Genomic DNA, 144,179 nt, shown 5'->3' on the forward strand with positions numbered 1-144,179 from the left:
GTTCTCCATTAAAGCTTCTGCAAGACTGACAAAGGTACATTCTACCTATATAAAATAGGGGTACTCTTCATCTTTGGATAAGGTATCACCATTTAGGGAAATGTACTCATATACAGATTACTAAATTTTTATTTGAGGCAGCTGTTGGAGTCCATTAAGCACTTTTCGAACACTGTACCTTTAAAGTTTGTCTTTAATATTAATAGCTTTGGAAAACCAAAAATAGAGAAAAAACATCTATGGCAAAGTACATTTCATTCAGATTTGATAGCAATAAAATACAAAAAAAAATATTTAGTGCAGTGTCAATTTTATCTACGTAAATCACTTGAGGATACTTTTATGATTTATGATTGAATGACAAAAAAAAGTTAACTTGTTAAAAAAGTCTTTTTTAAGTCTTTGACTCAGTATTTAGTAAGGCAAAAATGAAATTAAGTACTGTAGAAAGTCTTTAAAAATGAAGCTCTACAAATTTGGTTCCCATGTACAACAATTTCATTAACAGATAATGAGAAGTGTAGATACAATGTATCCAATACCCTTATAACTACAGTCAAAAAAAAAAAACCTCTAGTAGCATTTATAGATTGTGAAATCCTTAGCAATACCAATATATATTCAAAACATGTCCATACAGAACCCTTTCCTTCTCCATGTAAAAGAATACTTGTTAAAAATAATTAACAAAAATACCAATAAAACAATGGAAACTCATTTCATTTCATTGCGCCCAAAGTTATGACACAAAATATTATTGGCTTTAAGAGGTAGATTAAAAAGAAAAAGAAAACCAGATTCTCCATTCTTTGTCACTTTTATTCAGTAGTAGTTTTTTTTCCTTATTTTTCAGTGCCAGACACGGCAAGGAGTGATTACAGCCAACTGTTATTAAAACATTTGTTCTCAACATACACCCCCTTTACCACTGACCCCAAACTGACTCATTTTGTGTGCTTTCGTTCTTTCTTTTTTTAATATACCACCACCAAGACTGGGTGGAGGGGGCAAGGGTAAGAGAGATGAAGGGAAGAGTCCAGGAGGCCAGAAGAGGAGGAATGCTACAAGCCACAGAAAGAATGAGCTGTATTTAATTTAAAAAAGGGGGGAGGGGTGTACCCCACAAATGATACAGTAATGAGGATACACAATTAAATCCCATTAAGCATGACTGAAGGCTTTCACTGTGTTTGACGTCATCACAATGGAAGGCATAAAAAGTGGAGTAAATCAATGTTGATACAGTCCAATCTAGTCCATTAGGCAAGATGGTGCAAGAAGTCATTTAAATTAAAAGTGCCCTACCCTTACCTAAATGGCTAGCAGACATGGAGAACACACGGTGATGAATCCACAGAGCTTTCTCCATGTAGCTATAAAAAATGTGTTGTCGAATGGCACATTGTCAAACACTGGAAAGGGGCGCCACAATGGACCTCTCTCTTTTTTAGGTACGAATGCTAGATTCAACTATCTCAACTAAGCAGGAAGTGGGCTCTTCTGCTGGGAATACCACCCTAATTCACTTTGTCTTGAAATATATACAGATTGTTTGTAGTAGCTACAGCAATGATATTTTCCTTGGGGTGCCAGGCTGTATGAAGTATTTTCTTGTTGAAGTCTAGGCTGTCAACACTTATTTCATCCTTCTTTCTCTTGCCACTTGCACAGACTTTGCGTGGCTTCAGAACTGTGCGAGGTTTATTGTTTTCCCGTGATGCTTCTAGGGTTATGTCTCGCTTTGTGTTCCTGTCAAACATTCTGAAGAAATTATTGTAAGATCCAGTCATGACAACACTGTAAAGGCAGACAGAGCACTCAGTCAAATAAGTGAACAAGAGTTTGTTTTCAGTCAAATGATTCAGTGATAAACCTAGTCTAATATTCTACCGGAAACAGCTACTTCAAACAGATTAGGATGCAGGGTGAGGGTTGCTGAGACCAAGCCAGAAACATGGTCCTAGTTCACGTGGTTTCTGTTAAGGACTCCTTCTCATGACTACCAAAACCATCACTAAAGTGGAAAGCATCCTCAAGTAACGCTTCCTAGTGGTACTATCTCTGTTTAGTATTTTTCCAACTACACACTGTGCAATCAAGCAGACCAGACAACTTCTTTCTAGAAATACCAACCATGGGACTCTCAGGCTCTGAAACAAAAAACCAACAAAAAAAGGGGCACAGCACACACCCGTTCATAAGAAACCAATACATTATGATTTAAATTATAAGCTATTTAATTTTTTCCCAGGACATTGTCTGGTTTGGACAATCACACCTTATGATGCTTACAGGGAATCTGTTTCTGAGAATATTAAGAAAGTAGCATATGCAGTTTTTATGAAAAGATAATCATTTTATCTGTAACACTAAGTACATTTTAAGCAAAAATTTTTGGACATTTTTAATAGTACCAGTTTAAAGAGGTAGCAAATTCTTACCCTGCCCAAGACATGTTCTGTCAGTTCTACTTGCCATCCATCACCGCTGCACATTTACTAAGTATCCCAATAAGCAAGACTTCACACATTTCAAACTGTTCATAATTTGGAAAGGGTCTGGTGCTACTCTTACTATGTCCTTCTCACATGGTTTAAATTGTTGTTGTAAATAAAAGTATAGAACACCAAAAAACTGTTTAAAATTATCCTTGAAAACAACTATTATAAATATTATACATTATACAGGTCATATATTCACTACAAATAGTTACTATCTATTCAGTAATTTTAATCCCCCCCCAAAAAACTGACATTTTAAATCAAACTCAATTTTATACATGTACTTGAAGGTAATAAAACTGTATTTCTTTTAAAATGACTTATGTAATTTAGACTGGCAGCTATGAATTTGTGAGGTTTTAATAGATCAGAACACCCAGTCTATGGCAATTTGTAAATTTTAAAAGGTGTTATGCCAACATTTCTATGGTATTGTCAAAAATGTATAACACTCAAATTAAGGAACTTTCTGCAAAATAAATGGTCTTTGTTTTTCAAAAATGTCAAGGTCATGAAAGATGAGGAAAGAATGAAGAACTGTTCCAGATTAATGGATACTAATGAGATATGACAACTAAATGTCACATATACTTTTGGATTGGATACTGAACCAAAAAATTTTTCCTTTGCTACAGAGGGCATAATTGAGAAATGGTGAAATTTCAATGGGCTGTGTGGAGTAGATGGAAATAGTCCATCAATGGGAATTCTTCTGCTTAGGTACTTGCACTGTCATTACGTAGGAGAATGTCTCTTTTAGGAAATAAACTCATTAAAGAATTTAGGAGTAATGGGGCATCATGTTTGGAGTTTAAACCCACTGGTTCACAAAAAAAATTATGTGTATGTATTTGTGTGTGTGTGTGTGTGTGTAAAGACAGAAGAGATCGACAGCAACAGGAGGAACATGAGTAGAGGCTAAGTAAGAGCTGTATTACTTTTGTACATTTTCTCTAAGTTTGAGATGATTTCAAAAAAAATTTTTTTTAACATTAAGGGAAATAACTTCTGATAATGGAACATAACTTAAAACTGCTAACAATATATTTAAACGATGTGAGGAAGAACTAGCTATAGCAGTGCACCACATCTTTTTATATCAGTACCTTCTCTTCAAATTTGCTAATTTCTTCTTGCTAATGTCTACCCCCTTCTTTTTTTCCTTCTTGATGCCTTAGGTTTAGTAGTGGCATTCAAAGGCAAAGCTTGCTTATTCCTACTCCAGGTTCATTGTGGCTAGCTTATTACTGGGCCTCACGTTATAATCAGATAAAAATAATTTTAAAAATAATTTTAAAAAGATAAATAATCCAAGTTCTATTACCCTTTATAACATTTAACACACACAAAACCTAAATCATACCAAGCTTCAGTGATAAAAGTACTGTTGAATGAAGTACCTCAAATTACCCTGACGGCAAGTTTAAGTTATTCCAAAGTTACATTTTCTTTTACAATTTTCTGTTCTATTGGAATAAATATTGGCAACTAAAAATTGAAAGATTAAGGCTTATTTATCCTTGGAAATAATGGTACACATCTGATGATAAAATACTAAAAAGGAATCACACTGTGGAAAAGTTGCAGATTACAAAAAGCCTTATTACTCAGGGTAATAGGGTTAAAATAATATATAGTGACTACCACTTCTACGAGGTATTAATATAATAGCTGGAAAAGCTGGTGTGTAACATTCCAAATGAATTATATACTGTCCAAATATTTCTAAAAATAGTTGAACAGTAGAGTTAACAACTAAACTGAAATTTCACCATTTTAACTGCTGGCATGTCAAACGTGATTGATCTGGTTCATAAAAGGGAAACATGTAAAGATATTTAAATCATAATTTATGATATCTGGAATTTTTTGCGTATTTTCACATTTACTAGTGAAACACAATGTTTAATTTTTATTTGCCAATACTGCTATAAGATTACTAAATTTATTTCAAGAAAACCCAGTGTGGGAGGGGGAGTGAAGTTAGGATTTATGATTTATGTCTATCTAAAAAAAGTTTGCCTTATTTTTAGTGACTATGGTAACCATACCAGGAGGAGTGATGACACAGTAAATTTCATTCCTCTAATAAAACATTTGAATGAGAAGTGGAAATTAAAAATCAATTACCTATCAGATCCATTCCAACAACATTCAAATTTGTCAAATATGCAGTCATTTTCATACAGTGAACAAAGTTTACTTCTGAGGTATTCATGCACCTGGGGGAAAACATAACTATATTACATATATTCTTAGTTTACACTTCAAGAAAAACCAATTAAAATCAGGGAACTGATTTAACAAGTCCATATTTTAAAAAAGGCATATACAGACATATACATATACCTCTGCATCCTATTAAAACTTGATTCCCTTGGAAATAATAAAGGCATTTTATCCTTTTACAAACATGAGCCCCTCTTCCATGAACAAAGACTTTCCTATTTATTGTACAACAGAGAAAAGTACCATTCTGGGCATGGAACATGTACTCTTTATAAGTTTGAGTAATACTTTTAGGCCACAAATGTTTGAAAATGGCACAGATAAGAAACTAAAGAATATTGTAGCAATATTTGAATATGCTGACACTTGGCTTTCAGTCCATAAATTGCTGATAGAAAACACTGTACTTTACTTCCTTCTTCAATACCATTTTCTGAGCATATATCACTGAAGCCTACATTATCATTAAGTGCATATTTTATACATAGCATGACCATGCCCTAGTTTGGTGATACATTATATGGTTACTCTAGGTATGCATTATTGAGAAATTTGATCATCATGCGACATTACTTATACAATATCAAAAACTAGTGAAAATGTACCTCTGTTTTTTTGAAATATAATTCTGTATTTACCCACTATTATTTCACAAACGGATAAACTAGAACATAAGTAAATCTGGTATTTAGGACATATCCTGAGAAATGATACATTTCATAATATTGTTCAATTTCAAAGGAAAATTTCAAAGTATTTCTTGTGATCAGATGGGGAAAAAAGGAGTCTCTATCTCACTCTCCTTTTTTGCTTACAAGAGAACCTCTCTTTACTTAAAGAGAACCTTAAATAGTGGTGATAGAGAAGAGTAGGTACCTGCTAAATGCCTAGAATTCTCTATTCTTTATGAAGCAACCTAAAGTCATATAAGAGTCCATTTCAACTTTAAGTATAGTGGAATGATTCAGACCATGTCTATGTGACATTAAGTGAAAATTTGTTAACTCGGAGGAATTGCAATTCACGTAGGATCAGCATTGAAAGTGAGCATGGAAGACAAAAAATTAGTAAGATAAAAATTACCCTTCAATCACACAGAGTTTAGCAAGATGCTTATACAAACTCAACAAGAACAGCTGAATCTGCATATACTATCTTTGAGTATGACTCTATTCTCAATCATTAACCTAATTCAGCAAAGGCAGAAAAGTTGCCAATCAGGTCAAATTAGGTAAATCATAACACTTCAGCCAAGTTTTAGAATGCATGTACAGGGCTTCTCATCAAACAATTTAAGAGTATGAAGTTACGGTTCACATCAATTCTTCTCAATGGGGATGGGCGGGGGGTAGTGGTGAGAATCACAGGGATACAAATCAGGATCTTGGCAGTTATACAAATTTAATTTGAAAACAGAGCAGTATTATCTCTTTGCATTTGCTCAATGTAGCATGCATGTATTTGGACATTTCAAATACCATTAAGGAGAATCTTAAGTGGTTTATGTTTGTTAAAGAGGATTAAAAAGTTTGAGAATACCGTTCTAATCTTACTGAGAACACACAACATAAAGGTACCATCTTTCAATTCTGTATGTCAAGCGTGTTCTACTCTGTAACCACCTAGGGTCTAACACGGGGTTCTGCGCCCCATCTGTTCCCGACCGTGTGCATCTTCGTTCTCTTCTCTAGAAGAGGTTAGGGGTCACTGGTAGTGGTTGGCTGACAAGACAATCCAGAACTGACATCCTACAACGACAGGCAACTCCCTCCTAAAGCTGTCCGCTGAGCTTTCAAACCCCTCCCCTTTAGCTTAAGACAACAGTTATCAGTCAAAAGGCAGAATGCCAGTCCCTTTAACTTTTTATGCCAAAGTTAAGCTCTAGTTCAACTACCACTGCACATGCTCCGACCTGGATACGTCTACTGGGACTGGCTACTGTCTTCCCAGTCCTCTCCACCTCCCTCCCCCCAGACCCTAATAGAGTGTGCTCTTCCCTCCTCACTTTAAATGTAAGTAGAAGGAGGGGGAAAAGTTGTCAATATTGAACCAAATTGGTAGCAAAATCACACTTTAACTGCAAAAGTGAATAGACAACACAGCTTATAAAGTCTGTATGCATTTAACATAAGGAAAAACAACACATTCATGGACCTCTGCAAGAAAAAGCCTAATGGTGAACAAACACTGTATTATTACACATACTACAAAATCCTTCTCTATAAACACTTAAACAGGGTATGTGATCATTGAAAGAAAAAACTGTAAATACCTGGTATGTTTCGACAGGCCTGTTTTCCATATTTAAGTCCCAAATTTTGACTGACAAATAGTCTCTAGTCATCATATAGCGACCACTATGGCTGAATTTTACATCAGAAATAGAGGAGATGATTTCAGAAAAAAAAGACCTGTTACTGGGATCTTCAGGTTCTTCAAACACTAAAAACAAGCAAAACACAAAAAACAGAAACAACAATTTGTATAATATTCCGGCTTGCACAAAGCATTTGCTGAAACCACTCACAAACTTCCTAAGAGGGAACTACATAGGACAGACTAATAAAGAACTTAGAACCACCTCTCTGGCTGAGAGAAGAGGATCTCCCTGAAAGTTTCTTCAGAGGGTATCGTAAACACCGAAACTGAAGATGTAGAAGGACAGAGTACGCTTCCAGAGGCCCACAGCTCACCGAGCAGACCAGACTCACCCAGGACTTCTCTGGCTCCAGTGCACCGGGGATGCAGGTTCTACATATACTGCCTGCCTGCACTCTCACCACAAGAAACACACCGTCCTCACCACTCAAATTCATACCTGCATTGTATTTTTTAGTGGCCCAGCTAAAATTAGTTTGGTAACAGGCTGGTGCCAATTTTCATGAGTTTGAAAAATATTCAAAAATAGGAAGACAAGAATAATGCACCCCCTTAGTTTTTTAACCCAGTGCTTTTCAAACTTTTTTTTTAAAGCCAAGGAAATCTCTTCTCAGAAGAAACCTTCCCAAGAAGCTCAAACCAGCAAAGAAGGGAGGGAGGGAGGGGAAAAAAAAAGAAAGTAACTGCTTTACTTGAACATATATACGATTGGAGAGCCTCACCCCAAGTTCCCAACGTGTAACATTCCAGTAAAAATATATCCACTGGGACATCGACAGGCCCCTGAGAAAGCCTTCTATGTTGTTCCAAATAACCTACAATACCTCTCGTAGTCAGCAGCTTACCAAAGGGTACAAGAGGCCCTGGGCACAAAGGTTTAAGACTTGTAAACCTATGTACATGTGGTCACCATGTCTCTGAGGCTAACTTCAGACAAAGAGAAAATATTATAATTTGGAAAAAAAAGACATAATGAACTTACATTTAGAATGCCTATCACAGAGGGCAGATGCCCTCATGTCACATAACCGAATAGTTCCTTTACTGCTGCTGTATACAAACGTGTTACAGCTGTTTGGATGGAATTCTGCTGCTGTAATCACCTCTGTTAGCTCTTCCATATTGGCAGGCTTGATATCCACAATATCTGGATAGCATCTTATTAAGGAATTTCCACTTAGAAAAAAGGGCAAACACAATCTTACATTTCTCAAATCTAAAATTAATTCATAGGCTGAAGCACAAGTATTAATTCTGAATTGCAATCTAGTCCTTATGATTATAATCCCAGAGAGATCAAAACTTTTATTTTAATGCTTAAAAGAAAAATCTTAGAAGAAAATGTGGACAAATTTTAAATTTAGAGGTCTGTTTTTCTGAGTATGACACAAATCCCAGAAGCCATAAAGAAATGATTGATAAATTTATCTTCCTAAATATTAAGAGAACTTAGTGCACAAAACAATGGAGCTAATTTACGTAACATAAAAAGTGCTTTAAAAACAAAGAAAAATAATAAAAACATGCAAATCTAATTAAAAAATTAGAAAAAATACATACATGGTTAATAAATATGAAAAATGTTTGTCTACTCATCATGAAATAAACACAAATCAAAACAACAAAAGAGTACTTTCACTAAGTAGAGTGGGAAAAGTATAGGAAAACAGGCTTTTATACATTATTAAGTATGACTTATACAGTAAAGTATTAATTTCTCAAATGATATGTATGTGGAAAAACTAACAGTAGTAGTAACAGCTGCTAACGTTTATCAAGAACTTTAAAAACATACTTAAAAAACAAATATATATTTGTATACATCTACATACATATATGTATATGTTTACATATCACATGCTTGTATATGCACAGAAAATTTTCAGGAGGATAATATAAACAATAAAAATGGGGTTTGGAGAAATATTGCTATTGACTTTATAGAACCCAAAAATGAAACCAAATGGATACTAAAACTCCTGTCTGTAATTTCCAGATGCCAAAGATTAATCCGCAAATCATCTGCAGATAAATATGTTTCATAATCACTATTAATAGAAATTGAGTTGATGTGATATGTATGAGCATTGGCAAATATTCTCCGTGGACTGGCCTCAACCATTAGATCCATGGGCCTAAAGACTGGCACCTGTCAATAAGCACAGGAAAAACAGTCAGTTCAAAACGTTCATTGTTTACAACAGCGCAGAGAGTTCAGAACACTTCATTTTTACAGTTTTTGAGGGAATATAAAACAGTATAATATTACACAGATTTAATTTCAAAAAGCAACTGATGATGATTCTTTAAAGTGTTGAAATGAGAAAAAGAAAAATAAACAGCCTGCACAATTAATCTTCTTCTACAGATAGCAGTAGTATTAGAATTTGCAGTTCTTCCCAGCTCCACTATTTTGCTTGAAAGACTTGCAAATCTAGTAAGTGTTTATGGTTTAAAGTAGCTAAAAAGGAAATTAGCCCAGAGTGCCTAATTCTTGATATTTTTTAGCTGTATTGGAAGATTTGATCCATTTCACCTTTTTTGATCTCCAAAGAAACAATCTTGAAACTTAATTTTGTAGTAGCTGATATTCAAACCACGAGAACAAGAGTGTGGTACACTATATACTGTGTTTCCCCGAAAATAAGACCTAGCTGGACAATCAGCTCTAATGCGTCTTTTGGAGCAAAAATTAATATAAGACCGGGTAAAATTATAGTAAAATAAGACTGGGTCTTATATAACATAATATAACATAACACTGGGTATAGTATAATATGATATAACATAACACCGGGTAAAATAGAATAGAATACTGGGTCATACTAATTTTTGCTCCAAAAGACACATTAGTGCTAATGGTCTGGCTAGGTCTTATTTTCGGGGAAACATGGTGGCAGTCTTGTGTTGTCTTGGTTCTGCCCATGGCCACAGAGAGACCTCTGTGTAGGTCAGGGTCTGTTAAAAATGGGAGTTTTTAGTATTCTATCTAGTTACAGAATGGTTGGGAGGGGTTGGATTGGATAGGTTGATGAAAAAGTAATTGTGGTTTTTGCAATTATTTTTAACCTTTTAAACCGCAATTACTTTTCTACCAATCTAATAATTATTCCTATTCAAGTTCTGCTCAGGATATAGACTATATAGTATGAACACAGAACTCTATCAAAATTAAAATTATTTTTGCTTATGTACTTACTCGTAGTGTAGTGACTGTAGTAGGATCTCTAAACCTTCCATCTTCCTCTTTCAAGTTATACCCTTCTGGTCTTTTGTCCCTTTCACTGATTTTCCATAATTTTATTGTTTTATCTGGGGAGACAATGAAGAAAGTCCTCAAAAAATGAGTAATACTGACAGAAGAAAAACATTTTAAGGTATATTTAAATATGCCATTTCATATTTCACCTAAAAAAAAAAAATCCCAAGAATAAAAATCCCTTATCTGACTTAACAAATTTCCTATTGCCAGGTAAATAAAAACACCTAATACATGAAAATACAGGGCAGAAACTGCAAATTTATATTAATGAAACTCATAAAATTCCATTTGATATTAAAATCTAGTTACAGCCAGGTCCTTATCTTTTTATAACTAAAGCTAAAGGGAAAAAATTTATGTGTATGAAAACACATACGACTATGTCTATACACAAACATATACATATACAGAGGGTGCCAAAAAAATGTATACACATTTTAAGAAAGGAAAAAACTATTAAAATTGTAATAATATACACCAGTAACAAAAGACGAATACAAGTCACGTGTGACTTCTGCAACTACAAGAGGTGCTCAAAGTGGTTACCATAAGCATCCAGACACTTCTGATTATGACGAGCTACTGCTTGAGCAACGCTGACCAAAGTGTCCACTTACAGACATTTTTTGGCACCCCGCCAATATACGCTCAATATTTAATTTTTAAAAGAGAACAAACAACAAAGTCAGTTAAAATATCCTAACTTATGGTAAAGAATATCTCTCTTGGTCCCACACTTCCTAGCCTGGATGCCTCTGTTTAAATCTATTTTTCCCCACTGTATTAAGGATAAGCAGGTTAACAGGGCCCGAAAAAAATTGACCAATTAAAAGCATACATCTCCAAATCTCTCAATACAAAATTCTTAGGTATTAAGAATATATAAAATAGTATTTTTTAAAAATAAATTTCATTTTGGATTAAGTTAAAAAGATAGCACTGTTTCCATAAGCCCTTCACCCAAGTTTCTTCTGATGTCAACATATCATGCAACCTGGTACATTTGTAAAACTAAGAAAATGACACTGTACATTAGTATTAACTAAATTGCAGACTGCACACAGATTTCACCAGGTTTTCTACTAATTTCCCTTTCTCTGTTTCAGGATCCCAACCAGAATCCAAATAACACTGTCTTTAGTCGTCAGTTCTCAGTCCAACCTTAACAATTTCTCATATTGCTTTATTTTTCATCATCCTGACAGTACTGTGAAGCAGTGAGTACTGTGAGGCATTTTGTAAAATGTCCCTCAACTGGGTACATCTGCTGTTTTCTTGACCAGACTGGGATCTTGGGATTGTAGGAAGAGCACCAGAGGTGAAGTGAGGGTATACGTGTTATCAACAGGACTCTTCCTTCTGCTGGTGACATTAGCTTTGATCACGCAGCTAAGGCAGCATATGCTAGTATCTCCACTGCAGTTACTATTTCCCCACCTGCCATCCTCTATTCTTCTCCCTTTAAGTGTAACTCAGGCCACACTTAAAGGGAGAATTAAGTTATTCTCACCGCAGGGAGTACTTTCCATCCACATAGTGTTTGGAATTCTCCTATAAGAAGCATCACTTCTTCCCACTTATTTTTGATCGATCAATCATTTATTTATATTGCTATGGATTCATGCATGTTATTTTAATACTTTGTTATAATCCTAAAATTGCACTCATAGAAATATTGTATTCTTAATGGTCTTTCACAAGCAAATGGGCATCATACAATTTAAAAAACTAATGTACGAAGTCACTTTAAAAACTGTCATACAGAGAGATAGCAGTGACTGACTCCTCTAGTCTGGCCACCCCTCTCTCTGCCTTGTGAAGAAGAGTATGCCAGCTGCCCGTGGATGCCCTTGGCAAAGATGAAGTATAAACAGAGAAAAACGGCTAACTCTGCTAATCTGTGATTTAGTATTTCACCTAAACCCTATGCAGTCATGTTTCTAGATATCTTGCAGTTAAGTTACATGTGTGTTCTATGCTCAATTTAATTTATATATATTTACGTAAGCTAAAGTTATATATATATTTAGAATATTTTACTTGTCCCTAAATCTATAATAGAAATGAATCAAGCCTAAATTCTGTATTTTGGGAGAAATTATCATCTAAAGATTACGAGGATGACAAGCTCCCACCCCCACCCCCACCCGCCACCCAACCCCCATAACTGTCTCATGGCCTGTTCAAATTTATCAACTTTATTAAAGATCCAGATAAAGAAATCACAATATACTTACTAAACTTTCACATGAGATGAAACCAGTTTATGGTTCCTAATAGTGTTATTGAAAGAAAAAAATTCTTTAAAAATGCATGAAAAGTTGGGTAAATATTTTTCAAAACAAATTAAACTTCAAAAATTTTAAAGTGATACAATTTGTGACTTAAAGAAGATAAAAAAAATTTTAATAGCGTACACACAGGACAGGACATAGAAGTACTACACAATTTCAGCACTGCTTGAGGACAAAGCAAGTTGAAAATAAAATAATTTTAATACCTGTGACATCAAATTTTTTTAAAATTTAAATTCATGTGCTCTATGATAGTGACTTTTAAATCTGGAACTTTTGGCCCATAAGTGGACAGACAATGAGAATATGAGAATAATCAAACTCCCTAAGACTGCATGCACGATTATATGAGTATAATACACTTTTCTGTGAAGGGGATTATCGTTACTTCTAACAGGTTAAGAACTACTGCTCTATGGTGATTCCTTAAATCATCAGCACTAATAACTAAAGAAGTATTGCAGAAGTCCAGAAGTCCCTGTGTTTCTCTCACCGTAGCAGAGGGTTGGGATAGAGAAAACCATGCTACCAAGTTTCCTCTGTGGGAACGCAGCCTTATGTAAGATCTAAAAGGCTTCTCTAACAAGCTGTTAAAACAACCCATTTGTGAGTGAACTTTGTATTACTCATATTCAAGACCCATGGTCAGCAGATTAGAGTTGGACGTTTTTGTAATGTGGAAGAATCAAGGAGAATTCAGAGAAAGGCAAAAGAAGATTGAAGAGAAAGAAAATAAAATCACTTGAAGAAACATTAAATGAACTAGTTATAAAAAGTGACTATAAAACTGTTTAAGTAAAAGTGATCTGGGAAACACTGAACAGTTTATGATGATCATGGAAAGCCAATGCAAGGATGAAAGGAAGATTAATTTTGCTGAATCAGATTTGGTCATCTTTTCTACCATTCTCCCACAGTAGTTTCTAATCTTTTTATGAGTATAAAGACCCATTACACATTTGGGGAGAGGAGGTATTATTATGCTATATCTCATAGAGAAAAACTATATAAAGTAATATAAAGATATTACTCAGATTTAACAGATGTTGACATTTCCCCATAATTGCTTTCTCTCTTTTAAAAAAATAAAGCTTTTCAAATATACCTGAAGTCCTATTCCTCCCATCCTTTTTCCTATCCCACCATATCCGGACACAGCGGTTTGTAAAATTCCCATACCTGTTCTAGTCTTCTACAGTAGACTCTATTTTTAGCACACACACAAAAATGCAACCCTCAAATACTTGTATTTTATTTAGTATTGGTTGACAATAACAAATAGACCAAAACCTACAATGCACTGTGTAGTGTCCTTTAAAATAACTTTTATTATTAATCAATGATTTTTCAAATTTACATTAACCTATTTGGGAGACACTGTTGAGTCTACAGAAAAGTACTACATAGATTCACAACCCCTGACCCAACCACTGGAATCCCCAGTGTCTCTTCCTATACGAGCCTTTGGAGAGTTTAGTGTCTAGAAAGGCTCATCTGGTTTTATGTTGCCTTGCTTATTTCAAACCAGAGGAGCACAAGAAAGCCTGCAAGGAGGACACATGGATATAAAGTGGGAATTGAAAGATATTTAAGATTTAGTCCATAAATAAGTTGAAATGGAATTTGCTTTTCAATAATACTGAGAAGGAGGGTGAGAAGAAGTACTTGAGAAACAAAACTGGCTAAGAACTGAGAATTGTTGAAGCTGGGTGACGGGTACGTAGGGCTTTACGCTATTCTCTTTCAGTCAGTATTTTAAATATTCCCCTTTATAACAAGTAAAATGATTCAGCCTATAAGTAATGAAACTGCCAAATTATTAAGAACAAATACTCCAATACATGTAATGTGTAACAGCACACTTCCCTGGGACGTTTACTTCCAAAAGTAGAAACTATATAAATGGTATAACTACATATTATTTGATGTCAAAGAAAAAGGCAGTATCTGAAGTGCTATTTGAAATAACTTAGCTTGTTATACAAATTAAAACTGAACCAAGATTAGAAGCCAATATATGACATGAGTAAATATAGTACTTCCATCTATGATGTTGTAAGTTATAAGCTTTAAATTGTTATTTCTATTTATTTTTCATTTAATAAGAAGAGAAGCAAATGCAGTTTATGTGAAAAGAGAGGGGGTAGAGGGTACAAGTTTCAGTGGGCTGGTCAGGGAGAGCTTTGCTGATCAGGAAAATGCGCTAGAGGAGGCAGACGCCTGCGGTGTCAGGGTGGCATCATGTGTGGAATGCATTTCCAAGAAGTCGATACCGAGGGTGATGACGCCTACACTGGATGAAAGGGGCACTCCACGTTTCCCACCACGTCAACCCAGAAGTCACTGAGTTTCCATTCTGCAAGTGGGAAAGAACGGTAAGGTCTAGATGCTAAAATCTGTTTTTATGAATAGTGAAGGGATGAGAAAGTATGAGAGGTTTTTCCAACCCTTGTGCCAGCCTCAAAAAAGTTGTCATCTAAATTTTTACAGACTATGGCTACCCAGAACCTGGAAGTATCCCTTAGTCACTCTAAGGACTCTCTTCAGACTCCTTCCCCCAAAGGATAAACCAAGTCACAACAACTCGTGAAAAAAAATTTAGAAAAACAAAAACAAAAAAGACCCACTTCTTAACTTGTCATAAAGGAGTTTAAATTACGATAGTCATCACATAGTTCTAACCCTCACACTTACTGACTTTTCCTGAGCAAGCAAACTAGTGTAAGAGGAATCTTCTTCCAGACACGAGGCTTGTTGGGAAGAAGCAAGTATGTCAATTCCAGTTTGTGTCCCTACTGGACAAGGATCAAGTAGGAAGAGTGCTCTCCTCAAGAGTATCCTTACATGGAGACCATACTTTAACAGAGCATTTTGAATTTACAGTTTGAACTAATCTTTGAAGAGTTTTGGCACACTTAAAAAAGGAGGCAGAAAGGAAACTAACATTTACCGAGCACGTATTATGAATTAATACATTAGGAGTTATCACATTTATTACTCATAACAATACTACTATAGATATTACTATCTCCAGTTTGCAGATGAGGAAATTTGACTCAGTGTTAGTAGCCTGCCCAAGACTAAGCCAACAAGTGGCAGAAACAGAATCTGACCGAAACCCAATGGTAAAAGCTCCTTCTTGTCACTACAGACTGGTATATGCTAAAAGAAAACTGCCACCTGAGAATCTCTTTCACAGAATTTAAAAACTAAATGAGAATTTAAAAAGGGAAGACAAAAAAAGGAAGAGTTTACGTTCTATGTGGGGAAGAAATATTTCCAGATGTCTATTTTCAGAGACCTTTTAACAAGTGTTCCTCTTTGCAAAGGGCAAAGTATCCAACAGGATATGTACACATAGAGGCCCGAGAAAAGAAACACTTGGCACTTACCATTGGTAGACAACAAAAACTGAGCAGCATTTTTCTGGGGTAACCACCTAATTTTGTTGATCTTTTCTTCTATTTCTAAACTTTTCAAGTAGTCAAACTCTGGTTCATGGCTCTGAAAGGTGCTGTAAACATTATATTCTCCTCTGCTGTGAGACTGGATTTTGTTCTAAAATGGAAACAAAAATATTTGGACCACTGTTTAGAAATATTTCAAAATAATCAAACATAATCAATTCCAAGTGATCTTGCAAATTCTGGTTAAGTCATTACCTGTATCTTATATACAATTATATTGTTTTTGGGTTTTTTTTTTTTTTTGTATTTAAAGGCTTTCAAGGAATAAGGAAGCTTAAAAGAAAAAAAGGGAAAAGCTAAATAAAGTCTAATGATTTAGCCCAATTCACTAGGAAAAGGGACATTGAAACACAGATCAATTCAATTTCTAATTTACCATTATATTTTAAATCGTCTAGATACAAACTGACAAGAAACCAAAAAAACCCAAAAAACAAAACCCTGAGCATCCTTAACCAAGGGAGCTCATCTAGAAAGTAAAGATTAAATGAGAAAAGCTGGCCAGAAACAGCTGGCTGGGCACATCTTCTTTCCCCTCCCACGTTAGGGTCAATTCTCAGGTAGTTATTTAATAAGATATATCGTCTTTCTCTTTTCCCCTTTTCCTGCCTGCCTTTAGGTCATTTCACTGCTGAAAATCCCTTTAAGAGACCTCATAAAGGTAATGGCACCATCTGACCCTACCTCCCATGCCAACCCCACAGTCACAGAGCGCCATGACTCTTTAAGTCCACATTCAGCATTACCCAGCAAACCTCACCCCCGCCCCATCAACAACTGCTTACACTCCTGAAATTAGCCTTCTTATATTATGAGCCTAGTGCACAGGGATTGCTTATTTCATTTAGTGCCACTGTGAGTGAATATAGTTTAATCTATTGGGTAAAGAGACGACTCGTGAACTTCTTCAGCTAACTCTAGTAATACCTTAGCAAAAGTGAGAATTCTAACCATGTTCAGAATTTCATCTTTTAACCTATCATCACATGATTAAAAATCTTTCCATTAAAAATATTCAAAGTCCAGTTCAAAGAAGAACCTATTAGAAAAGTTTTAAGATACTGATAGTCAACTCTTTTAAACAAAAATGAATTATCAAATGAAATGTTTAACATTACCTGTTACTAAGCATAACCCATTAGTTATTGCTATTCTCCACATAAACAGAAAAGTTTATTGAATCATCATCTTGAAAGCATATGTTTTGGTTGTTTTGTCCAGTAGCTTGATTATCTGGATTGATCCTTCATGGTTACAGTTATAGCACTATCAATTATTATTGAGTGGGTTTGCCAATAGTAAGAATGCAGAGCAAACCACAGAACATAATCTACACTGGGGATACGAAAAGGGTAAACATCAGAACCTTTGTCTCATTACCGTACTCATACCAAATTAGATAACCCAATTAATTAAATATGTATACACTAATACCATTTTAGAAGACATTCATAAATCTCCCACTAAAAATTACTCAGTCTCAAAAGGTTTGTTATGTTACTGTGCAAGGAAATTATAACAAATAGCAATTCAGTGTTTAGTATGGATGCCGAGTTTTAAACTTAAGTAAGACTATAGTATTATGCACACGGGGTCCTAGAGGTACAGATTTAATGACACAGAATCTCTACTTTCAAGTAACTTAAAACGTATGTGAAACTTGAGTCAAAAGTAGAAATTAAGGTCCATATAATTCAGGGAAGCAAAACAAAGAACCAAGGATGAGATAAACTGGTGCCGCTACACTCAGGTCAGAATGGTAAAAGCTATGGGCAGGGTATCAGGACACAGGGTTCCAGAGGAAGGGTTCACCTCTTTGTTAACTGTATGACTTTGGATGAGCTAACTTGTTGTCTGGGTTCCCAGTTTCTTTACTGGTAAAAGGAGACTGCATTTCCAAGGGTTGTAAATTTGGGGCCCACAGACTACCCAACCCTCATGGGCCCATGGATAGAACCCAGGGATTTTGTGAACTTGGATATGGTGGGAATTTACCTATTTATTCTCACTCATCTGTAGCTGAAATTCGGCATTTCTTTTAATTGTGGATGTAGGCAACAAAGTATAGTATTATCAATACCCGTGTCTTTGTCACTATAGAAATGACATGTTTTACAAATCAGGTCTATGCAAAAAAACACATTATTACTCAGTGTTTTTTAAAATACCTTGAAAAACACATTTCAATGTTGTTTCTTACATAATCTTATGTATTTTATGCAACTAAAACATTCTGAGAAGTCCACAGAATTTACCAGGCTACTGAAGGTATCAATGGCACGAAAAAGGTTAAGAATCCTGTAAATTTTCCCTCTATTTCTACGAATGTACCATATACACATAAAGTTCAAAACAAGCCAAACAAACACAGTTAGCTTCGGGAAAGGAGGGTGGTAGCAACGAGAGAGGTCAGAGAAGACTTCAGTCGTGCCAATAATATCCCATTTCCTGATCCGGGGAGAGTTAGCTACACAAGTATGTTTATTTTGTGAAAATTCATGGAACTGTACACTTAGGATTCTGTGCATTTTTCTATATGTATACTCTACCTTGGGAAAACTGTTTAAAAGTATTTTTAGATAATATAAACCTGAAATTATGTTTTGGAGTTTTTTATCATTATCCGAGTATTGGAATGCAGACAATTTTAATTTTACATTTTCTATCAGGTGAAGAGCCCTCAAAGGACTCTTTTTAAAAAAGCAAGCGTCAAGATTCTTGGGCCTCCAGAAATTCTGATTTAGTGGTTTTGAGGTGCACTCTGGGAATCTGCATTTAAAAAACATGCCCCAGGTGATTCTAACATTTTGTACTCTGAAAAGCACAACCTTAGATCAGAGAGTGAATGCAGAATGAAGACAGTTAAGGGATGGTAGCTTAGAAAAGGAACCTTATTTTATAGATCTTTGATTTGGAAGAAACCATAGTGGTACTTTCTTAAACTTCTTGTGTGTTCTTTTTTCAGTATTCCTGACAGATGGGCATTCAACTCTTGTGTATTTATTTCCATATACAAAATAATCTCTTCTTCCACACGAATCCCTAAATATCAAGACTCTTCGTAGTCTCTTCTTCTGGCTATACAGCCTCGATCCCTTCAACCTTTCCCCACGACATGTTTAAATTGCTGTTCTGATTGGCACACAGTTAAGTATCATGTTAAGTGAATGCTGCCATATCACCCTGTTCTTCCCCTTAAATAAACATCAATCCCTTTGTATAAATGAAACTGAATACTGTTAAACTGCATCTTGTTGATTTTGAGCCCCATTCTAGCCTTTTAAAATAATTTACAAAGAGAGTATAATCATATCAACAGTGCCATCTGTCTTTTGTAGTTAGCATGTTCTCTAAGGTTTCTTCTATATCAAAAGTTATTATATATACATTATGAAAACAAGTTAGTACGATGGGTCACCTGTCTCAAGACATGGATAAGGTATCAAAACTATGGACCTCTTACTGGTATGATCACTTTGTAAAGTATACAAATGTCCAATCACTATATGTTGTACACCTGAAACTAATGTAATATTGTATGCCAACTGTAATTGGGAAATAAATTAGTAAAAACAAATTGAACCCTTACTGACCACATGGTGGGTTATGATACCTCATGCAAATCACTTTACCCTTGGTGCCTTCATTTCCCTACATGATCTACTTCTGTCACAGAGATTCTGCCAAACAAAAAAACTATTCAAAAATAGTAGTTATAAAAATACTATTAAATGACAGCAAAATGTTACAGGATCACCAGGCTGAAATATACTCAAACTGAATAAAGACCCTCTAAATGAATACTCGATTTCTTTGGGGGATAGATGGACAGGCAGCAGGAGATACCCAAAAAGATGAGAGCAAGGGGACCTGCCATGTCTGAAGGGTAAACGTGAGACAGAAAAGTGGGCTAAAGATGTGAAAGTTTGACGTGCAGGTTCACTGCTGCTACCGTATGACCTTTTTTCTTAAGTAAGGACAACAAAAAGAGTGGGTGAAAATATTCTGGTCTCCAGTCAAGTGAAGTTCTGCAAGGAACCCTTGCCAAACGTGAAGCTGACGGCGAGAGTATAAAGCCCCAATAGTGCAAATGCCATTGCGTTTTGCAAACAGCGCTAGCCTGGCATCATCAGAGACTATCCGAGTATTGGAATCCGAGGCACCAGTGCACCCAGGAATGTATTATAATAGCTGTGGTTGTTAAAAGAAACTGCACTGAAATTTAAAGATCCAAGTTCTAATAACAGAGCTTTGCTATGAAACTAAGCACTATAATCCTGTTATATTCAATTTTCCCCAAAATTTATCTAAAAATTAGGAAAAGACCATCTCTAAGTTCTCTTCCACTTTTCAAAATGTAACACTATTTTACAGATGTATGCATATGAAAAACCTAAATATGTTAGGTACTGAAGTGAAGGTGCCTCTAGAGGTGTAGGGTACATACATTTATAAATAGTAATGCAGACATAGATTGTCCTGAAGACAGTACTGTATTAGAAGCTCCAGTAGAGAGAGGGCTTTAAAATGCAGAAAATAAGTTAGGTGTAAAATGCACCATATTAATAGTAGTAAGATCAAGTTTCAGGGAGGAAAACTCAATTATTACTACCACCGTGTTTAAATTTTAACCTATCCCTTAAAAAATACACTGATTAGTTACACTAAGTAATTCTCAAAAGACATGATACTAATCTGAGGTTCTAGATAATGAATCTTGTCTTAAATCCTTAAATGCAGTTAAGAATGAAAGATGAAAAAAAGGAAATCCTTTTTTTCTATCAGTGGCCCTTCTCAAAAAACCAGTCATTTGCTCATTCCTTCTTATAAGAGTACATATTTTAAATATTAGAGCTTTAGAATTTTCAGTGAAGTTTCAGAAAAGAATCATAGGAAATGATTATTCTTTAAAATTTTTGGCCTTATTTTCTGATACAAGAAAATGCTTAACAGTTTCAGTAACTCCATGTTAGACCTTAAATTCCAATTCAATATATTACTGACAGCCTTTAGGAAGATACTAAGCTATTACTCTGACTACCTTTGTCAAACCCCTATTAAAGCACACATCTCCTTTATTAGAGTCATTTTTTTTCACATTTAATTTCGACTTTAATAACAAACCACCTTCTATAGGTGAATATGACCTCATTCTCAAGCAAAATATTTCTGTTAGCTTTTAATTAACAACTTAGATTTTAAAATAACATAAAGCCCTCATTAAAAACGTAGACGCTTTCAGAATCCTTCAATGTTAAGCCCGTGTATTATCCTTCAAGATGAAACTGCTTAGGAAACAAAATTAATTTAAAACGTTTTTCTCCAAACACGTTTCTTTAAAACAAAACCAAAGTGAAGAAAGCCACTGACTTTCATTAAAAATAAATGCATTCTAAGGCAGAAAATGTCTATGGGCAAGCCAGCGCTAAATTCCGAAGAGCAAAATTAACATCCACATTTTGGTTGTGTAACATGAAAGACATCAAACAACACTGAAAAGATAACATGTCAGAAGTTCTGGCTTCTAGCTCGTAGCTCTGCCACTAAGTAATCAAGTGATCCCTAACGTTTGGGCTTTCTCACTTGTACATACAGGAAAATTGTAATGATCTGTATAAGGTTCCATTCCAACTTTCTAAGTATTTCAAGAGTCTTGTAGTCAAGTTTCTAGCTGCTTGAAAACGGGAACAGAAAACTGATTTTGCATCCCCCTTCCCAAAAGAACATTCTCTGTCAAGAAATGAGTCTTATTTTCATATTTTCTACCAACCAAGTATAATAATAAAAGGAGACATATTTAGTGTATGTGCATCTTCTAAGCAGACACTATTAATCATTTCTTTTAAAATTAAATTACCTACCTCACTGGGGTGTTTGAGGATTAATTCATTAGTGTTTGTAAAGCACTTTGAGGTCCTCAGGTCAGAGGCGCTATAGAAGTGCAAAGTAGTAGTATTATTACTAGAGTCTTTGCTTATTGAAGGAACTTCACAATCCTTTAAAACCTAACTCTGTGTTATGACTGAGACATCTATCTAGTTGTAAACCCTTACAATTATCCACATTACTTTGAACTCTTTTTGAATATATTATAGATAGAGAGGGGGCAGGACGTTTCAAAAATGATTTCAAAGAGTTAACTTTGATCTACAAATGGAGGGGGAGAGTAAGGGAAAACACTAGTGTGACAAATTTTCTTTAGCATAAAATTTTAGTGAGAAATCCTGTCAATCAGATTTAGAAGTGTGCCTAACTCTTGCACCTAAAACAAAACAAAACCCACTTTAATGGCAGATTCTGCAATGAGAAATTCCTTTCTTCAAAAAGAAAAGGAAACAATTTTCAAATCAACATCACCTTGAAAGGGGTACTTATACATTACATTACATACATATATATCCAACTCATTTAAAACCTTTAAATTTAAATCAGAATAACAGTATTACTATGAATTGACGTCAAAATAATCGAGTGGCTTTTTCGTTAAGCTAGCCTCCCACTCCCAGTTACACAAAGCAAACTACCAGCATTGAGAAGAGAGCAAAGCAATTTTGCTTTATGAAGTTTGAAGAGGAAAACAATAGCGGCCAAGGCTTTAAAACCTTAGTTAATATCTAGCATTATTCCACCACTTCCCACCCCTTTCTCTAACCAAATCTTTTTCCAATTAAAGCATTGTTTTAAATTTTAAAACAACACATACACAAGTGTACACACACACATATACACAAAGCTAAGAGAAACAAGGCAATCTATAACTATACCTTGGATATTCTGCTCGATAAACACACACTTCTTTTAAAGACTGCCAGTTTATCTTCTGATGGTATTCTCCAGTGCAACACAAGCTCCAGTCCCAAGAGCAAACTGAAATTTAGATATTAAACTTTAAACACTTACCTCCTGCTCCTGTTGAAAGATGACAACTCTACCACCTTTATCTCCTGTTGCTAGTAATTCTCCAGAATGATTAAATTCTACTGTCGAAATTATGTCTGCTGTATAATCAAAACAAACAAAAAGATATTAGCTTTTATCCCCCAATTCACCAGGGTTGTAGAACTTAGCATGTTTTTCCTAACATATCCCAAGTCTATCAACCTCCCAGCAGAAATAAAGTAAATCTAAAGTTCTTTATAAATATTTTGGTTCACCAAAAAAAAAAAAAAAAAAGTCCCCAGAATAAACCAATATGACACTATTTTAAGAAACAGGAACACAACAAAAATAAATACTAGTGGTTTATTAATATTACACTCAATTCACGAATAAAGAAATCAACAACTTGTGAAACATTCTATGATAACATCATTAAACATTAATAATTATCTTGCCAATTTTCTTTCTTATTTTTCATAAGCTCCTTTATGACAACCCAAAGATGGCCTCTAAAATTAAGGCAGATATAACTAAAATGGGGGAAAACGTAAATATAAAAATACTTTTAGATGGAATTTGAAGTCATGAATTAATAAATTCAAATTATGGCCTCTCAAACAAATGTTTGCAAAAGAACACCCTTACACAGAAACGCTTTGCGCTGTGCACCTTCAGCCTGCACAACTCTACTTACGGCTCCCAAACACTGCAGGCGTGACTACAATCAGTAACACTGCACCCAAAGTTGGTGCTAACTTCACACAAGTACAAATAAAATTATCGGGGTTATTTTTCCTTGCTTTTGGACACCAGAGCCATTTTGCTAAGGAAAAAAAATCTAAGTTACAGACTTGGGCATTAAGATAAAGCAATTACACTGGACAAGTCACCACTGTTACTAATGAATTCTTCACTATAAAGCATTATGCCAAATTAGGGAAGATTATCATATGCATTTTAAATAAATAAGTCAACTTTTTCTACGAGAAGGTTGTTTTCCGTTCTACAGTAGCTCCCTCTAAGAATTTAACAACGTGACTTTGTATAATAAAGAACACTATATACCTTAAGTTTACAAACTTACTGACCAATATATCTTATCAATAATCTGTCCATCACCTGTATTTTACAATTTTCTTTTTAGTGATTTTTTCCAAGTCCCATTTGGTTTTGGAAATCTTTCTTTGCATCTGCCATTATCTAGATCCCAGGCATTTTACCTTTTTGGAACTCTCTGAGAACCTTCTCAAAGTTACACATGCTCTCCCAAGATATTGCACATAGTTAAGTGCACACAAAAATTTGCATACAATTTTAGAGGGTGTGGACAGCATCTCACCTCCAGGTTAAAAACTTTAGCCCGGAGAGCCCACCACAGTCAGTGGTATGGGGAAGAAAGAATAAATGTACTGTTCACACTGCATGTGTATGTAACACAAAGGTGTAAGACAATGCACTGGACTACTCTGTAAGCCATAGCAGTAGGTACTTAAAAGCCATTCCATTAGGTGCTCTGTACCGTACTGATTTCTGTAGTGAACAAAAGGATTAAAAACATACTTCATCTCTGACTTAAAGCTCAGCAGAGTATAGCTGAAGAGAGAAAATAAGCAGAAACTACAATATTAGACAAAATACAGGGAATCACATCTTATTTGAAGGTTAAGTTCTAAAAATTAGGGAATGAGGTAAAAATCATACACAGTAAAAGTTATCTTTAAATTCAATCCTTCAGACACCATCACTGTGGAGACACAAATTCTTTCTCTTGTAAATCCAAGTCAGCCAATTTTCCCCACGGCATTGACAAGTGTGTGGCTTCTGTGGCTACCCATCAAATGAACCAACTAATTTAAATATAAAAATCATGCTGCAGCAAAAATACCGATCCTTGAACTCTAGAATATGCTCCTGGCTTGGTGAAATGCTCATAGGTGACACCAACACCAGATTTATTCTCCTCTTCACCCAATGGAATAATAGGGAGATTTGGCTCAGTATTTAAATTATTTCATTATTTTCCTAGGTCCAGACTTAGCATTCACCTGAATTAAAGAAATTACAACTCCTTGTTATGTAAATGAGCTGTTATAGCTAAAACTCAATAAAGGATGTGTGAACGATCCTGGTATGATTAGCCTCTCTGCTGAGCAGGAATGAAAAACGGGGGACAGGTGTACTGCACGATGGGCTCAATTTCTAACAGGAGGGAAATCCTGATCTTCCTTAGGTGAGGTGGACAGGAGCAAATCTAAAGGTGATTAAGTCAGTAAGGAGATCATTATAATGAAAGGATCGAGGAGATTTGGGGTGAGGGTGGTGGTGGCGATTCCACACTTCTTGACAGAACAAGAATCAGGTAATAAAGCAGCAGGCACAACACCCCAAAGTACTGAAGCTAGTACTGACCCATAGCTAGCTACAGTGCAGTCACTGAACGTGCGGCAAGGAGGGCAAGAGGAGGAAGAGAGAGAGAGAGAGAGAGAGACAGCGAGAGAGAGAACACACTGCTGAGTGCCTGGGGGACGAGGGGAGTGGGGGCAGAGAAGGAAGAAGAAGAAAAAAGACCAGTAATTTACTGCAAGTTGCAACAGGAATAACAAGACATTTGCTCTTATATTGTGTCACTTCTTATCCCCGGAATGGTTATTTTACAATGAGAATTCCAGAGTAAAGTGAATGGTTATTTTACAATGAGAATTCCAGAGTAAAGTGATACGTGTTCAGAACTGATCCAGCTTTAGAGCAAGAATGATTGCAATAGGCTGAGGAATCCCAGAAACAACTGGCCTAAAGTATCAAAAGAGGCTGATCAGGAAAGGACCAGAACCAAAGATTACAGCATAAAAGTAACCCACTTTAAACACTTGAGGAAGAGAAATATTGGGTGAAAGGCATACAATTTTCTCAATTTATAGATTTTCTTAAGACACTGGTATTTGTTCCTATTTATCTTGCCAAAAGCCAATGAACAAAGAGAAAATTTTAGAAATAGCCAACTGAGCCACCACTTAAATAGTGCAGAGAAATTTTATATATGGGAGGGGTAGGAGGCCGGACTCGTGACCTTCTTGCTGTGATTTTTAGACTGTATGCATTTAAGATAGCCATATTTCAGATAGGTAAATTATTTTCCTGATTTGTATGATAGAATTTAAACAGGCACTATGCCATGGTGTTCCTTCATCCCTTCCCCCAAAACAAGAAAAAAGAAAAGAAACACCGTAACTTCTGGATGCTCAGCCATCTGTACAAGTGTGTGAGCCACCATGTACATAAGCACCTATTAAATCTCCAAGTTTTATGGATGATGCTTTTAAAGATTATCTGAGTCGTAAAATGCCAAGACCTCACAAGATCTCACTGGGAATATGACATGTAAAAAGCATGAATAAAAAGGAGAATGAAATCAAATTATGCTTATAGACCATAAAAAACTTCCAGGAATGAATTATGGAGAATACTGTGAAACCGAGCTTTGAGCCGTATGTGCCACTGCACAGTGCTCAGTCTACAATGGGTTACAGTTTGCCCGGATTCCGCAGAGCACCCAAATCTGAAACCTCCCGCTGAGAGCAACTTGTTTATCTCAGTGTGCCATACTGATGTGCAAAAGGTGAGGAAGAATTGCTCTAAAAATCATGCTCCCACATCGTGCTATACCCAGACAACCAAGGCTGGCCAAATACTGGTATCTATGTTTTTGAACCTAACAATAAATCTATTCCTAGAAAATATTCTTGTAAAGCTGATTCCTATGCTATTTTTAAAAATTACACAGTAATGACTGCTGCAAGTCTACAATAGTGCTGTTCAACAGCATTTTCTGTTATAACAGAACAGCCCTTCCTATATCTGTAGTGTCCAATACAGTCATCACTTGCCATCTGGGGCTTCTGAATTTTTAATTTTAGCACTATATGCCTAGTGGCCACCATACCACCAGGCGGCCTAGGTCTAAAACATTTATTTCAGAGTGAACACTAACTTTTATTGCAAAGCCAAGAATGCTAGAAAAAAGAGAATTTTGAACCTTTCAACGATGCTCTCTGAGTAAAATAAAACTACCTTATTTACACGATGGTTGCCCACACGAGGATCAGGCTGAAAATACAAATTCATTTCATGAAAATTTAGAATCCTGTATACTAGAATTTTAAAACAAACTATTAATGAAAGCTATAACTACTGGAGAACACTTTACTTTTGAGATGAAAGTAACGATAACATGCTTTAAAAAGGCAAAGACATTAACCTCCGTCAGAGCCAGAATAGGGAACTCGAAGCAGGACCCAGAGTAACACATCAACAGGGTCATGTTCTCCAAACCACCAACAAAAAGCACCAAAACCAAAGAACAAAAGACACCCTCCTTTAAAGAGAAAAGTAAGACTCTTCCCTATCCATGACCAATGAAAATGTTATTTGACAATGAAAAAGTGCCTGCATTAATCTTCTACAAGAACCTTTTAATATAATGAAAGGAAGGGCTCCCCTTCGAACATGAGTCAACGGCTCTCCTGTGCATGAAGCCAACACAAGGCACACACCAACCTCCAAGTGCGCCCCAGAAAGGCAGCATTTAACAGGCACACTCAAATTTTTGGTAAGAAAACGTAATGCTTTTACCCTTTGTTGTTAAATTCTATATACTGTTAGTAAAAACCAAGGAATTTATAGTGTGTTATATAAAATGGAATTCTTTCTTCTTTCTACACCATCAACACTTGGGTTTCGTCCTAAGAAGGTGAAATAATTGTTTTCTTTTGGGGGTGGAACGGTTACTGGTGGTGGTGGTGGGAACGACGACAGCAGTATGCACTGCTGGTCAGTTTTTACCTCATCAGGCACACCACACTGTTCCCTTCTTGTTACCTGCCTTCTCTATTTCTTATGGGCTATAACATTACAGATAGAATAGGACACAACCAGACAGTCAAGGGTTCAAAAATGATAATCTCAGCATAAAAATTAGATGAGAGAAAATTAATAAACAGTATATATAAACAGTAGTAATTAACAATGATTACTACATATTCAGTAACCAAATCATTATTAGCTCCGACGTTCTCGCCATACTTCACCTCTTGCATGGGGAGGCACTTTAATGGGGTTACTCATTGATTTTATAATTCCATTGCAGAACTATGGCCCAAATAAATAATTTGAAAGAAACCAAGTAAAATTAGTACAGAACTGTTTGTAACTGTATTACCCATATAATAAAAAGAGTCAAACATACTTCCATATAATAGTCAAACATACTTCAAATATCCAATAATTATCAATATAAAAGTAACCTCTACTACATGGGTTGGAAAACTGTGGCCCACCATCTGTTTTTATAAATAATGTTTTTTTGGAACCCAGACATGCCCATTTGTTTATATACTGTCTTTGGCTGCAGGGTCGAATACTTGGGACAGGCTGAACACATTTACTCTCTGGCCCTTTCCAGAAAATGCCTTTCCACAGCTACTCTTGTATATTAATATAATTGTATATTAACATTAAAATAACAAATACGGTTTATGTAGCTACAAAGACATAACCAGTGTGTCAAAGCACACGTATGTCCAAACATAATGTGCCAGGCACTGTGCTGAGTGAACACTTACAAACATTCTCATTTAATCGTTATAATACCACTATGATATACCACTTTGAATTTATACAAGAAAACAGTGGAGCACTGAAAGATCAACTTGCCTCTCACACCTCTACCCAGTGTGAGAGCCAGGATTCAAATTCAGCAGTTGTGAACAAGCATATGGATAGGGTGGCCGCACAGAATTCCGTAAGTCACGGAATGATGAATAAAGGAATAATGCGTAAGGGTTCAGTTTACTGCCTCTTTTTCACTGCGAAAATGCCTGTGTTCAATAAAACACAAACTACATTGATTTTATACTATTTACTAATGACCACATTACAACTACGGTCTCTCCCTCTAAGTATTTTTTCAGCACCTGCTACATCTAAGACACTCAATGATCCACATTCTAAATTCTACCCCTGAAAGAGGCTCATAAGAAAGTGGAATGTAACCACAACAGATGAACAGTTAACCAAGAAAAGAATTTAGTAAATGTGTAAGAAAACCAAAGACGGAATGTCATAAGGCAAAACAAACAATTACAAAACCAATTCTAAGACTTCAAGACTGAGTAAATATGTAAAGATGCTCCCTCCTTTTTAAAATAAAAAGGGGATGACAGCAACTGAGAGGAATTGCTCGTGCTTTTTTAACCATCTTGACTGTTGATTCCTGAAAGTTCCATCTGAAACAGTTAACAGAGCATCCACTGGATGCCGACAAACCTGATTCTTTTATTTTTCTGGCTATGATTAGGCTTTAGAGCTAAATAACAGAAGAAAATTTTAAAGGTTGAAACTCGTAAAATACTATAAACATTGCTGCAGCAAATAAAACGGAAAATTCAGACATACGTGCCTTATGTGACATAAGACAGAGTAAATCTTAAGATAATCATGAGGGTCACAAAAATTCTATGAATAACCATTGTTTCTTAAAATTCTGTGTTCTGAAAATTATCTCAAAGGGACTAGTCTGGTGAAAAGAGTGTCTGCAAAGACTTGCTACGAGAACAGTTGCCAGTGTCGTATTCTAGATATGAAATAAACCTTTCATACCTAGAAAAAAATGAACTTAACAAGTTAGCTATACTTAATCTTTTTACCAATGATATTTACTTTCCCACAACTCTCAGTCTTCTCTCTTTTTGTTCCACTTCAGTAAAACCAAAGATTAACAAAGAACACTAAAACTAACTGCATGAACAAAGGTATCCAAAGAAGTAGTACCCAATGAAAATGTGCAATAACTTAGCACTTCCTCTTTCAAAAGGTTGAAGTGAAATACAATAGTAAAAATTAACAATCCGTAACTGGCCTTCTGCTTCTGGCCATGAGTAAGACAATCTGGACTCATCTTCTTGCTGTGAACGACTAGAAAACAAACAAAATATAGGAAACAACTATTTTTAGACAGTGGACAACATGGAGTGTAGGGCCATGAACCCTTTAGAGAAGAGAAAAAGCGAGCCCTGTATGTGCCCCAACTTGCTGCCTGGGCAGTGTGGTGAGTCAGGAAGAATCCAAACCCACACCAGCAATCTCAATGAGTTGTGGAAACAGAAATGGGGGCTCAAGGAAAGCTGAAGCAGCTAGAATTTGTGGGCAGAATACAGAGAAAGAGCTCAAGGGATCTAAACAGGGATCACTTAGAATCTTTGGTTGATGGAGCTGAGGACATGTGGCTGACACTCTGCACTGCCCAGGAAAAGAACCAGCAGAAAAGCTTACGAGGACTCAGAATAGTTAGGGTTCCCACCAGCCAGAATTGAGAAACCTCGTAATTACTGAGGCATCAGGTAGAGTCCTCAGAAGAGTATCATCTTAGTGATGGGACTAAGTCAGCACTAAAGACTGAATTTGTCCTAACAAAGCTTAAAAGCAAACTTTAAAAAGATCAAATTAATCTCAAGTTACTTAATTACATGCTAGAACAAAAGCCAACACTCAACATTAATTCACAATGTCTGGCATCCAATCTAGAATCACCAGACCTGTAAAGCAGACAAATATTGACTCATAACCAGGAGAAAAATATACCAATAGAAGCAGAACAAGAAATGACCAAAATGATAGAATTAAGGTCCTAGCAGACAACAACCTTAAAATAGCTGTTGTAAGTATGCTCCATATGCTCAAGATCATAGAATGAATCATGAACATGACGAGAAATGGAAGATACACTGGATAGGATTAATTGATCAGACACTGCAATAAAACCTGAAGGCCTACCAATCGAATCAAGACAAAAGTAACAGGGGAAAAAAGAACAAAAACCTGATTTGCAGGTTAGTATCAAGTCTTCTAACATACGAGGTCTGATAATTAAGTTCACGAACTCATCCTAGAAAAAGTGCTACATACCTCACTGCTGAATATCACTGTGGTCACCTTCGATGTACTCCCCTTGGGAAGCTATGCACTGATGCCAGCGCCTAGTCCACCCTTCAAAGCAATTTTGGAACTCTTTTTCTGGAATGGCCATCAGAGTTGTGTCATTATTATCCTTGATGTCCTGAATGTCATCAAAATGTCTTCCTTTCAGTATTTCCTTTATCTTCGGGTAAGGAAAAGTCACTGGGGGCCAGATGAGGTGAGTAGGGAGGGTGTTCCAATACAGTTATTTGTTTACTGGCTAAAACCTCCCTCGCAGACAGTGCTGTGTGAGCTGGTGCATTGTCGTGATGCAAGAGCTGCTTCGGGAACAGTTTTGCACACACCTCTCTCATGTCAAGATTTTCAGTTAAGATTTTCCTGTTTCTCTATCGATGTTTACTTAGTCTGCTATGCTTCTCTCAGTCAGGCGATGATTTTGACACACAGTTCGACAACTTTTTGCAATGTTTTTGTCAGTTCTGCTCGTTACTGGCCGCCCTGACCTCTCTTTATCAGTGACGTGTTCTCTCCTCTCAGAAAAAGGTTTAATCCATTTGTGCACTGCTGTTTTCTTCATGGCATTATCCCCACAAACTTGGACTACCATGTCCCTGATTTCACTTCCACTCTTGCCAAGTTTAACAAGAAATTTAATGTTTGTTCATTGCTCTAATTCAAGCTCGGACATTCTTGTGATGGCACACAAAACCACGCAACAATAATTAACACCACTGAGCAAGACACCACCACACAGCAACACAAACACAGCTGTGAGACACCGATATACCAAGGTCACGAAACCTACTGAGCTGCTTGTACAGTGCTGCCACTGTAAGCACACTGTGGCCAGTTCGCTAATTGTCAGACCTTCTATGTATCACTGCAGTCTCCCAAAAAGGTGGGGATACTTAAAAAAACTGAATAGTATGTAAATGTTCAAACATGATGACACTGTAAGTAGAATAATCGAACCAAGTATATAAGAGTAGCAATCCAAAAACCACCAACAGCCTTGCACTGGTGATGTGACTTTGCAAAATCAGGGAGATTCTTTGTAAAATTCCTGTATTTCACAGCATAATCTTCCCTTGATTTACAGTGTACTTCAGTATAATACCTCTGTTATAAATAAAATAGAGCAGCTTTAGGCTTAGAAAATAATTTTTTTTTCTTTTCCAGTACGTAAACATTTGGCAGAATATTGTGAGTAAACATTTGGCAGAATATTGTGAGTCATGCAGACCACGAGATAATTTTTTCTTGTTCAGGACTGTCCTGCAAACTGTTGAACCGCTAGCACATTTGGTCCATGACAAGTAAATGTCAATAATGCCTCTAATCATTGGCAAAATTAAGTAAAAAAGAGTTGAACAGGACAACAGTTCATTATATATACCGGGGTTGCCAAAAAAATGTATACACATTTTAAGAGATGTTATCTATGCCCAAGCAGTAGTTCGCCATAATCAGAGATGTCTGGACGCTGACGGTAACCACTTTGAGCACCTCTTGTAATTGCAGAAGTCAAACGTGACTTCATCTTTTGTTATCAGTATATATCGAGTATTACAATTTTAAGTTTTCCTTTCTTAAAATGTGTATACATTCTTTGGGCACCGTGTGTGTGTGTGTGTGTGTGTGTGTGTGTGTGTGTATGTGTGTAAAATAAAAGGTATGGTGATGATATAACAGCTAAATCTTTATGTTCAAAGAAGATTTATATACTTCGCTGTATATAAACTGCTGTATATACTTCAGGGTTATTAGGAATAGAGGAGCTGACAAAAATCATAATTATAGTAGAAGGTTGACATATTCTTCTCCACACCTGGCAGATTTAAAAAAAAAAGTGGGGGGCAGGAATGGGGGCGATTTGGGGTGGAGAAAGGATACTTGAAAAACATAACTGACAAACACAGAGTTTATTACCCATATAAAAATATATATTGCCTCCAAAGACCTATGCAGTTTTTAAGAAACTCATACAGTGAGCCAGAGAATCCCTTGAAGAATTATAATTGTCTAATTGTAAGTGTAAACACCATTCTCTAACCATAATTAAATAAGCTAAAGAATAATAAACATTGGTTCTAAAACCACTTGGTAATCTTAAAATGCTCAAGGCAAAGAAAAAAATCAGTATTGCAATAAAAATACTTTAAAAAGATTTATAGGAACCTAAACATATAAATATTTAAGATAGCATTGTTTTTGTAAAAAACTATAAACTAACCAATTTATAAAAACTGGAAGACTAAAACCTGAAATACCAGCACCAAGAGATAACATAACCATAGGCGATAACTGAGTTTTAGCAAACTCACGCAAACTGCAAAATATATCAGATGTATTATTTATATATATCTGTAAAATCACTTAACCCCAGATTAAAATTTGTTTTTCTTTTTTAGTTCGACAAATAAACTACTTTGTAAAAAAAAATACAATCATAACTCTAAAAGTGAGACCCACTTCTGAGAAAACCACTGTGGTTATTTTAGTATATACCCTTCCCAAGTTTGTCCATGTGTACTTCACATGCTCAGTACAAAAATAACAGATCTATTTAAGTTGAGAAAGAATGTTGTCTACATTTCATCACTGAGTTTTTAAAAAATATTACAAAGCATGTTTGATCCTTTTTGTATAACATTAATAAAACAATCAGAGCTTTATGGAATTAGAGCTTAGCTATAAGGAGACCAAGGAAGAGATGCTTGATAACCGTTAGTATAACAGTTAACATGAAAACGGACAATAAATGAATGTCTACAAGGTAAAGAAAGTAATGAGATACCACTACACACCATTCAAATGACTGAAATTAAAAAAAAAAAAAAGACTCCTTAGTGCTGGTATCAAGCAACTGGAACTCTCACATACAGCTGGCAGGAATGCAACGAGGCGTACCCACTTTGGGGAAAAAACAAACTTTGGCAGTTTCTTATAAAGTTAAAACAAACACCATGTAACCCAACAATCTCATTACTGGATATTTCACCCAAGTGAAATAAAAACTTATGTTCACACAAAAACCTGGATGCAACTTTCACAGCAGCCTTATTTATAACCGCCCCAAACTGGCACAACCCAAGCGATCCTCCCCTGGGATCTGAGTAAACACAATGTGGGACATCCATACAATGAAATACCACTCAACAATAAAAAGGAACAAACTACTGATATGAGCAACATAGATAAAACTCAAAATACATTATGCTAAGCAAAAGAAGCCAGATTCAAAAGGCTACGTATGATTCCATTTATGTGACATTTAGGAAAAGTCACAGCTAGAGGGACAGATCAGTGGCTGTTAGGGACTACGGGTGGGGTAGAGGTTGACTACAAAGGAACATGGAACTTTTTGGAGTAATGGAACTACTTTTTATCTTAAGTGACTATACGAGGTCTGACAATTAAGTTCACAAACTTCTTGCAATGATATTGTTAACCTTTTTTGATATCAGAAGGATTATTCATTATAAGTTTGTAGCAACTGGACAATTAACCAAGTTTACTATTTGGAAGTGCTGAAAAGGCTGCATGAAAAAGTTAGACGACCTGAACTTTTCGTCAACAATTCATGGCTCTTGCATCACGGCAACGCATCAGTTCACACGGTCCTGTCTGTGAGGGAGTTTTTAGCCAGTAAACAAATAACTGTTTTGGAACACCCTCCCTACTCACCTGATCTGGCCCCCAGTGACTTCTTTCTTTACCCGAAGATAAAGGAAATATTGAAAGGAAGACATTTGATGACACTCAGGACATCAAGGGTAGTATGACGACAGCTCTGATGGCCATTCCAGAAAAAGAGTTCCAAAATTGCTTTGAAGGGTGGACTAGGCGCTGGCATCCCAAGGGGAGTGCTTCAAAGGTGACCGTAGTGATATTCCGCAATGAGGTATGTAGCACTTTTTCTAGGATGAGTTCGCAAACTTAATTGTCAGATCGCGTATGATTGTGTTTTTTAAAAATCAAAGCTTGAAGAACTATGCTAAAAAGGATGACTTTCAATGTATGTAAATTATACCATAAGAAAACAACAATAAAATCCAGATACTGGAATCTCATCGAAAATACTAATCTGATGTTTTACTTACTGGTTATATAATGCTTTTCCTGCTCCAACACCATCAAGGTCCTCTAAGGAGTACCATAAGTTTTTGGGTAATCCTGACATTCAATCTACTCCATAGCATGAATACTGAAGTACACCATCTTACTTTCTAGTACCATAGCATTCACAAATTCTCTAGGAAGGTTGTTTTGTACCTGCAACATACGATATACTTATGCCCACCTTCATGCCTCCTGTAGCTTGGATGTAGTGTCTACCTTGCCTAAAATACCTCTTTTCCTCTCCCCATTCCTTTATTCCTTCTGCATGCGGCACATAACCAAGAAACAAAAAAGAGAAAAAGGAACTGAATTCATCTTGTATCTCTAGAGATGTAGCAGCACACCGAAGGCTAATGTCTATAGATGCAATAAAAGAAAAATGTGATTTTTACACAGTAACTAAATAAGACCAGTGGACTAGGAAAAAATACTTGTATTTCTAAAAACAGTTCAAACAACACAGGAAGACAAGTCACAGAATAATAATACTGGTAAAATGTAAAGAAATATCCAGTCAAATCAAATTTAAAAAAAAATTTTTTTATTACGATATCATCTTCTATCTCTTAACTACAGGAAAAACACAAACTGTTCAAAAGACTGATCTCCTACACTGGAGATAGTATGTATTACTTTAGACAATTATTTCATAATTTATATCAAAAAGCCACAGAGTATTCATTCCCTTAGAACTATATGTCAGTTCCAGAAGTCATCCTACTGAAATAATCCCCCCCCCAATTTTTCATGCATAAAGGTGCTCACTAATGTCTTTAAATTATCTGAAATGTTAGAGAATATAAGAGAAACATCAAATGTTCTTATCCTGCCAATAACCTTTCACATTTTGCTCCAGTTTTTCCTGCAATCCTCCTCCCTTTTCACCCCTTCTTCTTCATTAACCATCAGGCAAGAACAAGATACCGGGGACGTAGTCTCAGCTCTATTTAAGTAATAATCTGACCATGAGTGAGTCAATTAGTCTTTATGAACTTCAAATTTCTCATCTGCAAAGAAACACAGATAGATGATCGCTCTCTTCAGAGAATTTCTCTTTCACAGAACACATACAACACGTACTCAGACACTTAAACTCCACACATCTTGGGGAAGAAGAAAACAGAAAAATGACTGGAGAAAAAGAACATGCTTTTTAAAGAAAACTTCCAGTATGGAATATTGAAGACCCGAAAGGACAACACGTTGCAAAAGCTGTGGAACTCGACCCATGACCATGGATCTCCGCTAGACATCTCACTCTTGACAAAAAATGGATCTCAGGCTTATTTCTTTTAAACCTGCAATTCATCAACAGTGATTTTAATGAAAAGTTACTTTCAGTAAATTACAAGCCAATCAATGGTGAGATCAGAATGGACGAGGAAGTGTGACAGTCCGTGTTCTGCTCATGTCCCACAGCGCTGCCGCAGCCGACCCCAGTCCTGGAGAGCCTCACGTCCTGTCCTTCTTCACTACAGGTTTGAGATGGGATGTCCCTCACTTCTACACGGGAAGGTCAGAAACGACTTAACTGCAAACGATAGTGTACACACACACACCAGAAAAGTCCCCCACTGAACAAAACCTGTATAGAAGAGTTGAGCTGAATCTTTCTGTTTTCCATAAATTTATTTCAGCATAATTTTCGACTTACAGAAGACTGCAAAGATATTACAGAGAGTTCCTATATAACCTTCACCTAGTTTCTCCTACTGTTTACATCTTACATTACTATGGTACATTTGTCACAACTAAGGAACCAACACTGGAATATTATTAACTAAACTCCACACTTTATTCAGATTTCACTAGTTTTCCCCTAGTGTCCTTTTTAAACTGTTCCAGGATCCCTTCCAGGATCCCAAATTATTCACCAATCACGTCTCTTTAGTTTCCTCTGGTCTGTGAGAGTTTCTCAGACTTTTCTTGTTTTTCACGACTTTGACAGTTTTGAAGGGCACTGGCCAGGTACTTTGCGGTATGTCCCTCAATTTGCGATTGTCAGGTGTTTTTCTCATGACCGCACTACAATTATGGGTTACTGGCAGGAAGACCAAGGTGAAATGTCATTCTTACCACATCATATCAAGGACATATCCTATCAATATAACATACTGATGATAACCTAGATTATCGGACCTTTTTGCCAGGTTTCTCCACTATAAAGTTACCTGCCTGCCCTCACCCCCCACACAAAGTACTCTGGAAAGAAGACAGGCCACATTCCAGGGAGGAGGGGTGCTAAACTCCACCCATTTGAGGGGGAGGGAATATCTATACATTATTTAGAGTTCTTCTGTATGGGAAATTTATCTCTTCTGCCCCATTTATTTATTCAATCATCTATCAGTATGAACTCACAGACATTTACTTCATCCAAATACTATGTAAGTTATTGTGTTGTTCAAAATTATTCCAGATTTGGTCACTGAGAGTTCTTTCAGATTGGTTCCTGGGTCCTTTTGACATGCTCCTATCATTCTGTTTCAGCACTTCTGGAACTTTTTAAAAAATGCGTTAACTTTCATATATTCTTAATTAAATATGACTTCTTTCATTCTACAGTTATATACTAAGTTTTAAGAATTGAACTCTCTCAGTGAGTTCTGAATGAAAAGTATAAACATATTGAGAACAAAAAGAAATAATCAGAGTAAATGTCAGCACTGTAACTCTCATCCTTGTAGTGTTCTGACCATGACTAAGATTTCTGTCCTGGAATAGATTTCTTATCTGGTCAGCTGAGGTTCTAAAAGTTAAGAAACAGAACGTGTTAGCTTTCTTAAAAGTTGTAACATGCCTGCAAGTTGGAGTTCATAATAGTAACCTTCCGGTACTCACCGTGCTTTTCTTTTCAGCTGTCGGGGAGGTGGGGTGAGAAAGCAGGTATACTGATCCCCTTTATCTCTGTTAAAGGCAAGGGCCTACTGTCAAAACATTCTGGCACAGAAACTGAATTCTTATTTTAACGTGGTTTGTTTCAACACTTAAGAGCTCCCATTAAGAAGCATACTATTTTGTTTGGACAGATGATCCATTTTCATGATCTTTTCTCCTTTATTAGTTCAATATATGCCCCATATGGCAAACTTTAGGATTGGCCCAACTCAGCTAATGAGAATATGACTAAGTCAAATTTCTTCTCAAAGGTAACTAATCACTCCCCAATATAAGAATATACTTTACAAGATCATGCATCTATAAAATGCTAGTTTTTTGTTAAAGGCGGCAGCAGGCTAGCTTTAGGTATAGTTATACTTTCCCTACAGACCAGGATGATACTTTTATCACTTAGTCACATTGACCTCTAGAGGGAGCTCAAAGTTCTTGTTACTTTTCCCCAAAGGTCAGGACACTCCACAAATGTGGTATATTCAAAATTCAAGATCATTTTATTATGGCACCCTGAAGAGCAAGTTAAATGTGTGCCATCCCTTTAGGAATGTACTGCTCGCTCCTCAGAAGTGAATAAAGCTTCACTTGCCCCAGGGGGAGCAGGCCTCCAACTATTTGTTCTCTCCCCGCCAGACTCCTGTGACTCCCAACATTCTTTCTCACTTGGCATCGACTAGGGATAGTACTTCCTGTAGCCGGAGAGGCTGAAAGGAGGGCAGCTATAGGCACCGAGGGCACATGCTTCCTCTTGCTGGCTCTTGGATCCAGTGCAGCAGGCCAGCGCACCTCTGTCTTCCTCAGTCAGGCCACACACACAATATAGTATTTGTGTGGCACACTAATAGAAGAGTAAGATGAGGCTGTCCATGTATGCCCAGGAACTCTAGTCAGCTAAGCACCCCCCCAACCTAGACACCCACACCCAAAGATGGAGGGATCATTATCTTAGTAGACTTGTAACACATTCTTGGGGCCACATCTGTAGGGAACTTGTGCAGGAAATGACCAGAAGTCAAACTGCCAAATCCCCACTTCAACTGTCTATACGACCTCGAGGAAGTAACTCAGCCTCTTAAAGACTGTTTCCTCAGCTTTAAATACCGACCTCATAGAGTTACTTTGAGAGCTAAATAGGCCATAAATACAAAGAAATGAGAGAGGCATGCTGATAATCAGAAGATGGTGGCTGGGGTTTGGGCTTCGTTGCACAAAGTAGAAACAAGCATTTAACCTTATTTGTTTCTAGGCTATGCAAGTCAATCTAGCCCAGGTAACAAGTTTTCCAAAGGTCCAGCTTAGCTCCCTGGAGCCTGAGGCTAAAGCCCAATCTAGTCAAGTGTTACAGAGACCTTGTTTCGCTGCTTCTTTGCATAGACACAAAAGAGGCCTCAGGTTGGAGCCTGACTGGTCAGGGATAGGATCTCTACTCCTGTGTGTCTCTTAGCAAACTATCGCCTCGATTACACCATGATTTCCAACACTTAAGTAAGTACTAACTTACTTTATAAGTTAGTATAAGAACTTTTCTGAACCTCTGACTCTGAACAGGAACATGTTATGTGATAAGCTCAATAAAGACCACTCACTGGCTATCGATGCTCGTACAAAACCTACATTGTAATGTTGTCATGGGAGTCAGGGTCCATAGGGTAATTTCCAGAGATGTGTTCTGGAACCAGTCTCCCTTCTTTTTAACTTGTTCTTGGATAATCTGATACCATGTTTGGATAAAATGGAATGGAACCATACCCTCCTGCAACAAAGAACAAAAAGATAAACAGTTGCTAATAAATTTAGTCTACAGGAGTGATCTTAACAAACAAGCCTTGGTGTATTGTTATATATAATGTTAGAAAGGAGAGCTCAAAATGAACCATTCTAAACCTACAGTTACCATCTTCGTTAGATGTTCACCAACTTTTAACTGACTCATAATTAATTCCACAAAGCAAATCACCTCATTAAGTTGCCTTATCAAATACAATGCAAACAGTTTCTCATGGAGACTATACAAACAAGTAGTACTGCACAAAGCTCCTGCCCATCTATGTACGCATGGCTTCAGATATTTTTATAACCAGAATGGGTATCTGGTTATTATTAAGTTGGTGCGAGAGTAACTGCGGTTTAAAAGGTTAATAATTGCGAAAACCACAATTACTTCTGCACCAACCTAATAATATCTGCCTAAAATCTTTACAAACTGGAACTGTTTTAGCTATGCTATAAGAACCAGAAAGCACTTCATTATCTATTTGTCTTGGCAGAGTCACACCCAATTCAAGTTTGTTTTGACAGGATTCCTCCAGCTTATCTATAAATGGGTACAAAGGGCCAGAATATTTAGAGAAAGAAGATAGAGATCTCTAAGGTATGCTGAAGAAAATCTTATAGACTTTATTCCAATGGCAAAATGGAGCCCACTGGGGAGTTTTATAAGTAGTAATCCAATTAGATATGCCCTCAGATGACTAAAGTTGAGGTAATCTGGGAGGACTGGAAACACGGAGAGCGGTAAGAAGAAGGAAGCCTGGAGACCAACCTGGAGTCACTCCAGAAATCCTGGTGTATAATGATCATGATCTAATCCAGTACAGTACAGCAACATTACCACAAGTAGCCAACATTTAAAATGCACTTATAGCGTGTTAGGTATTTAATTCTCACAAGAAACCTATAAAGTTGGTTGTACTAATATATCCATTTAACAGAGGAAGAAACTAAAGCATAAAGGCAAAAGAGGGGACAGAAGCATACAGATTTTAAAATGCATTTATGAAGTATATAAAGCAAGACTTGATAATTGACCAGGTGTGGAGAGCTAAAGATGAAATAATAATATCCAGATGCTGGCTGAATGTATCTGATACCATTAATGAATATTTACCTTACATTAAATATTATTTAACAGCCATCTAAATGTCAGGTACAACTTCAGGTTATAGAAAAAACCTAACATCCACTGGCTAAATAATACAAAAGATTTTATCATCAATGATTTTACCAAAAACTCTTAAAGAAATACATTATGTACTATTACCAAAAAAACAGTTAAAAAATTGTTTTTGTTCATCTTTTCTTTTTTTCACCCTTTTCCTCTTGGTTCTGGTAGATTAGTTTGCTCAAGGTGATAATTTCCTGATCTTGTTTCCAATTGTATTTACACTGCAATTCACGTTTCCGTTTTAAACAATTGTAATCATATTTTTTGAAATGACTTGAAGTTATTTTCACATGATTCCATTTTCAAAGATGCAATTTCTTTCATGCATCTCACTGAAAAAGAGAATTAAACATTAAAAAGGTTTTCTCCACTTACCTGAACTAAAAGTTTATTCCTCTAATTTCAAGAACTGGTCTTATTTTTTATAAATCTTGTGGATTTTCTGTTGTTTTGTTCATTACTTATAGAGTCATTTCCTCAACAATTATTTTACTGAGTATTCATCATATGCTAGATACTCTAGCTCAGCTAGTATTTCTATTAATAGGTGCTAGGGATACAAGACTAAATAAGAGACAAAAAAAAAGCCCTGCCCTGCTGGATCTTGTATTCCAGTGATGGGATACACTGGATAATCCAGTAATGGGATACACTACAACAAATTAATAATAAATATACGACATATCAGGTAGTGCTAAGTAATACTATAAAAATACACAGACCAATAGGAGAATAGAAAGTAATGGTGGGAGAGGATTTCAGGTAGGGTCATCAGAGAAAGCCTCTCTGAGGAGGTGATTAGGCAAAACCCAAAATGAAGAGGGAATTAATTAGTCATTTAAACTTGTAAAAGAAAGTAGTCCAAACAGAGCACCTAAGTAGAAGTGAGTTTGCTAAGCTTGGTAAGACTAGTGCAGAATAAAGTGGTGGAGAAGATGCAGCATTTAGCAGACGCCAGATCATATATATAGCCTTGTAGGCGGACTGCGGATTTGTTGTACGAATGGTAAGCCACTGGAGAGTTTCGAATTTATGTTTTAAAGTGACTATCTGTTGTGCGAATACAGTGCAAAATTGGAAGAAAGAAGAATTTTCCTAAATTACTGCAGTAGCCTAAGCAAAAGATGGGAATGGTCTGAATTCGGGTGGCAGCCACGGAGAAATCAATGAATTCAGAATAGATTCTGAAGATAGCACTACTACAACTAGCTGATGAAGAGAGGATGACTCCAAGTTTTCAGAATCCAATTCTATAGAGCAAAGCAGTGCCACTTACTGGGGAGACATACTAGAAAAGAGCAAGTTCATGGTAAGAAAGGAGCCAAAAATTCCATTTTTACATCTTTGGTGTTGATTTCAACCAGGCATGCAAGTAGAAATGTCACATAAGCAGCAAGACAGATTTCACAGCAGTTTAGGGAAGGAAGAGGAGGAAAAATAGGGTATCATCAGCTAATAGAATTTATTTGAAGACTAAATGTGATTTCCTAGGGAGTACAGATTTAAACAAAAGAGATCTGGTCTGAGGACTGAGCCTTGATGCTCTCCCACATTTAGCACTGAAGAGGAGGAACCAGCTTTTGCAAAAAAAAACAGGTTTTTGCAATTATTTTTAACCTTTTAAACCACAATTATTTTTGCACCAACCTAGTCGAAAAAGGGATTGTGCAGGAACTACTGGAAAGGTAGGAAGAGGTTTTCTGGAAGCCAGACAAAGTCAGTGTTTCTAAAAGGAGGCAGTGATGAGCTGTGTCAAAAACTGCACAGAGATCAAGTAAAGAGAGGGTTGAGAATTGATTTCAACAAAAGTGGTTTCAGTGGATTACTATCCTTAAAATAAAAGCTGTTTTCTGTGGCTTTATTTTATGGTTGTGAAAAGCAGCAGCTCTGGAGTTGAGCTATATAGGTTGAAATCACTGTTCCAACAGTCTGAAATTTGGCTTACAAATAAGGCATCCTCTTTAGACCTGCCATCGATGAAGACTTTCCCTTACTTTTATATGTCTTTGTTTATTCTGGAACACAAAGGGTTAAACAAAACAGGACTGTGAAGCTGACTGACTCATCATGCTTCTGAGTCCCAGGCTTCTCAGTTGGCTGAGTGTACTAAGAGCAGTATTTTTTTCAAGAAAAGTTCTTGAGTGACATATTTTGAGTCATTGTAAGCCTGAAAAATTTTGTTGCCTTGCCTACGGGAAGGACAGTTTCAGTCAATTTAAAATTCTTAGGTTATATAAGTTTTTCCTCAGTTTTCCAGGTGCCACTCCACTATCTTTTAGCATAGCACTGTCCAACGAAACTTTGTGATAACCGAAATGTTCTATTCTACACATGGTAGCCACCGGCCAGCCACACAGTTAAGTAGCACTTAAACTAGGAGCAGTGAAACTGAAGAAATGAATTTATTTAATTGCAGTGAAATTTAATAACCATATGTGGAGAGTGGTTACCACTAGCTGGACAGCAGAGTTCTAGCATACAGAAGACAAAGGCAATGCCTAAGTGAGCGACCTTCCTTTGCACTAACTTGTTTCTTGTCTGGATAATTGTACTCTTTATTTCTATATCCTAAAATTTAAAATTCCACTGGGCTATCCTTAGGTATGGATCTCACTTGTTTTGCTTGGTATGTACTTTGGTTATCTGTAAGAAAATAATATTAATGGGCCTTACCATATGGGGGTTGTAGAGAATTTTAAATGAGCTTCAACTTGACAAATACTTGGCACATATTTAAGTGTTCAATAAATGTTAGCTACAATCCCCAAGCACTTCTGATCAGTTCTCTGGGGCTCAGGAAAAGTTTTACTGTTTCTCCGACTTTATCTTATATCTGTTTCCTCTGACCCTTTACTCTGAAGTTTTATTACACACTGGATCTATTCTTTGTGTTGCTTATATTTTTGCCTATAATTTTTTCAGCTTATTTTTTCCTCTGAATTGTGGGAATATTTCTAAAGCCCTGCTGCTACCTGCCTCCAAAGAGTCAACAGTTAAGAATTACAAATTTCACTTAAGAACTCCTTTCTGCTCCGATTCTTATCCTTCAAACACTCATGAGTCTCCTTGAGAATACTAATGAGTTGTTCTTTAAATTTCAACATTTTCTCTTGTTTCTGGCAGTAAGTCTGTTTCACAGAAAATCACCTGACCACCTTCTTTCAGATTACGGAGTCCGTATGTGTCTTGTCTATCTTTTTGTATATTCAGCTTTAAAGAGAAAGGTCTATGTTTATATAATATTGGAGATTGTGCTGGGTTCAATCAGAAAACATTTAGAACCAAGTTCAAATCTTTTTTTGGGAAGGGGGATGTTTCCACTGTTACTTCCTGTATTAGTTCTCAATTGATACCTAACAACACCAAATTTAGCGCCTTTAAATAACAAACATGTTATCTCACAGTGTCTGTGGATCAGGAATCTGAGTGTGACTTAGCTGAGGGCATCTAGCTCAGGGTCACTCACAAGGAAGGCTGCAGTCAATTTATCAGCCAAGGCCTCTGTCATCTGAAAACCTGATGGTGAAAGAGTCTGCTTGCAATCCAAGTTCATGCACATGGCTATTGGCAGGCATCAGGTCTTCCCTGGCTGTTGGCTTCCCTTCCCCGTGGAGCTCCTTGCCATGTGGGCTCCACAGGGAAGCTCACAAAATGGGAGATGGTTTCCCTCGGAGCAAATGAGAGCGGGCAGCCCAACACCGAAGCCAATGCCTTTTTGTAACCTAACCTTGAAAGTGACATCCCATCACATTTACCATACTTGGAGAAGCAAGTCACTAGATACAGCGACACTTAAGGGGCGGGAATTACACCTAAGGACATGAATTCTAGGAGGCAGGGAGTATGGGAGGCCACTTTAGAGACTGCCTGCCACACTTCCTTGGTCAGCGTAGAGTCAGCAATATGTAGTCAGGTGCAGGGTTGCAGACCCAAGAAGGGCTGGAGCTTTAGAGCAGGGAAGTTTCAACTTTGTGCTCCATGATGAGTCTCTCTCCTGCAACCATGGGTAGCTAGCCTCTCTCCACTGGTCATACTCCCCCCGCCCCTTGGTAAGACCATTCTGAGCCATTTGGTTTTGAATCTCTGCTTCAAAGTACAATATACGGACCACCTTTCATTCAATCGTAGGTCTGGCTGCTCAAAGTTCCCTTACTCACACCCCAAGAGGGATTCTCCACCACACAAATGAACACCAAGTCAGCTAGTAAGGACTTCCCTCACTGTTTTTCATTTGTGCCATTTCTTGCTAAAATTCCTTTCAATTTAGTTATGGCACCCTTCCAGGGTTTCCAAGGAGACTGAACTCTTCCCATTATGCTTGTTGGTCATTTCAGTGTGTATTTGTCTATCTGTTTTACCACATGGGCTTATTTATTAGATCACCGTTCTATACCACAAGTCAGCATGTAGCTATTTAAGTAAAGCACTTTACACATTCTTTAAAAGACTCTGTCTCCACAAACGTGACAGGAAATGCTTGTTGCTTTTCCTAGCCCAAGAATTCAATTCTATTATTGGATAAAACAAAGATGTTTTAATCCACATCAATTCCCAGGATATATTCTACTAGGATAATCTAAGTAACTAAATTTTGCTGATTTCTAAAAAATGCAATGTCACCAAACTTTGTTCAGTTTGAGATATGACTAATAACAAAACTTAGTAAGCACAGAAACACTTTAACAATATACCTACAATCTCAAAAGGAGTCAGACACACAGCTGCTCAGAAGAACATACCACAGGGTTGTAAAGATGTCCCGACAACTATGTACCCAGCAGTGGCCACCTAACATTGTGGAATGGAAGTAATACTTAATCAAAGACAAATCTTTAGTCAGAATGTCAACAGCATTCTAACTCACAAACCAAAGTATCCAGTTTTGGTTTAACAATGAAAAAAAATTTCCCCGTATCATATGACTCTACCCCGTCCTCATTCCACTGCAGATAATTTATTCACGCTATTTCCTTAGAACAATCATAAAGAGGGTAGGAGGAGAACCAACAAAAACTAAGTCAGATGTTAACACATTTTCTGATCTGATACACTGGTAGAGAATGTCTAGTCTACTGGATAGTCAGAATTCAGACTCTTTGTCCTCTGCTGATGAATACACGGGAAGCAGAAATAAGAAGGGAATTAACACAAATGTGTTACACAAAGCCACCACATACTGCTACATGGGATCTAACCTGCACAAGCAGTCATCCTGTACAGACACACAGTGCCTAAGGATTAAACCCTGTTTTTTTTGTCTAATCAGATTTCTAGGTAGTATGTTCTTAGTCAAAGAAAACGGACTTGTGAACATTTTAGCGAACATTTTAGCACTTCACTTAAGAAACAAAATTACTTAGTATCTCAGCAAAGTTGCAGGATACAAAATCAACATAGAAAAATCAGTTGCACTTCTATACACTAGCAATGAATAATCCCAAAAGGAAATTATATAAACAATTCCTTTTACAACAGCATCAAAAGGAATATTTAGGAATAAACCTAATCAATGAGGTGAAAGACTTATACACTGAAAACTACAAAACATTGCTGAAAGAAATTAAAGACAGACATACAGATCAAGGAAGAGAGTCCAGAAATAAACACTCTATTCTGTACTCCACATATTGTCACATGTGACCCTTGCACATATGGTCAAATGTTTTTTGACAAGGTCTTTTCAACACACAGTGCTGGGAAAACTGGATACCCACATACAAAAAAGAATAAGTTGGACCCGTACCATACACCATTTAAAAAAAATTAACTTTAAATGGATCAAAGGCCTAAACATAAGACCTAAAACCATAAAACTCTTGGAAGGGCGGCCAGTTCACTCAGTGGTTAGAGCGCAAAGCTCATAAAACGAAGGTCGCTGGTTCAATTCCCACATGGGCCAGTGAGCTGCACCACCACCCACCACAACTACCGTGTTTCCCCAAAAATAAGATCTAGCCAGACAATCAGCTCTAATTGTGTCTTTTGGAGCAAAACTTATAAGACCCAGTCTCATTTTACTGTAATATAAGACCTGGTCTTTAATGAATATAATATATAATATAACATAATACCGGGTCTTATATTAAGTTTTGTTCCAAAACACACATTAGAGCTGATTGTCCAGCTAGGTCTTATTTTCAGGGAAACACAGTAGATTGGAAAAAAAAACTCTTGGAAGTAAACGTAAGGAAAAAGCTTCATGACACTGGGTTTGGCAATGACTTCTTGACTATGACTAAAAAAACAAGCAACAAAAGAAAAAAATAGATAAACTGAACTTCATCAAAATAAAAAAACTTTTGTGCATCCAAAGACACAGTTAACAGTAAAAGCAACCCATGGAATGAGAGAAAATATGTGCAAATCATGTATCTGATACCAGATTAATATCCAGAATATATGAAGAAAACTCCCACAATCATACAAAAACAATTTTAAAACAGGCAAAGAACTTGAAAAGACATTTCTCTAAGGACATAAAAATGGCCAAAAAAAACCCAGGAAAAGATGTTCAACCTAACTAATCATTTGGGAAAGATAAGTCAAAACCACAATGAGAAACCACTTCACATCTATTAGGATGGCCAGTATCAAAAGACAAAAACAAAATAACTAGTGTCAGTGAGAAAGTAGAGGAATTATAACCCTAGTACACTGCTAGTGCAAAAGTAAATGGTATAGCCACCGTGGAAAAGGATGATGGCTCCTCAAAGACTTAAACATAGAATTTACCTTATCATCCAACAATTGCACTTCTGGGTATACACCCAAATTAATTCAAAGCATGGACTCAAATAGAAATTCAAAAGCTAATGGTCGTAGCAGTATTATTCACAATAGCCAAAAGGTGGAAGCAGCCCAAATGTGCGTCAACAGATGAATGGATAAACAAAATGGTATCCAGGTACATATAATGGATTACTCAGCCTTAAAAACGAGAAGTCCGACCCGTGCTCTAACACAGATGAGTCACGTCTGTTATGGACTGACTGTATCCCCCTCAATTCACATGTTGAAATCTAACCCTCAGTGTGATGACATTAGGAGGTGGGGCCTTTGGGAAATGTCTAGGTCATGAGGATGGAGCCTTCCTGAATGGGATTAGTGTCCTTATAAAAGAGACCCCGGAGAGCTCTCACCTGTTCTGCCATGTGAGGACACAGAGAGAAGACAGCCCTCTGTGAATCAAGAAGCAGGCCCTCACCAGACACAAAATCTGCCAGTGCCTTGATCTTGGACTTTCCAGAACTGTGAAAAATAAATGATTTAAGCCATTTCGTCTATGGTAGTTTGTTATGGAAGACTAAATGGTCTAAGACAATGAAATGACATTACGCTAAGTGAAATAAGCCAGTCACAAAAGCACAAATACTATGTAATTCCATTTTTAAGAGGTACTTAGAGTAGTCAGATTCATAGAGATAGGAAGTAGAACGGGAGTCGCCAGGGACTGGGAAAGAAGAGAATGGGAGTTACTGTTTAACGGGTACGGAGTGTCAGTTTGCACTGGAGCTGGATGGTGGTAATGGCTGCGCAACGTGTATGTACTTAATGCCACTAACTGTACACTGAAAAATAGTTAAAACAATCTCAGGTTATGTATAGTTTATCACAATAAAAAAATTATGTTATCTCCCATAACAAAAATTATTAGTTAACTCCCATAGTCCCAAAGGTAGGTCAATTAAACCCAAGGTAAATGAATTCACTGGTTCATTTCATCAAAGACCCAGGTTCTTTTCATCTTCATCTGACAAAAACTAACTACAGGATTGGGAACTAAGGTTCTCATTGTGGGAGGGAAAAAATACAAATATAGATTAGGGGAGGGTAAGGAAGAAATCTGTAGTATTCAATCCAAATTGGCTGATCAGTATAAACTGATACTTAAAATTTTTTATTACAGAGTATTTCAATCGTATACAAAAATACCTAGAAGAGCACAGTGCACAATGAATTCCTATGTACCCTTACCCAGTTTCAGAAATTACAAACTCATGGACAACCTTGGTTCATCTATAAAGCCATCCCATATTATTTTATGCACATCTTGTATATCCAATTATTTCACCCATAAGTATTTCAGAAGGAAAATCAATAGTACTTTCTTAATATCAAACACCCAGTATATGTTCAAATTTACAATTGTCTTATGTCCAAAAATTTTTTAATTGTTTGAATTACGATCCACTGTTTTCAGATTATAATTGACTGATATTATCTTTTAAGTCTTTTTTATCTATACGCCCTTTTTTCTTGCATTTTGTCTTTTGAAGAAATCATGTATTTTTTGTAGTTCATCCTATATGAACTCATGATTTAAAAACAAAACCAAACCCACATATCCTTATTTCCTAGCTCTGTCTAGGAAAAAAGGACAGGGCCTAGACATAATGACATTCCAGTAGTTAAAGAACATAGTACATAAAATGGTTTCTAAATACCATTCCCTACTAATAGAACCCAAGGCTCCTTAGAAAACTATGATTCCAGGTCTGGGCACAAAAAAAATACAATCTGAATCATCTTGTGTCAGAAAAACAAGGAGTGATCCGACTGACGGGGACATGTAAAGGGGATTTGATGGGTCCTCTCATTTGGCCAAATTGAGGACAATCTGAGCATCAAAAGGAACCGTGGCATTAACAGACTCTTAATACATGGAATAAAAAAAACCCCAAACCTACGAATCCATACTAATACTAAATAGGAGAAGAAGGGTGGGAGACTTAAAAAATCACCCTTCTGCATCCACCAATGCAGAATGCCTCAGGCAAAAACCGTCAACGAATGCTTATTAATTACAAAGGGAAAAAAAGTTATTTTTTAAGAGATCTGGCAGACACTACATGACCAAGTGATCAAACTACGAATCATCAATAATCAGACAAATTTACATGATTTGATGCACCAGGAAGTACATATTATGTTCACTTATGTAATATGTCTTGCCAAAAATACTTAACCTGGATTGAATTCAAACAAAATAGATGGTGGAATCCAGAAAGCGATGTTTTTATAAGGTAACAAGCCTTGACTCTTCAAAATTAACCAAATGCTTTGACTGGATTCTGGACTGAAAAGAAAATTTTAAGGACAATTTTTGAGCTAGTTGAGGAAGTTTAAATATGGACTGTGTAATAGAGAAAACTTCTGAATTAATGCTACATGTCTTGGGTATTATAATGGTATTGTGGTTGTGTAAGAGAATATTCTTGTTCTTAAGAGATAAATGCTGAGCTATTTAGGGGTAAAGCACCATATGCTGCTTCCAACTTATTTTCAAAAGACCTGGGGGCAGGAGTGCAGGTCTGTGTAGAGGAGGAGAGATAAAGCAAATGTGGCAAAATGTTTACAAATGGCAAATACAAATAGCTACAGTTGTATTTATTAGTTTTTAACTTCTTTATGGGTTTTAAATTTTTCAAAATAATTTGTAAAAGGGAGGAAGGAGGGAATGTAGCAATTCCAGATATATTCTCATACACTGTAGCAAAAAAAAAAAAAGAAAGAGACAATTTCTTTTTAAAGGGCTGAGAAGCCTTTCACAGAACCACCCCCTGGCTCCTGTCCCCAGCAGACACAACTCTTCATATTTCATTGTCCAGATGTCACCTTATTTCACATTTAGCTTAGTCCTAAAACCAGGAATCCACCTGTAATGAAAAAAATGCCAGAATGGCCTTTTGTCACCTAGCAAGTATGAAAACCAAGATCTAAAATGGCATGGTTTCCCGAAACCATCACCCAGCCTAATAATCTCCCCTATTCTAACTAGGCTCCATATTCCTCATTGGAGGGCGACTCATGCCTCTTAAAAGGGAAATGTAGGTAGGCTCTTTGTGTGCCCCATCAAACAAGGTAACAACCAAACCAAAGTTGAACATTTTTCATTGTTACTATTCTGTTACTACTCTAGAACATATCCCATTCTGCACTAACCAACATTTCTGACAATGCAAGTTAGTTACAGTGACATTTTTCTTTTTAATTTCCTGAAGAAAATACCTCAGGTTAGGTGCTGATGAAGGAAGTTTAAGAGCACTGAACTAAGGAGTCAATACTCCTGAGTAAAAGTTCTAAGAATCACCAGCTATAGCAGAGACTAACTTCCTACAGTAAGTGGCCATTTCTCCCTTTCACCTTTTAGTACTACAACATGCTGGCACCCACTCCCCAGACCCCAGCAAAAGTAAACAGTTTTAACAGGAAATAAGACTTTACATTTCTTAGGTTCTCCGAAGGCCAGTGACCAAGTTCTGAATAATGGAATGTGAGTGTAAAATTTCCATATCACATCCTTAAAAAGAAAGTATGATACTTGCCCTTCTCTCTGTGGAGGAGGGGGCTGAGGGGGGTGGGGGGGTCGGAGGGGGGTAACACAGATACGACCATGCAGACAACAGTAATACACCACAGAAAGGTGACCAGCGAAACAGAAGAAACCTGCAATGCTGGATAATCTCGGCCAAAAAAGCAGTTTATCCACTTCATACTCCTCTCTACCGCTGCTGGGTTACATGAGAGAAATAAGCTTCTAACTGTGGGAACCACTGTATATGTGGATCTTTCACAGCAGCTTGGCCTATATAATAGCTTATGTGACTCGAGCTACTTCTCTGGGCCTCATTTTATTGGTTCACAAAACTGGGCAGAATTAACTTCTTTAGTTCCTATTTTTTAAAAAAGTACGCACATTTAGTAACATAAAAAATTGAAATTTCAAATATTTTAAAATGGGATGGCGTATGAAAACACCTTGCACAATTTATCTACCCATTGGACAAATAATTACAAAATGCCCACGAAGTGCCAGATACTATTACATGCCGGAAACTATGAATGCTGAGAATAAAGAGGTAGGACAAAATAAATAGCTCGTGCCCTCGTGCATGAAATTTAAAATTTAGGAGAAAGCCCACAAAAAACAAGCACACAATGAAGATTATTTCAAATAAGAATAAAGGTACTTGAAAAAGAAAAAAGGAGGTACATTGAGTAGACCTTAGGATTGGGAGGTGAATCAGTTAGTTTACACAGGTTAGTCAAGAGTACAAAACTCTGGGTGAAGTATATTCCAGGTTAAGAAGGGCAAGTTCAAAGCCTTCAGCAAGATTACGATGGTGTATGTTCCCGACCACCAAGAAAGCCCCTGTGGCTGGAGCTCCTAGCGTCGAGCAAGGGAGAGAATGACAGAAAAGATCTGAGAAGTAGGACAGACAGCCTTGTAGTAGGCGTACAAACACTGTATGACTAACATCAGGGGGTGAGTGCTTCTGATGAAAAACAGAAAAACTATTACTCCCTTAATTCTACATGTTGGTTTCAGGAACAAATGGTATTCCCAAAAGAAAATTATGGTCTTAGCTGCCCTGAAATCAGCAACTCACTATAGTCTTACGTTTTACCTATAAATGTCTTTACTCTGGGACCAGTGTTTTAATTAAAAGTGATTTTAAGAATAGAAAAAAACTTAAATTCATTCTATCTAATAAAGCTAAAGCTTTCTCTGACATTTTAAATGTGAACAAATTTCACATATGCATTCAGTCAACAAATACTTCATGAATGGCTACTACGTGTGTCATACATACACGGCTGCAGGTGCTGAAGACAGCGCAGTAAATAAAGACCCAGTCCCTGGAGCGTTTAATACTTCAGAATACATTTCAAAGTTTAAAAATGGTAATCACAAATTTTGTAAAACCTCACTGCTTTTGGCTAACTCCTTAATGCCTACAATTTAGGTTTGAAAATACAAGTTAGTGTCTTTTGTTTTAACTTATCTCTTTTGCTGTAATTGAAGAAAAGAATTCCAACTTACAAGGCTTAATGTATTAAAAACATTATATAATTTAGAGCTAAGAAAACAATTAAATCTACTTCGATATAAAAAATTACAAATATAAATTCTGCAAATTCTCCCTTTCCATTGCAGAGAAAGTGATTACCAAGTGTTCTGAGACATAAAGGAAATGGAACGATAAACATTTTAATGATACACTTGTTAAACACGAAGATTTCAAACACACTCATTTATCTCTCCCCTCTAGAACCCACTAAAATGACAATAAGTGAATAAAACCAGTTTAAGAGAATAAGAACAAAAGGAACATGCAGGGAAGCAGCAGAAGGAACATGATGACAAATGTGCTGGAAAACAGAAAGCAGACAGCAGCAGAATAAAGGAAACTGAAACCCTCTGAAGAGCACGTGGAAGGAGCTGCCAAGGAGAGGCAAACCGATTGACCCAGCAGAGGGTCAGGAAAGGACCACCGTGAGGCCTGGGGCTCAAAATAGGGCTACTGGATGAAACATCTACTTTAAGATGCAAAGACGCCCCACTCTGAGGGAGAGAACTACTTTACTTTCTGAAGAAACTGAACCAGAAGACATTGGTGAAGCACCAAACTGAAAACAATATTAAGTAAAAGGATGCATACTAAACAATGAAATGTTCGGCTATCTTCCTGGCTCGCAGAATGTCAGCAGCCAGGCCTGAGTTTGACATTTCCCACGCTGACATCCCTCCAAGACAGGACACTGGAAGTTCCTTCTCACACAGAGACACTGTAAGTCCCTGGCTCATCACCTTACAGTGAAGCTCACAGCTAATTAGCTCGTATTTCCAATCTACTTTTTTAGCACCTCATTCTTAAATGCTAATAGACAACCAGGGGTCACCAGATATTGCAGTCTAATAACACAAATAAGAAAAAAGAAATTCAAAGGAAAACCAATGCCAAGATTAGAAAATTTTTTATAAAATTAATCTTCTTAAAGATACTCCATTTACAACACAGGATGCTGAAAGAGGAATACAAGTGGGGGAGGAGCTTTTAAAAATATAATAATTGCAATTATAAAAATCAATGAAAAGAATTGGAAACAAAATGGAGGAACTGTCCCAGAAAGTAGAACAAAATGTACAGATGATGAAACTAGAAGGAAAACAGAAACAAAAACTAGAGGATCAGAAAGTCCAAGATCCATATAACAGGAGTTCCAGAAAGAATAAAAGAGAAAAAAACTGAAGGAAATGACTCTACAAGTCGAAAGGGCCCAAAGAGTACTAATCCAGTTAACGAAAAAGACCCCACACCAAGGCCCGTCATCTAGAGAGGAAAAAAGAAGAGTGAACAGAATGGCATCATCAGGCTTCTCAAATGCAACACTGGACACCAGCAGACAAAAAGAAATGCCTCCCACATTCTGAGGAAAGATGGTCTCCAGTATCCAGCCAAACATGGAAGTGTGAAAATAAAGACATCTTTTCCAGACAGGTAAGATCTCAAAAACTGTACCACCCGTGCACTCTTCTGAAATACTGTATGCTGTGCACCAATAAAATGAGGGAGTAAACCAAGTAAGGAAAAGATATGGGATCCCAGAAGAAAGAGATCCAACAGAGGAGAGGCAAAAGGCATCCTCACAATAGCAACGTGAAAATGGTAAGAACAAAGGAAAAACCAAGGACAACAGCTATGCTGCAACAAAACGCAGGCCAGACTGAAGGAGTATGGGAGGGATAGAGCTCAAGGCAGAAGTAAAACTGATAGAATATCTGATGCATTTCAATATTCTGACAGACTTGAGGATGACTGATAGACTGACAGAAAATGAAGCAAATCACTCCAGACTGAAACAACACATGGAGAACTCAGGTGGGGGTAAAGGGAAATGATAAACTGACAAGGATTATCTGATTCTTCTGACCATGGAGAAAATTATATGGAAACTTGAAGAAAGAAAACAGTGATGGTAGAGTCAAATAAACAAACAAATGGAAAAACAAGGTAATTATTAACTCTAGAGAAAACAATGTTACAGCAGACAGGATATAATCATAAATCACTATCTGACAGCAGTGAACAGTATTTATATGGACATAATGTGTCTACTATTGTATTAGTTTCCTATGGCTACTGTAACAATTTACCACCGACTTGGTGGTTTAACACAAGGCACATTTATTCTCCTACAGTTCTAGAAGCCAGAAATCCAAAAGCTGTTTTATTGGTGTCAGCTAGGCTAGCTCCTTCTAGAAGCTCCATGGGAGAATCTGTTTCCTCGCCTGTTTTGGCTTCTGAAGGCCACCTGCAGTCCTTGGCTTGTGTGAGGACGCTTTCCTTACGTCACTCCAACCTCTAGCTTCTGGTGTCACACCTCCTATTTCCCCCTTAGATCTTATCTCCCCCTTTTCCTTATTAGGACCCTTGGCATTCCATTTAGGGCCTAGGAGGATAATCCAAAATAATTTTCCTATCTCAAAATCCTTAATTTACTCACATCTCAAATCCCTTTGCCACATTGCGTAATATTCACTAGTTCCCAGGATTACAAGATGTGGCATTATTCAGCCTGCTACAACTCTGACCACTGGTTTAAACAATAATAAAGGTATACAAATATTGAGAAACCGGGAGCGTTAAGAGGGGCAGAATAAAACTGAACATCTGAAGATGTTTAAAATTGATAAAGAATTTAAGTATAAGTATAACGTTTAGAAATAGGAAAATCAAGAAACAGCTAAAAAGAGTTTGGGAAAGGGGAGTCAAGATGAGGATAAGTAAGAGGGACAGAAAACTGTTAAATTTTAAAACTACTGACTTGTTAAACTATGCGCATGAGCTTACAGATAAAATCAAAATCAACCTAAAGTAAAACTAAGATTAGGTAGCTGGGGAGGGAAGAGAAATCCTGATTGGAGACTGAAAAGGTACCTCAAGGCTAATGAAGCAAAGAAAATCACAAACATAAAAATTAAAAGGTTACTCATTTATACATATTAAAAACCTGTGTTAGAGGTTATAAATAATCAATTAAGGAGTTAAGATTTTATTTCCTAAATTCACCCTTTCACAGCACTGGGGGACAATCTAGTAACAGGCAGATTACTAGCAAGAGAAAACCTTTTGGTAAAATCTGACCTAAACTTGGAATACAAACACAAATTTAATCCAACAACCAGGGAAGTACTCCGATGCAAGCTGCTCTTTTAACAACTAGTACAAAGCTCCGCAGGAGGTGTTTATCCATTTACTGAACAAATGTTAACTGATGTGAGAATAGCACAATGGATCTATCCAGTATGCCAGAAATACTGAGTAAAAGAATTAAGATACTGTCTTACCTGTTCTCCCTTCCCCTAAAAACAGGCTATAAACTGCCTGGTCACTCCGAGTGTGGACCGCAGACCACCAGAGCAGCCGCAGAGACACGGCCATCACTGAGCTAGTTAGAAATGCAAAATCATAGGCTCCACCCCAGACCTACACGCAGAATTATAATCTGCATTTTAACAAGATCCTCAGGAAATTCATAAGCTTGAGAAGTACTGGTATTGGGCTAATACAATTCTTCTTAACAAAACAAAACTGCACACATCTGAATAAGGAACCAAGGGGAGAAATAAAGGTATTCATTGGTACAATAAAACTGGCTTTCTCTTCAGACTCCTGTAGAATTTTTTACAGGCTCTACATATATTCTTCAGCCTATTCAAGGTCTGGTAAAGGATTCAGATCATAAAAGCAGCTGAGGAGCGGAGGAAAGATTAATGAGAAAATATTTATAATATAAAAGAATACCGCACTTACAATGTTGCCTTAGGCAACAAACGGGCGGGCTAGGGGACACAGCAGTTTAAGGGTCAATACTTCTAAAAGAATTTTCTTGAGATCACACCTTCAAGTTCTCTCAAACTCCACTCCTACCTTCTAAGGGAAAATGAAACTAACAGCAAAGGATGCTTTGGGCTCTAGTGCATATTCAAAGTCCCCCCTCGCTCCCCAATTACATTATTCTTGAGAGCAGATGTAGAGTATACAATCACAGGAAAAAACATAACACTGGAGGAACTTGAGAAAAATGGGAAAATGAGACCAAAAACATTAGAAAGGAACAAGCTTGAACTTTTGCTGCCACACATTAAAATCAGTCAAATTAGTCGTCAAAATGCGAGACCCCAGCCTAATCCCAAACCTGATGAAACTAAACTTCCTACTTCTCCTTGGATTCCCAAACCAAGCTCAAGTTGTTTTCATTAATGCAACATATACTTATTGCAAGTGCCTACTATAACCATCCCCAGATCTCAAAACCAAATAGTGGATCTTGATTTGTGGACTTGAAAAAGTTTTATTCTTCTGTTAATCTGTTATTTCTGTTAATCATGCATTAAATAACTAAATATCTGCACCAGTTAAACTTCCTGAGTGATTAGTGTGTGCCAAAACTAAACACTCATGTCCATTTAATCCCCAATAACAGTACTATTAATTATCCCCATTCACAGGTAAGATATTAAGTAGTTAAATGTTTTTCCTTATCTTCTGCCTTCCTTAGCCTAACAAAACCAAATAAAAACAAACGAAAACCAAAAGAAACCCCCAAAACCCCCACTTCATTTCCCAGCCTTTCCCAGCCACTTTAGCTGCCAAATCATTTCTTTGAGCTTCCACTCAACTTTCCTCGGCTATACGTGATTCAAGGAGGGAAAAGGTCTGTGCTATCACAAATGAATGATGAAGATGAGCATCCCCAAAGAACAAAAAACACCAACAGAATCTACACTTAAACACACTCAGACAAGTAAGTGGGAAACATTTTTCTGAATGGTAATATCGTGCCAGACATTGTCAACAAGTCAGGAAATGGGCACTCCCAATCACTGCTGGAGGAAGTGAAAGCCAACACCAACTTTCTAAGGGAATTTGGTAATACACACCATCAGCCATTAAAAAAGATCACACCTTCTGACTAGCAATTCCATCTCCAGAAATATACCCTAGAGTAATAAGATTCTCACAAGGATGTTCATCATAAATTTGTAACAGCAAAAATCAAACCTAAATGTTCAAATTACACTAGAAATCCAATTAAATATCATACAATCATTTATCTTCTTAGATGTTACTGGGGGGAAAAGCACAATACAAAACGATTCATGTAATTACATCTTTGAAAATATATATTCATAGAAGAAAAATAAATGTAAACTAAAAAGATCTATGCCAAAATTTTAACAGATATTACCTAAAAAATGCTGAGATTATATGTGATTTTATTTTTTTCATTTACTTATGGTAGTTTTGAAGTCAGAGGAACAAAGTTCCAACCCCTGGCTTCCTCCATTTACCAACTGTGTGCCCTTGGTCAAGTTACTTTATCTAATCCTTGATTTTTTCATCTTTAAAATGAAAATTATAATAACACCTATCCTCAGAAGCTGGTTAAGATTACATGAGATAACGCGTGGAAAGCACTTACACTGACTGTTACATAAACAGTTAGCTAAGTTTTTTGAACACTTATTTTTAAAATACATCAGACATCTTTTGTTTGTATTCAGAAAGTTATTTTTCTTTAAATAAAAATTCTTAATGTTAACAAATTATTGCATAGCAAAAATTTAATGAAGCTGTATTCTCATCAATTTTAGTAGACAAATCACAACATTTTGGCATTTTAAACAATGTTAACAAAATTCCCAAGAAATTCAGTTGAGAATTAGAGCTGGTGGATATGTGAACAAAAGGACCTATATGCTTCTGAACAGTTAAAAAGATACATTAGAAGGGAAAAAAAGACACATTAGGTCTTTAAGATCTATCCTACTCTATAATGGCTAATACAGTCCTAACTAAATAATTATCAAAAAGACCTGGTCATTTCAGGCACTGTCAGGAAGAGTAAAATTCAACAGGAGAAAGCTCAAGGTTGAATTTAATAAAGGGCAAGACAGATTTCAGACATCAATGAACCCAAATTGTTATTTTTACAGACTTGGATATCTTAAATATTAATTATAAAATTTACTTAGCTGTGTTTAGAGTCCACTAATTGCATATCTAGATGCACATCTCAAACCTGTACAATCTTCCCCGCAACTATCAGACTGAAAATATAGAAATCACAGACCAGTTCAAAGAAAATGGTAGCTACTTGGGCAATTCATCACATCACGTCTAAGACAAGCCTACAGACCATATCATGTGTTTCAACTTTCAAACGTGAAATGATGAACATGCTTTGGTTCAGTAAAAACATGCAAATATGAAAAAGCTCTGGAATAAGGAATACGGGACTACCTGTGGGGACACAGAACCCGCGAGAATGGGTAAGAGGGAGATATATTTTCACTGTACAGCGCTTGTATTGCTTCGATTTACCATTTTGTATGTATTTAATCCTAGTTAGTAAAATATGAAAATAATGGCCATATATTTGGTTTGTAGCAAAGATGTGCAAACTAGATTTGGTTAATTAACACAGTGGAGAAAGTCAGATGGAAATGCAGTCTATGCATGAGATGGAAGTATTGAAAAATGGAAGCTTTTTCTTTTGTAAATGCACGTTTTTTATTGGCTCTAGAAACAAGTTTGAAAATTCTACCTTATCTCTCGCCTGTTTTTTAATTTATGACTTTTTTTCAAATTCAGTACATAATTCAATGATTTTTACTATATTTACAGAATTGTGAGATCATCACCACTACCTACTTCCATAACATTTTCACCACCACTCAAGAGAAATGCTTACCCACTGGCCGTCACTCCCCTTCCTCCTGACCCCCCACCAGCCCTAACAACCACTAATCTACTTTCTGTCTCCATAGATTTGCCTATTTTGGACATTTCAAAAACAATGGAATCATGTAATACGCGGTCTTTTGTGACTGGCTTCTTCACCTAGCATAATGTTTTCAAAGCTCGCCCATGTTGTCTGTACCAGTAGTTCGTTCATTTCTTTCTATGGCTGCATAATATTCCACTGTATGGATACATCAGCTTTCCTTTATAACATCATCAGTTGACAAACATTTGATTTGTTTCCACTTTTTGGCTATTAAGAATAATGTTGCTATAAACGTTCATGTACACTCATGTACAACCCACGAACTGATGGGTTATACGGTAAATTTATGTTTAACTTTGTAAGGAAGTGCCAAACTATTAAAAGGCTTTGAAACATAGCCTACAGAGGAAAGAAAGGAAAGGCTTGTCAACTACCACATTTACCTGGAGAAGTCTCCAGTAATATTCATCAGTAAATTCAACTCACAATCATTTGAAACCACTGAAAGACATTTGCCTCTCAGAAGGATTTGAGCTATATCGGATTCTTTCATTTAACCCCCAGGAACAACGAAGTATTTGTACTAGGGCACCATCTCAATATCAACCAGCAGAATGTCAACTAGGAAAAGAGAAACTCATGAACCACTCACATTCTCGCGTCACCTGTAAAATTTCTGCATGGTAAGATGAACCACGGATCTCCTAGTAACGTGAACGGATTGCTACCAAAAGCTTACAAAGTTACAGAAGATGCTCATTGCAATAAAATCGACCTCCTTAGTAACATCTAAAGTGAAGGAACCAAGCCTTCCATGTCTTTCTCCACAGTGCGGGGCGCTCAACACACACCTGTTAACATGGGGATGAGTAACCGAGCCCTCACTGATCTCCACCCCCTCCCTAAGAGAACCAGAGATTTACAGTAAATGAAATAGTATTTTTAAATATTGAACCACATATAAGCAATGTGGGAACCTAAAGAGCAAACTGAAGGACAAAATACTTTTACTGACTCAGAATCTTAGGTTAACATTGTCCAACTTCTTTGCGCGTCAGTGTCCTCACTTACAAAACGACAATAATGCCTACCTCAAAGGCTATTGTAAGAAATGCAACCTTGATCACTCCTTATCTACAATTTCATCACAAAGAAATGTAATGCAGTTATCAAATTTTCCCATTATGCTGAAGACTGCTTCACTAAAACGTACCTGAAACAACGTACTGCTTGTCTTTATTGTTAACATAGTTTTACAGTCAGGGAAAGGGATTTACAAAATCTATGGGATTTTCTACTTTTAAACCAGAAACTGCAAAACAAATGAGGTGAAACTTTGATCAAAAATTTGGATTTTGCCTTATCCTATCCTGAAATAATCTATAAAATAAAGTAATCCAGTTCTGGTTTTCAAATTGTTACCCTAGGATAACGGATCTGTCTCACTGCAGTACCCATCCATACTCTTTAGCGTCCTCTACTCTGACACTCCCATGTTCCACATCGGACGTGGCCTTTCTGTCCACCTCCAATCACTTACAGGAAGTGCAATGTTCCTTCCCACAGAACCCCAGCTATATATAAAAACACAAGGAGCGCACAATAGCTACGAGGTTTCGAAGCCACCTAAATGTCCGTCAACGGATGAACGGATAAATAAAATGCAGTATATACATAATATTATTCAATCTTAAAAAGGAAGTTCTGTCACATGCTACACCAGGGATGAACCCTGAGGACAGGAAATCCAGTCACAAAAAGACACATACTGTAAGATTCCACTTGCACAAGGTATCTAAATTAGTCAACTTCATAGAAAAAGCAAGCAGGGGCTGAGGGGAGGGTACAACGGGGAATTGTTTAATGGGCTCAGTTTCAGTTTTACAAGAGGATAAAGTTCTACTAGAGATGTTTTACAATAGTGTGAATAGTTAACACTATTGAACCGTATATTTAAAAATGGTTAACATTGTAAATTTTATGTCAAGTGTTTTTTTTACAATAAAAGTGCATTAAAATATTAGGCAGCTAAAAATTACTTCACTTGAAGAACTGGTTCTGCTGCTAGAAAAAAATAAATAATTCTCTTTTTATGTCAAGGAAAAAAACAACCTACGTACAATCTCATCTCTACAACCAATTTCTATAATAACCCTTTTTGCATGTTGCAGCCCTAAAGAGGCATTTGACAAGAATCATTTATTGCCTACAACAGGCTGTTTGTCTTGACATAGAGCTCTCCCAGTCTATAAGCCAACAAAAAATATTAAAACTTCTCTTATGCTATCTTAGAAACATGTCTACTCCAAGCCCATAAAACTTACCTCATGGTAAGCTGGAAAAAAGAAAGATACGGGGTTAATAGAACTACAAAGATTCCATTTCTACTTTCACAAAGAGTAGACTCGAAACCGTACAATGGCAGGTTCCAGGTCTTTAGGAAAATTTTTAAAATTTCCCACCAATCCACCACTTTATCTATTTTGGTTTCTCTCTCAATACAGACAACTGAAGAACTTAGAGTCCTTCTAAATGAAATATAAAACAAGCAATTGGCTCAAAATCAAATATATTCCACTAATATTTTTACCCATAGTTAAAGTGATAGTAGTTTTTAATGTTTAAAAAAATCAAAGGAATACACTAAAGCTCTCCAGTCTAGTATCTTAGAGAAGATTCATCCCTCTGTATTACATGAGGAACAGCAAGTACTGAGAGCATCACTAAGAGAGAATGCCTTCTTAATAGGCTAAAAATTATCACTACCATGTAAAATATCCTTGACTCCTCCAAATTCCAGTACGCGTATCACCATAGCAAAACTTTAGATTAAAGCAGAGGTTCCTACACAGGGTCACTGCTCCATGAACCCCCAGAACTGGATAACAGAGATCACTCAAAAACTTCCAAAGAGAAAAAACATCATTTGACATTTGAACATTCAAGGAAGTTAACAAACAGAAACTAAAATTACAAGATATATAACCCTTGGTATAGTGGCATACAGAAGCACGCCATAATGATTTGCCAAGGTTTCCACGTATGCCATGCGCAAAGATCTAGATGACAATTTAATCAACTACTGCTAACACTAACTAAAAAATTAGCTTTCTTTTTAAATGAAAAATCCAATGTTTAAACATGGATGGAAAATTGGTACAGCTAATTTTAAATGCCCCACATAGTTTTACAGTGTTTTTTTAAAGGGTAGAAAAACAGCCACGAAAATACTGAAAGTACTAAGCAATGAATAGTTGATACTGCATTCATAGAATGGAAAATTCAGCAACTATTTTTAAGTAGAATTTAAAGAATAATACTGTTCCTTCTCCTTTCCCTCTCCTTAAATAAAAGAGTTGGGAAATAGAAAGTTACCATGCCAATTTTATGCCTTTCCTTCAGGAAAAAACAAAACATGAAAATTGTACATGTTGGGCTCAAAATAAAATACAACGTCAAAGGCATCAACTCATTTCTAATGACTAGGCAACCAACCCAGAAATGCCACTAGACTCGGCTCTGAGGACGTCAGTAACCCTACATTAAAGTATTAATGATAGCTGGACCTGAACAGAGTGGGAAATGCCATAAAAAACTTTTAGAGGTAAAGGATTTTGGCACATACGTACTGGAATTTAATCTAAGGAACAGCTAAGTTTAAAAATACATATTTTAAAGTCATAAAGGTATCCTTTCTTCATCAAGATCATCAGATGAAAGAGTTGAAGGCAGATCTAATTTGGTATCTAAAGAACAGAAAGGAAATAGGCTAAAGTTATAGGAAAGCTTTAAGACATTCATGCACAAAAGCAGCACGCTATTCTGATCCCTTATCTTGTGGTTCATGAGACTCTTTTAATGCATTATTACAATGAAATCTATTAACAGGCCAAACTGACGGTTGTCGGATATTTCTGCATAGGATTTCCCTTATGAGGACCTCAAAAACCTTTCAATTTTAAAGTATTTATTCATTTAAAAATAGTAAGAATAAGCTTTAGTAACAAAAATTTATGAAAATGACTATTGTCCCGTCCCAAAAAAATTAGTGAAAAGAATGGCAGTTTCACATTGCTGCAAGTCTGTCTAATGTCTGATTTAACAGAAGATGCCTAGATTCTCTTAGGTTCTGCATTCAACTACCCTAGTTGTGTTGGTTAAATATATGAAGAAAATCCAGCCTCACTCGGATATATAGTTGGAAAGAGAGTATTTTAATAAGCTTTGCAGGTCGTTATGAGTATCTCTGATACTACACCAAAAGTTGGCAAGTGGTAATTTCTTAAAGGTTTGTGGAATCTGAAACCCTTATCTGTTATATTAAAATCCAATGCTCTATCTTGCACTTTTACTTATGCATGATTTTTACCATCACAAGCATTGGTCATTTGTAAAATACTGATTCAGAGTTATGCAGATCTTCCAAATGCTGACACATTTCATTACACAGCTATCAAAAACCAGTCGCTAAGATGCTAATATTACTACTGATCTCATATGAAAAAATCTTTTTTTAAGTATTGGGAAGTTATCAAGTTCAGGACAGCAGATATGCATTTTCCAAAATGCTGATTTTTGCTTGAAAGCTCAAAATTTATCATGGGCAACAAATATTATCCATTGAGGCAACAGATTCACTGTTCATTTGAGAATGACTGCCAAACATCCAAGTCTGAATAACCATAGTTTCTCAGTAGTTCTATTAGGTTGGTGCAAAAGTAACTGCAGTTTAGAAGGTTAAAAACAATCGCAAAAACCACAATTACTTTTGCACCAATCTAACAGTAAAAATGCTCCTTGAAAAGAGCAGCTAGTTCAGCCTGAAACACAAAGCATTACACCAATGTTTTTCCTCCAGACAATCACTGCACTCTGGTCCGTAGCAGAAGTGCTGTAGGTGTACTTCTCCTTTTGTCACACAGAAAGACATGTACCCAAATGTCAAGATTGAACAAAATAAGTATTAATTTTATGAAGTCCTGTTTCATGAAGGACATCCTTAAGTAAAGTGGGCGTTTTGTCAGTGCTGGTACATGGTGATGGAAGATGACCGTGACTACTTCCTGGGACGGTCTGGTGCCAAGGCCGTGACTCATGTTAAGGCACCAGTTGTACCCACTTTGCTTTGGTACCACTGGTGCAATTCGTCTTAGTGTTATTGTGAAAATAGTTTCGACTTCATAAGCCTTTTGAAAGAGCTGAAGGGTCGTCCACACTACACTTTGAAATGCAATAAATGATGGCTGTTTTAATAATGGTTATGGACTCTCTCTGACCAGAAAAATGCAAGTGTACAAGCACACACAATACAACTTACAAACAACTTCAGAAGGTTCACAAAACCCTCACAGCCCATTTATAATATATTCTAGGTTAAGAATTTCATTGTCAGAAAATTCAGTAAGTCTCCAAATTGGATTTAATTACTTCAAAACGGTAATCTACTAGGCATTACAAACAAGTCACATCCCAAGAACTTCAAACACCTTCATGTGAACTAAAAGAAGTAGCTCAAGTTTTGAAATAAATAAAAATTAAAGGTCTAAGAAAGTAAAAGGGAAAGCAAAAGATCTGAAGAATCCCGGTTCCACCACCTGTTCAAGGGTCAAGTTCATAAATTAACCTTCCCAACCTAGTTTCTCATCTGTAACGTAGAAAAACAACAGTGTCCACGTATTTCATGGAGTTTTTTGAAGATTAATATATACAAAACACCTAAAACAGTACCTGGCACATAGTAAGTACTCAATAAATGCTGGCTGCTGTGATTACTTAAGATGGCCATGCCATCTCTTCCTTATATACTGACTATACAGTGTAATAGTTAAATTCAATTATCTATAAGAAGTCTAATTTATATATTACAAGGCTGTTACTTGTCTTTCCTTCTACTAAGAAAGCAACTTGAACACCCTTGATTACTCAATTGTAATTTCCATTACCACCTAAGAGAAGGGCAAAGAGATTACAGTTGAGAATATTAGTCAAAACATCTATTTCCTACCCTTCAATTTTCCTATTTAATAGCATAAGAAACTTAAAATATAGTTTACCTTCCTGCAACTTTCTTCCTGCAACTCAACTAAACTAGGCAATATATGTGCGCAAATACGTAATACATGGGAATCTTTTTACTAATAAAATTATTTGCTTCAAACAACCTGTCATCATTCTGCTTATTCCACAATTTTCAAGGATTTTATGATTTAGTTCACTAAAAGATAGTATTAAGAAATGCCTAAGTTTAACTTTGGGTTTTTGTTTATTTTAATAACCTGAGACAAAATGTCAGCTAATACTCTTCCAAAACCATTACCTCTTATAATTTTTTTATCAATAAAATAAGAAAAAAATTGATATGTTAAATAAAAACGAGGATACTGCCTAATACCAGACAATCATACTCATTCATGATATTTAATGGGCAAACTTGCACTACGGTAAGTGACTCTACTGCCTAAGTACTAGACTGTCATCAGTAGTAATGCTAGTGTTAACGGACAGGCGCAATCTCACATGGGATACCAGGTCAAAATGTTAAATAAGACCTTTGTTATGGGTCATTAGATTTTGGAATATAGCTAATGTGCCAATATTTGAAATCTGCAAACACGATTCTTCCATTTTTTCTACTAATTGACCCTCGTGTCTAAATCTAACATGCATACTACTCTAAGAAACACAGAACATAAATGATCTTAAATTGTTTGTATTGTAGCATTACATATGGAATGGATTTAAAAGCATTAGATATGTGATACCCCAAAGATTATGTTTCTCAAAGTTTTATTTATGCCCTTATTTGGGGAGTATTTAGACTCTACCATTAAAAGATTTTTTTCCCCAAGAACCAGTCCACAAGTCTAAATCCTACCAAAAATAAACAGGAAGTGAAGTGTTGAAAAGCTGTAATGCATTTAGATCCAAGTTTCATAAAAATAGACTTCATGTAATAAAATCATAATCTAAAATAATTTCCTATGAAAGTTTAAGATTATCAAATATGAAGATAAGGAAAATTATACTTACATTAAAATAATGAAAAGCATAAAAAATTACTTAATATTTAACAATAACATTAAATTAATGAAAAGTCTTAGCCTTGAGTAACTCTAAGTTCAGTAAAGACTTATTTTTTAACTAAGGCTCCCAGAGTGTCCAACATCTTAAAACAGTTTAACACAGAAATAATGTTGGGCTGTTTCTTTCTAAAACATCTTTAAGAATCAACAAGATTAGAACAACAGAAACCACCCAATCCAATCCTGTCATCTTAAGGCTAAACATACTGGAACCCAGAGGAGTACTTATCCAAAGTGATGTACATGAGTTTGTCACTAGGATAAAAACTCAAGGTCTCCTCATTTCTTTCTATTACACAGCTGGAATCTCATTAATCCAGTTATAAAGTTTGTCAAGTAAATAAATTCATGATTGCCAGAAGTATACCTCCATCAGCCTTTCTTTGGCCTGTTCTCTTCCCCCTTCATAACGTCGTAGTAGTAACATTTACATTCCTTTATTCAACAAATACTGAATGCCTACTGTGTGCCAGGCATTGTTCTAAACACAGCGTTTTATATAGAATGTCGGCATAGAGCTTACAGTATCACAGTAGAGGTTTGGGATACTAAATATAGATACAAAGTGCTATGAAGGAATATTTTTTAAATATTTCCCCAAAACGGGAGATAAGTAGAAGGGTTACAGGCATGAGTTCAAGGATAAATAGGATTCTGATAAGAGCAGATCTGTGGGAGGAGTGTCAGGCATTCCATGGTGGGAACAGCAAAACACAAAAACCCAAAAGTGAGAGTGTACAGGCTTGTTTGAAGAAGAACAATATCCATTTAGCTGGATCGTAAACCATACTAGTAAATAAACATAAAGAAGTAGGGGCCATAGTGGGGAAAGGTCTCATATTCTAGGCTGAAATATATGAAAGCAATTCATAATCCTGTGGATACGGTGACCACTGAAGATTTATGAGGAAAATAGCACTGGGACTGCATTTAAGGTTAACTTAGAAGAAAACATAGGACAAGAAGCAGGGAACCATTTCGGAAGTTACTGCAATCCTGATGAGAGATACTGAGAACCTGAACTAAGGTAAAAGTGGATATATGGAAAGAAGATGAAAACATTACAGAAGTAAAAATGGCATGCCATGACAGCCGACTACATGTAGGAGGGGAAAGACAATCTGAAGCCTTCAAGGGGAAAGAACTTGGGATGTATCATTTACAGAAAACAGACAAGCTAAGCTAAAAGTTGAGCTAGATGCAACCTGCTTAGAGATTAGTCTAAACCAAGGGGGAAAACTATTAATCTTATTTTATTTCAGAAAAGCAAATCTTCCCTTAGTAAAATAAAGATAGACTCTGATATGCAAAGTATAATATGCAAAAATACCCAAATTAAAGCAGTGTAAGTTGAAAATTGGGTGCTTTTTATACTCAATACATTTGTATAAACATAGGTACTATAGAATAAGTCATATTTTTATTAAAATATACATACCACGCTTCAGCATGTTAAGATGCTAGAAATGCACTGTATGCTAAAAATATTTATCAACTTCAAAAGAAAACTAATGAAATCAGCAGCAAATGCAGCTACTAAATATTAGCAGAAGAGAACTACCAATTGATCCATGATACGTATCACAATCCTTTGGTTCAGTTCGGTAAATTTGGAATCATCAATGTCCTCTGATGAAATCAAATCCAGGTACCTAATTTGGGAGCTCATCTGCACCACGGTCTTCTGATATGAGACACAATGGTTTTACTGAAGTGACTTATTCTCAGGAGTGAATGGTTGACTCAATGAAAAAGGAGCAACCTACCAACTTAGCTTCTGGAACGTGCAACATTTTAGTCCAACTTTCAAAGGCAGAATTGAAGGGGACCAAAGTTTTGCCACTCCAAAATACGCCTTTCGGGATATTGATTTTAGGTTGGTTGTTAGAAAAGAAAACACTCAAGAGAGAACCTTTGATCCTCTCCCCCTTGACTTGCCTAAGGGAAGTCAGCTTCCAGGAAGGGAGCAAGCATCACCTTAACATCCTAATATTAACATAAACTAAATGCGGCAGACAGAGAAATCTAGCAAAGCCTGTTTGTTGAACTCGACTGTATACCATTGCTTCTGAGAGGCTCAGCAAGAATTTGTTTACCACGTGTTCACTCTCTCTCATCTACCTGTAAATCGCCTACTTTCCCTTTGAAATCCCAGACCCTGTCTCCTTTGTCCAAAACGTCTCCTTTGTCCAAAACGGCGTACAAACCTCAACTGCCCAATGCATCACCTTTTCTTATGGCACCCCCTCATGAACATCTGTAATAAATTTTGGACATTTTCTCCCATTAAAACAAAACAAAACAATAAAAACACCCATGCGGTCTTTCCGCCGACTGTTTAACAAGTAAACTATGAACTCCTTCAAAGCAGCAATTATGTTCTAGACACCTCACAGCCTGTGATCAAAGTTTAGGAGGCCCCCAACAGATCTCTGATAAAAAGGAATAAATGGAAATCAACCAACGAATGTTTTTCAAGTATACAGCACTTTCATAACGTGGTATTACACAACAGCACAGAGCTAAGGATCCAATATTTGAGAGCCTACTACTATTCAATAGGTAAAGGAGTCAGAAAGTGAACAACGTATGACTCCTCCCTTGAACTTAGGATTTATTTCTCTAAACAAGTCAAACACCATAGGCTTCGCCAGAAAACCTTGATTTGTTCTATTTCTGTGACCATCACTGAGTCTCTTAACTTCTTTAAGCTTCCAGTTTCTCATCCGAAAAACAGATGATTCAAAAGAAAAGAAACATGAGTGCTCTGTAAAGTATGATGCATGCCAGTTGGCTGGCTCCCTGCAGGACTCACGAAAGTCTGATCAGACATTTCATTAAAAATGACACTGACACAAGCAAATTCAAGCATTTGACTGGCTTACCACAAAGCCATCATCCCACCATCACCTGGACAAATTCTCAAAAAAAAACCCAAACAAACAAAAAACAAAACAAAAACTACTTACAAGGTCAGAAATAGGGCCTTAATATGAAGATAATACAATTTAGAGAAAGATGATTTATCAACTTGCACAGTAGACAATTTTTAAAGATTAAAAGGACATGTTTTGATTTATCTGAGTTTTGCTGGAAAATTCCTACTGTAATTCAAGACACAGAATACTGAAGTTCAAACCTTAAGTAATATTTCTGAATGATGAAATAATGCAACTACTTTTTGGGAAATAATGCCTCTTTCATCTAAGACCATTTCAGATGAGTGCAAAACCCTAAAGTTTCAAAACTTTAAACTTCTGAAATACACTAATAAACAATTTTGGGGGTAAAATTAAGAATTAAGCACTTCAACTGATTGAATCCAGCTTCTAAAAGCACAAGAATAAGGCAGCCCCTCAGAAGACGTGCAATATATCCATAGCACTGTTTTCTTGCCCACGTAAATCAATCCTTACAAGACAATAAAATGCATCCCTTGAACAAGCATTTCTTCACAGAATATGCCAATCAACACCACAATCTCAAAATAGGCAAGTTCAAAAAAACTAAAAATCTTCCTTCAGAAATAAAAGATGCTGTCAAGATGCTTCTGAGCTAAATGCTGATGCACCTATTTCAGCTTAATTATCTAAAAATTATATACAAACATGAAGATGCATCACCATTTATTTGTGAGTGAAATTTATATAGCAAGGAAACCTTTATCATACAGACCTCAGACTTTTCTTTTCATGGGTTTCATATTTATAATCTACTGTTCCTTTCATTTAATTCAGGAAAAAATAATAAAATGAGGCATAAAGAATGAAGAATTTAAGACTACTTTCCAGAAAGGTTAACTTTTAAAACTGTTCTTCCATTGCTTGGACAATACAAAATGTTCTTCAACTATTAACAGACTCATCTGCGAGGAAAATTTTCAGTAATCAAGATTTTGAACATTCTATACTCAAATTCTGCATTATTAAATGCTTTCTTACCTTCTGCTACATCATCATCTACTGCTCCTTTCACCTGAGAAAAACACCACTGAATATCATTCCCTCCTCCAGCTCCTAGAAAAAAGAAAACATACCAATTAAAACTGAGCTCCGTTCATGTTTACTCCGGTCAACACTGAGATGATATCCATGGTTGGCATGATACTAATAGCCTCATACTGCCCACATACATTACCACCACCCCAGAGCACTAATTTGAAAAAAGGCTAGTCCCCAATAGCTGGTATTGCTTTAGAAAACAAGAGATTCGGGGTATGAAATATTTAAAGGCCATGTACTGGCATTAACACTATACATGTGTTTAAAACATCCTTTTCCCTCAAATACAGTAAAAACCTTACATTCAAGCACGACCTACCAGGAAAAAGCAAATACCAAAAGTTAGAGAGTTTTCCTTTAAAGAGTGTTTTCCTTTAAAAAGCCTGCTTCTAGAAGAGTCAATAAGGTTAAACTACCATAAAACATGGCACGAGGAGAAAACTTCAGGAACATTACTGCCTGCCTGAGGAGCAAGGATTCATAAGAACCTATCACCAAAGAGCACATACAGCAAACACAACACTCACCACCCATTTCTTGCATTTCATTACCAGCAAATCACTAGCTCGAGAGGAAAAGCAGAAATGAATACTGGTGAAGAGACTGTCAAAAGGAAGCTTGTTTTGCCTCCCTTCACCTTATCCCTCAGATTCCAGAGGACCTTGCAGAGAATTAATTTTGCTAATTTGTCATCTTGTGCGAAACAATTTTAATTTCACTTAATTATTCGACAAGGCCAAAGAGCAACTTGTTTATAGCAAACCATAAGTAAACCCAACATGTTAACTTTTCAAAGATTTAATCATCTATCTAAATATTGAAAGAAGCCCGGAAAATTGGTTTAGTCTCTGAATGTTTCTATTTCACTTCTAAGCACTTGAGGAGGAAATGTCCTGCATCGATGGATAAAGAAACTGAATCCAGATCTAGAATTGATTCTACTACATGAAGGATACTCAGCAACAGCAAAATGTACAAAAGTAATCCTCAAAGCAATTATCTTGCTCTTCCTTCACTTCCATTCCTTGCTAAATATTCCAACCTGGTTTTCTCTATGTATCCCCTCTCCATCCCAAGCTTTTACCTAAATCCCTCTACCCATGGCTATTTATATCACTGAACTCCACAACTATTTTAACTAACTCGATTGAATGCCTTTTGGGAAAAGGACATCTGCACAAAAGCTAACATGCAAAACGGAAAGTTGAAATCACATTTTTCATGCAACTTGCTGTATTCAAGACCTTGCACTCTTTGGATGTAAAGGGTAAGAAACGAAAGGGAGATGGTTGGAAACAAAACAAATCAGTCTCAAAAATATACGTACCCACAGTGGGGAAAAATACACATATGTACCGATTGCATTTTAACTTGTAAAGCACTCTTCCTTCTCAGTGCAAAATATATTTGTATAAACACTCAAGAAGGCTTGCAGCAGGGGAAAAAATAGTAATTAAATGAAGGAAGATCCGCCAAAAAGCCCGGGGCGGGGAAGTGGGGGGAGCAGAGGTTACACCAGGCTCCAAAGCTGTGGGGACAAATCTGCACTCGCCCCCACCCCGCCCCACCCACGCCTTTACCCCACAGCTCGCCGGCATACACCCCACCCCCATCCATGCCAAGGTTCCAGCCCTCATTTTAAAAGCCATTTCGGTATCACAGCGACCACTCGCCTCACCAGAACCCTCCCCACCCTCACCCACCCCACTTGACCAATTCCCCGAAATCCAAGGGGCGCCCCGTGGCTCTATGAGAGGCAGAGGCGGTCGCTAGGGGGTGATGGAGGGAGGAGGAAGGAAGCGGTGCCTTGTCACTGGCCGAGGGTGATTTCTCCTTTACCTGCCATGTTGCGCTGCAAATGGTGACCCTGCTGGGTTCCTCGGGGTCTCTGCTTCCTGAACTCACCCCCCTCACCTGGGGATGGGGGGGTAGAGAGGGCGGATGGCGGCGGATGGCACCTGTGGGGGGAGGGGGCGGGGGTCGGGGAAGAAGGAAGGAGGGGCGGGCAGACCAGCCAGCAGGATGGTGGATTTCACTCTTGTGCTTCCCCGCTCTTGCTCTTTCTTTAGCAGCGGCGGCGGCAGCTACGACAGCGACGGCGGCGGCAGCGGCAGGGGCTCCACTTTCAAAATGGCGCCGGCTGGCCTGGCCGGTGACGTCACCGGGGGCGGAGCCGCCGGGCTGGGCCAGAAGGGCGGGGCGGGGCAAGAGCTGGGACGGACAGCAGAGGGGAAGGGGCGGGGGAGCTGCCGGGCAGGCTTCTGGCTCCGCCCCTTCCTCCCCCTCCCGGCTGCTGTGTCCTAGGTGGCTAGCCCGTGCCGCGCCCGGGAACGCACGCTGATGATCTGGTCCCTGTACCGGCTCTCCCCGTCTAAGCCCCGCGGCCCTGCTGCACATCACGGTGTCCCAAGCCTTCGTGACAGTGTCCTTACCCTGGGACGGGCTCAGCTGTCCAGTTCAAGTGCTCACTGAGGGATTCGTGCAGACCTGTGTCTTTTTAGAGAATACCAGTATTGCTACTTAAAATAGTGACCCTGTGGGTTAGCCCTGAGTCCACTGAAGAAAAGGGACAGTGGTGCAAACTCGCTGCTTAGCCAAGGTGAAAGTTCACAGAACTTAAAAGGACGTAGCTGGAATGGTTCCATCTGGGTGACCCGGGAACTGAGGCGAGAGTCCTTGACGACTGAAAGCAGTTAAGAGTGGTTACTAAACAGAACACTGAGTTTGCTAGTAGCAGAATATGGCTGGAAGAGTGGCCCAGTTCTGTCCAGCTAAAAGTGTAGAAACAGTGTTTAAGAGCTGGGCTCTGAAACCTGGCTGCCAAATGCTAAGTCCACACAAGAGATAATGGTAACAATTCTACTTTATAGGATTGTTTCAAAGATTAAATGACTTAATTTGAGTACATAACTGTTAGCTGTGGTTATTATTAAATTTGTATTGAAAGCATCTTCAATAGATTTAAGAGGTATAAGAAAAAAATAAACAGAAAACACTAGTTATCAGTCAAGAGGGCATGTGCACTTCATTGAAAGATGAATTAATGATGCAGTCACAATATACTACTGTACATTTTACATGTCACTTAATCTCCACAGTAATCCCATGAGATAGATATCCAAATTTTGGACATGAAAAACACCTGCAAAGTATTTAGAATTTGACCTTAAGGCTGAAAAGAGTGATAAGGCATTTGGAGACCAAGGGGAAGTTTACAATATTTACCTCCTGTCCATCATTTCCACTTTCTACCTTAGTCTTGCTCTCCAGAAGAGTTCAATTACAAAACAAGATTCAGAATTCTTCCACATGAAACAGCTGCACCACTGTATTATTATTCCTCTGTTTCTACATTAATATTTCTCACTTTACCAATGAACAAATCAAAACTAAAAATCCACCCTGTATCTGTCATCTTTCAGCTACCTGTACAAACAGGTACAACATTTCACTTCTCTGTTTGCTGTATTTACTTCTATTTTGGTTGATTCCATAAATTTATTTCTCAGCATGTGCCTTTACTATTCATTTTCCTTTTCACTAGTGAGAGCTCTCCACCTTAACCAGAACTCAGAGGGAGCGAGGGAGGGAGGGAGGGAGGGAGAAACAGAGAGAGAGAGAGAGAGAGAGAGAGAGAGAGAGAGATTGAGAGAGAGAGAGAGAGAGAGAGAGAACACAGACCGTTCAACTGAAAACTAGCACCCCTATATGCAAATCATTTTTCTTTTTTATGCTTCAATTTTTGCCACGTGTAAGATTTGAATCTTCACACATCCTGAAAAATGATTTGGTCTATATAAATGATGTGTTCTTCTTAGAAGACAAGAAAGCTTGCCTAGAAACTGCGGTAATGATAACAAAAGTTCATACAGCACTGACAATGTCCTGGACGCTGTTCTAAGAGCATTGTATACAGTCTAGAGGGCACTCCATGTCATGAGATGAGCTAAGGGGGGTGTAATATCGAAGGTCTGTGCATCCTGGCGCCCAGGTACACGCAACCTGGCACGTTTTGACCCTGAACAGTCATATCAGTGGAGCACAAGCCGCCTCCCTTTCTTCTGAATGGCTCTTAAGAAGAGAGGCCAGAATACCCACCAGCATAAAGGCAAGGGTTGCTCTAGTCTAGCCCCCCTTCCTTATCTTGCATTCTAGCCTCCATCCTCTGTACTAGGGCTTCTGTCCCTACCACTTCACTGAAATGGTTTCTGTCAAGGTCTTCGATGATCTTCATGTTACCAAATCCAGCAGTCACTTCTTTGGTTTTGTTAGCTTCCCAAAAGCATTTGAAATGACTAATTCACGCCATCCTTACTGAGACCATTTTTCCTTGACACGCGATTTGTTTCCTTCCAACCTTTCTAGCCACCCCTTTCAGTTTTCTTTGCTGACTCCTTCTCCCAGACTATCCTCTAAATGTTAGGGTGATCTGTCTCCCTGGCCTCTGTCCTGGGTCCCCTTCTCTGATCACACACTCTTTTGGGCAACCTCTTATAGTATTTCCATATATTTACAGATGTAAATACCATGAATTTACTAGTGGCTGCCAAATCTAGATCTCTAGCTCTATCCTTACCCCAAAATTGCAGATACACACACACACCTCTACCTGCCTACTTGACATTTTTACAAATGTCCAATAAGTTTGTTTGAACAAGCACTGCCAGAACACAAGTCTCGATTCTGTGTTCCCTCCATTTGGGTTGATGCTTTTTCTCTGCCTGGAAAATCACTATCCAGTTACCACTCCGCTCCAACATTCCCACATGCCTATCCCTCTTTCCTTCCTCAGCCAGTAAAAGGTTCTTTAAAAAACAATTCGGATGTAACTTCCTCCAGGAAAGCTTTGCTCATTTCCACCCCCATTCCTTACTCACCTTAAAATGGGCTGGGTGCCCTTCCTAAATAGTCTCATACAATCTGATGCACTTCTCTCTTACTAGATTATGTTTAAATTATTTAAATATGTGTCTGTTATTAGACTGAATTCTTTGAGAGTAGGAAATATTCTTATTCATCCCTGTATCACCAGCCACATAATTTTTTGGATTAATGGATGAATGAATAAATCTCTGGCTTGGGAAGAAAACCAGTGGAATATTGGCTTCTTAAAGCTTGCCATATCATAAATGTTTTCACTCACCCTTCTTATGCCTAGAAGAAGGAGGCGTTTTGCAAATTATCTAGGTTATCCTGATGTACATTTGTTAGGCAATAGTTGGTTAAAGATGTAAGTTGCTTATAGATAGATTCATCCCAACTACTTGCATCCAACTGGTCCTTTATCCCTGAATACATATTATCCAAGGAAATTCCATGGGACACCATTCCCTCATCCACATTCTACCATGAGAGCATTTTTTCAAGGGAGCCCCTAGTCAGCCCTTCAACACCTGACCACTTGTGAGATGAACAAATAGCTCCCTGCAGAACTGAGTTCAGCTTAGACACACAAGAGGAAACTCGCTGTGGGTTTTCCCTGTGAAGTCCTGCAGAGCCTATAAGTCCTGCAGCTGTTCTACTTACAAGCTGAGCTGAGAGGTACCAAGAACACCCACAATCCTGCCAGCAGAATGGAGCTAACGGACTCACCCGTGGGTTGTTTGCAAGACAGCTTTTTAAAGTGTATTATACAATGAGAGGAGAATTACTTGCAAGTTGTTCTTTTCCTTGGAGTTAAGACGAACACAAACCCTCTTCTACACTAAATGAGAAGTGGCACTCTTTAGATGCTTCTTTCCTCTAGACAAGTTAGAACTAGGGGTGTCTAAGAAAGACCGTGAACTCCAGGGTAAAAGGAGAAGTTCCTAATTAGAAAACGATAGTTTAAAATATTGGTAAACCCACCACAGCCATGCTTTCTGATATGGAGCAGATTCAAGGGCTTTACAGGGGAAAATTTCAAGTATATTTTTATATACTTCCTTCATATCTACAAATTTGGCCTGAAGTCAGCTTCCCAAAACTCTGTAAAATCTAGACTATAATGACAATTCACACAACAACATTCAAGGTGTAGAACTCATCAAATCACCAAAAATCCTACATTAGCAGGTGTTTAAGAAAAACGACAGTGAATCCACCAGGTGGATTATTACTTAGTCAAACTTTTGTAAAAACAGAGGAAATTGCTTGTGCTTCAGGAGCAGGATACAAAAATGCAGATGCAATATGATCACAAGTACGTACAAAAAACAAACAGAATATATGTAGAACCGAAAAAGACAGGAAGGAAATGTACCAAGGTGTTCCCAGAAATGTCCCTGAGCAGCGGCACAATGGCTAATTTTTTCTCCTTTGACATTTGAGCTTCTCCAAATATTCTATAATCAACGTATATGAAGGGAAAGAATAAACTTAATTTTAATATTCCATCCTTATACTTGTATTAGAGCATGATGAAAAAAACCTATGTTAGAGATTTTCTACATTGAAGTAAAAGTTGTAGTCAATTATAACTGTATACACAGATGTGATTTAATCCATGGTTTGACCATAAAACAGAGAAACATTTTGTTTTGGCCTTTTAACAGTGTGCATATTTAAAGAAGAAGGAAAGATTAATAAATTCATGCCCTTACCTTCTGTTTGTAAATTGCAACAAAAAATCGCGTTTTATGCTTTCGTGGGAGGGATAGTCAGTCTATAAATATATAACCTAAATAACTCTTTGGTATAAAATGCAAACTTTATGAAATTAAACATTATATCTGAATTCTGTTTTCAGTGTTCTTAGTAAGTGACCGTAAATGACCTGTAAGGTAGACAAACTATTATCCAAATAGGCTATTTGTTTAAAGCATGAGTCTACTTCCATACTGTATAGTTTTTAGGGGGCATTTGAGTTTAGCTATGACACAGGTATGTGTCTTATGCCTAAATAACAGAAATATATAGTTTCCAGGTTGCAAGGAACTTGAGCCACTAACTAGACCAATTCTCACAAAGGATACTTAAATTCCCTATTCAACATGCCCTCCGGTGTTCAAACTTCCATTCTATATTGAAGTATTAATTTAAATGAAGAAAGATCTAAACCCACATTTCTCCATATCATATTCACAAATAAAAACATATTTCACTGCTATTCCTTTCTCCTTTTATCTTTCCCTAAAGATGCTCTGCTTTCATTTATAGGCAGTGGGGTGCTGGAGCCTGCTCACATTGACTCTCAAGAGCCAGTTGTGAGGTTTCCAGGAATTTTGTAAGCTGGTTGTTAAAAAACAGCCATTATTAAAAATTAAATTATCTAAATTTATAACTAAATTATTTCTATTACGAACAAAGCTAATAAATACTCAAATAGCAATTGCAAATTGATGCAGGCACAATGGAAAACAGTGTGGAAGGCCCTCAAAAAAATTAAAAATAGAACTATCTTATGACCCAGCAATTCCACTCCTGGATTTTTATCCAAAGAAATCTAAAACACTAATTCAAAAAAATATGTGCACCCCTATGTTTACTGCAGCGTTATTCACAGTAGCCGAGGTACGGAAACAACTGAAATGCCTATTTATAGACGATTGGATAATGAAATTGTGGTATAATACATTTATATAATGGAGTATTATATAAAAAGTATTTATAAAAAATAATATAAAATATTTATAAAAATAATATATAATAATAAAAATAATATAAAATATTTATTTAAAAATAATATAAAAAAAGAATGAAATCTTATCATTTGCAACAACATGGATGGACCTAGAGAATATTATGCTAAGTGAAATGAGTAAGACTGAGAAAGACAAATACCATGTGATCTCACTTAAATGTGGAATCTAAAGAACAGAATAAATGAGCAAACAAAACAGAAAGACTCAGAGATACAGACAAAAAACTAATGGTTGCCAGATGGGAGGGGGGTTGGGGGATAGGTGAGAAGGTGGAGGGATTAGAAAGTACAAATTGGTAGTCACAAAATAGTCACGGGGATGTGAAATACAGTATGGGGATTATAATCAATAATGTTGTAAAGACTATGTAGGGTGTCAGATGGGTACTGGACTTATCAGGGGGATGGATCACTTCATAGATTGTGTAGATGCCTGATCACTGCTGTACACCTGAAGCTGATGTAGAATAATATTAAATGTCAACTATAATCATGTATAATTATATATATATATATATATATATATATATATATATATATATACACACACAGAAACATACTATATATATATATATATATATAGTCATGGGATGTAAAGTACAGTATAGGGAATATAGTCAATGGTATTGTAATAACTATGTACGATGTCAGATGGGTAGTAGACTTGGGGGGCTTATCACTTTGTGAGGGGTGTAAATGTTTAATCATTATGTTGTTTTGTATATCTGAAACTAATACAAAAAACAAAAAAGAAAAAAAAATACTCAAATCTCATCACTCCTAATTATTTTATTACATTTTACTGTTTTCTATGTTCTTGGCGTTCTTTACATGTGTTGTATCTGTGTGGTGGAAATTGGTCATGATGGGAATATTTACACCTTAGTAATCAGCAAATGTTAGAAATCAGGGCTCCCCTCCACTCCGCAAGAAAGCGGGTTGTTACACATTTGCCAGTACATCACTGCCCATGAATTCATTGACTTCCACTAAGTAAATCTCTGCCCTGTGGTTATATTCTGCTTCCTTTCCTGATCAATATAGTTTTACCCTAAAGTATGTCTTCCCATCGACACATTCCAGCTGTGATGACCCTCATTTCCAGGAGTCTGAACTTTTCATTTTAAAATTTCAATTTCAGGATGTTTGCTAACATATGCCTGCACATCGGATGTGAGCCTTTTTTTCTACTGAGATGACAAAATAGTGGTATTAGAATATGTGTAGTCATGAATGAAGGCCAACCAACGAATATCAAAAGAAATCTATACTTGCAAATTAAGGTTGTTTTTGAGTTGCAATAAAGATTGACTTGGACGTGCTTAAAGCTATTACTTATTAATTTCTGACCATACTGCCAGCTGGTATTGCTCCCATATTTCCCCCCGTAGTTGGTCCACAGCTCTGCCCCAATGTTTGATAACGTAAAGAGGTTAAATTTAACCTCTTTATTCAGCTTAGGACTGAAGTTTCTGTGCTTTTACCTCCTTTTGGACGTCCATTACATTGGGCTTATTGTATCTTGCCATTATCCACTCCCTGCCCATATCTAGCTCAGGACATTCTGTAGCAAGTCATGAGAAACTCTTTAGCGCTAATGGTTCTTCCAAGCCTCTTGGCTGGAGATTCTGCACTGTCCTACACTATTTCAATGAACTCTTTGACAACTCGTTGACAACACTGCTAAAACAGTACTTCCATGAGCCCTTACTTACATACATTTCCCTCCCTACACACAATCTTAGCCATGGACCCCTCAACCCTAACACTAGAGCTTTTGATGTGCCCCCACCGGACCTTCTATTTATCAGTTTTGCACTAGCTATGTGGATAAGCTATCGGGTCTGATACATTCAAGAACCTAGGGGTCCTCTAATATTACAGTAGTGACTGAATCCTATTGTATTAGGTCGGTACAAAGGTAATTGTGGTTTTTACAATGATTTTCAACCTTTTAAACTGCAGTTACTTTTGCACCAACCTAATACTATATCCAAGTCCAGTCCATGTTGCTTTTAAGCTCCTCAGAGCAACAGTTTGTCACTTAATCACCTGAAAGTAACTTTTCATATTGACACACACTTCATTCGCAATGTCCTATCTCAACAGTAGCACTTCTGAATTTGAACCCCAATCCAACATTGAGGTTGCCTTAAGCACTGAGACCCCCTGAAGTGTATGAGGCAAAGGGGTGCCAATGCAGTTCTTTTTGTGTTTCACCCTCCAAATTTTTGAGTGAGTCATAGGCTTGTTCACTTTAGTTTTTACCATATTTCAGGTTTCAAATCTCAAATGGCAAAATATTATTATTCATGACAACAAAATAAACAATAATATTCTGCATTGGGACAGTACCTTAGCTATGTGTGTCGTGTATATTATCTCAAAGATGTTCATAAGATAAGTGAAAACACCGGGGTTCTAAGAGGTTAAAGCATTTGTTATTAAATGCTGGTAGCTTACTTGAGGTCACCCAGTTAGTTAGTGGAGAAACTGGGAGCTAGTGCTGGGAGCCACTTTTTTCGCTCTCAATCTAATGTTCTTTCCATTATGCCACCAAGCTGATTGTTTCTCTACTGTTTATCTTGGTACTGTACTGTGATCCAGAGTATTTGCAGAAGAGATGTCCTCAAACACACACACTTTAAAAATAATCAAACTATTAACTGTCTGAGTAAAAATTCCTTGGGTATAAAATATGTAAACTCACCTACAAGGTCCTGGTATAACTGAACCCCTCATCTTTAGAAAAGATTCCCCATTCCCGCCCCCCCAAAAAAAGGTTATGGATGCTTCCACAAACACTTGAAGATGGCTTCAGAGAAAATTGAAAACAATGAATCAAATCTGGCTTACACTTAATAGACATGCAAAAACCTCTCTGACATGGCATGTTAGTAGCTTTGCAATAAAAATTTAAATTTAATAACTTCTTAATTTGGAAGGCAATAAGGCTACAACAAAAGTTTAACTTCAAAATTGCTTTCAGCAAGGGAAATTAAATGAGACACCACTCTGCAAATGCTATTAGAAGCACCCACCTCCACAATCTAACCTCCACCCCAGCAAAGTTCACAATCCCCACCAAGTGGCAAAATGAAAAATGTGTGATTCTTTTGAAAGTCACATGAGAATGCTATTGACTGTCCCGCCTATGTTACCTGCAGAGTCATTTCCAACCTAAGGATTTCCATCCAGCACTGGTACCCACCTCCGCAATTTAACCTCTTTATTCACTCTGGGCTCCATGGCCCTGAGTAACTCATCCAGGAGAAAATACTGCTTTGTGCCTGGAGAGGGAGGCTAATAAAAACCAAAGCAACATGATAAGGTAGTGCGAGCTCCAACAAAGTTTGAAGACTGTGCCACAGCTTCTTGACACATCCAAGAATAAATGGGCTTAAGTGTCTTCCATACAGCAAAGGTCTACATAACAGCAGACTAACTGAAGGGTACCTATTGTTGGCAAGCCACTAAATTAAGATAATTGAACTAACAAGCTGCTATGTTAGGTGAAGATGATGAAGCAACAGTTGGGTGGACACTGAAGTACTGATAACTGAAATCTATAGATTTTATAGGGATTGTGTAATGTTGACTGATTCTAGCTCCTGATGGGTCCCAATCTTGATTAAAAAGGAGTCCAAGAAAGCCAATCTCAAGAGTTTTTTTTTTTTTTTTTTTTTTCACGTCAGACGGGTACTGTGCCGTTGTCGTAACAAGGTTTGTGGGAGGCACATCTCACACAAAAGCATGAAAACCCAATCATCACACTTATGAACTACAAAAGGATCTCAAGAGTTTTTAATAGGAATTCATTGCATATCAGTGCAGAGAGATCATAAAGAGCTTACGAAGAATCTCGTAGTCTGGTAACTGCCTTAGACTTCTTTGGGGAAAAAAACCTGCAGGAGAGACATATAATTAGTCAATGTGGAGTCAGCGTTCCACTCCTGTAAGGAAATGACACTCTGTTCTTGGAAGATCCCGACAGAATGCATTTTGAACATAGGAACATGAGAGCAGCACCTACAGTAGACTGACGAAAGGTGCCATTGTTGTCGCTGACCAATATTTGGTAGATATTTAAATCCAGCCCTAAGAGGACCTAATCTGGAAAGAGGGTAGATCTGTCTTTTAACAAGCAAGAAAGTCACCGAAAAATCAAAGCATTGCCTTCTCAAAAAGGAAACCTATTGAAAGGGGAAATAGTACACTGGCCTGGGAAGCAATACTACATCTCTGGGAAAGAGAGAAGTCAGAGAGGCTCCCTACAGAGTGTAGGTTTCGTACACAGAAACTTCATAAGAAAGGAAGTAGAGAGCGAGGTGTAGGACACACATCTGAGACCTTACTACCATGGCAGGCGTGTTTGTGAAATGTTCTCTCAAGAGCCCCTGTGTTACCCTGGGGGAATGCTAGGATCCAGATGACAGATAGGAAAAAGAGAAGTGACAGAGTTAGAATGGACAACTTTTCTTTTGATTGACAACTTGGCATTTTCAACTGGAAGGGTTGGCAGATGAGTTGAAAAGCTTCTAAAAACTACGGACCACATAGAAGTATTACTGATGGTAGAATTATCAATAACGTGACACAAAGAAGATAGCAAATGGGTTTTAGAGGGAAATAAGTCCAGGTTTGCCTGTTGTCCTCTTTTACTCTGAGAAGTGTCTAAGTTTAAACAAGAAAGTATGTGGTCACCTTATCAATAAGTTACATTAGCTTCCTCTGCTCACCTGGTCTCTCTTGGCCAGGCACAGAGGTGCCTCAGTGAGCATGGCATCACAGAGGATGAGAGAACAGGGACTCGGGCCCATTCCTGACCTTGCCACTACCAACTGAGACCTCAGGGTGGGACATCATCAACCTGGTTTGCTTTCTCCTCTATAAAATGAAAGAAATAGGTGGCTGAGACATGGAAACAACTGAAGTGTCCTTCGATAGATGATTGGATAAAGAAGATGTGGTACATATATACAATGGAATACTACTCAGTCATAAGAAAAGATGAAATGCTGTCATTTGCGACAACATGGATAGATCTTGAGAATGTCATGCTAAGTAAAATAAGTTAGAAAAAAAATCAAGAACCATATGATTTCACTCATATGAGGGATATAAAACTGAAATCAACAAAGGAACAAGACAAACAAACAAACAAAAACTCATAGACATAGACAACAGTATGGTGGTAACCAGAGCGGGAGGGAGTGGGAAGAAGATGAAGAGGGTAAAGAGGGTCAAATATATGGTGACAGAAGGAGATATGACTTCGGGTGGTAAACACACAAGGCAATATGCAGCTGATATAGAGTTGTCCACTTGAAACCTATATAATTTTATTAACTAATGTCACCCCAATAAATTTAATACAACTAAAAAAATATATATCATATATATATGTGTAGATATATATACATATAAAATGCATATTAAAGTGGGTGCCACTGGAGAGAGAAAATAGGAGTAAAGACCAGGGAAAAAGGAAAACTAATGAAAGACAACAATATACCACAGTACAATACAAAGAGAAATACAACAGTAAAGATTCTGTAGATAACCTGCAAAAAAAAGAGAAAGAAATAGCACTGAAGTACCTCAGTGGTCTCTTCTAGCTCTAAAATTATACTCTATAGAAAAATAACGTGTTTTTCTTTCTCTCCACTCTATCTCACCTACTCAGTCTTCACCTTACCCTTCACTTCCTACAATGAAAGAAACGTCGCTCTTTAGATATTTCTGCCTCATCTGTGGACTTCTTCAGTCATGCAGATTTAACTGAGTCATCTACCTCTTTAAAATCAGCTTTTAAAAAAATTTTTTTGGCCGCCACCTCCTCTTTGTCTTCTGCACTTTCGGTAAAGCATACTCAGGAGATTGGATGGAATTTAATAATCCAGAGAAGCTTTGTTTTTACTTTTGCTTCTTTTCCTCCCCATCAGAACCTCTGAGTTAAATGAAGCCGTTAAGTGGTAATTGAACAACGTTTTTTAGTGACATACTACATGACATGAGGTGAAAGCCAACTATCAGCTTAAAGAGGAAAATGTTATACCCCACACAGAAAAGACAGAGAAGGGAAAATACAGGGTTTGTAAGGGGCTGGAATGCCCAGATTAACTGAATTATTCTCTTAATTATGGAGAGCCAGTAGAGAGAGCAGTGCTCAATCTTGAATCTCTGCATCATCTGGGAACTTTAAACAATACTGATGCCTTGCTCCCACCCTCCAGAAATTCTGATTTAATTGATCTGGGATATGGCTTGGGCACACAGTGGGATTTTTAAAAGCTCCACACGTGTCTCTAACATGTGGCCAAAGCTGAGAACCATGGCAAGAGGAGAAGTTAAAAATATAATGGCAAAAATAATTGGATTCCTGAAGTTCATCTTATGAACGTGTGGCCCTGGAACTTGGCATTTGAAACAGTCACCATGGAGACGAGCCTCAACGAATTTTGGCAAAAAGATCCATTCCAGAATTTTCTTTTTCTAATTCTCTAATAGCAGGGGAATCATTCCTCACTTGAGATCAGCGAACCTCATGATAGTGCATACAAACTGTTCTATGCATGTATGAATGTGCACTGTTCCAAGCAGAGGGTCCATAGTTTTCATCAGATTTTTAAAGGAGTCCATGACCCAAAATGCTAAGAACCACTAATTTATTGGAAAGTAAAAGATCCTGTGAGATAATTTATTTGGGATAGCAAATATCCTTATATTGGCAGAATACTGGCCCTTTAAGATTAGTCCCCGGGAATCAGTAGCCCTGGTTAAAACAGTATCACTCGCAACAGAGCGTTGTTTTTTTATTAGGCCCCAGCTCTGATGAAATGGATTAATACCACCCATTCTGTCCCACAGGTGTGTCATGTGAAGCATCCGAATGGCCAGTTTTGCTCTTGGTACTAAGTGAATAGGGTGTTTTCAGGAGGGAATGACAACAGCAACAGAAGAAACACGTGTTTACCTTGCACTCACTAGCAATGCCATAAGCCCTTGCCATATATTCACTCATTTGTGCCTCACAACAACCCTACGAGGTAGGTACTATCACTGTCATTTTATATGCAAGAGAACAGAAGCACAGAGAGCATAAAGAACTCGACAAGGTCTCTCAGGTAATAAGCGGCAGAATTGAGATTTGAACCCAGGCAGTCTGACTCCAGGGTTCATCCTTCATTAAGTGTCACACAAGTAAGAGGACTGATTGGACAATTAGTAATAAATGTTTCGAAAAACTTTCACTGCTGCAAAAGCAGGTGCTGCTTTTCATCTTGATTAACATTATTACTGGCCTAGGAATTTAGGGTGACAATAATACAATTGGATGTATTAGAATGACAATACTACAGTTAAGGGAACTGGAGTATGATGCAATGAAATGTGTTCTAGTTCTGTTTATTTACCAAGAGTTTCTACTCCCTTAAAAGTGGCTGCTGAGAATGAGACCTCTCTCCTAAACGCTCATGGGAGACAAGTTTTTGAAGGCAGAGCAGTTACTCCCCTTGAAGATGGCAAGCTGGCTGCTTTGGTTTTATGTGGAGGAGTCATCCCCAGTCTTCTTTGTCATTGGGCTGAATCTCTCTGCAGAAAGTCTAAAGACAGTCGTGAATACGTGCCATTTTATACCACCCCCTGTCAGCTGACACTCCATGAATGATTCCATGCTAAATACAAGTTTTGCTGGTTACCATAGGAACTACCTCCTCCAGGTCATGCTTAGAGATGTGCTTTGCAGCTTTGGCTCTCAGAAGAGGAAGAACTCGGATGTCCTCAGAGTAGGCTTCTGGTCCTTTCAGAGAAATCAATTCTGTGGCCAAATCCAAAATGTCTGTGACCTCCATCATGTCACTCCAGCTCCTAAACATTGATGAAAAGTGTTATGGTATTCGTGCATGTCTCTTTCACTTTGCTTTGCTTTGGTCAGCGAATGCTTTGCAGTTCAGAATGTCACTGTTAAATCCTGAACTTTCTTCTGCAAATCAATGGCATGCACTTGCTTTGCCAGCGACTCACCAGGAGGCCTCTCCCCAGAACCCCTGTAGGCAGCAGTGTTGAAGGATATGCTTTCTTCTATCACCAACCAGAACGTCTTGGGGGACCATGCAACCATATTTCTGATCTTGTCTGCCTGTGTTGGCACCAGAAGTCACATAGTGACATAGACAAAGCCTTTGGGAATGGAAAGGCAGACATGTGACACCCTCACCATCCCAGAGGAGTTGAGTGTTTCTGAGTCAGAAACATGAGAGAACAGTCAAAAGTTGACACAGGATGGCCTCTGTGTTGAGCAACGGCATAAGCTTTTTGTTCTTCATTGACAATGTAAAAACAGGAACATTTTTCATCAACATAGACAAGAAAAATAAAGAATAACTACAAACACACTGGTAGAATTCAACGGGTGATCACAGCATCTTCATTGTCCCGTCCGCACTTGACTGTCACTACCGTGTGTGACACGGTATCTGCTCACAGGCTCTGCGTCTGTTTGTGCACATGCTTCTGACTCTTCCTCTTGACTGCCCTGCTACGAGATACTGAATTTCTAGGACTCCTCTGGACTCTTCCTCCCAGTTACTTGGCTTCTTAGCAGATGCCTTGACTGCTTACTGAGTGGGAGGGAATTTGATCCAGTTCAAAATAGACCCGCTTTCCTCCTCCGCCTCCGACCTCCTCATCCAGTTATATAACAGATGAAGTCCAAAACATTGACTGGGGAAAGGGAGAAAAAAATATTTGTGAGGCCTAGAAGTGATCTTTTGTCATCTGATTAACATGTCTCAAATGCGAAGAGGACTAAGGAGCCAGCTGAGTGGCTGGCTACCTGGGACATCAAACTAAAAGGTGTAGTATTCAATCACCACTGAAGTAAAGTTGAACAATCTCAGCCACTTAATGCAGGTTTTCTTAACCTGATTGGTGAAATGTAAATTGGTCGTGCTACCACCAAAGTAGAGAGTGCCCTTGAAGAAATACAAAATGCTTCCTGGTGCTTGTATCCCTGGTACCTTTAGCATTTTGTGGTACAAGCACGTAAGGTTGAGGTGCAACTTTATTCAGGTCCTGTCCTTCCCTTGAAGGCAGCCAGCTGACAGTTGCCTGAATAATGGATGACATCGTGTTGTTAACCTGGAACAATTTATTTTTACTTAAATTTGAAACTATGCTATCTGCATCCTAAGAAGTTGTCTGGTTCAGAAATTTAGGGGGGGGAAAGTCATAAATCTCTTATTCGAACATAAAGACATATGCAATATGTATTTTTTCTTTAAAAAATGTTCCCCTCTAACCCTACTAAATACATGATTTAAAAAAAATAAATCGGGCCGGCCTGGTGGCTCAGGCGGTTGGAGCTCCATGCTCTTAACTCTGAAGGCTGCCAGTTTGATTCCCACATTGGCCAGTGGGCTTTCAACCACAAGGGTGCTGGTTCAATTCCTCGAGTACCGCAAGGGATGGTGGGCAGCGCCCCCTGCAACTAAGATTGAACACGGCACCTTGAGCTGAGCTGCCGCTGAGCTCCCGGATGGCTCAAATGTGTCCTCTCAACCGCAAGGTTGCCGGTTCAACTCCCACAAGGGATGGTGGGCTGTGCCCCTGCAACTAGAAAATGGCAACTGGACCTGGAGCTGAGCTGTGCCCTCCACAACTAAGACTGAAAGGACAACAACTTGACTTGGAAAAAAGGCCTGGAAGTACACACTGTTCCCCAATAAAGTCCTGTTCCCCTTCCCCAATAAAATTGAAAAAAGAAAAAGATGAAATAAACTTTCTTCTATATTTAAAAAAAAAAATTATAAAAATAAAAAATAAAAAATAAATCATTTTAAAGGTGCATGATTATTGGTCCGCCTGAGGTACTGTTTGTTTAAATCAAGCTCTGAATATTCACATTATGTCAGCCTAGTAAACCACTTTGATGATCTGCCATCTTTTGAAAACAGTCAAAATGATATATCAAGTCATGGTATTTGAGTACTGTTAGAAATGTCTGGTATAGTGAGTTCTACATTTTGTCCTATACCAGAATCATCTGGAAAGCTTCTCTCTTTTTCTCTCTTTTTCTCGTACAAATTTATAGGTCCTAGCTCAGACTGACTGAATGGAGCCCAGCAATCTGTATCTTTTAAAATCCTGGCATAATTCTGCTGTGGCCATTGGAAAACCAAGATTTGAGAACCGCTGATTCAGTCCACTGACCCCAATGAACCAATCTCATACAGATGAGTAATGTACCACCCAGGGAGGTCCCAAGACATTCATTCAACACTTGTCTATTGAGTACCTACTATGTGCCAGACACTATTCCATGTGCAGAAGAACATCGTCAACAGAATAGGCCAACATCTACTAGTTCAATGGCTTGTTCAAAGTAATTCGTTAAACAATTGTTATGTGCCTACAATGTATTTTGTTAGGCTAAGTTCTGGAACTACAAAGATAAAAGAGGCATTGTCCTGCCTTCAAGGAGCTGATAGTGTGGTGAGAAATACGCAGGGAAACATAATTACAACACAATGAGTTAAGTCCTACGTAGTAGAAGTATACACAAAGAAAGACAAAAACTGTAGTGGGAACAGGAAGGACTAGAGGCCATTTTTGCCTAGGATGTTTTTACCCTCACTCTTCCTCCATTTTTATTATCCCGTTAGTACAACATTTAGTTAGTCATTTGAGAACTACTAATGAGATGTTAGACTGGAATGCTGATTTACATTTTTGTTGTCACTAAGGGAATGAAGCCTGTATGATTAAACTACAACAACCACATGAAATTAAGTGCTAAGCTGATGAGGTAATGACAAAAAGTGCCATTAAGGGGTAAGCAAATAGTAGTGGGTTGGACAGGTTGGGGTGGAGGTGGTCCAAGATGGAAGGGACTTCTTTACATATCTACAATACTCCAGGCACTTCATATCTACTACCTTATTAAATCCATGTGGGAACCTTCAAGGCAGTTATTACCAATACCTCTTCCTTTTATAGCAGAAGATACAGAGGTTCAGAGAGGCTGGGTAACTTGCCAAGGTCACACAGCTAGTAAGTGAGAGAGCTGGCATGCAAACTCAGGTCTCAAGAACTGCCAATCTTGGGATTCTCCTACTGCACCTCCCAAGGGTCCTACACTTCGCGAGGTGCAGAGGTTGGATTCAGCCCCCTTTCGCTGATCTAACAGAGCTCTAAGTGCTCCCCTTCGCGTTTCTTTATTGACTGGAAGTTGCATTCGAAAGGATCTTGAACAATGCACGGGAGCCCTGAACCTCTGAGTAGGGAGCTTTCCTAGGCATTCTAGTCATCACCCAGGGTTCAGCCAGAGGAAAGCATTGTTTGAGGAACCAGGCGCCTGCGACGGCCGGGGTGAGATAAGATTGCTGACGAATGCGAGAGGCTGCTGCAGGGGCCTGCTCCATTCAGGCAGGAAAATGTGTCACTTCCTCCCGGCTCCTATATCATTTCTCTGCGTGGGAGGAGGGGAAGGGATCCGAGCCTTGAAAGAATTTAGAATGGGTCCGGGTGGGGTGAGGGGGAAGGCCAGTCGGAGTGGAAGAGTAGGATTTAACTGGCTCTGGCTACACCCTTTTTAAAAGCCCCAGCATATTTTTATTTCTTGGCTCACTCTCAGCCTACCCTTCTAACTGCGTCTTCATCCTTATTTTAATTCAGTGCTGGAATCTCAGCACATTTACTCCTCCCCCACCTCCTTCTCATAGGCAAAATTTCACTCCTCAATCTTTGCTGCGTCTATTTTTCTGCAAAGCTGAAACATTTAGAGCTGGCTAAATGCTTTTTCCCCTTACACAGCCCCGCCCAACAGAAATGTGTACACACACACACACACACACACACACACAAACACCCAGTGCCTGATTCCCACAGCATAGTTATTTTTTTGAGTCCTGGTTTCGCTCACAGCCATACTCAGCTATTTCTCCCTCATTGTCTCATTGGAAAGTAATGGAAGGACAAAGTGGGGTTCATGCCAAACCAGTTGGAGTTTGTAATGGGGCTACAGTATTTAGAAACTGAAGAGCTTATCGTGTTTAACTTGTCTTTCTGCAGATGAGAAAACTGGGGCCCACAGAGCTAAAATGACTTATGCCAAGTCTCGCAGCTGGTTATGAGAGGAACCCATATGAGAGCTTGAGTGCCCTCGGTGCACTTTGCAACGCAGTCAGAGATTTGGCCAGAGGTGGCTTCCTCATGCAGACATGTCCAAAGCCCACCGTTCTTCATTCTGTAATTCACTGCATGTGCATAATTGCACCACTAGGGCTTTTGTGGCATTGAAGTGCCTTCCTTGAACCCCGCCTTAAATCACTTCTTTCCTCAAACAGCCCTGAGAGCTCGGTTTGCCACACAGGTGCACCTTGAGTTTCACAGCCTCTCGCATTCTGAAGTCCTCACATTTGGCAACAATGAGTTTCCTTATTTGCCCTGTTCCTTATTTGGAAGCAGCTGAGCTTTCCCCAAAACATGTTGGGACGATTCTAATTGGCAAGGTGTGTGTCAACACTTCTAAACTCACCAGCCAAATTGTATTGTTCACCTTTCAAAGTGGTTCCAGGAGAGAAGCCGGTTCCCTTCCCAGCCCGCCCTCGATACCACACACACCCAACCCACAAGATCAGAAGGGCTTGTGCAAGGAGAATTTCCTGTTCTGCTGACTCATCTCCTGCAATGAGATGGAAGACACGTTTATATTTTCTTTTCTAATTTTTCAAGGGAGATGGGAGTCTTATGAGTTCAGATCTCTTTGAGATGAAATCAAGTACAGACAATGCCTGGCACATAGTAGGACTAAATCAATGAACATTGACTGTAGTTATGACAGCCCAAATAGCCGACTCAGAATGGTGAGCGCCCAGGTGGGGTGCAGGGCTGGCTGGGGGGTGGAGCACGGCTCAGGGGCTCTGTGCTTCCATTTTGGAAGCAGACTCTTGACTATTGGCCAAGAGGACAGTTTGAAGGGGGCATGCCTGGGTTTCACTTGTGAGTGGATCACAACGCAGCAACCAGACTTGATATCCCAGATGCTTTCCAACTGAGAACAAAGACATTCCTCTTCTTCTAGCCAAACCTAAATTGGGGGAAGGATGATTCAACTTGGTGTAGGAAACAGCAGGAAATCCGTCAATAGCATTTACATTTGGGAGGCAATAGAGCCAGATTTTTGCCAAACAAGATAGGAATTAAGGGGGGAAAGGGATCCTGATAAGATGTGTGCATTTCAATGTATGTAAATTTTACCTTAAAAAATATATATGTAATATATATGTGTGTGTGTGTATATATATGTGTATATATATATATATATATATATATACACATATATATATATAAAATGGAGTAGGGGTGAGGAGTGATGGGTACATGAGGGTCCATTATAATATGTTTGCTTTGTAAATGTTTGAAATTTTTCATAATAAAAATATTTCAAATACTTGGGTCCTAGTTCCTATTTTTGGCTCTAATTTTCAGTGTTTCTTTATAATCTTTGTTTCTATACTTCAACCTCTTCGTCTGTAAGATAGGGATATCTGAATGTATCACTTCTTGGTAAGGACGTTTAGAGTATTTGTGAAATCATGTATATGAAAGTACTTTGCAAATTATAATGTTCTGTTGAAATGTGGTAGTTAGACATGGCTTATGATTACTTTACCATGGTGAAGATCATCTGGGCGCATAATAAGAAAAACTTCAAGCCATACAAAGAGTATGACATGAAAGAAGTTTCCCTTTCGCAGAACTCTCTTCCAGAAGCAATTACTGCTATCACAGGAATTCTATGGATATGAGATTTCACATTTTTATATGAAAATTTTAAAGTCACTTAAAACTTCTAGGCCAGGGGGTACTTTAGAGAAGATTCACTGAGGTGGAACCCAGAACCCCCGCATTTCTAACCAGCTTTTCAGAAATCCCCTGGAGATCTTGGTGACATGCAGGGGTGGGGCCTAAGATTCTGCATTTCTAAGCAGCTCCCATAAGCGGCTGGTCTAGGACCACACTTTGAGTGGCAAATCCTCCAGGATTACTAAATCTTCCTTTGACTTCTTCCAAATACTTGCCGTGAGGTAGGAAAGCACATAGAGTTCTAAGAATCAGCTTCGTTTCTTCTGTGCACATGTGTGTATATGCATGTGCGCATGTTCATGCCTTGTGCCTGTCTGTACAGTTTGTTTTATTTTCCTTGTCAAAGCTGGTACCTCATCAGCTAAAAGGCCTTAGTGATTCATGTCATTTTACCTCACACGATTCCTGTTAAGTCATGAAGCCAAAATAAATAGACATTTCAGAAGCAAGTAAGTCGTTGGTCAAAAGTCAGATTGCAGGGCTGTTTTGTTTGTGGCTGAATTGGCTCCAGCACTGTTTTGGGAAAGATAAAGTCTTGGTTGCAATACTGAGTGGGTCAGCTTTCTCATGCATGTGCTACGGCCATTTCTAGGCCCCCTCTCTTAATTCACCAGGGGGTGCATGACCACGGAAGGGCTATCTATAAAATCATGTGAAGCCCGTGTCCTATGGGCTCTGGGACAGTATAGCATCATCCCTATGAATAAGGACACATTGATGTCCCTGGCTTTCTCCCAAATGTCCTTCAATTGCTGCCAGAGGGAACTGAGAAAAATGAGGCTCCATCTTCCTGGAAATTGTTTATTTTTATCTCTCTGAATGCTGATCCTCTGAGACAAGGCCAGAGGCCCCCAGAGGGAACTGTGATGGTGGGAGAGGGCAGAACTTGAGGTCTAGCCCTGGCACAGCCACTCACGCCCCAGACAGAAACCCACTTGCTGCTATAGGTCCATGCTTGGGATGTGCTAGATACCTGGTAGACCCCCAATAACTATTTATTGAGAAACATGAGTGAATTTTCTCATGTAATCTTCCCTAGTCTTCAATTTTCCTTCTCTGTAAAATGAAATAACGGGCTAGGGCTTTGTTTTCCCTCTCAGTTGGAGTATTCCTTGATTTGAGAAAGAACTTTCTAAATTTAACTGTTATCACTTCTGTGTCAGCATGTTCTGGGTAGGGATAAATACCAAGAGGAGAGTTTTAAAACTTTATCTTTCCAGAGAAATAAAATTGTTTTTCTCCTTAGGGTAACACTTTGGAGTTAGGGGGTGGGCAGAGAGGAGGAGCAGAATTTTGGAGATTAGTCATCAACCTAGAATAAGAGACTACAGCTGATTGTCTGTCACTGCCTCAGGCCATTGTGGAACATCAGGAATATCCTGGTAAGGAAGACAGAAAGAGGCTCTACTTATAAATCTCATTACAAAATAAAGGAGTCAGTAATCAAACTATCCAAATTATCCAACAAGGACAATATATGCTGATGTGCATTTGAAAGACCACCATGACTTTTACAGTTCACCAAAATATATCAGTTACACAGGATTTTGATCAATTTGTGCTTAAAACAATTTGCTTAAAAAAAAAAAAAAGGAAATCTGCAATAGGCAAGTTTTCCTTTTCTGATAAGTCGATTGTTCTGTGAAGTGCTGGGTAACTTACCACTACTACTGCCTTATAAAAAAACAATGAGACAGCCCGTTGTGGTCCTATTTTATAGCTGGGACATTTCCGACATAGGCAGGTTCAGTATAAAATGAAAGTACAATCGTAGTGTTGTTCAAAATGTTGAGCTTTTCACTCCTGAAGAAGGGTGTGTACTTGTTACCAAACCCTAAGAAAGGTACAAGGGAGTAAGAAGTAAAGACACTTAGGAGCCCTGATTTGAGCATTATCCTTTTCTGCTTAATTATTAAGCACTTTCATTATTTAAAAGCTATAGAAGGAGGCACAGAATTTTGTTGGATGTACACTCAAGACACTTGGCACAGAGCCTGCGTCTGGGGAACAGGGTTGGTGACTGGGAGACTGGAGTGAGGGTTGAGAAATAGAAACTTAGTTTTCATAACACGCTTTTTCCATTTGAATTTTTCAAAACTACTATGTGCATACGGTACATTTTCAACTTTTACAAAGATTTATAAATCATTACTCAAGCTGTCAGGATCAAGTTTGGCTTAAAAACATGGCCCAAATTGCATAAAGTGTAATAAAACTGTATAAAATAAAAGTTGAAAAAGACATCATGCATGGTGAAAACAACGTTGAAATAGCAATCGTGAGGGACTCTATTTCTGTCTAATTTGGTCGTCTCTTTTTTTGGTCCTCAATGGCCCCATAGAATAACGGGTTGGTTTAGGTTAGTGGTTCTCAATCCTGGATATGAGATAGAAAAGTAGTTTAAAAAATAGTGTTGCATGGATCCCATTTGTCATAGATTCTGATTTAATTGGTCTGAAGACACTGGTCTATCAGTTTTTCTCAAAAACATGTTTTTCATTATTTCTCCCCTAGGGAGCCTTTATAAAGAATATTTTTCTTAATTGTTCTCTGCCATATAGTTTTAATACCACCAAGATATACTGTGTATCTGTTTATGCACTGTATGTACACCTGTGCTTTTTACATAAAAAGAGTAAGTTTTTTGTGTTCTTGGGGTTTTTTTGCCTGTGTTGAGAATTCATGGTCTAGATTAACATTGAGGTCCCTTATAAATTTGACAATTATATAACTAAGTTTAATTTATCTGAAATAACAGAAGAAAGAAATGAAAAAGAAGATACGCTACAGTGCAAATTCTAACAGAGTCTCCACTGGGTTTTGACAGTCAGGGGTACAATCCCCATACGTGTGTCTTGTGCCCTGTTAGGTTGGACCTGCCATGGTAGTTTAAGATACTACACTCAATGAGGGAAGCAGATGAGGGGAATTCCAGACAAATATCAAGAAGGTCCACCTCACCCACGGGAGGTTTCCTGACCACCAGAGCTATGCAACGTGGGCGGGACTCCCTCACACAGGAGTATTCTGCCAACACTGGGAGTGGTCATTACAGAAGCCAGATATAAAGAGAATCCCGGAGTCTGTTGGGAGCTTGAGCTAAATAACCTCTACGGGCCCCTTTAAACACAATTCTATACCCAAAGCAGAGCAAGTAATCTGAATAAAAGATAAAACATAATCTCCCCTCTCCAAGACTTCCATGGCAGGTGGATGACTAACCACCTCCACTTGTACTGGGGTTATTTATAAACATATCTATGGTCCTTCTACTAATAAAAGGGGTGTGAGAAAAATTCAGCTGCTGTCCATTTAGTGGTCCAGAGTGTGGAATGAGTTCCAGTAAAATGAACTGGAATGAAGTCCTCCACATTCTGAAAGAAACTTTTATGCATAGGCTGGACCCCTCCAAATAGTATTTGTTTGCTTTAACAATAACAAAAACAGAAAGCTCAGAAAAGCTTAAAATTCTAGATATGCATTTGTAGATACACAGAGTCCAAATTTTAAAAGTCAGAATTAACCTGAGACAGTTATGGTTCTATCATTTGTAGACATTGATCCCAAGTGCTGAGGCTTCCTTTCCCTCTGGCTGAACAGTAGCTCTATGTTCCTTATCTTATTTTCATCTGAACGCACCTCTGAAAATGTTTCTGATCTAAAGTTGAAGATTCCGGGTCAAAGGAGAGAGTGGGAGGTAGAAGGGAGATGTCAGCATACAAGATAAAAATAGCAAATGAACAACAATAATAATAAATCTGGAAACTCAGGTGCCCTCAAGGGTCTTACAATACAGTTGGTAAATAAGTTCACTTATATGAAAAGTTCAGTCATGATAGAAGATATCATTAAATAGGAGGTACAGGTTAATAAGGAATTTAGAGGTGGGAGTGCTCCCTGAAAGCTGGTGTCAGAGACATGCTGGAATGCTGGGGGTGGAAATACCTGCATATATATATATATATATATATATATATATATATATATATATAAGACAGGAATAAAAGCCAACTGGAGACAGAAAAGGAACAAAATAAATTGGGTTAAACTGTTCAAGAGAAGTTTAACATGAAGCATTTTCTTTTAATTCTGGTTCTTCAAGCTGCTGCTTCTGGAGCTGTTCCTCTACCTAATAGTCCAGAAAAAAATTATATGGTGTGTGCACAAAGATGCCAGGCACCTTTTATGGCCTCCAGATGGAAAGAATTCAAGTGCTCAAAATGAGAGTCATTAGTGACGTTATGGTGGGCAAAATCCAGAAAATGCATCAGTTCTTGGGACTAAATGTGTCTGGGCAATTGGATGCATCTCCTCTGGCAGTGATGTGAGTGCCCAATGTTCACCAGTTCAGCAAAATAATGGGGTAAGCCCATATGGTCGGAACACCACGTCACCTGCCACGTTACACTCTTGACATGGTGTGGAGGGTGTTAACTATGCCATCCAGAAGGCTTTTCAAATGTGGACTGATGTCACCCCCTGAAATTCTGACAGATTAACCCCAGTGAGGCTGACAGTATGATATATTTCACACAAGAGGCTCACAGAGACTCCAACCCTTTTGATGGCAGAGATGGGACCCTTGCGCATCCATACGGACCTGCAACTGGCAGTTATGTTGACCCCAACAGATTCTGCCTCTCTACTGATGACATCTGTGACATTCAGTTTCTCTAGGGAGACTCACAAAAGTACCAACCTACGCCACATCCTTACACTATGGAACCTCAATTTAAATATTGATGCTATCGCTGAAATCCTTTCCTTTAAAGATGAGTTCTTCTGGTGGAAGCTTCCTGTGCTATCAAGCCATTTAAGCAATTGGAGTCAGGAGTCAAGTTTTTCTTTTTAAAGATGACAAGTACTGGTTAATCCTGATTTAAAACCCCAGCCAAATTATCCCAAGATTACACATTGCGTGGGCTTCCCTGACTGTGAAAAGATTAACGCTGCTGTTTTTAATCCACTTATCTACAAGAGCTACCTCTTGGTGGATAACAGTATTGGAGATGAGATGAGAGAAGACAATTCATGGCTCTTGGTTATCCCATATTGGTTATAGAGAAATTTTCAGGAATTGGACCTGAAACTGACGTACTCTTCTACATCAAATTGATGTAGTCTTCTACTCTAGGGTAGAATAGAGTCTTCTACTCTAGTTGTATCTAAATGATACAACTGTATCTTCCAAGGATGTAATCAACTTGAATGTGACAAGCTCTCTACTCATCTCACCAAAAGCTAGAAAGCCATAGTTGGTTTGATTGTTAGAAATGGCATGCGTCAATTTACTTCAGCTTATTATGTATTTTTTGCATGCAGGCTTTGTGCCTAACATGCCTTTATATACTGGTATCTTAAAATAAGATGGCAAAGGTTTTATATATAGACCACAGATTAATGATTATGACAAATATAAACTTAATTTTTTATAACATTTTTTAATTTTGAAACTCCCCAAGATATAATCTCTTCATTTTCAATTTTTACTGTTACGTTTAACAATAGAAACACTCAAAGACCAAGAGGATACCTTTTGGAGGATGCTTAGTAAGTGGGTTCTTAAAATCGTTAGACAGAGAAATTATAATTTCCCTCTCTCTGGCTTGCCTAAAATTAAGAAATGAGGTTTCCACCTAAAACTAATAATAAAAAAACAAATAAATGAAAAAGAAATGAGATTTCGATGACCATTCACATTTTTCAACAAGTGTATCATTTTAATTAGGAGTAAAAATAGACTACACCTTAGAACTTAAAGAAAAATGACAATTATGTAAGTAAACTATCTAAATGGTGATAATATAATTTTATTGTTTTAAGACTGACTTTATTAATATTACATATAAAGTATACACAGTATATATATATATATATATATATATATATATATATATATATATATATATGAAAACCTTGAGAGAAAAAAAGGCCAACTGGGTCAGTGTTGTGTTTGGATCCTGTAATCCTGTGCCAATAGCAACATCCCTGTGGCTTTGACATATTTGGGACTTCCGGTCTCCAATGTTGTGTTCATCCCTGGGCCTGTTACCGCCACAGACTACCAATGGCCAGCTTTGGCTGGTGGACAGCTCCCAATGAAGAATGCCCAGAACACCCCTCCACGACCATCTCACCTGGGGGGCAGTGGTAGGAAGCAACTGGACCTTGGCCTGTGGGCAGCTTAGGACTTAGGCAAGTGTGGGGATCAGAGGAGACCATTCGTGCTGGAAGAATGGCCTAAAGAAAGATGCAGAATAGAAAATGTGAAAGGTATTTGGGGGGCTATGTGTTTGCCAGTTTGCCTGGAACGGACGGTTTGTAGCAGGGAACATTGAAGTAAGGTTGGAAAGGGAGCTCAGAGTTCTATGGATAAAGCTTCTGGAGGGCAAGCCAAGGATTAAACTCAAGGCCCTTAAGGCCCAAAGATACAACCGACCTGATCCTCAACCTCTACGTACTGCAAAGCGATAAAACGCTGGAGGCATGAACGGCTGACGTCGTGTTCCCCCTCCTACTTGCTGGATCTTTCTGCAGTTTTGTAATCAGGTTTTTTGGGAAGGAAAAGAGCAAAAGCATGTGTGTTAACTCAGTTCTCCTTATGTATGGGGCAAACCCACATTTCACCAAGTTTATTTAACCCTGAACTCTTAGGGTGCGCAAGGGCCTTCAAGTCCTTACACTCCATGCCCTCATCCATTGTTTAAAAAGCTGCAACAACAACAACAACAACAACAACAAACAAAACAAACTGCAACATCCAATAACAGGGCATCCATCCTAGGCTTGAACCCTTCCAGTGTCAGGTGGCTCCCTGCTTCTGCCTGCTTCTCAGGGCAATCTGTCACCTTCATCCATTTTAGCGAGTTCAGCCTCCTGGGGGTTAAACAAAGCACCTCTGATCCCTTTCCCACAGACAGGTCTCCCCAGGTTCTCTCTCCTCTTTTCCGCTCACCTTTGCAATGAACATCCCCAGATACTTGAAACATCTCTCATGTGACGTGATTTTGAGTGTCCTCCCATTCTCATCTCTGTCTTTGCGGTATCTTTCTTTATAAAGAATAATGTTTAATGGGTAAGGACTGGAGGAAGCATTTATATAATATTAAAAAAAATTTTCTATGAGCTGTAATAAAATTAACCATAACCTTAACCCATTGTAAAGTGACTTTCAAACACTTCCATCCTCTGAAAGGGAACCTTGGGCCGATTTATAGTCACTCACCATCCCCACCCCCAGCTCTAGGCAACGACCGATCTGCTTTCTGCCTTTATAGTTTTGCGGTGTTTTCAGGGCTGCTTTTTATATAAAACACTTTTTTTCCTATCAACCATCTGAAAGCCCATGGAAACAGCTTTGTATTACAGAACATTTCTTTAAGATGGTCTTTTCTTGGGATTTTTGCTTCTAGATGCGGCCAGGGTTAAAAATTCATGAATGATTGTTGCATAATGGGATATTATATAATTTATCTTCCTAATTGCTAAAGAATTATCCAAACAGTAGGACCAGAGGCTCTCCCAAAATATCCCCTGGAGCTACTGTATGAATATAGAGGACTGAATGGGCTATTGATCCAGCCCAGAGTGGCACTTCATAAGATTTTGATGCCTTGCCTGGAGTCATGAAATAAGGACAAGGGAGCACACAGGGCCCTCTCTGCTCTCCTCATTCCTCTCCCAGAACCTCCAAGCTCAATCCTGCCTTTGTTTACATCCTCCTCCCTGGAAGGAAGGCCTTTCCTCCTCTCCTGTACTCTGAATCCAACCCACCCTTCGAGATCCAGCCCTGGTCACTGATGCCTTCCCTGAACACACACTGGAAAAGCTCTGTGTTCAAATACCACGTAGTTCATGACACTGTAGAAATGGCTTGAGAGTGGGAACCTTGTCATTAAACCTCCCTCAGAGCTCCTACAGCTTTAGAGGAATGAGCTGTCCTGACCCCTGGCCCCTGATCTCTCCCTCCTTCGAATCCCCTCTAGGTCTTTGAACTTTCATTATTTTCTGCCTTATTTCATAGTCTTTTGAGTGCCTCATTATGTTGCGGGTGTACTGTGGGCAGTAGCTTACTCACCACCTATTCCTCCATGAGGCCTGACACAGTGCCTTGTGAATCATAATAACAATAAAATAATGACCACCCACATTTGCATATTACTTCACAATTTCCCAAGTGTTTGCATATCCATTCTGCGATTGACCCCCACGGCAATCTTGCGATAAAGGTATGATCATTGTACTCCTTTTACAGACAAGAAATGTGTGCCCAGGGTCCTCGCTTCTACGTAATTCTGATGCGAAGTGTCCACACTCTGCTGCACCATCCCACAGCTCAATAAATCTTTGTTGAATTGATTTAATGCTAGTTGATGGGTCGGGTTGATATGGATAAGGGTACAAGAAGTAAGGAGCAAGATTGGATTGTTCTTTGTTGTGATTTTTGTTGCTATTCATGTATTCATTATATATGAATCCATTTATTTATTCAACAGACAAATACTGAGGATCAACACCACCCCAGTGCCAGACACTGGTTAAGCACTGGGAAGGCACAAAAACTTTCAGATGCTGCCCTCACATTGTGGGGACACACACAAGTAAACCAACAACTGAAATATAAAAATATGCAGTGTTAGGGCTGTGGGAGAGTAGAGAGGGCCTTGAAGACAGCTTGGGGATGTCCGCGCGTCTTTCTCAGCAAAGGCATCTCCTGAACTGAGTGTTGAAGGGCAGGCAGGAGTTAGCCAGGGTTTTCTTGAGAGAGAAAAGGATGTCCCCAGGCTCAATGAAAGACAGCCCTGCATATTGTGGGAAGGTACGGTGGGGGTTGGGGGTCCGATTTGCTCCAGGACATATTAAAGTTTTAACAGGCTAGGAGGCAGAGTAGTCTAGTTGCTAATGCTTTCCAGGTCAGATGCACCTGAATTTGAGTCCCACCTCTGTCATTAATTAGCTGTGTGACTTTGAGCAAGTCACTTAAGATCTCACTTAGACTCTTAGTTTCCGGATCTGTGAAATAGATAAAAAGTCTTTTTTCATAGACTGTTGTGAGCATCGTAAGCAAGACTGAAGCTAATGCACTTAGCAGTGTCTTGCACACTGGAAGGCTCAATACAAGAGAGAAGGCAAGATTTCTTAGAAAATCGTGTTGTCCTCTGTGGTATCATTAAGAGACGGAATTAGCCAGAGAGGCTAGACGGACCAGCCACTACCTTCCCCCTCTGCTTCCTCTGAGAAATACAGCTCCCTCACCTCACAGGGCAGAAGCAAAATGTCTACCTGTGGCCAGGAAAGGTCCATGGTAGCAAAGAGAAGAGGAAGAAATGATTACAACACAGAAACAGGCTGAAGCACTGAACCAAAATAGAAAGCGTAAAATTGAGACTAAGGACAAAAACAGTGGGAGGAGGTTGGGGTGAAAAGAAATCTATGAAGTTCAAAAGCAAAATACTCCCTTTCCTCTGAATTTTGAGAAAGTTTTCATTAAGTCTCTCCTTAGCCAAGAGAATTGATCCTGCAGTTCTAGCGTTGGGGACCTTAGCTCCCCTTGTGCGTTTTCTTCTGGATGGTTTATTCTTCCCAGTTTGCAAACACTGCCACATAGAGTGTCTCATTTAAATCAGTAAGCCATGATGTTATGCCATTGTGAGAACGAGGCTGCATCATGTCGCAGATGAAGAAACAGACTTAGAAAGCCAACTGCTCTGATTCAAAGTGGACAAAGATCATCCTGATTTAGAGCTTCCTGTATAAATATCCCTCAGCTACTACACAGGGCACACAGGCCAAATTCCTACAAAGGGAAAATTCTTTGAATCAGAACAACGAAGGTTGGAGGAGAGTAAGCATGTTCCCATCTACCGCTGCCGAGTTTATGGCTCTTTAAACACATCTGCTACCAAAGGCTGCAGTAGAATAAACACAGACTGTCCGGGAAGCACCAGATCACCCAGGCCAGCAGTTAACCACAAGTACGCTGGCTTGAAAAGCCTGTCTTGATCAGAAAGATCGAAAGGTCGATCCACTTTGGCTGGTTTTCAACGTGCTTTCTTGGCTTTATTTCTGTTAAAATGTTTTTTCCAGCTTTATTGAGATAATAACTGACATGTAACATTGTGTAAGTTTATGGCATAAAATGTGGTTGCTTGGTACACATACGTACTACGAAATATTTATCACAATAAGGTGAGTTAACATATCTTTTAGCTCACATAATTACCACTTTTTGTTGTTATGGTGAGAATATTGAAGCTCAATACTTATAGCAATTTTCAAGTATATGATACAAAATATTTTTAAAAGAACAATTTATGGTTTAAATAGTTTAGGAGATCTAAACTATAGGTTGGGCCCTATCTAAACATAGGTTGGGCCCGTTATATGGGCCCAACCTATGAAACAATCCACCTTCTGGAAACAGGTAAAATAGGAGTTTCCTAGGTGTCCTAGGTGTACATGGTGTTTTTATTTCTGTGACGCACACTGTATGTGATATTCAGGGCCTGCCAAAGCATCTTACGTGTTTGTCTCATGTAATCCTCACAGTAAGTCTATGAGGTGAGAATTTTTTATCTTCATTTACAGAGAAGAAAACTGAGGCCCAGAGAGGCTGTGACTTCTCCAGGCTCACAGAATGGGTATGTGGCAGCAATCAGATTCAAAACCAGGCCTGTTTTTCAACGCCAGGTCCCGTGCCCTTTCTTCTGCATTCATTGTCTCCCCAGGAATTTAGCTCTTGATTAGACGCGCTGTGTTACTCTCTTACCGTTCTTTCATCCTCCGCCTCACAAGCCACCTCTTTTTCACCACAGGGCATAATGATTAATTTTAAAATACAAAATAATTTTATCGAGAAGGTGGGATTTGGCAATCACTGTGCTAGGTATTTTCTAAATGGTAATTTATGAGATTGATCTTATTTTTATCCTTTATTGGTTTGCCTAGGTCAGCGGTGTCCAAACTGCGGCCTGCGGGCCAACTGCGGCCTGCAATTCATTGTTAATTGGCCCGCAGCAAATTCCAAAAATATATTGAGTTTACTTAAATAAACCAGGTGAGGCAATACGTCCTTCACCTCGAGTGAGTGGCCCGGCTGTTTGTGTATTTTACTGCATATGGCCCTTGGTGAAAAACGTTGAAAAAAGTTTGGACACCCCTGGCCTAGGTCATTGTCAGTAAGCAATTCTAAACGAAACAGAAGTACATCGATTACGAAGATATAGAATCTGATCAGGTCCATTCTCCTTTCCCAGAAGTAACCATTTTTAATGGATGTGTGGGTAGATGGATACAAATATATCAATGTTCTTTCCATTTTACAGATGAAGAAACTGAAGTTCAAAGAGGTTGAGCAATTGCCCAAGATTAACCTGTAGGCAAGGGATAGAGCTGAGTTCTGAAATCAGAACTCATGTCTCAAAATGCCTGGCCCTGTTTCAATCCACCACCTTCCTAATTAGCCTTCAGATCCAACACAAGAGCCAAAGAGAATGTTGCTTTTGAGTCAATGGTCAGCTTGACTCTGTCACGTACACTTGCTATCTGATGGACTGCTTCGGATACCCTGTGGACTTTAGTTTGCCTGTTTGAGGAAAGAATGTAAATATGCCTTTCCCCTGCTTCAGCCACAGTGGTGCTGAGAGTACTAATTAGATAATGTCTCAGGGCATGCTGAGCTCCCAGGAAAAAGACACAGCGTGGATGCAAAGGGTATTGGTGGCAACACAGTGTCCCCTCACGCAGACAGGCCCGTGCAGGCTCCTTTGGAGAGGTGCAGCCAGTTGTTCTAGGGTTTCTTTCCAGCTGACTCATCTTGTGACCTTGAGAAAGTTCCCGGTCTCTCTGCACCTTTGTTTCCCACGGGGCTGTAAAGCAGGGCTAATAATACTTTCTACCTCGCTCATAAAAGAGAGGAAATGAACCGACCAGTCTTGATAGTGTATTCCTACACAGCTGGGGCCTGAGTTCTAACACCTGCATGAGCCGGATGGGATGACTGAAGCACCACCTCTGTCACTTTAGATAGAATGACTGGAAAAAGCGACTGTGGGGAAAGATGAACACATTTTTAGCAACAATGTGTTTCTCTAAGGAAACGGAGTGTTTCTTCGATCCTCACTTTTGTGAAGGTTTTCACCTCGTGCCTTTGTTAAAATGTTCCGCTTCTCCTGAAACGTCCTCCCCCATCTCTTCTCTGAAATTATACCTGTCATTCAAGGCCCTACTGAAATGCCACATTTCCATGAAGTTTGTCTCTATTCTTTCACCAGAACATCAATCCTCTCTCCTCTGGACTCTCTGAATACTGTTTATCTTCTCTTAATCTCAGATTCTGCCAGGAATGATAGTGATTTTTTTTTAATACAAATCTCATTCTCCTAGTGGATTATAAGTTTATTAAAGGTAAGAATAATGTTTTTTCTCTACTGCCTTAAGCTGCTCACATAGCATAGTACACATAGTGGTTGCCTAATAATAATTGCGGAATGAAGACACGAATGGATAAACTATTTGTAAGAGGAAAACTCTGAAGTCGTAGTGAAGGTCTGATGAAGACACCACAGAGCGTTCCAAAGAATTTTGGCTGATCGGTATTGACCTGTTTAATTCCCACCCCCATCCATCGATTCTTTGAACAAATACCACCTGAGCATCTCCGGATGCAGGATGCTATCTATGTAAGGTGTTTAGGAAAGAGCTTGACAGATCCTGAGGGCTTGAAGTGAGCTCTTGTGGCTCTGTCATTCTGGCTCAGGTTTCTGGGCCAAGTTATGGGGCTGTGTTTGGGTGGAGACACCTGGGTTCTGGCCTTGGTTCTGGTCCTTCCTAGCTATGTGACCTTAAAAGCAAGTCACCTCATAAATCTCAGCGTCAGCTTGTGTATAAAGTTAAATTGATAAAGAGGGGATGATATGAGACTGCTTGTTATGTCTGAGTCCCCGAAGTACTGTAGGCAAGGTACCATAACAAAGTGACACATATGGCAGGACTCCTCTCGGAGCGCTGTATCGTAGATGCATCTGTGTATATACAGACGGATATGTATACATACATATATTTTTTAAATTAAGGGATGCAAAGCATCATATATACCAACAAATTATAAACAGTGCCTTTAGTTAATTTGGAAAAGTTCAGTGGGTTCAATGTTACAAAATTTACACTTTGGAAACAGTACACGGCAATTATTTGTTATAGATTTTTACAGCAAAAGCTAGAAAACATTGAAAAAACAAACCTCTAAATTTCACTGTAAAGCACCCACCATTTTTATGGTTCTAGGACATGACCTTTTCTGGCCATTGTCATTGTAAATTCATGGTGTCACCTACTTGTAATCAATGTGTTATTCTAGTTGGTGTTCTAGTTTTATTTTTAGAATTATTTTGAACAGACTTTTCCATATATGTAATTTCAACACCAGTATTATTTCTCTACCTACCTGTCTATCTATCCGATACAAGAATTTATTTAACTATTTCCCAATTGTTGGTCATTTGAGTAATTTTCAATTCTGCATTATTACACACGGCCTATTTTTAATCGCTTACAGATTCCTACCCGCCACCTAACACATTCTTGGCTTGGCTCCCTCTACTGTCAGTTGATATATACCCAAGAAATGCCAACTCATTTTATTATTAGCCTGAGCAAAACAGATTTAGGAAGGAACTACAAATGTTTTATTTTTAAAATCAAGTTGTGCATTTCCAAGATGGTTTGTGAACGATTTCCTTTGGGAGAAAGAGTTCCGGACCATTGCACCACAGCTCTAATCGAGCAGGGAAGAGGAATGACGACCCACTATATGCCAGAGGCTTTTATACATTTAGCAAACATTTATTGGGAACCTCCAAGACACCAGAAACTGCTCTATGTTGAGGAAAACGTATAATCCTTACCCTCAGGGAGCTTATCATTTAGTAAAGGATAAAGACTAGCAAACAGGCAAGGACAATGCAGTGTGACAAGTGCTGCTAGAGCAGTAAATTCAGGGCACAGATGAAGGAGGAGCAGAGCTCCTAGTCTTGTGTGGTGGGGGGGGCGGTCCTGGGGAGAAGTGTCACAGAAACCAAAGCCTGAGGACCAGGGGGCATGAGCCTGATGTGGACTAGTCCAAGCAAGGGAAGCAGTGTTTACAGAAGCCCAAGTGAGACAGGGGATTTTTTCCCCCTAGACTGCTAAGTAGGGCATAATGAAGATACAGAGTTTGAGTTGGGGTATGGACGGAGATGAAGGTGGAAAGGTAGGCTGTAACCAGATCAGGAACGACTTTGTGAACCATGTTAAACAACTTGGATTGAGAATATCTGGGGGTGGTGCAGCTACTTTAGAAAACAGTTTGGCAGTTAAAGTTAAAAAATAAAAAAATTAAACCCAGCAATTCCACTCACGTCTAGCCAAGAGAAACAAAAAACCTATATCCGTATAAAGACTTGTATATGAATGTTTATAGCAGCAGTATTTATGATAGTCAAAAAGTGGAAATAGCCATCAGCTGAAGAATAGACTAACGAAATGTGGTGTATCCATGCAATGGAATATTATTCAGCCATGAGAAAGGAATGAAGTACTGACACATGCTACAACATGGATGAGCCTTGAAAAGATTATACTAAGTGAAAGAAGTCAGTCATAAAAGACCACATATTGTATGATTCCACTTATACAATATGTCAGAATAGGGAAATTCGTAGACACAGAAAGTAGATTAGTGATTGCTGGGGGCTGAAGTGGGTTGAGAAGAAATGGGAAGTGATTGCTAATGGATATGGATTTTTTTTTTTGGCGATGAAGATGTTCTAGAACTGATTGTGGTAATGGTTGTACAACTCTCTTAATACACTAAAACCAGGGGACTGTATACTTTAAGTGAGTGAGTTGTATGATATCTAAATTATATCTAATGAAGCTGTTAAAAAAAAAATCTGGGAGCAACAGGAAAGCCATTCAGTTTTAAGCGGAAAAGTGCCATCATTTGATGTGCTCTTTAGAACATATTCTCTGGAATCAATATGGAGGTTGGGTGGGATAGGGCAAGGCTGAAAAGGTGAGGTTGGTTAGGAGGAAGTTGCAGCAGTGGGAGAGGTACCCTGAACTAAGGCTGTAGTCATACAGACAGAGAGGGGTGGACACAGCTGAGATATGAAGGAGCAAAAGGGTCATGACTTGGTGAATGTCAAATGTGGGTAGTGGGAATTTAGGGATCTCACCCCAGTTACTGCCTGGGGCCCTTGGGAGTCTGGAGGGGCTATTCATTCAGATGGAAAACCAGGAGTGAGTTTGGGGGAAATGGCTGTGTTCAGTTCTGGATGTGACGAACTGGAGGAGCCTGAGGGGCATCCAAATGGCTTTGGTTGTATGATTCTGGAGCCCAGAGGAGAGCGCTAATGCAAAGAGGGTACCCAATATGTCATTGTATTCTGAGAACCTTAGGAGGTGGCTCTTCATCCACTGGCCAAGAATCCGGCTATAGACACTATAGCATATAATCTACACACGATGGACTCTCAGCCCCGCCATCAAACTCTAACATGAAATATAGCAATATTTCTTGACTCAGGGGCACAAAGTCAGTTTCTTCTATTGGCTTCAAGGACCACATTTTTTTTTTTTTTTTAAGCTTAAATTAGGACCTCTGTTCTGTCAAGGGTTGAATAAGGATGCAATGAAAAGAAATATTTGAGGGTGGCCAGATGGCTCAGTTGGTTGGAACACGTACTCTCAACCAGAAGGTTGTTGGTTTGACTCCCGCAAGGGACGGTGGGCTGCACCCCCTGCAACTAGCAACGGCAACTGGACCTGGAGCTGAGCTGCACCCTCCACATGTAAGACTGAAAGGACAACAACTTGACTTGGATGGAGCTGATGAGTCCTGGGAAAAACACACTACTGTTCCCCAATAAAAAGTCCTGGAAATACACACAGTTTCCCAATAAAGTCCTGTTCCCCTTCCCCAATAATAATAATAATAATAATAATAATAATAATAATAAGAAGAAGAAGAAGAAGAAGAAGAAGAAATATTTGAATCCAGCGCTAGTTTAAAATGTAGATTGTTTAGCCATGACATGTATCTCTCTTGTTAGGATATGCCAGGAAGCTGCTTGGTCCAGTGTACAGACAGGCAGAGAGACAAAGTGGTACTCAGCACGTACTTGCAGTGTGTTTTTAGCAAGTTCTATGATTCTCAGATTTCTCACTGGATAAAGGAGAATGACTGTATTTACCATGCAGTAGGATTACAGATAAAAACTTTGTAAAGTGCCTGGCCTGGCACAGCGTAGGATCGCAGGGAATACTAGTTATTATTATTAATACGATGATCTTACTTAAGTGTTTAAAAAGAAGTTTGATATAGTGCCATAAAGTAAATGGTCTGATTATCTGTCTTTTGTACTCCCTTCTAGTTCCTAGATCTGTTCTAGCTACATAAATCAATCCTGCCTCTTGGAAAATGTTATTTTGGACTAAGTATATTTTAAGTTTCTTCCCTTAATGAATTGCATGATTTTAAAAACTGACAGCTCTTTGATCTAATTTACTGGCAGATTATGCAAGAAATAAATATTTTATTGAAATGCAAAAGCTAGTTCATTTTTTGTGGCTCCCTCTTCTCTCTCTCTGCCTCCCTTGTTTCCCTCCTTTTCCTCCCTCCCTCCCTCTCTCTTTCTGCCTGTGTATAGTGGGGAGTGAGGATTGGTGGTAGGCATGGAAATGAGTAAAGTAGAGGAATAGCTTTTTGTTTCTGACTCAGACCCAGATGGCATGAGACTTAAAAATCTCTGTGTACTGATTGATCTCGGCCTCATGTTCTTCTCCACCTGTTTCTGCACTGTCCATGACTTCTTTTCTCTGTAGTGAATCTTGATCTTTTCTATCCTTTTCTCCTCTGAGGTGTCTACTACTATCTGGGGTTTCCAAATGGCCCAGGAGGACAAACAAGAATCCATCTGGACAACCGTAAGGGCAGAGGGGCAAAGTTAGGGCTTCCTCCAGCCTGGGGCAGGGAGGTAGGCTGGTGGGTGAGAGAGAGGCTGATGCTTCCGATGAGGGACCCAGGGGGACCTGGCTGGCTTGGCAGCCTTCCTTTTGTCCTTTCTCCAAAAGATGCTCGTGGGAGCCAGCCAGAAAGCTTTCTGTGTTCATTTTGTATCCTGGGAGCAAACACACAGCTTTGGCAAGGGAACATCAGACCTGTAATAATAATAATACAGTTCTCTGACATTAAAGTGCAAAAACATTTTCCATGACAGCTTAAAATTAATCACCACCACTTGCTGCTATAGATCCCTCTTCTGTATGCAGTGCCAGCTTTGGGACAACTGTTAAGGCAGCCACATGACTTCCAGGGAAAGAGCGTGAAGTCTGTAGAGGCAATCTGCAAAGCTGATTTTCTCCGTTTTCCCTTTTGTCCTCAGGAGTCTGTGCTTTCCACTAACAGAGTATAAGACGGGGCTAGTAATTGATCGTGGGGAACAAGCCACAGTTGACCCGTAGAGGGTATTATAAATGCATCTGAAGCTCGTAGTGACATTGATAAACCACCAGAGATGCCTGCTGTGCAACCAAATGTCCCGGAAATTGTGTGGTCTTTGAACTCACATCAAGGAAAAAGAAAGGAGCCTCACATATCTTTATCCTGTTGATGGGAATTAATAATCAAATTCTACCCAGACAAACTCAAAGTAAAATTGTTCCACAGATATTTACTTTGTTGCGTAAAAAAATTAAAATCAATTGCTGCTCATGGTAAAAAGTTCAAATTGCATTGGAGGGTAAACAGTGAGCATGAAAATTCTTCCTCGTTCTCTTTAGGCCCAGTCTGTAGAGGTTGCCACTATAAATGGTTTCCTGTATATCATTCAAGAAGTTGTTCTTGCACATAGAAGCCTGCGTGTGTGTGTGTTTTGTGTATATTGTGTATATATATTTGCACTATACAGCTGGCTCTTTTAATTTAACAATATGCACTATGTATTGGATACATTTCAATACCAGTGTCCAGAAATCTGCTTCATAGCTTCTTCTTCTTTTTTTTTTTTTTAGAAATACTTTTTTTTTTTTTAATTTAAATATTGGGAAATATTGGGGAACAGTGTGTTTTTCCAGAACCCATCAGCTCCATGTCAAGTCGTTGTTTTCAATCTAGTTGTGGAGGGCGCAGCGCTCTAACCACTGGGCCAACTGGCTGCCCACGAGGGGCTCAGCTTCAAGCTCAAGCAGTTGTTTCTCACTGGCCCATGTGGGAATCGACCTGTCGACCCTGGGGTTATGAGCACTGCGCTCTAACGACTGAGCCAACTGGCCGCCCTCCTTCATAGTTTCTAATGTTACATAGTATTCTCTAGTGTGCATGTATTTATTTATTTAACTGGACCTCTAATTCTGGACATCCGAGGTTTTTTTGTTGTTGTTTTCTTGGTTTGCTACTATGAACAATACCACACATTTCATTTTTTTGGACTTATCTGTTTGCACACTTGTGCAAGCTTATCTGTAAAATAAATTCCTAGACATGTAATATTTAGGTCAAAGGCTATGTGCAATTTAATTTGTGAAACATTATGAAATTGCTTTCTATATTTTATCCATGCCAAGCATTGTGTTGGGTGCTAGGGATACAAGGTCACAGCCTTTTCCTTTGAGAAGTTTGTGGGAGAGACACAGCCAAAAAATTATTATAATATAATGTGGTAAGCACTATAATAAGGGTTTTATAGCACTTATCACTTGACTGTGTTAGCTACTGGTTTTATTCCCTCTCTGCAAATTTTTAAAGATTTTTGAAGTGTTTTTCATTCCAAAGTAATTTTTTTGGACTGTGACATGTTTCCAGGTTAAAAAAACAGTAAAATCAAGGTTGGCTTGGTACAGACAGCATGATAAGGTCCAATCAATATTTGAGAGGCAACTAAGTCCAAACACTCTTGTGCCTGTTATGTCATTTAAACTTTGTAAAGTTACGATTAGTCCAGTTTTACTCATGGAAACTGAGGTCAGAAGTAGCAAGGAATTTTTCCAAAGTCATACCACTAATGAATGATGTAGTTTAGTTTGGCATCTGGGTCCCTTTGATGGCAAACCCAAGGCCTTATCTATGGAGCAGTTTGGCCACACCACAGTGAGTCACACTGTCCCCAAGGATTCTAAACCACAGCCTCCACAACAACCAGGAGTTTACCGAGAAGAGGCACAGTGCCAAGAACGGAGAACAATGAGTAGGAGGAAGACCCACTACTTGCTTTTAGAAATCTCACCGTTTAATGGAGGAAGAGAGGGCTCCATCTAAATATACATTAACCATATAGCAGTCATCCAAACTGACATCATTTCAAACCAGTGCTGTGGTACTGAGGATGATTCTCTCAAATTAAGAAGACTGATTGGTTTGAGGGATGAGAGGCTTGGGAGGAGAGGGGGAGCATGGAGCTGATGGAACAGCATGGGGAAGGCATGGGAGGGCCAGTGTGGTTTGGTGCCTGGGGCTTAGGTGGGAGATAAGGCAGGGACGTTAAGTTGGGGACATATTATGTAGATGTTCAGGGCGTCATCCAGGAGACTGAACTTTCTTTGTTACGGATGAAAGTTTTTTTGAGCAGGAAAGTGACATGTGCTAATCTGTACTACAGAAAAATGAATGTCAACATTATGAAGGAAAAAATAGACTGAGGAACACTTGGGGACATGTAAATCAGTGAAGGGACCACTGTGGAAGGAACCAATGGCTGGACTGCAGCGATGGCCACGGAATCTGACTGGACAAAGATTTGAGAGATGTGGTAGCACTAGACTCAACATGATTTGATCTAACAAGCTTATTGAAGGGGAAAAAATTAAAGATTTCTAGCCCAGGGTGAGTGGTTAGGCTATGAATGGAGACAGGGGCACAAGAAGAAGAGCTTCTGATGGGTGAGGAGGAGGAGTTCGGCATTAGCATATGGAGCTTGACGCCAGGCAGGACATGCACATGGGGTATCTAAAAAGCAGTTAGAAAATACAGTCTGGAGATTGGGAGAAACACCAGAGCCACAGATGTAAATTTAGGAGTCACTTCCAAAGTTTGTAGCTAAAGCTAAGGGAGATTGTTTGCAAGAAGAAGAAGACCAAGAAGCAGATCAATGGGAAGGCCTAAATTTAAACGATAATTAGGGAAAGACACTAGGGAAGAAAATTGAGAAATAGAGAGGGAGCTAAGAATGCAGGTGGTATGGAAACCAAGGGAAAGAGTTGTAAGAAAAAGGGATAGTTAATAATTTACATATTGCAGAAAAATTGAGAAGATACAAACTGAATGTAATTAATTATTATGTTGGATGTCATATTTAGGAAGCCTTTGAGAGAATGGGTCTACTGAAGTGAAACAGTGAAGTATGTTGGAAGAAAAGTTGCAAGTGTGTTGAAAAGGGTGAGGAAGATGACTTAATGCCCTCTCTTTCCTAAGGGAGGGAGAGAAGTGGAGTAGAGCTGAGGTTACCTAAACCATTTCTGTCTCAGCATTTGTGACTGGCTCAGAAATTGGGCCAGGACACAATTTACGAACATCTGAGGACGCAGCTACAAGGACCTGAGTCCAAGGTAGAGAGCCCAAAGGGTATAGGCACACTCCATTTTGATTCAAACAATAGTTCGAAGCATTTCTAAGAGGAAGCAAGTGGGTCATAATCTAGCAAGCCAAGTACAACTGAGGGGAGAGTCTGGGGCAGCTGGCCCTCAGATTCTAGCAGGTGGGCCGTGATCATCCTGGACCAACAGGACTTTCCGTAAGAAAGTGGACCTACCATCATGCTAGGATTAAAGAGGAGAATTCCAGGCTCTAGAAAAAAGCACTGTCAAGAGTAAGGTAGAGAGCAGGGACAAAGCAGGAGCTCCCTTTACAGAAACTGGGCCAGGGATGTGGAAAAGATGAGGTCTGTGGAGAAATCAACTGTGGGTCCAGTTGGTAGCAAAGAGTCTCTAAGGGCACGAAGACACAGAAGAGCACGTAGACTTGGGGAAAGGAGTCAGAGCTTAACAGCACCAAGAGGAAGCTTTACAGTCAAGCTAACAAAACTTAAGCCTCAGGGCCTCTCACTTGCACTGTCCCCTTCCAGGACCCAGTAGGAGTGCCTAGTAATGTGTTCACGTGGTTGTATACTTTAGTAAAACTTTCTATATCAAGACATTTTAGCCATAGTTGAATAGAACTGCTGTCCATTCCATTGGTCTTGCTCTCTGTCACATTTCCCCCTGAGCTGGTGGTGTCGGGATGGCCGTGGGCATTTTGGGGGATCCAGTTAAGGGGCAGTTGATCTGTGGATACATTTAATCTGGGTTTAACGGGATAGACTTATGTGGTTTACAGTCACTTCCGTGTCTACTTAAGCTATTGCTGGCCACCCAGGTGTGGTGATGCGAAGGTGTGGGGCTAGACGACTTACCATGGTATAAATGTTTCCTACCTCACCCAGGCCCAGAAGCGTGAGGAGAGTGGAATGGAAACAAGCCTTGTTTCAAAATGAAGTCTGTGGACAATAATATTGTAGTAACTATGTATGGTGTCAGATGGGTACTAGATTTATCAGGGGGATCACTTTGTGAGTTATAGATAAATGTCTAATCACTATGTTGTATACCTAGAACTAACATTGTATGTCGACTGTAATTGAAAAATAAAAAAAAATAATAAAAAAATGAAGTCTGTGGAAAATTCTTCCAAATTCTACAGCTCATATAAAAGAAATTTGATAAAGAGCTTTCTAAATTTAATAACAGCTCTTGAAATTGGAATTATTAATAACAGAAAAAACCCCACCAAATTTCAAAGAACCATGTTAGAAAAAAAGAGGAATTTATCTTTCTATTTTCTTTATAAATTATATTACAAAATCATTGTCAAATAAAGAGTGATCAAAGACCATGCAGTACAAAAATATAGGAGAGGGCTAGCCTGTGGTTCAGGTGGTTGGAGCGCCGTGCTCCTCACGCCGAAGTCGCTGGTTCGATTCCCACAGGGGCCAGTGAGCTGTGCCCTCTACAGCTAAGATTGTGAACAACGGCTCTCCCTGAAGCTGGGCTACTGTGTGCTGTCAGGAGCCGCCAATGGCCAGCATGAGTGGCCGGCAGCCAGCGTGAGTGGCTGGTGGCCGTGAGCTGCTGACCGACTGCCTCAGCTGGGGGGAGCGCAAGGCTCATACTACCAGCATGGGCCAGGGAGCTGGGGCCTACACAACTAGACTGAGAAACAGCGGCTTGGACAGGGGGAGGCGGAAGAAGGGGAAAAATAAATAAAATAAAATTATTTTAAAAAAGTAAGAAGAATGTACTACAGAGGGATATTAGGCAATAAATTGATAAAAATATTATAGTAACTTTTCTGGATTTTTAGGTTGGCTTTTCTAGATGTATCAGTTTTTAAAAATTGCTATTTGTTTGTGATATATTTTCTCATTTTGATTATTCATTTTCACATCTAATTTTTATTCTGTTCCTTTTCTTTGAAAGTAGGCCCCCTGAATTGTGTAAGCTTGAGACTCCATAAAACTTGGATCAGCCCCTCTTAGAGCCTTACATATTTATGGTACCAGGAATATTATTGGTTGTAAAAGGACCTCTGTGTATCTAAACAAGGAAGGAAATCTGGATATTCAAAGACAGGAACTCTATCCTAATGATTTTTTTCCTTGATACCACAGAGAGAGGCAGATCTGATTCATCTTGCATAGTAATGAAGCATGACTGAGAATGAATTTTAAAATACTTCAATAGACAAATTTTGGGGAGCAAAGGTGTGCTTTGGACAATAAGTATCTCCTGATCTAAGGAAAGATGGTATGTAAATATATAGTTTCGCCTGAAAAAGATAGGAACATTTCGTCTAAAGGAAGCTGATGGATATAATCAGCATAGTTCCAAGTGACCTTCTCATCATCTAGCCCCTTCTCTAATTACCCAGTATCCTAGGGTAGAAGGTGGACCCAGGAAACAGGGCAGAAGAGATTACAACATGCATTCATTCATTCATCCAGCTTTTATCAAATATCTACTGAAGCTGGGGTATGCAAATATGATCACATCTCTTCTATTTTACCAATTAATCATTCAAGATCCCATATGCCCAACTTAGCAGGAAGTACACCTCCCTCTTGAGCCACCTCTGATTTGTCTAAGAGCATCAGACACCTGTGCAACTGAAAGTGCCAAGCTAGTCCTGGTTCTGCCAGGTAGAGAGAACAGTAGTTGAATCAGTGTACCACTGCCAGTGTTTCTTTCAAAGCCTCACTATTGCTGTTAAAACTGGTCCCATTCATACCTGTGGCTGATTATCCATTATGTTGATGAAAAGATGAAAGCTTCTTTCCCCTTTAAGGGACTTGATCATTTTGCTTGTCCAGACCCCCATTAGTGGTAGTGGTGCCTTAACTTTGGACTCCAAGTTTAGTGTTCTTTTAATCCACACTTACCTACTTAGGCATTATTCCAAAGTATGACCCTGTTGCCAACGAGGTTGGATCTGGATGTGTTTCACAGCAATTAGCCACTCTTTTAGACAGCAGCCCTCCCCCAGGAATGTAGGTCCAGGCCACCAATTTAGATTCGTCTCCCTGTGGCTGTGTATCCCTGGGGATTTTCCTGCCAGTACCAAATTCATCAGAGAGTTTCCACTAATGCTGAACTTCAAAAAGAAAAGAATTGAGGTCTCAAACCATTTGCTCGCTACCAAAAAAGGCCTTTGAATGCTTTGCAGATTTATTCATTTTATTTCCCCTTACCCCTCTTCAAACAAGAACAACCACAGATCTGCAACTAAGGGCCTTTCAATGGAGTTGAGTCCATTCAACCCACTGGTTGGCAGCATATCACGTGTATAAAAATGTTAGGTTCTGAAGTCCCAGGCATTCCATTACATCTACTATAGCTCAAGTTTTAGAGTTATGGATAAAAGATGCAATCTGGCCTTCCAAGAACACACACAGCCTATAAATAAATAGACAGTTTCAATGAAGTGTAATACACGAATATGCAGCTTGCAAAGTGTACATAGGGTGCTGGGGAGCCACAAAGGTGGGGGCTTAAATCAACTAGGCAAACCAACAATCTGAATGACAGACACTGTGCTGAGCTCAGAACTGCCCCTCCTTTCCAAGTTTAGCCCATTATCTTCAAACAAACAAGCGTGCCTCTACTTATTTCCTGGAGGCTCCTTAGCAGATCCTCATGATAGTGGTAGAGGGGGTCCTCCCAAGGCTGGGACTAGAGTGAAAAAAAATTTAAAGGGACACAAAAAACTTCAGTAATCGAGATATATATATATATATATATATATATATATACACACACACACACACACATATATATTTTTTATATATTATATATATTTATATATTTTATATATTATATTATATATTTATAATATATAAATACATATATATAAATATATATAAAAATATATATAAAATATACATATATATATTTCCCCCCCTTTTTCTGCCTCCCCCCACACTCCGGTTCAAGCCCTTGTTTTTCAGTCTAGCTGTGTAGGACACGTCTGTGACTGGCTGCTCCTTGCTGGGCTGCTCACACTAACCTCCAGCTGCTCACGGCCGTCCAGCTCCAGGGAGAGCCGTTGTTCACAATCTTAGCTGTAGAGGGCGCAGCTCCCCGGCCCATGTGGGAATTGAACCCATGACCTCCATCTTAGGAGCATGTTGCTCCAATCACCTGAGTCACCAGGCTGGCCCAATATTTTTTTTAATAGCAGCAAATTATGGCCCATAAGCTAGCTGCCTGGTTTTATAAATAAAGTTTTAGTGGAATCAACATTAGAATCAGGGTAAGGTGAGGGAGGTAGGGTTATGCAAGTACAGATTTAGATCTTGTCTTTATTTAAATTGTGGTATTTTGTTTATCATGGGGTTTCTGCATTAATTTTGACTTTTTAAATATTATATTAAAACATTATTTGTCGATTCCTGAGTTTTTGGTGCACCTGTAAATTCTGTGCCCATGGTGAGTACCTCACTTGCCTCACCCTAATCCTGGCCCTGCATCCACTCTCATCAGTCTTTCAGGCACATTTAATCATGTCTGCATCATGGATTAGACACAGCTAAGATGGCTGCTATATGTATAGAATTACAAGATATGGTAAGTGCTATAAATAAAAAGGACAGTTTGCTAGGAGAGAAAATAATATCGAGTAACTACTCTAAAGTAGATAATTTGCGAAGACCTCCCTGAGGAAGTGGCATTTAAAATAATCTCAAACTTTGGAAAACATTATAAGAATGGCACAAAAACTCCAGTATACCCTTTACCCAGATTCAACAATTTCTTCTTTTGTTTTTTGTACTTTAAAAATGATTTTATTACCTGGTTTGTCAGCTGTGAGGGATGTTTTCTGACTCCCACTTATAACAGTTGTAGCAATCACTAAACTTATTCTACCGCTCGCCTACTTTCTCACTTCTTTTACCAATATTTGTTAATGATATAGTTTATATATTGTCAGGACACGTAATTTTTACATCCCTTTCAATTACTCCAATATGTAGAATTATTTTAGTTTTAATCTAAAGTAAATGTATTCAAAACTTGCTGCCAATCTTTTTTCCATAATTTCCCAATTTATCTCTCTTAGTTGGCTGACATTCAACCTTTGATAGTTTCCTCAATGAAAGGTTCATAAAATGAATATTCCCTTATTCTTTCATATTCAAGATTATTTTTGCAGTTGAAAGATAATTCAGCTAGATATAAAATCCTTGAATAACACTTTCTTTTTCCTTGAAGATCTTTAAGTATTGCACCACAATCTTCTGGCATTGACAGTTGCTATGGAGAACTCTGAGGTCAGCCTGATTTCTCTCCCCTATAAGTGACTTGATCATTTTATTTGACAGGTTCAACAACGTTTAACATTTTGCCATATGTGCTTTCTCTCTCTTTCTATTCTTTCCTCCCTCCCTTCATACATGTACATGCACACACTTCCACACATACACACACATTATTTTCAAAATAAAAAGTTAAAAATGAAATATAGTAGTTATTAGCACATCTTAGGCTCTTTGCAGGAATAATCAAGTCAGGAGAAGAGATTGAAGATGAAGGAAAGGGAGGTGATAATCAATGGTCTGGGATCCTTGAAAAAAAATGGGAGGAGTAGGATTGAAGATTTACCTGGAGGAACTGGGTTCTGGGAGGAGAAGGGACTTTCATTTGCAAGAAGAGTTAAAAGAAATGGATGTAATGAAAGGTAGGCCTGTGGCTTTAGTGCTGGGAAAGTTTTGTCTGGTGACTTCTATACTATAAATTAGGAAATAAGACAAGGCTAATGTGTCTCCTGGAAATTCATAAGGTGAAGCTTAACCCCCACTGGGATGGTATTAAGAGACGGAGGTGATTAATTCATGAAGATGGAACCCTCATGACGGGATTAACACCTTTATAAGAAGAGATAAGACAGAGCTTGCTTCCTTGGTCTTTCTCCACTATGTGAGGACACAGTCAGAAGGCAGCCACCTACAAACCAGGAAGAGTCTCTCACCAAACACAGAATCTGAAGGGATTAAGTACAAATTGGCAGTTATAAAATAGTCACTGGGATGTAAAGTACAACATGGGGAAAACAGTCAATAATATTGTAATAACTATGTACGGCATCAGGTGGGTACTAGACTTATCGGCAGGATTACTTTGTAAATTATATGAATGTCTAACCACTAGGCTATACCCCTGAAACTAATATAATACTGAATGACAACTATAATTAAAAAATTGAAAAATAAAAAACAAAACAAAAAAATAAAACAGAGTCTGCTAGCACCTCAAACTTGGACTCCCCAGCCTCCAGAACTGTAAGAAATAAATATTTGTTGTGTAAGTCACCCAGTCTATGGTATTTTTGCCATAGCAGCCCGAACTGACTAAGATAATTATTAGCTGAGGGTGAAGGGAAAAGATATGAACTAGTTTTTGTGGTGAGGAGGTTAAAAAATCACATTAGAAAAGCACAGTAACTTTGTTGGGTGGGTCTTGAGTGCTCATTTGATGTTGGTGATCAGCATTTAAAGGGCCATTGATCTGCCAGGTCGTGTGATTTTTCTCCCACCATGCCTAAGGCACCAGTGTAAGTTGAAACAAATTGCTGGACTTATTCAAGGTTGGAATGTCACAGAAGAAGAATGGTGCTGGGGAGGTGAGAGGATTTGAGAGAGTGAATGTCATGCTGAACATGGCATCCGGCCAGGGCATCCCCTTCACTCCCTATACTTCTACTGGATAGCCTAATATTCTGAATCTGTGATAGGAGGCCAGGTTAACCACAGCCTTTGTGGGAATTCCTCTTGTAAATTTATGATCTGCAGGAGGAGTAAGTACTTTGAGAGAAAAAGGCTTCCCTGACAACGGAAACATTTAATAGGGATTTCTCTCCCTTTTGAGCTTTTCAAGGATGTTCACATTTATTTTTGGAAGAAAAATAATATGATTCCATTTCTCATAAGCATATCGTTGTTTATGTCTTTCTTAAAAAAGCTGGGGCTATTTCCCAAAGACGATATTGCTCATCTTTATCTACCTATGAGTGAAGAATGTGAATCGATCATTTTAAAGTGGGGAAATGGAGCATAGAGATAACTTGCCTGATGCTACCAAGCAAAGCAGTTACAGAAATGTGAAAAGAACCAAGCATTCAGCTTCCTAGTTTCTATTTACCAGCTCACGTTTCCATGGAGAAAAATTCAGAGAACTCCAATCAAACAGATGCTGAGCCCACATTCTATTCCTAAAGATACCCATGGACCATGTTCATCAAGGTTTACAAAGCTTTCAAAGAGCTAGGAATAACTTTGGTGGGGGCGTGAAAGACAAGGTAATTTTAGTTCAATTTTGGAAAGCATCCCATCCCACCTTGGGAGACGCTGAAATCAATGTCAGTTTGATATTTGCTTGCTAGAGGTTTTCTATAACACCATGTCAGCCCAATCTCCATCTCTTGTCTGTCAGTCATCCTTTTTACCCACTCTGCCCTCTCTGTCCTCTGTGTTATATAAATACGACGTAGCTCCTCCCTCAAGGGACTCTTCCAAAAAACTTTTCCCTGAAACTTTGCCTTGGTGATCTCTCCCTGTAAGTATTACACTTAGTTGACCTCTATGCTTATGCGTATTAGTAAAGGGCAAACATCTGTCTGCACTCCTCCTGTGGTGTGGTTGGAGGTGGGGTCCACTCAGTGGCATGTTAAGAAATGCTTAACAACCAGCTCTTATTAAAAAAAAAAAAAAAAAAAAAAAGCCCTGATCTGTAGGGTTTGCCAACTTCCATGGTGTAAATACTCATCATGACCAATTGCAAGCTACCAACACGACAACACTGCACAGCACACTGGGAAGGAATTTCCTTACTCAGCTCCAGCCAGCTGGTACAAGGTGGCTCCAGGGTGTCGATGGTGTATTAGAGACACATTATATGTCTCTTCGGGTATGCTTGGCATCTTTCATCTCTTAGACCCACAATTGCTCTCTCCACCTGAGCTGCCACCACCAACTCATTGTGGACTGTGTGGTTTTTATCAATTGAAGCTGACAAGATGCCGACCCTGAGTAACCTACTTAAAATTGGTCTTCATAGTCCACTCGACATTCCTAATCTCCAAACTCCATTCTAGTCTTTCCAGAGCACTGAAAACTTTCTTACATATTATATAATTTACTGATTCATGAGATTTTTTTTTTTCATCTGTCTTTCCCAAATAGAATGTCCCCAGGAGGGCAGGGATTTTTTATTTTATTTTGAGTGTTTTGTTTAATTATATACCCCAAATCCTTTGAACAGACGTGATGCTCAATAAATAATTGTTGAATGACTGGATGAGAGTATGGATTCTATGCTCTCACTTCCCACCTAGCACCTAGGATGGTGTAAATAACTCAGAATAAATAAATCCTGTTGACTGATCACTTCTGAGAAGTTGGAGAGCGAGTCCCTGACAACTAAAAGGGAAACAGTTTCCATTAGACCCTGAAACTGTTCTCACTGAACAAGCCCAGGGTTCCTCAACAGGGGAAATCCAGTGCCTTCTCAGTATCAGAGAGCTTGGCAAACAGTTCTTACTCACAGTGTGCTTAAAGCATTATCTGAGCCCCCCTGTCCCCCCCCCCCCGTTCCCCCCCAGGAATGGGAGAAAGAATTCATTAAGGTCTCATCAATTTAAATTTGTTTTCAGGAAGCAAAAATCAATCTGTCATCCTTAAAACTCACTTGGGCTTGCACACTGAACAGTTCAATCCTACAGAATCCGTCGGCTGCTAAACTGATTAGATCTAGTAATTGGGAATGCTGAATTTGGTTCACACACAACCGCAGCAGAACATCTGAGGACACGCCTGGCTTGAAAGCAGGAGGGCTGTGTTTTCTTAGATGAGAGGCTAGATGCGGGATGCTGTCAGGATGGATGAGTGATTTTTGTTTTTAGGCTTTTGTATTTATTCTGATGCAATGTTTATTGATGAGCTTTTATTTGCTTAGTGGCTCCACGCGCTTGTGGGAAAAAATACGATCGCAGTTTTACAGGTGAGGGAACCGGGACTGAAACTGCAGCTAAAGTGCTTATATCTACACAATAACCACATTGAAAGCCAGAGGCTTAAAACAACAACCACTTATTTACTTTCCAATTTGCTGATCAGCAATTTATGCTGGGCCAGATAATTGGCTCTTCTGTTCTCACCTGGATTCCCTTCTGCATCTTTGTTCAGCGGCAGGGTATTCTGGCCACTGGCTGGGTGAATGGGGGCACCTGGGCTGTGTCCTGGTTGACCAGTTCCATGCTTTTCCACGCGTGTCCTCAACTCCCTGACCCTGGGTGTTCTGAGAACCACTGTCAGCCAAGTCTTGAGTGTCTCTAGCAGGAATGAGAAGGAGAGGAGGGAAAAGAGAAAGAGGCTGAGGGAGGAAAGGGTGCAAGAACCCCAAAATGGAAAGAGTTGAAATTGGTACCATGTGATGATTTGCAGCACCTTCATATACATTATTTGAGCTTCCCAGCCGTCTAGGAGAAAGGTATCATTGTCCCCAGCTTTTAGATGAAGAAACTGCTGTTCAAAATGCTTCAGCAGCTTTAACAAGATCGTGTAACTAGTAAATGACAGACAGGCCTTAAATTCAGCTCTCCCAGTTTCCCACCTGTACTCCCCAGGGTATTGTACATATGTCATTAGGGAGAGGTTGGAAAGGGCCCACCCACATTGTGGTGAGAGAGATCAACAGTGTCACTGTCCACGCAGGATGAAGGACAGCTCTTCATTTATCACCCGTATGTGCATTCAACCATTATTTGGTGACCTTTATGATCTAAACGTGGGGGAGGGGGGAAAATAAACAGGCAATTATAGCAGTATGATAATTATACCTTTGGAGAGTCTACATGATTCTAGGAGAGTATATGGGGGCAAACACCCATTCTAGTTTGGGGACAGTCAGATAAACTTGGAGGAGATGTCGTCCAAGTTAAGAACTAAAGGACAAGCACGAGATAGTTGGCCAAGTAAGGAGGTTTTAGAAGAATGTGCAAGACACAGAGGCTAGAGAAAACGGAGAAACTGAAAGGAATGTGAACTTGAGAGTTGATTCTGGAGAGGAGAGCAAAGTTCATACCCTAATTGGTTTTGTAATCCAATTAAGAGCACTGGACTTCAGCCTGAGGGCAATGCAAAGCCCTCAGGGAAATCACCCGATTTGATGCACATCTTGGACTGATCACTGTGGCTGCTGGTGTGAAGAATGGATTGGCCAGGGGCAGAGCTAGAGGCAGAGCCCAGGTGGGAGGCTTTGCAGTAACCCGAGGAGAGACACAGAGGGGATGGAACCAGGATGGAAGAAGTGGACTGACTAGAAAGGGAGTGATACGGTGGAACAGCTAGAACTTGGTGATTGCTTGGATATGAGGAGTAGGGAAATGGGAGCTAAAGGCCCCATTTGCTGAGGGAGAAAACGCTGGAGGAAGAGGTGACTTGTCAGAGTGAGAGAGGGCTGGGGAGATAAATTCAGGTTAGAATGAATAATACCAGATAATATTTAGTCCGCACTTACTGTGGCCATGTGCTGTATATGTATTGTCTCATTGAACCCTCACAATAATAGCTCACATATCTGAGCCCTCTTACCATATACCAGGATCTTGCCAAGAACTTTACATGAATTGACTTATTCACAGTTACCTTATAACTGTGATAACTGTGAAATAGTTGGGCTATTAATATCCCCCATTTTACAGATGAGGAGACTGAGGTTCAGAGAGATTAAATGACTTATCCAAGTCCTGCAGCTACTGAGTGGTATAGTTAACACTCGAATGAGTTTATGCTGGAGCCCTTTCTTCTAATCACTTATCATATTGACTCCATGGTAAGTTTTCAGGGCCTATGGGATGCTGAAGAAAATATATCTAGTGGGTAGTTGGAGTTCTAATACTGAAGCTCAGAAGAGAAATACGAGCTGAAAATATAGACTGGCATCACTTTATCAGCTTACAGATGGTATTTAAAGCCATGGAAGTGAATAAACTGTGCAGGTTAAGAAGAAAAAAGGGGTATGGACAAAACTCTGAGGAACCGCAACTTTCACAGGCTCATGGAGGAAGAGCCTGCCAACAGCAGTGGGTAGAAATGTAAAGACTTGGAAACCTGTGGAGGGGAACCTTTTTGGGGGGTGTGGCCACATGTATCGGTGCTTCAAGGACCTTAAGAAAGATGAGGTGAGCAGATGATGTCAGCCCCACGGAGGTGACCTTGGCAAGAGCCATTTTGGTGGAGTACTGAGTGGGTTCCAGAAATGAAAGGAAGTACAGAATGGAGAGGGTGAGTGTAGATCACTTTGTTATGCTTTCAAACATTTTAAGTATGACAAGAAACAACGTTCACCTGAGGAGAATGTGGGCCAGAAGGGGAGGCTTTTTCTGTAGGATGGAGGAGATCTGAGCATTTATGAATGCTGGAGGGAATGAGTCAGTGGAGGGAAGGTGAAGACATAGGAAAGAGAGGAAATTAGAGATGTAGTGAGGTTTCAGAGGTGTGGGAAGGTTCTGATCCAGAGTTCGTGTCATTTTTTTCCGAAAAAAAAGGATACCCTCCTTGAGTGTTTACTCCATGTAAAGTTGGATCTTAGATAAGATACCTCCTCACCTCTTCCAGTGTGACTGAAGGGGAGGAGCAAGGCCAGGGGCCACGTGTGGAGGTTTAGATGGAAGAGGAGGGGCCCTGCAAGGTCTGCGATGGAAGAAACTGAGAAGGAACCTGATTCATGGTGTTGAAGAAGGTTTGAGGGCTGTGGGTGAGGATCAACATAGCCACTCTGGGAAACAGAAGGAACTCTGTGACGTGCCAATTGCCCGGGGAATGTGAGAGGCCATGTCATAGCACCAGTGGGCTCACGACCCAAGCAGCACTCGACCGTCTGGGTGCTGGAATCAGGTGGATGGTTGGTTTAAACTAAAATGCTTTTCCCCCTTTAGGTAGAAGCAAGAAAAGAATGATAAGACAAAGAAATCAGGATATTGGCAAAACACTAGATGAACTGATGGACCAGATGGGATATAGAAATGGCAGGAAGAGAAAATGGAATGGGGCTGACAGAGAGAAATGAGAACTTACATGGGATAAAATAGCTCAGTGAGTCAAAGAGCAGGTGTAGCAGGAATAACGAAGAAAGAACCCTATGGTAGTTTAAAATATATAGCCCTTTTTTTTTGTTACTCCCTTTAAAATGGGGAGCCTGATTCTCCCCTCTTTGAGCATGGGCTGGCCCTAATGTTTTCCTTCTAACATACAGATAAAAAGCAGAAGGTACTAGGTTATAAAAGGCACCTCTCTCTTGGATTGCTTGCTCTGGGCAACTGAGTTGCCACGTCTTGAGGACATGTCAAGAATCCCTATGGAGGGAATAGAGTCAATGGAATTGTAATAGCTATATGTAATGGCAGAGAGGTAGTAGATTGGGGGACGAGGGTTATTACTTTGTGAGGGGTATAAACGTCTAACTATTACATTGTTTTGTACACCCGAAACTAAAAAAAAAAAAAAAAATCCCTATGGAGAGGACCACATGGTAACAACACACAGGAACTTGCTTGCATGTAAGCGAGCTACCTAAGGAGGAAGGAGGTGCCTCCAGCTCTGCTGGACATCGGGGCTGCAACCTCCTGAGAGACCTTGAGCCAGAACCACCCAGCTATGCTGCTCCTGGAGTCCTGACATCAGAAACCGAGTGAATTAATACATTTTCTTTGTTTTAGGCTGCTAAGTTTGGGGGTGATTGGTTTTGCTGCATTACATAACAATACAGGCACTGAAAAATAGAATGAGAGAGTAGAATATTTGAATTCCAGATGCCAAAGATTGTGTGTTCATGGCATTGGATGTCTGAAGTGGGCTTGAAGTGAGGGACACTGAAGCTGAGAAGTTCAAGAAACTGAGATGTTGGCCAGGTTATCTGCATATATCATGAAGTTATCTAAATAAAGGCAGAACTCAGCTTAAAGAAAGACTATGAGTCACAGGCTAGGTCTCAAACGAGCAGGAATAACTGGGATGTGGGTAGACGACGTCAGTGAGTGGGGGCAGATGACAGGAGCAGAAATCTTTACACTAAAGTGAGGGAATAATGATTTGAAAACCACACAAGCTAGTAAGGAGGACCCTAGTCTCTCCCAGGATGGCAGGTCCTCATGGTGTGGCAGGTGGAGCAGTGCACTTAGGAGAGACTTGAAGACAGCTAGGTTTTACCGAAAGCCGAGAGCTGGGAATCCACTCAAGCAAGAGGCTAAGAGTATAAATGGAGGCAAGTATGTTAACTATGGAGGGGGGTGCCGGAAGGTACAGTAAATGGTTTGAGAAGAAAGGGAGCATACGGTTGTGAGTGTGTGTGTGTGTATGTGTGTGTGTGTGTGTGTGTCTAGGACGGGGGAAGAACTGTGGTGGTAAATTAAAGTTGAAGCCCACTGGAGAGGATTCAGGCGAGGTTAATGGACTGGCTTGGAGTTTCCCGTGACATCCCTGCATCCCTGTCACAGCTCTAATTCAATTTATCAGTAGTTCATGCCCATAAAGCGTGCGTTACTGGAGTCTCACAGACACTGAAGCCTTGCATGTTAAACATGGCATTTGGGTCACATTCATTCCAGACACTCAGATGATTTTCTCAGTTAAGATTAAACTTGAAGTTTATTTTTCTCATGTAAAATATTGCTCTTGCCAAAGTGCAATTTATTCTTCAGTGATTGAAAGATGACAGCTAGAAAACAGACCTCTAATGGCAATTTTCCAATTTTATACAGGTAAATAATAAATATTTGTTGCTATATAGTCAGTGTCTTTGTTTTCTTTTTTCTGTTTTGGTTGGAAAGGTTATTCTTCTTATTTTATTTTTTATGGAAAATAAAAAAAAATCCACTTTTTTTTTTTTTATTCTTGAAGCATCCTGTGGAAAATAATTCAGTGTCTGTGACTTATTCAGGTTTTGTAGAACAAGTAAATGTTACTTAAATATACAAATACATGCTTATGTAACAAGAATATTCTGAGTTGGAGTTACAAAGATGGAAATTTGAAGTCCTATGAAGGAGGGTGATGGTTATATGCGTATACAATATACGAAAAGATACGTTATTTGAAGGGTAGGAAAAAATATCAACTTAACAGAAGTTGATATAGAAGTACCCTTGGTGTCTAACGACAGTTCTGGAAATGAATAAAAGAAGATATGAGATAAGGAGGGGAGGTTACTTAGTGTTCACTTGACATGTAGAAACAGCTAGAACTAAAGAATCCATTTAGTGTTTTCTGAAACCAGAACAATGTAGCATTCTAGACGCTGTGACATCACTTTTTAAAAATAGCCGCTTTCACCAACAGATAGCAGTTTATAATGAAAACGTTTTCTCATTTCTTTTGGGAAAAGGGAGGGGAAGGTTGGGGGAAAGGGTGACTAGTGACTAAGTGAGATAAATGTTCTAATTGTCCCCGGTCTCCATGTAAATAGAAATGTAACTGGCACCAAGCTGCAAGGTCACGTGCACATTCTCTCATGAAAATATTAAGCAAAGAGTCCAGTTCAATTGTTTGGTTTTATGACTGGAAAGTCATTAACATAATGAATTTTATTGTTAGCCTACTTTTAACAGATTAGAAGCAGTCAACAGCACCAAGACACAAATCTCCATGGATGCTTCCGTGATGACTTTGATGAGAATTATAAAGGTGTGGCCCCCAGAGACGTGACTGGGGCCAGGGCTGTGATGTCGCAGATGGAGAGGCCTGGCACCCACCCGGGACCAGCCAGGACTTCAAATTTCCAGCCTGATGGCTCTGCTTTAAGAGTCCCTCTGGGCCCCACAGTTTTCTGTCACTCAGCGTGTAAAAATGTCATGGCTTTCAGAATCACAGAGAACCTTGTTGCCAGTGGTGTGCAGGAAAAGTTGGCTCTTGGGAAAGTTTCAATGGTCAAGATACCAATTTCAAGCTCCCTAATTCAAAATGAACTGGGGAGAGTCATGCATAATTGGCTCTTGGGAGCCTGCTCGCCCTGGCTGGAAGTTGGATTCTCAGCTGCTTGTAGCCTAAATGTACTTCTAAATACTTTATTTACACACTCAGAAGATGAAACTGAAAACCACTGACTTTGAGGGTAACATACAAGCACCAGGGTCAGAGAAGGCATTCCAGAAAAACAAATGAACCATGCTCTAGACTTCCACAAATCATCTCAGCCAAGTGTCAGACCTCAGTTTTCAAGGATTGGGAAAACCATAAAAACTAAAACTTTTAACTCAAGGATGAGATCCTCCAGCACACCTCCGCTGCTGTACTTGCTTCACCCTCAGACGGTCCCTTCCTGCCAGAAGCAGTTACTGGTCCACGATCAGTGTCTTACTTGTAAGGTTAGGATTCCCTTCAAAATATAAATCTCTCTGGAAAGGCTGGGGACCTAGGAGTTCTTCATCCTTCTTCTTCCCCTCCTCCTCCTCCAGCACCCCCTCCTCCAAACTTCTCTTCTTCCCCTCCTTCCTCCTCCCTCCTCTTCCTATTCTCTCTTTCAGAATTTACCAGGACAACTCTGCTAGATAGTGTGCCAGACACTGGGTCACAAAGGCTGGTCAGGATTCGTCTGACAATGGGAACCTATGGTCTAGCTGGTGGAGACCAATGCAGGAAGGCAATAAACCGTTACGTGCTCAGTGATAGAAGACTGCAAGGTTAGTCTCAGAGAAGATGGTTACTCCATTCCAATAGAGCAGTGGATATGTAAGGAAAGGCTTCAGGAAGATGCTGGTGCTTGAGTGCACATTTGAATTTGTGTTTAAGATTGAATTCATATCAAGTGAAGGCCAAACAGTGATAACAAAAGCAACGGAAGCTTTTACTGAGCCCATACTATGTCCTAGGCATTCTTTTAAACCCATATTTTGTCTCATGAATCCTGTCAGCAACTTTATGAAGATTATACTCTTAGTATTTTACATGAGAAGATTGAGGCACAGGGAGGTTAAGTGACTTGCCAAAGATCACACAGCTAGTAAAATGTGGAGCCAAGATTTGCATTTAGGCACTCTGACTCCAGAGTACAATCTCAACTATTTACAATACACTGCCTCAAATATTGTCACAGCATACAATGTAACTGAAAGTTTTGCAGGAGTTCAAATAGAGAAAATAGGGAGAGGCTCAAACCATCACATGTATCCTCAAAAAGCCCTGGGCCAGGACATCAGTCTTTTATTGGCAGAGCAATCAGATGTTTTGTGTGGAGCCCATCACAGAACATGCCCACTTGGCAACAGTTCATTAGCTATAAATATGGTAGTAAATGTGCCATGAAGAAATTTTCTGTAACCAATTTCAATAATAATTGGATTAGATACTTATTAAATGCAGGTTTCAATAAAGCTGCAATGTTAACTTCACGTTCAAGTGAACAAAACTACTTTGCAGAGATCAAATGACACTACATGACATTGACATTGAAGGCCAACCCCTGGCAGAGTTTTGGTTAAGCATAGGTTCGGATTATCTTGAACTAGCAAACAAAGCTTTGACATTATTAATGCCATTTTGTACAACATACTACGCAAACAGAGGTTCTCTGCCTTACTATTATGGAAGTCAAAATATAGAAAAGTATAACTAAAGAGCTGGACCTGAGGCTACATGGTCTTATTTTTAAATAAGAGTATTAACTTATTTAATAATAGCGCCAACTTATTTAACAACATGTGTGAATTGATTTAGTAAAACATGGTCGAGTATGTTTTCCTTGGTTTTATAGTTGTATAAGAGACAGAAGGAATTTATCTCCTTTAAATATATATTGCAAATTCCAACTATTATCTCTTCCTTTATTTAAAAGTTTTTGGTTTTTATAGTTTTTCCAATTCATGAAAACTGAGATTTGGCACTTGGCTAAGATGATTTGTGGACATGCAGAGCATGGTTCATTTTTTTTTTTTTTTGAATACCTTCTCTGACCCTAGTGCTTGTATATTACCCCCAAAGTCAGTGCTTTTTAGTTTCATGTTCTGAGTGTGTGGATAAGGCACTTAGAAACGCATTTAAGCTGTAAGCAGCCGAGAATCTAACTCCCAGATAACTGGGGAGTTAGGGAAGGCAAGTATTTTTAGTTGAGGGTGATACTCTCCTAAACAAAGTCAGGGTAATGCTGGTAAAAAGAAATAGAGATGGGTATTAGAGAGAAAACTAGCAGAGTTTGCTGAAGTGAATGAGTAAAGGAAAGAAAAAGTCAAAACCATTCTCACATTTCTATTATATCCAGTCTCTTTTTCCCACTGTTCTTTCCTTGGTACCTTAAAAGCGGTGTGTGCAGATAAGTGCGTCACACGAGGTTCATTGGGGAGGAAAAGCTCTGGTTTGCCAATTTCTATGGTGTAAATATTTCCACCATGGTGGATTTGAAGCTACCAACATGATGTCATCAAAAACGGTGTTGGGAAGAGATGAACAATAGCACACCATCCCATAGACATCTCACCAGAAGATACAGTAGGTGTCAATAACCTCAAGATTATAGAAAATAGTACAGTGTATTAGTTTGCGTAGGCTGCCAAGATGCCACAGACTGGATGGCTTAAACAACAGACATTTATTTCCTCACATTTCTAGAGGCTGCAAGTCCAAGATCCTGGTGTCAGCAGGGTTGATTTCCTCTGTGGCCTCTCTCCTTAGCTTTCAGATGGCCTTCCTCTTGCTACCTCTTCACATGGTTGTCTCTTCGCTCTGTGGATATGCATCCCTGGTGTCTCTGTGTGTCCAAATTTCCTCTTCTTACAAGGACACCAGTCAGACTGGAACAGGGCCCACCCTACAGACTCGTTTTAACTTAATCACTCCTTTAAAGGTTCCATCTCCAAACACAGTCACATTCTGAGGTGGTGGACTTAAAATATTAAGTTTTGTAGGGGGATAATTCAGCCCATAACAAATGGGGTAAAATAATTAAGAAATAAGGAATTTGAGTATTTCCTTTTTTTTTTTTTTTAATTTTTATTGGGGAATATTGTAGAACAGTGTGCCTTTCCAGGACCCATCAGCTCCAAGTCAAGTCGTTGTCCTACAATCTAGTTGTGGGGGGCACAGCCCACCATCCCATGGACCAGCAACCTTGTTGTTAAGAGCTTGCACTCTAACCAGCTGAGCTTGTTTTCTTCAATCTAGCTGTGGAGGGCGCAGCTCCCTGGCCCATGTGGGAATCGAACCAGCTGTTAAGAGCTCATGTTCTAACCAACCGAGCCATCAGGCCGCCTCTCTTTTGTTTTTAATAGCATTTACTGAATTAGAAGTTTATAGAATTTAAGTTTTAATAATGGTTGTTTAACAGCTGACTTGAAAAATTCCTGAAGATTTAAAAATAAGCTCTCTAGTCTGCAGAGATCCAAGATGGCAGAGAAGATAAACACTGTGCCTGCATCCTTCCACGAAGGCATTAAAATTGCAACTAAATTATAGAACGATCAACCTGGAGAACCATCTGAAGTCTCACTGAACAGAAGTTTTATAACTAAGGATATAAAGAAGGAACCATGTTGAGACTGACAGAAGAGATGGAGACATGAAATGGCCTGGCCCCAAACCTCCACATGGCAGCTGAGAACTGGGAAGGATATCTTAGTTGCAGAGGTTCCCTGAAGGGGAGCAAGAAGACCCCAGCCGCAAACCAGTCTCCCCAACCCGACTGGTGCTGGGAAGAGGAGCCCCCACAACATGTGGCTGTGTAAAACAGGGGATTTTGACCATCTGGGTAGGACAGGAGGCATCAGGAAACCCAGGTGTCCTCTTAAACGGCCCAAGCACAGACGCTCTCACTCACAGGCACTCACCTTGGGCTCCAGCGGAGGGAGCCTTGGGCTCGGGAGGTGTCAGGGGTAAGTGGGGGTGCAGACTGAGGTGTGTCTTCATAGCAAGGGCTGGAGGATGTTTGCCATTTTTGCTGTGTGATTCTGTCAAGCGGCAGCAGGTGGATGCCACCTTTCCTGTGTTGAGCCCACCTGCACAGGCCAAATCTGAATCTGATTGGCTTGGGGAAGTTTGCTCGCTCCACCCTGCTGACTCCTTGAGATCCTGCCCCACTCAACTTGCCCAACACCAGAGGCACTTTCTCTGGGAGCAGACAGCCCCACCCGAATTGCACTTTTTCTTGGAAAACTATCAGAGTCCATGGGCCCCGGGAGTGGGGGGAGGACTGCAACTGGCCTCCGTGTGCTCTGAGACTTTTGCTGAGTTGCTCCCGCCTCAGCACTGGCACCAAACCAGAGTCTACATTAAACTGGTGACCACAACTCTTCCCACTTTAGTGACTTCCTGAGACCCTACCTCACCAAACTTGCATACCCACATGAGGTTTTATCAGTGGCTGAACCTTAAGGGAGCTAGCAGGTGACAGAAGGCCTCTGGGTGTCCTGGCTTTTTGGGGAGTTACCCAAGGCCTGGTACTGGTTGCAGCCCTCCTCGATTTTCAGTATGGCCTCTTTCATGCACCTTCAGGTTTGGCATAGGCAGTGAACAACAGTGGATCGCTTTGTAGCTCCTACCAGGTAGCCCTTGGTCAGTCATAGGCAGTGGCTGACCTGGGCCTGCACCAGAGCCCCTCCCAGGAGGCCCAGAACCAACATACTTGGAGGTTGGTTTCAGATCACAGCAGAGCACTGCCCAATCAGCCCCACAAGTGGCACATAGAAAGAATGGGCTTAACAGGCATCAGAGCATGCTGGGGCAAATCCCACTCAGTGTGGTAAGCCCTCCTCCCTACCTCCCCACACAGCAGCTCTAATCTCACAATGTGACTGCTTTAGGAGATAAGGCCTTTAAAGAAGTGATTAAGTTAAAATGAGTCTTTAGGGTGGGCCCTAATTCAATCTGAGTAGTGTCCTTACAAGAGGAAATTTAACCACAGAGAGACATCATGGAAGCATGTGCAGAGAAAAGGCCGTGTGAGGACACAGAGGGAAGGTGGCTCTCTGGAAGCCAAGGAGAGAGGTCTTAGGAGAAACTGAACCTGCCAACACTTTGATCTTGCACTTCTAGCCTCCAAAACTCTGAGAACATAAATTTCTGTTGTTTAATCAACCCAGTCTGTGGTATTTTGTTATAGCAGCCCAAACTGACTAACGCAACCTGAGGCCCAGGAATAAGTAGGGGCTGGTTAGACTAAGAGGTGACTGGGAGGGCATTGTAAACAAAGGAGGACACCTGCTGGGATCCTCAAAGCAATCGATAAGACTCAAAATCTAATCTAGAATAGTGGTTAGAGGTGTGAGCCCTGGAGTTGAAAGGGCTGGATTCAACTTAACCTTGGGAAAGTTACATGACTCACGGTGCCTCTGTTTTCTCATCTGTAAAATTCAGCTGATACTAGAGTCTATTGCAGGATTGCTAGAGGGGAGATTAAAAGCTTAGCTGTAAAGTATTTAGCTCAGTGCTTGGCACCTAGTGCTGGAAGTGCTCAAAAAATGTTAGCGCTGATTATCTGAGAATAACTCTGTCATCCTGAACGTTTAGTTGGAATGTTACCTACAGCGACAAGTCTTTACTGGTATCACTCCAATCTGAGTAAAATCATTTTTTCTCCCTTATTGGAAAGGAAGACCATCTGTTTCTAAAATCTGGATTCTCTATTCTGTGTTACTAAGGGTTTGGATTTTGTCCTAATATCTTTTGCTATAGGCCAGAAAAACCTATCATTTGAAAAAAAAGAAGTAAAATTAGGCCTTAATTAGGAGTGAGGACTGACCAGGCCACGGGTAGAAACCGTGAAGGTTTGGGGAGACAGTACCAGGAGAGGAGGGTCTAGCTCTGACAGGAAGTGTCAGGGGGCCAGTAAAAGAGCCCCGCTGGGGGCAGCATAAAGTAAATGCCAAGAGCATTATGGTGCTTCAGAAGACACCACCCTGCAACACCAGGAGATTCAAAACCCTAGACAACTGGAAATCCAGCAGGATGGTGACGCCAGGGGGTGGGGATAGGATGGAGAGAAGTGCTTGCACCTCTCTTCTGAGCTGGGCTGGAGTACTTTCATGTACCCCAAATTAGGGACTTCAGGAAACAGGACAGCATGTCTTGTTAACCACATCATTATTTTATGTTTATCTGCAAATTCCCTCACTTGACTCAGGTCCTTAAGGACAAGTATTACATCTTTTCTCTCTACATCCTCTGTATTTCCCATAGTGCCAAGCCCCAGTATTTGTTGAATAAAACCTTCATTGATGGATTAGGCACTTGAGGCCCAGTGATTGAGTGACTTGCTTAAGGTCACACATCTCCTAGTGAAATTGTGGCAAGAATACATTGGTTGAGGCTTTGTTCTTGCCAGCAAACCCTTTAGGGCAAAAGGGGTGTGTCTTACACTTTCTCCTGATGCCTGTACCATGGTTTGCCAACCGTCAAGCAGACAGAACCTAACAAGCAGTAGTGTGATCTAGAAGGTTGGTCAGTGGATTGATTGATAAATGTGTAGAGTCTAGAGCAGATAAAACTTCTCATCCAATTTTGGCTCCAGAGAAGCACCCACATCCATTCTCACTCATTCATTCCAAAGATATTTAGGAATGGGAATGATTTGTGTGAGCTTTTTTTCTTTAACATCTGTCTTTTACATTTATGCTGGACAAGGAAGTGAACAGACCATGCACTTTGATTCATTCATTCAACGTATATTTCCTGAGCAGTATCCCAAGCATGGACTAGATGGATGCCTAAGGGCCAATTGGTCCATCTCTGTGCATTTCAGGTTACACATGTACAAATTGAGGACAATAATACTTATTGCCAGTTTGGCTTAAAGTTTAAAAGAGGGTGAGGACATGAAAGCTTGGTGTGTGTGTTCATGACACTTAATCCTCTCATCAGGGCCGGTGACCACTGATTATTTCACTTCTCCCTTGCAGAGCTAGGGAGGCAAAGGAGGGACTTTTAAAATGTTAATAGTCTACTTGGTACATTAAGTTATTGTGAAACAAGCAGGACTTCCCTGGGCAGAGTCTGTCCTGTTCCTGGCACATTAATAATGCATAGTAAATTCAGTCAAATTCAGTACATTCAGTCCATCAATTGCTCTGGCCTCTGGCATGAATGTCGCATTTAAAAAATGCAGGAAAGGTGAGATTCTTTACACAACTTTTTTTCTTCTGGCCATGGTCTCTTCCTATACATTGAGAAAAGAAAGTTCCTGGTAGAAAGAGTAGAAAGGACTGTTGTTTCAACATAAATTCTCTATCAGTTAAGCTTAGGTTTATTTGCATAAAGTAGAAACACTCCCACACACATTCCCCCTCCCTCAATTTAGTCTTAGATAAGATAAAATTCCATTTCTTTTTATGTAAAAGACCAGAGTGAGGCATTCCAGGACTCCTGTGATTACCTCCACAAAGCTACCAAAGTCCCATGCCAGTTTCCAGCTCTACCCCTCGGTAGCCTCCTGGTCCATAATGACTGCCAATGCTCCAGTCATCACATCCACGTTCACTCAGCAAGATGGAGGAATGGGGAGAAGAAAAGAGCATCCTTTCTCTTTAAAAAAGACTTTCCTAAAATGCATAAATAAAAACAAACAAACAAAACCACACACACAGTACTTCTTATACCTCTTCGGTGAGGAATTAGGCACATGGCCTCTGCAAGAAAGGCTGGAAAATGAAGTCTGGAATTCTAACAGGAAGGAGGAAAGGGAGACTCGAATTTTAAGGTCAGCCAGTTGTAACCCCTCTCACCTCTTCCATTCTGGAGAAGATAAATAGCTGTTTTTTTCCCTTCTATGTTTCTCCCATTCTACATAAAAATTGTCATGAATATCTTGACATCTTAAATGGAGGGAAACAGAAGTGATGCTGCTAATATTTTTCATCTTAGGCCAAAACCAAAGAAGAAATGATGTCATTCTCCCACCTACACACTCATGGTCTTCTTCTCTACATATGTACACAGAGCTCATGTGAAAACTGCCCTCTGAACTGTGTCTAAATGATAGTCATCCTGACATTGATCACTGAGCATTGTGTACTTGGTCCCTGGATATTCATTGCCATCAGCAGAACCCGAGCATTTCGTCTTGTTCAGGAGGAGCAGCTCTAAGGAAAGGGTAACCACTCTGTTATGGGAGAGACCCCTCACTATAGAAAATTTAAATCTCCTTTTCCCTAGTTTCTTAGCTCCTTAGCCCCTGGTTTCGATTACTCTTCTAATCAGTTTCTGAATCCTAGACTAAAGATTGCTCCTAGCCTAGCCTGAATCACAGAATGTCTCTCACCCCTGCTTCAGATAACTACTACTTAAACGCCTGTGATTTCCCAATATTCCCCAAGCTATTCCGGACCCCCAAGGCCAGTATATACTTGTTGATCAGAATCATTGAAGCCTAATTTTCTTGCCAACCCATTCTGGGCCCAGCTCCAGGACAATTGATGCCACCGAAATAACTGATTGAACGGCCACAGGCTCTATAGAGCTCACGAAGTTATTAATTAAAATCTATTTTTCCTCATTTAGGGGCCTTGGGGATGCAGAGGATACCCCAGAAAGATTGCCAGTCCCAACCAAAGAAGCCAACACGGTCTTCCAGGCAGATCTCGGGACCCCTTCCTCTCATCTGAGATCAGACAGGGTGAGAGTTCTGTGAATCCCCCAAGAGGTAGGGACAGCTCTATGACCCTGCCCAGCAGGAAGCAGATACAGAAGAAAAGACCTCCTGTCCCTCAACTTCCCATAGAGATTTTATGGGGATCATGTCTTTCAAGGGAAAAACAAGGCAGGCAGTTAGAGATAGACATTGGGTCTCTGCATTACCGCCCAAAAGACCTCCCCTCTCTGTCCAAAACTTCCCCTTTTTATTGTAAGTATCTACCCCTATGAGGAACAAATGGGTACAAAATACCCAACTAGATTAGACCAGTCACTCACACCTGCGCAGTAAAGGCCACAACCACCTTCATTTCACCTGAGCCTCATTATACCATCATCATAATATCACACATATGCCTGGAAGTTCATTATAACAGACTGAATTCTGGGAAAGAACATGAGCAGTCTAAAAAGATGAGGTAATAACCTCTTGTCAATCACAGGTGTCAATCAAGTGGTCACAGGCCCAGAAAGGAATAGCTTATTCTAGAGAAAAAAGGATAAAAACTCCAAGTCCTTGCCAGTCAGGCCCCCTTTTTGAGCCTCTTCTTTTGCTCAGCCCGCTCCAAACTCTTTGGAGCATACTATTTCTTTTAATAATGGCCCTTGAGCCACTGCTTTCTGCTCGGGCCTGCTTCTATTTCTTTGAAGTGTACCTTTTCTTCTAATAAACTGCTTTTTCACTGCTTTACCTCGGTATCTCGTTCAATCCTTTGCTCAAGATGCCAAGAAGCTGGGAGAGGAGGGCCCACTCTCCAGGAACAACTCCACGCACTAGGGTCTCCTGGGTGAAGAAGAATGGCATTCTGTTGGGACCTGGACCTGTATTCATTCATTTAATGATTACAATGAGTACTCTTATATCAGGATACATCTGTTCTTTCTTTTCGAACATAGAGAATGTCCACCTCTTACCTTTCATACAATAAAATGAAGATTAATAAAATAATAAACAGTTGGGTGTGGCAAATTCAAGGTCACAACATTTTGCAGGACACCCATTATCTACTAATCTAGTTATGGGCGCTGACAGAATTGAAGTCAGAATTTAAGATGGTGGTTAGGGTGAGAGGCTGGAGAGAAGTGTTAGAGTCAGAAGGCCTGGCTAAGCCCCGGGGTAGCCATTAGATTCTGGGTGAAACAGAACTGTTGTCTTCATCCTTAAAATGATGACAGGATGTCTACTTCACAGCGTCTTTTAGCATTACATTAGATAACACACCGAAACCCCTAACACAGGACCTGTCACAGCAAGGAGTCAGTAATTCATTTCCTCCCCCCAGAGGGGAGCCATAGAGTATAAAGAAGCAAGAATGGAAGGAGGAGCTGCTATAAGCAGTTGAAGTGGAAGCTGTTTTAAATAGGTCCTAACCAACCCAATAGCTGAATTCACTGAAAACTCTTGGAGGGAAGCGAGCACACCATCCATTCTACTGGATTTCATGCTATTCTAAGACCAATTCTGTTCGGCAGACATAGCTTATTTATAAGACATATCAAGAAGTTGTTTTCCTTAAACCACTGAACTCTAATATTTTTTTTCAAGGTTAGGAATAATACTGGAGTCATTGCTTAAAAAGCCGAACCTCAATAATAGTATTTTATTTTCTAAAAAAAGGAAACAGTTGTAAAGAACTTCAGTGAGTATGTTACACTGCTGATCAGCCCCCTTTCCTCCAACGCCCCAAAGACAGCAGGTAACCAAGTTTTGAAAGTATTTGGATCACAAAGGTGCCAATGCAGGTCCTGAAATGAGTTCCTGGGAATGCCCCCTCCCCCCACTGCCAGACGCCTAGGTTCTCTGGCTGCCTCAGAGTGCCCCCCTTAAGGAACACACTGTGCCCCCTGCCCCCACTGCCATCACTGCACTGCCAGGCTGGCCTGCTGTCTCACACATTAGTGGGTGTGCAGGAAAGAGGCAGCTAGAGGAAGAAGTCAAATGACTCAGAGCAGAAGCATCATTGCTACGGGGCCAGCAAACTGGAGACTTCAGGGGACCAAAGGTATCACTTTCTTACAAACACTCTGCTATGGACTTCTGGGTTTTCAAATGAAGATGGGGAAATTAACACTGAGCTCCAAGTTGTTGTGGAAATTAGAGACTATATGAAAGGGTCCAATGCTGTGTTCATGTGGCCCCCAGCTCTCAAACCCAGCCCCAAATTCTCTGCATTCGTTTGGCAAGTATTATGGCAAGTCTACAAGGTTCTTGGTGTGTTTACATACATTACTTTAACTCTCAGGGTCTTTGACAAGGGTGAGGTGAGTGAGGCGCTAGCCTCTTCTGCCAAATTTAGGGGGGTAAGGGTGCTAAAAAAACCATTGCGATCCAGTAATCAAGATAAATACTATTTCAATGCAATTTTTATTTTTTTTAATTAAAAATCAATGCAAAATAATCAACTATGAGAAAAATATCAAGATTTTAAATAAAGACAGGATATCCATGTTAGTGATTTATTTTTCTTTGGCCCCCAGCTCCTAAATGGCTGGGGATGGCTCTACTCTTTCATTATACGTACCCTTGCGGTAGGGCCATTTTGTAGACTGGGATTCAAGAGCTGAGTAACTTACCCTAGTAAATGGTAAGGAGGGAACTTGAACCTAGGACTCCGTTGCCTGTGCTGGTTTCATAAGACTGTAGTCACCTGCCTGGTTTTGTGGGGCTAATGTCTTTAAAACTTCAACACGCTGCCTTCTTCTAAGGATTTGTTCATATATGTTCCAGACAACTGGTATCCTTAGCCTCTGAAACAGCTGCTTTTCAGGGGTGCCAGAAGGAGAGAATTTGTGGAGTGCCCTGAGGGTATAGATTACGCATAAGCCTCAAATCATCTTGTTGGGTTGGGGGGGGTGGAGTGAGCAAAACATTTACTTCTGTGTGAATGACAAACACGCTGAGAATGAGCCTGGCTTTGAGTCCTTAAAGCCATATATCCTTTCCTTCAAACTGCTCCCAGGCTGAATGCTTTTCTCAGGACTGAGAAGGAATGACAGACCCCGGAATCAGTGACTTAAGGAAAAACCAATTTAAGAACCCATTCTGAGAGCAAGGGGTAAGAAACCATGTTTACAAAGTCAGCCGAGGCTTTTTCACGCGGTATTTTTATTGCACAGGAGCCTGTAGAAATCCGAGTTTTGTTTCCAGCGCAGCACGCTGGCTGAAGTAGAAGGGGAGGCCAGTGGATGGGCGCCTGGAAGGCCATCTGGATCACTGCGGGAACCGTTTTCCGGGGTGTGGAATTGATCTTGAGTCTGGGCCAGATTCCGGGATGGCCACGCCCGCCTCCCGCCTTCATCTCTGCACGCACACTGCCACCTACGGAGCTCGAGAGGCACGTCAGCCGTGGCCCTGCCCTTTCCTCTGCGGAGACTGACCTGGGGGTGGCGATGGAGCAAATCCAGCTCCAGCTCCCGGACAAGATTCCTGCTGAGGATTCCCAGTTCAGTACCATCACAAAGGCTTCATCTTTCCTCTGGCAATTGAAGACAGCCTGAAAACCAGGCCTCACTTTGCTAGTAACTGTAGCTAACCTTATCTCCTAGCTAGCTCAGCAGAGGCCCTGCACTTTGGTAAGATTCCCTCCCTAAATGCATCTTTAGGGCACAGTGTATTCCCAATTACTATGTCTGGATGCGCAAGTCGGACATAGAAGAAAGCTGATAGGGAAGCTGACGATTGAAGACCGTTTTTCTTTGAGTGTTTGTTGTGTTTTGTTTTGTTTTGCTAGCAATGGCCTAATAAACCTTTTCTTTTAGAAAGACTTTCAGCTGTGGAAGTTATCATTTTTGTTTAACAGGTTGCTTCCTGACACCCCAGGGATATAAGACACAAGCAAATGATAGGAATAAAGGTTGAGTACTAAAATGGAATTGTCAAGCCAATGAATGTCTTCGAAAGTCTCAGGAAGAGTTGAAATTAAATAACTCTGGCTAATGGGTATTCTGCAAAAGTAAAAGATCCAGATAAAACAAAAGAATGGCCCATCCTTATCAATAGGAACTTCTTCATTCCAAACACTATGTGAGTGTTCATTCCACCTTATATCCAGTCCCATCTAGAGCCCTGTGAAATGAGCAGTGTTGTTCTGTAGCATACAGCGGCAAGCGGACCACTACCTGCCGTGCCTGGGGAAGAGCGTATTCAGGTTTATAAAGTAACCATACTATTTAATAATACCTTGTTACCAATTCTCAAAGCAGTAAGATGCAATGTAGTGTACTTCACGGTCAGATTATACAGAACAGAGTGATGACTGAGCAGGATTTCTCCTAAAGAATGGTGCAGAGTCACAGGTCGGCTGTGATCATCATTGCAGGGAAATTGGAAAATAATGATTTCAGGTTGATGGAGTGCGAAATATGCCAGCTTTGACCTAATCCTAGTTGCTGGGAACACAGTTTAATAGCTTGGGCTAATAAGCCTGTAAACATTCCCTGTGCGGGCCTCTAAGTAAGTGACTTGGACAGCCTTGCTTTGAGGGAATGAAGGTCTGGTAAATTGGTCGGCGGGTCGTGTTCTGGTACACAGACAGGTGGTCGAGAGCCATATTTCATGACAAGCTCCCGTCTTTTAGATAACTCGTATTGCTGCCTTGTGCCTGCCTTCACTTATCTGTTTCTAGAATGGGTGTTCTGTTTCCTTGCTTCCCAGAAAGTTGTAGAGGGTAACTTTGTCTGTAAAGTAGTTCGAGACATAGGCATCGTGTGACTATATGAGGCCAGTCTGAAATAAATGGCTTCAGTTGCTAACCCCACGATTGAGTGGCAAATGAAAAATAACGGAGTCTTAGGCTTACAAAATCAATATAGAGCCAGGTCAGTATCTCACAAATACTGTGTGGTATCTCACAAATAAAGTGTGGTTTCCAGGTTGGTCTTCTTTAGAGGCACTTGGAGGGTCTACGTTATTTAAAATACAGATGTCTGGGGCCCACCCAAACCTACTGAATCAGAATGTGTGGGGTCAGGGCCTGGGAGTCTGTCTTTAACAAGCACCTCTGATGAATCTTCTGTTTGCTAATGTTTGAGAGCACTGCTTTAGTCCTTGGAAAACAAAACAACACACCACCTGAAGGGCAATCTGTGTATCACAGGACATCATCACAGGATATTGTATGGAAGGCTCCTTTATCTACTTCTGTACATAGTTCTTAACCTGGAGGGAAGCGGCTCCTGAATGAACCCAGGGCTCTGTGCAATTTGATGACCTCAGCGGTGGGGAAGAAAAAATGCACCCAATGACCCCGACAGCCCTTGCTCATCCTTCAAAACTCACCTTGTTCATCACTTCCCCTAGGCAGCCTTGGCTTGCCTTTGTTGCTCTTATCTCTGGTGTATTTTGTTTCTTATTTTTTAAATTATTTTTAATTGTGCTAAAATACATGTAACACAAAGTTTACCATCTTACCCAGTTTTAGTGTACAGTTAAGTGGCAGTAAGTGGATCCATATTGTGGTGCCACCATCACCATTATTCATCTTCAGACCTCATTTCATCTTGCAAAATGGAACCTCTGTCCCCATAAACACTCACTGCCTATTTCCCGTCCTCCCAGCTCCTGGCAACTACCATTCTACTTTCTGTTGCTATGGATTTTACCACAATTGGTACCTCATATAAGTGGAATCGCACAATAGTTGCCCTTTTGTGACTGGCTTATTCCACTTAGCATAATGTCCTGAACATTCATCCATGTTGTGACATGTGTCAGAATTTCCTTCCTTTTTAAGGTTGAATAATATTCCATTATACGCGTATTGCGTATCAGATTTTGTTTATCCATTCCTGTGTTGAACACCTGGGTTGCATCCACCTTTTGGCTATTGTGAACAATGCTGCTATGAACTTGGGTGTACAAATATCTTTTTGAGACCCACTTTCAGTTCTTCTGATATATATATATATATATATTTATAATGGAATATTATTGCTCTTCCAAAAGAGCAATTGCGGGATCATATGGTAATTCTATTATTAATTTTTTGAGAAACCGCCATATTGTTTTCCATAGAAGCTCTCTGCTGTAATTTTACATGATTTGTGTGATTATTTGATTGTCTGTCTTCCCACCATGAGAGCAGGGATGGTGTTTATTTTTGCCACCTCACCTTCTGTATCTCAGTATCTAAAACAACAGTGGGACAGAGTAGTCACTGAAATATCTGATGAATTAGCAAATGAGTCAGCCTAATATGAACATTGTAGAGAGACTCAGTCTCTGCAATTAATGCGTTTACAAATTTGTTGGTGAGACATGTTGTACACAAGGCAGTGAGCAAATAAAGGAAGGATATAATTATGTATTAAATTGTAGTTCAGCTTTTAAGCACAGGAGGAGTTGAGAGAAGGAGATATTTTTGTGGGTGGAAGAAGTCAAGGAAAGATGGGTAGGTTTAGAATAGAAGGGAGGGAGGCAATTCAGGGAGAGTAAACTGCCTTTCTCCCCCTCCTTCCACCCCAGTTTTATTGAGGTACAATTGACAAGTAAAAATTGTATATATTTAAGATGCACAACTTGATGTTTTGATGCACGTATACATTATAAAATGATCACCACAATGAAGCTCATTAACCTGTCCATCGCTTCACATAGTTACCTTCTTTTTGTGTGTGACGAGAACACTTCAGATCTACCTGCTTAGCAAATTTCAAGTATTCAGTCCAGTGTTAACTATAGCCACCGTGCTGTACGTTAGGTCTCCAGAACTTACTCATGTTGCAGAACTGAAACTTTGTACCTTTGACCAACGTCTCCCCACTTCTCCCTCCCAGGAGCCCCTGGCAACCACCATTCTACTTGCTGCCTCTATGAGTGTGACTATTTTAGATTTCACGTATAAGTGAGATCACGCAGTATTTTTCTTTCTTTGTTTGACTTAATTCATTTAGCATAATGTCCTCCCAGTTCATCTATATTGTTCCAAATGGCAGGATTTCCTTCTTTCTCATGGCTGAATAATATTCCATTGTGATATACACACACACACACACACACACACACACACACACACATGTATATATATGTACATATATATACACACACATATATATGTGTGTGTATATATATATATTTCACATCTTTTTTATCCATTCTTTACACTTAGGTTGTTTCCATGTCTTCCTTATTGTCAATAATACTATAATGACCGAGTGCAGATATCTCTTCGAGATACTGATTTCAATTCCTTTGGATATATACCCAGAAATGGAATTGCTGGATCATATGGTAGTTTTATTTTTAATTTTTTGAGGAACTTCCATACCTTTTTCCATAATGGCTGCACCAATTTACATTCCCACCAACAGTGCACAAGGGGAGGAAACAGTCTTCACTTGTGATTCTTTCTTGGGGGCCCACATTAGAGGCGGGGCACAGGCTTAGCTAAGTAGTCTGAAGACAGCAGCTTGGGCACAGCAGAATGCAATGTGGAGTAGGAGTAAGCACCAAAGGTCCCAAGCAAGCTGTTGCGTAGATCACTGTAGTGGGGGATGCAGGAAGCAGTCCCCACTTGACAATAAAGCAGGGGGGCAGTGCAAGCAATCTAGCAAGTCTTGCTCCAGGAGGCACAACTAGGATCCACACCTTGGCTGAAGGACTGGCAGAAGCAAGGCATGGCCCAGTGTAACAGGGCTGGGGGCTGAGATAGGAACTAGGGATGGGGCTGTGGGGCCCAGCTTCATTCTAAGAACTCAGACATAAGATGAAAATCAGCACTGAAAGATGGAAGCTGGGCGTTTTTTATCCCTACAACACCACAAACCTATGCAATAGGAAGGATGCTTCATGCTAAGGATGCTACAGCCACGGAAGACTTTTTTGTCCTTTTTGGCCCAGTCAGGATGGGCTCTGGAGCTGGGGCAGGGCTGTGTCTCCAAGGAGGGAGTCCAGCCAGCTAGCTGTGGGAGGTGGGGGAAAGGGG

At 39.1% G+C, this 144,179-nt stretch overlaps 1 protein-coding gene and 1 non-coding gene across 2 annotated transcripts; both read right to left on the minus strand.

The window, feature by feature from the left end:
- Positions 1-801: 801 nt before the first annotated feature.
- PPP2R2A (protein phosphatase 2 regulatory subunit Balpha) lies at positions 802-72,752 on the minus strand. Its single transcript, XM_033134595.1, has 10 exons — positions 72,445-72,752; positions 70,546-70,620; positions 23,033-23,130; positions 16,058-16,223; positions 10,309-10,421; positions 9,081-9,258; positions 8,092-8,256; positions 7,003-7,172; positions 4,632-4,723; positions 802-1,797 (listed from the first exon to the last, which is right to left on the minus strand). Exons 1-10 carry the CDS (start codon positions 72,449-72,451, stop codon positions 1,518-1,520), a joined length of 1,344 nt encoding a protein of 447 aa, XP_032990486.1. The 5' UTR covers positions 72,452-72,752; the 3' UTR covers positions 802-1,517.
- Positions 72,753-81,915: 9,163 nt separating this feature from the next.
- On the minus strand, positions 81,916-82,019 carry LOC117038618 (small nucleolar RNA U13). The gene has a single exon (XR_004425708.1). It is a non-coding gene; the product is annotated as a small nucleolar RNA U13 (small nucleolar RNA).
- Positions 82,020-144,179: the final 62,160 nt, after the last annotated feature.

This window comes from Rhinolophus ferrumequinum, chromosome 18, assembly GCF_004115265.2.
Source record: "Rhinolophus ferrumequinum isolate MPI-CBG mRhiFer1 chromosome 18, mRhiFer1_v1.p, whole genome shotgun sequence".
Classification (NCBI taxonomy): domain Eukaryota; kingdom Metazoa; phylum Chordata; class Mammalia; order Chiroptera; family Rhinolophidae; genus Rhinolophus; species Rhinolophus ferrumequinum.

What these genes read in the sequence shown, in the direction of transcription:
- PPP2R2A (XM_033134595.1), bottom strand. An exon ending in GGCCTGTCGAAACATACCAG is followed by an intron (nt 4,724 to 7,002) that starts GTATTTACAGTT and finishes GTTTTCCCCCAG; the next exon opens with GTGCATGAATACCTCAGAAG. An exon ending in TGTTGGAATGGATCTGATAG is followed by an intron (nt 1,798 to 4,631) that starts GTAATTGATTTT and finishes CTGCCTTTACAG; the next exon opens with TGTTGTCATGACTGGATCTT.